The 144,179-nt window shown below is 43.8% G+C and overlaps 2 protein-coding genes across 5 annotated transcripts; both read right to left on the reverse strand.

The window, feature by feature from the left end:
- Window positions 1–11,654: 11,654 nt before the first annotated feature.
- SLCO4A1 (solute carrier organic anion transporter family member 4A1) lies at window positions 11,655–57,228 on the reverse strand. 3 transcript variants are annotated; one of them, XM_073309121.2, is made up of 14 exons: window positions 57,132–57,228; window positions 55,894–56,011; window positions 53,239–53,353; window positions 32,555–33,486; window positions 30,583–30,673; window positions 27,327–27,448; window positions 26,109–26,220; window positions 18,646–18,800; window positions 17,610–17,805; window positions 16,826–16,988; window positions 15,292–15,464; window positions 14,762–14,826; window positions 13,815–13,963; window positions 11,655–11,945 (listed from the first exon to the last, which is right to left on the reverse strand). In XM_073309121.2, the coding sequence occupies exons 4-14, from the start codon at window positions 33,351–33,353 to the stop codon at window positions 11,799–11,801; spliced, it is 2,172 nt and encodes a 723-aa protein (XP_073165222.1). In that variant the 5' UTR covers window positions 33,354–33,486; window positions 53,239–53,353; window positions 55,894–56,011; window positions 57,132–57,228; the 3' UTR covers window positions 11,655–11,798. The 3 variants fall into 3 exon arrangements, with proteins under 3 accessions (XP_073165222.1, XP_073165221.1, XP_073165223.1); XM_073309120.2 differs by lacking the exon at window positions 53,239–53,353; XM_073309122.2 differs by lacking the exons at window positions 53,239–53,353; window positions 57,132–57,228 and adding an exon at window positions 57,042–57,098.
- A 5,234-nt stretch (window positions 57,229–62,462) lies between these two features.
- Window positions 62,463–77,704, reverse strand: LOC140896974 (uncharacterized). Of its 2 annotated transcripts, XR_012154653.2 has the most exons (3): window positions 72,941–73,168; window positions 66,003–66,150; window positions 62,463–63,674 (listed from the first exon to the last, which is right to left on the reverse strand). XR_012154653.2 is itself a non-coding variant. In XM_073309205.2 (2 exons), exons 1-2 carry the CDS (start codon window positions 77,668–77,670, stop codon window positions 63,662–63,664), a joined length of 693 nt encoding a protein of 230 aa, XP_073165306.1. In that variant the 5' UTR covers window positions 77,671–77,704; the 3' UTR covers window positions 62,463–63,661. The 2 variants fall into 2 exon arrangements, 1 of the variants encoding a protein (XP_073165306.1); XM_073309205.2 differs by lacking the exons at window positions 66,003–66,150; window positions 72,941–73,168 and adding an exon at window positions 76,991–77,704.
- Window positions 77,705–144,179: the final 66,475 nt, after the last annotated feature.

A 144,179-nucleotide genomic window follows, 5' to 3' on the forward strand; every position in this document is an offset into this window, starting at 1 on the left:
AGATAAGTACCCATTTAACAGAGGGCAAACTGAGGCATAGAGCGGCAGCATAACTAGCCAAAGGTCACCCAGCAGCAGAGCCAGGGATAGACCCCACATCTCCTGAGTAGCTGGCCAATGTGCTGTCCGTTAAGCCATGCTGCCTTCCGTAGCCAAAGCCTCACAGCCAACCCACTTAAAGCAGGAAAAACACAGTGTTTGTTTTGCTTTGGGGAGGTCGAAATAGCAATTGCCAAATGTTCTGTGGCCAGAAAGCACATTCATCTTCTTGTTTGTGGCTGAAGCCCCGGTGCACAGCCTGGAAAGGAGGATTTCAGCCGCACCCAGTAGCTCGTGCTAACAATATGCGTAATTTGTAACCAGAGCTGGGTTTAAAAAAAAAATGAAAACCAGTTTGAAGAAAATTGTGTCCCAGTTGTTTTCTTATTATTTTCTTTCATTGAAATTCAAGATCAGCATGAATTTTTTTCACTGAAATTTCAACCTTTCAACCAATTCTCCTCACCACCCAAACGATGCTGTCAGAGATGATAACTTCAGGAGGGGAGATGGGGACCAATAGCTACAAGTAAAGGGAAGCGAGTGCCTGAAATCCTGAGGGTGCAGGCACAGGGATGGAAGCAGGGTTTATTCACATGCGACAACAATGCCAGCCAGGCCTCCAGGAGCAAGCGGCTGATTCAGAGGAACATTGCATCTTTTTTCGATTCTTGATTTAGTGTCGTTGTGTGTATGCAAAACCATGAGGGTGCCTCGGCTTTGTGGAAGGAAAACGAGCGTTCCAGCCATAGCATTTCATCTGAACTTAATATTACATCCCTGTTCAGCATTCTTTTTACGTCTGTATTAATACAACCCACTCCAAACGAGGGAGGCTTGAGCAGTTGCTAGTTGTCAGGTTGCTTGGGTGTAAAACAACAGGGAAACAAGCACTGTAGAACAGCTTGCTTGTTAGGTGCATCTGAGAACACACACGTACCCAACACACTTAATACATTTAACTGTTGCCCCCAAAATGGTTCAGGCACTCCAGCGTACTGCAGTAATTAAAAGGTTTGCCGAGTGCTCCCAGTCATCGCTGTAATCCAAGTTTTCATTCCATTTCAGCCAAATCTCCCATTATGTTGATGAGTTGTTAATACAATTCCCGTGTAATGTTCATACTTTAGTCTAGAGGGAGCAGATTCCAGCCTGGGCCATGTAATTGGATTTATGGGGTGGGAAGGGAGAAGTGACACATATATGTTATGTGTCTGAGGCTTCATTCTGAAACCCACCTTTCACAGGTTGATGGCTGGTCAGACTCTGTATATAAATATTGAGCTTTAACGGTCGACTGTTCAGTAAAGGGTACTTCGGAAAACCAAAGCCCGTGTATCCCCAGCTGGAGTATGGTGTTGGTTATATCACAGTCCTGTTATAAGGGATAAGTCTGCTAAGCTGTAGGGAATGTTGATGGTAATACAGATGCAGTCTCTTCTTGCGGGAGAGCAGATTAGAGTTTGAAATAATGTCCCTCCATTTCCCATCTACTATCAGGTTATACAGGGCAGGGAGGGGTTAATAATTTCAGCTGCAGTGTAGTGTCTAAGCAAATGGAGATAATCTTTCAGGGGCAAATGCAAAAAAGGTGGATCAGGATTATGGTTTGTCTGCAGCTGATCCTGATGCTGGAGTAAAACCAAGACTTCGATTTGATGCCCTCCATGGTTGCAAAGCAGCCAGAGTAGGTGCAAGAGGTACATTTATTGTTCTGCATTCCCTCTCATGTGCCTGTTACGCATATTCTGATTGTGCCAAGAAGAATTGTTCAATCATTAGACCACAAAGAGAAGGGCAGTATGAATCTCTGGAAGGAAAATCATCCATTTGATTTTCAACCTCGTCTAACACAAAAAGGGCCAAAGGGATTTGGCTAAAAAATGTAAAAAAATAAAAGGAGTGACCTTTGGAGAGAGACCAAACAGGGAAAGTATAATCAGAAAAGCAATTTTTTTCTGAACCATTCTGAGTGCAAAAAAACAGGGGTAAACGGGCTTATAATTTAAACTATGCTACCAAGAGCCCATTACATGTGAATTTTGGTTTGATAGAGCCCTAACTGTTACATGTCCTGGCAAAACAAGCCCAGTAAATCAGCTTGACGGTCAGTTAGTCACTCGGAAGCTGCCCCCAGAGAACTGCATCACCCGACTCTGCCATGTCAAATAGCACATCAGAAATCTATGCACACAGCATCAGATCTCTGATGGGCTATTGATAAGGAAAAGCTCATCCAAGTCATAATGTGGCTGGTTTTAATTAAATGACTATACAGATGGGCATAGCAGGGGGATTTTTTTTTTAACAAAGCTTTTGCACTGGATTTCTTTTTTTCCTAGATTGTGTCTTGTCAAGGTTCCTCCCCCACTCTGAACTCTAGGGTACAGATGTGGGGACCTGCATGAAAAACCTCCTAAGCTTATCTTTACCAGCTTAGGTCAAAACTTCCCCAAGGTACAAAATATTCCACCCTTTGTCCTTGGATTGGCTGCTACCACCACCAAACTAATACTGGTTACTGGGGAAGAGCTGTTTGGATGCATCTTTCCCCCCAAAATACTTCCCAAAACCTTGCACCCCACTTCCTGGACAAGGTTTGATAAAAAGCCTCACCAATTTGCCTAGGTGACTACAGACCCAGACCCTTGGATCTTAAGAACAATGAACAATCCTCCCAACACTTGCACCCCCCCTTTCCTGGGAAATGTTGGATAAAAAGCCTCACCAATTTGCATAGGTGACCACAGACCCAAACCCTTGGATCTGAGAACAATGAAAAAGCATTCAGTTTTCTTACAAGAAGACTTTTAATAAAAATAGAAGTAAATAGAAATAAAGAAATCCCCCCTGTAAAATCAGGATGGTAGATATCTTACAGGGTAATTAGATTCAAAAACATAGAGAACCCCTCTAGGCAAAACCTTAAGTTACAAAAAAGATACACAGACAGAAATAGTTATTCTATTCAGCAGAAGTCTTTTCTCAGCCATTTAAAGAAATCATAATCTAACACATACCTAGCTAGATTACTTACTAAAAGTTCTAAGACTCCATTCCTGGTCTATCCCCCGCAGAAACCAGTATAAGACAGACACACAGACCCTTTGTTTCTTTCCCTCCTCCCAGCTTTTGAAAGTATCTTGTCTCCTCATTGGTCATTTTGGTCAGGTGCCAGCGAGGTTACCTTTAGCTTCTTAACCCTTTACAGGTAAGAGGAGCTTTCCCCTGGCCAGGAGGGATTTCAAAGGGGTTTACCTTTCCCTTTATATTTATGACATGTCTGAAGGAGCAGAAGAGGAGTTCAGGTCTGCGTATTACTCTGGCATAGGATTTCCCCTCTCCACTACATTGCTGGACGTTGGCTGCCTGGCATCACTGTGTAGATTTGTGTTCCCAGATTTGTGCATGCTAGAATGCAGATGGTAACACATGTGACACATACTGCATAAGGATTTATAAATTGTGAACCATGATGCTAATTTTCAGCGTATGGATGGGCTGAACAACAGTATGAAAGGAGTCTGCGAATTGCCCAGTCAAACTCCCCCGCAATGCAAGGCAAATCTTGCTTCCTACAAACAGTCTGAGTTCATGGGCTGTGTACAAAGAATCTGTGAAGAGTGTAACCATTGCTTGCTCTTTTACCTTTCTCCAGAGGTTTTGGCTAGCAGATCTGAGGTCATAAGATCTGCTGGCCACACAGCTCCTTGGGCCTGCTGCATAGCTCATGGCAGAGCTGTGCTTTGCAAACACACAGGGGTGTGAGGTCTCACTGCGCAGCCTGCCCCTTCTCATACAGGGATCCTCTGTGAATGCCACTGTGGTCTCCTGCAGTCCCTCTGCACCCATGCTGATGTGATGCTTAGTCACTCGCTTCATGCTTGAAGGCTAAAATAATGGTTCTACTTTGTAACTGAGAACAAAATGGGCCAAGGTATTCAAAGTGCCTGGTGCTTTTGGGCTCCTCTGCTTTTGCATGCCCAAATCAAGACCCCTTAGGGAGGCCTGATTTTTGGCAAGTGCTGAGCACACACTCTGTGAAAATCAGATCCCCTGAAGGCAGCTCAAGTTGGTCCCCTCAAAATGGAGACTGCTAAAATGGCTTGTCAATTTTGAAAACCTCAGGGTGTGTTTTTGCAATGGCAATCCCAACTTCCCAAATGTATCTAGCTATTCTGTGACCACTGTGGGGGTATCTGAGCCCCTTCCCCAGACATGTAAAGCCTGCAGTTTAAACACTATTATCTTTCATCCTGTCTCTCCCAACTATGTGCATGGACCTTCTCTTAGTTTGTTTTAATATTCTCTTTTCTTCCTCTTTCCTCTCCCAGGGGTTGTTATTGTGGGAAAGCTGTAGTAAAGACTGAGCTCTTATTACACTTTGTTCTGATGGCATTAAGCTTCATTATAAAGCCATTTTGCAGTTACAGGCCTACTTACATAGTCCCAAGCTGCAGAGACGAACAGCTGTATATTGTCTGGCGAAATAGGCTAGGGTGATCCTGCCCTTTAAAAATCATTTTGATTCAGTACCGGGGGTTAGTTTTAGTTCTACAGTACTGGGGTGGGTTTGCTTCTAGGCTTGTTCTTTTCTCTCTATCCGCCCTTCTTTTTTTTAGAATACAATTTTATCGAAAGTGGCTATAAAAAAATAAAGTGACTTTCTCTGAGTTCCCTTTTCTGATCATATGCTCAGTCATTTCATGGACAGAAATCTCTTTTTCCCCATGGGAATGTCTTTGGTTTCCACTTTGATTTGCTAAAGGTTTAGCATGAACCTTGATTGACTTATTTATGTTGAAACTGAGTTCACCAGTGTAAATCTGGTATAAAGCCTATTAATTTATGTTTGTATGGTGCCTCACACAATGGGGCCCCGTTCTCCATTGGCCCCTAGGTCCTACCATAATACAAATAGTAAATAATAGTAATCAAATAACAAGGGCACTTCTTTCCTGGTCCTTGACCCTATAGAATTTTACAAAGCCATTGTCTGTACTGCCATCTAGTGGTGATATGGCAGCACTACACAAATGTTGTGACAAAAAATAAAACTCAAAACATTTTCTGGTGCATGCCTGTATCATCCATTCCAGAGAGAGCCAACAAAATACTATCAGGTAGGTGATGGCTAGAACAGTGTGTGTGGATAGCAAGGGCCAGAGAGCACAAGAACCGTCCCAGGATCCTACAGGAGCAGTTCCAATCCAGGGTCTTGTATGCATTGAAGACAATGGGGAAAACGCAAATAGGTGCACCCTGGCCATGTCCTCTTAACCTCTATAGCACCTGCCAGCAAACTGCAGACAGTCTGCACACCACACCTGCACAAGGAAAGGTAGTAAGTGCTATGATCTTCACAGGGCGCCTTACTCCAATGCTACCAGAGTCATTCTACCTGCCTGTTTACTCCACAGGCAGGATGCCCCCACTGGAACTGCACACCCCTGAATCCACTCCCACTGTGGCTGATGCTCACAGAGCCACAACAAAGCCATAAATATATGTTCAAGCGGCAGGTTATGGATGGGCGAGCTCAGTGGAGATTGACAGATATTACCGCAGACTTTCTGGGTTTCAAATAATAAGCTAAATGATATGTGAAAACTTTGTCCATAAAAAGAAAAGGAGGACTTGTGGCACCTTAGAGACTAACAAATTTATTTATTTTGTTAGTCTCTAAGGTGCCACAAGTCCTCCTTTCCTTTTTGCAGATACAGACTAACACGGCTGCTACTCTGAAATTTGTCCATACATTTACTCTTTTTATAAAAGTCATAATTATTTTTATGGTGAGCTAATTAAAAACACATGCTTTCCCCCCTACCTCCCAGGACATGTGTGCTATGGAAACACTAAAGAGAACCACAAGAGAATTTTACATTTTCCTTTCCAGTAATAGTGGACATGATAATACAGTTGGATCAGATTCAGGCCTGAAAAATCCAGCCAGCTGGCTCCACTCATTTGTGACACCTTAAAACAATGCAATGTCCTGCGAAGTCAGAGAAGTCTAGTAGAACATGGAGCTGTCCCAATGAGGATTTAAGTAAGTCCTGCAATCTGGTCTCATATACAGATTCAACATTTATACTAGGCTTGTATCTCTGTAATGCATCAAACCAAGATCTCAGATCTAAACATCCCTAACTTTAGGTTTGGGGAAGTTGAGGGTCGGGAAGAATTGAAATTTGGATCCAAATTTTACAGCTTAGGCCTGTCTCTAACTAAAACACTTTAAGGAATCATCTGCACCATTGGAAAAAACTGATCTTAATTTTCCCATGAAACCTGAGTGGAGAGAGCTTGGAGAAGGAAACCTGATCGATCTCGTAAAATACTTTATTGATGCAAGAATAAAAGGGAATTGACATGTAGTTAGTCTCATTTCAAACCATGACAAATGTAATAATGGAATGCCATAGTTTGGGAGACTGCTGAGCCAAGTATAATGTGCTGTAATTTAACTGTAGCCAAAATATGGCAACATCCGAATGCCTACCAGAAAATCAGCACAAGATCTTAACAAATACATTGTAAACAATTATATTTTATTTCAATGCATCAATACAAAAACAATGCAGGCTTTTATACTGCACATATACACAATGGATTTAAAGACATTTGCAATCTGATTGCCTTTGTATCTATTAATGTAGCTGTACTGTACGCTGTGGTTCACCAATGCCATGCTTTAAACATCCAAGAACCTGGAGAGGGCTGTAAAGCTCAACAAAGCTGTTACTTGTCCTTGTAATCAAGAAGAACAAAAGAGTCAAAATTTGGTCTAGCGGGTGGTAATTGTTAATGAAGGCCCTGATCCTGCAGTTGAATCAATGCATGCTGACCTTTACACTCACATAGAGCACTACTGAAGTCAGCACAGCTCCTCGTAGACCCAAGGCTCTGTGTGTACAGCTCCAATTTCAAGATCAGGTCCTAAAACAATTCCTTGGAGTGGGGGGGAATTCCTTTAAAAAAAAACCCCAAAAAGTTTTTTTAAAAATCTTGTTAAATAAAAGCTCTGAATTTTTTAATCTCCTGGAAGTTTCTAAAAAAAGAAAGTAGATCTCAAAGCACTTTACAAGGCGATCGGGATCATTAGACCTATTTGACAGATGGGAAAACTGGGGCACAGAGCAGTGAAGTGGCTTGCTTAAGGTAACCCAGCAGGCCACACTGGTACTAGAGCTCAGGATTTCTACATCATAGGCCATAAGACCCTACTGCTTTGTTACATTTGGCCCTTCACAACTAGTTCTTCCTGCTACGAATCCTCAGTTTATTTGCTTTCATACCTAGTGGATTTTTTCCCCAGTACAAACTATTGTTTATCTATATTATTTCATGCAGAGAATCAATCCTATGTTTACATAGTACAGGATTCTGACCTCATTCACGCCGGTCAAAACCCAGAGTAACTCCATAGGCTTCAACTCATTGGTTTACACAGGCGTTAAGTGAGGTCCTAATCTTGCTCATTTTGTTCTTCTTTGATAACCAAAGACCTCTTGTTTTGCCCTTGCAAGGCAGCTGGTCCTGCCCGTGCAGAACCAGGGCCAGGTCCCCAGCGAATGAAAAGTGCCATAGCTCCATTGACTCTGCTGAAGCTACCTCACTTTACGCCAGCTGAGGATGTGTCCCTCAATATTTGACAATAATGCACTTGGCACAAGAGGAAAACTGCTTCGTTTTCTACAAATAAACCTATCACTGCATTCAGGTTGGCACAACAAGGAAAAGAAAATGAAATGAGTCCCAACTGGGCTGAGCGCAGAAGAGAACTCTCTCCTCGGATTAAAAGCACATTGACATTCTGTTTCATTTGGTTGTGCTCATACTCTGTCCCCTCCTCCTTTTCCCACAAAGATCCAAGAGTAGGCTCTTGTTTACTACACTTGTCCTTGACCTAAGGTTGTCCCAGGGTTCTTAGATCTCTCTGTACACTTTGATTTTGGGAATAGCTGTTGTCCTTTCATGTGCTGTCTCAACTAGTGATGAACAAGAAACCTAGTTGTGTTCTGAGCTCAGTACCATAAGATGACCCCTAAGAAGTTCAGGAGGTCCAATTCCCATGCCACCAAGGCTTCTCTCCAAAAAAGCCCACTGACCTGAGCTGGCATCATAGTGTTCTTTTTTCCCAAAGGTACTAGACAGATGGAAGGAGTCTAGTGGCAGAATGGACTTTCTCTGAAACAGAATCAGATAGCTCCTCTTAGGTGTCTGCTTACTCTGAGCCTGGCCCGATGCCCAATGAAGTCAACAGGAGGCTTTCCATTGTCTTCAATCTGTGTTGGATCACATTTCCTAACCCCACCCATTCCCTGACTCCCACTTGTGTAACCTTCCTCCATAAAAAACAACAAGGAGTCCTTGTGGCACCTTAAAGACTAACAAATTTATTTGGGCATAAGCTTTCGTGGGCTAAAACCCACTTCATTAGATGCATGGAGTGGAAAATACAGTATCCATGCATCCATGCATCTGATGAAGTGGGTTTTAGTCCACGAAAGTTTATGCCCAAATAAATTTGTCAGTCTCTAAGGTGCCACAAGAACTCCTCGTTGTTTTTGCTGATACAGACTGACACGGCTACCGCTCTGAAAACTTCCTCCATGAGTGCAGGAAGAAAGGGGTGGTAGTTAAAAAGAGAAACAAAGCTGTGGTGTATCAAAATTTCAATCATGATCCAAAGAGCTAACCGGCACTAAAAAGTATTGTGTCCAGAGGGTTGCTTAGCACCACAGTTCTCACTGGTTTCATTGAGAGCTGAAGGTGTCTACGCCCCAACTTTTCCAGTTGTGACTACATTATAGCTCTGGATAAGCTAATTCATTCTGTTTGCCTCAAAAGCACCATTCAGAATGAAATGAAGCTGATCAAGACACACACAAAGGACCTGTCAAATAGTGCTTATATTTCTGTGACGTCATAGGAATACAATACTTCACATGAGATGGGGAAATGTCCTTTCAAATACCATGGGCACACACATAGTTTTTTATATACAAATGTTGCCCTAATAGGAACAGGGTATTTTTTTTTTTTTTTTGCTATTTAATTAAAATCAAGGATTTTCAAGACCACATCAACATAATAAAACACCACTATTCTTTTGCTCTTGAAATGATAAATTCAAACAAATTTCATTTGATAAACACTAGTAAAGCATGGCATATATATAAACACTTCTAACCTCGTAAGTACAATATGCACAAAATATTTCCCCAGAATAATGTCATGCAACTCACCAGGCTACTGCTTGTACCCAAAGTGTTGGAATGTGTTTATTGTTTATAGTGTACTGGAGTGGCAGACTCCTGTAGATAGTGGTTGTCTTGCTTATAGGTGCCTGAGAAAACTGTTGACGGTCATGAAGAACCATTTACTACGGGTCAGGGTTAATCTCTTTGGGCCTAGTCACGCCCCTTAAATCACCACGGGTGTGTAAAATGGGGAGTGGGTGTCAAGCAGCAGAGAGGGGGAGGCCACACCCAGAATACTGCAAGGGCTCTGTATGCACCAGTGCATAGGGGTTTATTCTGGGAAGGCAGTACCAATGGGTCCATGACTACCCAGAGCTACTGACCATGGATGCCTTCCAGAATGTCAGTGTTCAGCAGTAGTTACCACGCTATGATACCAGAGACGTTGCAGTGTTTCCCAGGATAGCTGCACATGGCATTTTGGAGTGAGCCTTTCAGCCCAGGTCAATGGCTCTAAAAGTTCTGATATAGACAGTGCTTTGAACTTGCAGCTCGGGCTGAAGCTGCTGAAGTTGCAGCTGGGGCTGGGGGATTCAGCGCCCAAGCTCCAGCCCCTGCCACAACTGCAATGTGTTGTTTACGATGCAGCTATTTTTAGAGCAATAGTGCAACTAGCCTGAGTCTGAGAGACATCCCTAGATGCTGTGGTGTGACAACGGTTGGGAAATATGGGCCTTTTAATGGCTGCTGCTGCACAGTAAATCCATGGCCTTGGTGGAAGAGGATTCACGGATGGCAGAGGAACTCCTATTCAAAGCCCATTCACAGTGAGTGTCAAGGAAAGAACGGGTATTTTACTTCAGCCCCATATCTCCACCACAGTATCACCCTCAGCAGAATGGGAAACACCAGGCCTGGGATATGGCTGTGTTTAATGGTGTCGGCTGGGCGCCGGAATGTTTGGTCCTTTGCCAAAAAACTATAAACAGCTTTTCAACCTTCTTCCCTCTTTTACAAAAACATAAGGATAAAAAAATATACAAAGTAGCTACAAATCTTTCTAAATATTTTGTAGTGAACATTACATGTCGATTAAACAGCTTGTTAGTGGTTGTCCTATAATTCTTCACTACAGTTTTATGCAGGGTAAGGATTTCAGGGACCTGCATCGTCCGAGGGGCCTCAATCCAAGTGCTGAATTTCTACCTGCAGTTTTTGCTTGTGCAACCATTGAAGAGCCAAATAATAAGATTTTGATACCTGCCTAATTTTGTGGGTGTGGGTGAGACAGCCACTCATAAATCTGGCCATCAGATGCTGGCCATCCATTGCTTGTCCTTGCCAACAACATACGGTTAATACTGCAGTGCATATTTAAAGGGCATTTTTGAAAATGTGGCCCAGTTTATTTGCAAACAATGGATCAGATCATCATCTGGTGCAAATCAGCGTAGCTCCATTGAAATCAACAGAGCTATGTCTATTTCCACCAGCTGAGAATCTGGTTGATTTCTTCATTGGCTTCATACAATAAAGTCTGTTGCTATGTTAGGCTTCTCTTCCAAGGAGAAAAACTAAATTAGTTCGGATTTTTCTGTATACTTAAAAACAATGTCTTTACAGAGCAGAACAAACAAAACATTTCACAAATCCATATCTTATATGTTTCTGCGTTAAACAGCACAATAGCTCAAGGACAAGAACTAGTCCAACTGCCTTTACAGGTCGTTACAAAATGTGTCCATCTTAAAACAACGGAAGAAAAGCAGATTGTAACTATACTGCAAATCCTGGGACTGGAATTAGGAAACCAGAGGTGGCGACAGAAAAAGGCTTGGGTAGTGAGTTAAAAATAGCCAGTGATGTTCAAGTTTCAACAGTGTGTTGTATGTGATCTACTGATGAACTTCCCAGGGAATCCATGATCTCAAACCATTGCAAAGTAATAGGAACGATGACAATTAAATGTTCTATAATTGAACTGAACAGAGAGAGAATAGAGCATACATTATGAGCAATGCTTATGTGCTACAGCAACAAAAAAGACACTCTTTTTGCTCCTTGCTTTGCATATGGTAGCAGATTGTCAACATGAGGATAGGCAGTTGATCAGACCTAAAAAGTATGAACACAAGTGCTGTGCTACTGATGGCTCTATAATGTATGTGTTACAGGCCAGATTCTCAGCAGAAGTGAATGGAGCCAGTTTACACCAGATGAGAAATTTGGTCCCACAGTGGTACTCTGGTTTCTTTAGTGTGGTTCAGGTTTGTTACAGAAGTGCTATAAAGCTACCAGTGAGTAACGTAAGTGTCTGGCATCAGTGCACGGATCCTCATATGGCATCAATGTAAGTATCCTCTCATGTGCTTCTGCCCTTCAGAAAAAGTTACTCCAAACCAGAACTTACTTCAAATATCCTTCTTTAAACAGAAAAACAAAAGGGTAAAGCAATAATAATAATAATAGTAATCATAAAACAGGAACAAAACAAAATTTTGACACGGTATTTCTGAGACTGGGAGAAAGTCCCTTGCAGTATTTATAGTGCTATTCAGCAGCTTGCGTCTGGAGAGATTTGTTCTCCTGGAGGACACAGTTCCCATTTTCTGATGCATCTGAGCTCCCTGGTAGGGATTCTGGCGGAGGCGGTTTGTAAAGTAAACAGGCCAGCAGGAAGAAGACTGTTCCAACCACCTGTAATCATCAAGACATCCCCTGTTACTGTTAGAGCCACTTTTAATACCAAACATGACCCTAACTTATTTAAAAACCCAGGGCCAGATCCTCAACTGATGTAAATCAGCAGAGCAACCGTGAAGACAGTGGTGTTGCTGGTGCCAGTGGAAGTATGCCAATTAACAACGGCAGAGTAGCTCCCTCCAGGCTTCCCAGATCCAGATTAAAAGGGAGGGAGTCGTAAGGACAATTTGACATGCAGGTGATCTGTGCAGGAGGATTTGGCTGGATTATAATGACAAGGAAGAGATTAGCCAGGAAAATAGATTCGTTTGTGGCTCTGGGAATATGCTCCAGTTGATTAGGAGCAGGGGTGCATGCCTACTTTTTAGGAACGTGCACGAAACCTCAGTGAGCAGCCAGCTAATTGGCAGAGTTCCCTTGAATGTAGAGGCAGCAAAGCAAGACTGCACAAGGGTGAGACCCTAAAAACTTATTTTAGAAGCTCTTGCTACGATGTGAGTAGTGCTTAGCATGATGCAAATTACAAATAAAAGTTCATAAAAGTACACACACAATTTATGGTCATAGTTTTCAGACCGACACTGTACTATGCTGTGCAGGGTGGGGACAATCATACCCATTAGCATTATGGAGGGGGATTCATCCAGACCAAACAATCCTTGACGATGATGAAGATCCCATATAAACTTCACACATGGCCCCCCACTGTCATCTTTCTAACAGACTGACCCCAAACCCTCCATTTAAACCATTGCAGCTTCAGGAAAGGTTCTGAAGCTGAACTTTTCAGTCATGGCCTATCATCACATAGCATCAAACCCTGCATGTAAAAAGGACCGTGGCTAGAACCGTGCCATTATTTTGGAAACAAACTGGGTTTTCTTGCAGCTGGGATTTGTTTTTAAATGAAGAACTGTTTGGATTTGGGGGGGGAGGCAGGTCAGCTCTTTACCTTGTTCTTGACAATTATGTATGATTCCCTTCTGAAGTTCCCAACTTGCGAGATTTTGACTACATCAAGGGGCAATACCTTGGCTTCGAAGGCCTCACTGTCACCAGTAGGTAAGTTTGCTGAGTAGCTGGGGGAAGACTGGATTGTGGAGTGTACAACGCTGCATGCCCAGGAACTCCATGTGGCAGGGGCTAGATTCTCTGATCACCTGACTCCATGACGGTACTGCACTGGGATCTTAGTGGGATGCTCCAGCCATTTAAAAGACCTGGAACCACACTGCACTGAACTACATGGATTTAGAGCAGCTGAGGATCTGACCTATGGTATTTTGCTGTGTATACTAGCATTGCTACACACATGCCTTCTCATCACAGCTGCTGATCCCTATTGTGACCTGCAAGCTAAGTGAGCTAAAACAATGCTTTCTGACCACAAATATTGAAACATTCGCCCTCTCGACATTTTCAAGCAGTGATCAGAGAATAGCTATTTACTCTTCTTTACAGCACGAGCGGCGTGACCTGAGTCACACTAGCTAACGGACCGTATTTATATACTCAACTCCACTTCTGGAGTGAGTGATTTTAATAAAATGTGGGTTTTGTGGAGTTTTTCCCCTAAAATTTTAGACGAAAAACATTTAGCTTGGAAAATAATATGGAGTCAGGAGAATGACGGTACCCACAAGTTGTTAAATTGTGAATCATAATGGAATATTTGCATTTAGTGACAAACACTTTGCTGTGTTTTCACAGCAAAGTTGCGTGAAGATAGGATTCGTGTTGTGATCGGAACAGCATAACAGAGGTTTCCAAAATTCTGCCACAGCCGGCGCTGCTCATCTAACCAGTCATAAGCAAAAAGCACAGGCTAGGAGATGTGAAAGCGAAACAGTAACTGGGCATCACCTTGTAGACAATTCCAGCAACCAGAGTGTATCTGCTCATGGAGGAGTTCTGGTAAACGTAGCAAGAACCTTGTTCTCCACACTGGTCCTGCCACACCAGACATGATAGATCAATCAAAGAGCCAAAGGCAATAGGACCGGGAATGCCTCCTGCATGAAGACAGAATGGAACATCAATTGATATAATTTCTATCTATTATCCTCAAGGTAGCCCAAAGCACTTTTGAAACAATGTGTCAGGTTTTGCAGGTACAGTGACTGAGTAAGCTAACACTGCAACCTGCATGGCTGGAATTTCCAAAAGAGATCCTAAAGGAGTTAGGCACCCAAACCCTACTGGATTTCAGTAGGAGTTGGGTGACTAATGCCCATCAGCTCCTTTGAAAACCACAGCCTATGAACTCAGCAATGACTTATGTACTTAGGACCCATTTTCTTTTTGGAATGAGCAGTTGCCCACTGCTATTGTTTACTCCTTTGGAAACATGTTATGGGAGTTTTAGTTTTCCCTCCAACAGCCAGATTACATGGTTAACAAGGGATCTCACTTCAGCATACGATACTTGTAAGAGTTCAAATCTGCATCCCCACCAGGACCTCAAGGAACTTTTGGTGTCTTGGCACCTTAATTTACTAAACTCAAGCTAATGATACTGTATGAAGCTTTGCTGTTCTGTATTAAGTTATCTCTAGAGCTGGGTGAGCTATTCACAGTGAACAATCTAGCTGCAAAATTTAACTTTTTTTTTCCTGTTTGCAAATTACATGCAAACAGGATTGGATGTTTATGAATAGTGCAGGTATGTGAGAGAAAACATCCTCCACTCAAACATCACATGTCCCCATTCCCCTTCCCTTAAACTATCTGTATTTGGCCCACAGACACTCCTGTGATAAGTGTTTTACAAATACAATAGGGAAAACATACACATTCACACCATACTATACCTAGAGTTCTTACTACAATCCACTGGATTCCTAGTGCAAATGATTTCTGTCTGTCGGAGACACACCTGGAGCACACAAAGTTAGAATTTTAAAATGCTGACGTGAAGTAGGAGCAGCTCCCCAGCACCAAAGAGAAGAGCCTCTCCACACCCCGTAATACCGTCAAACAGTATACTCTGATGATAAAGGGATGATGATATTTTCAGCCGGAATGAGGCTCATTCTCCCTTTTTGTGGACATAATGTGCACCAGCAAAATTTGTGCCCACACTTTTTGGAATTGTGAGGGCAAATCCGGGAATTTGCACATCTAACTACCTCACTGCGGGCACAAATGAGCAACATACAGACGCAAGCACTCAGATTGTGCTCACAATTGGACTGAATGGAGAATCACGCTCGATATCTTCAACACGCTGAAAACTGGGCCCTTTTCATCAGGCCCCGTCCCACAATTGCTAGGATAAAATGAAAACATTTGCATTCAATTACTTTCTGCTGTACAGTAAAGAGAAGGTTCCGCTGCTTACCGTAGAGTTGCAGTCAGTGCAGGAATACTGCATAGGAATGTAAAGAAAATCACAAAAAACATGAAAACCAGAAGGACAGTCCTTCTCTCACAGGAGGAAGTGCATCTCCCTGCTATCGCTTGGGCAGAACCAGTGGGATCATTCTCCAGGATACAGCTACACTCATGGTAAACCTGGGAAACAAACACCTCGTCAATTTCCCAAAGAGACAGTGTTTCTACAGTCATAATTTGGGCAATTACTAGAATTGAACATGGTGAATCCCCTACAGATCAGTTGTTTTTGCAGCTGGGTTTTGCTCCTGGAGCAGAATAAGGCAACCACAGCAGGGCCAAGAATTTGGCCTTTTGTCAGTTTCCAGTGCAGATATTATCGGGTCGGGTAGTAATGAACTTCACAAGACTGCTCTGAACTCTGGAAACATTAGTTATTGCGTGATGTGAACACCCTCACACACACTGTCCCCTCTGTGCACAAAATACTAACAGGGGATTAAAAGCACACAATGGGACAAACTCTGCTCTGAGAATGGGAATTATGTGCACACAATGGGACAAATTCAGTTCCTAGTTATACCCGTGTAAATTCAGAGTTGAGATCAGTTATTAACAAATATAGGCTTGAAATTAGATGAAGTTTTTTGACCATCAGAGGAATGAAGTTCTGGCACAGCCTTCCAAGAGGACCAGTGGGGGCAAAAAACTTAACTAGTTTCAAGACTGAGCTTGATGCATTTATGGAGGGGACGGTATGATGAGACTGCCTACAATGGCATGTGGCCCATCTGCAACTGTTAGTAGCAAATCTCCAATGGCCAGAGATGGGACACCACATGGACTACAGTGAATTCTTTCCCACGTGTCTCACTGGTGGGTTTCACCAACATGTTCAGGGGCTAACTGATCACCATATTTGGAGTGAGGAAGGAATTTTCCGCAGGTCAGATTGGCAGACATCGTTCCTCTGCAGCGTGGGAGCACAGGGCACAGGCTGGTTTGAAACAGAGTAAATGGTGGATTCTCTGTTCTTTAAATCATGATGTGAAGGCTTCAGTAACTCAGCCAGAGGTTGGGGGGGTCTATTACAGGCATGGGGGGGGGAAGGTTCCGTGGCCTGCGATGTGCAGGAAGTCAGACTAGATGATCATGATGGATCCTTCTGGCCATAAAATCTATGAATTTATGAGTTATGCAGGATTTACATCAGTGCAGCCGAGAGCAGAATTCGACCTATTGCATGGAGTCTAGGCCCTTAAGTAATAACATTCGGAACTTCAAATTCCAAAATGGAGCAGCAGGTCTAGGTCAGTGCTGAGCAGCAGAAGCATACGTCGAGTACTTGAATCTCAGTTGGTGCCCACCACTCACAAATCCTACATATTCACAGGGCGTCCTTCTACAGTTTATATCTGATTTGAAGCAAAGCTCAAAACCCAAAAAAACTTAATGTAACTTCATCAAGGCTGGCCAGAATTTAGGAAGGCGTATGTGCTAACTAATGTTCTTTGCGAACCCCTGGGTTCTTCAAACTATACCTTCTTGCCACTATCGAGGAATGATTTTTTTTTGCACCCTGCATGGCAGGCAGAGTAATACATGATGTCATCGCTTCCGCAGACTGGACTGTAGAGCTCCCTTAGACAATCACATTCGGCATTGCACGCTGCTGTCAGGTTTAAGCTGCTTTCCAGTAAGATGCTAAAGGAAACAGTGGATTAGTCAACAGATATTCCTTTAACAGTATCTTCCAGGGCTGGGTGGAGTGGAATAAGGGCTTGTCTACCTTATCCGCTGGATCGACGGGCAGCGATCGATCCAGCGGGGATCGATTTATTGCGTCTAGTCTAGACGCGATAAATTGACCGCCGAGTGCTCTCCCGTCGACTCCTGTACTCCACCGGAGCGAGAGGTGCAGATGGAGTTGACAGGGGAGCATCAGCTGTTGACTCACCGCAGTGAAGACACTGCGGTGAGTAGATCTAAGTATGTCGATTTCAGCTACGTTATTCAAGTAGCTGAAGTTGTGCAACTTAGATCAATCCACCCCCCCCCCCCGCCCAGTGTAGACCAGACCTAAGAGGAGAAGGAGGGCACAGGGGTGTGTGAGAAGGGATGCTAAGGTAGTGGGATGCTGGAAGGTGCTGGGCTGAGTGTAGTCATACACTTGGAACATGCCTATAAGGTTAGCCTTGCAACCATGCAGCGACATTATTCTGTAGTGCATTAATATTAACCTCAGTGTTGATGACTCAAGTTTATCCTCGTGTTTCTGTACCATCACAACACATGCCTGACGGGAACTGTGATCATTATTATTACCTTCGATTGTACATCTGTGTTACTCCTGCCATAGGCATGTTAGGGCAGTGAATGAAAAATATGAAAGCAGCCAGTAGACTTGTCACTGTGCAAAGTAAACACAACTTGATGATTCCTGAACAGCGAAGCTTAAGCTTATTCACGAAGAATCCTCCTAGGAATGTGCCTCCTCCCCCCGCTGGCACGACAAGATAACCTAGGGGGAAAAACCAAGCCCATAAATGTCAGGAAGGGAGTTTCTATTTGTCTGAATAAATACACTACAGAGTTGGCACAATTTTAACTCCTTCCGTGCCACAGGCCTAGGGTTGTTTCTTGATGGGAATTTATAGGACTTGAAAAGAAAAGAAAAGAAACATTCTGCCCTGTGTAGCAGCTCTGAAAGCCTACTCCAAAATCTGAGAAAATAAGGAAATATTTTTTGCATATAGTGCAGTTCTGCCCTGAAAAATGACTCCCCAAGAATAGCATTATTGTATCCCACTGAATTCAGATAAAATTTGCTCAGTTTACCAATTTAAATGTATAAACATATGTGTGTATGTGTATATATATATATTTTCTAATTGGCTGGCCTGCAAACTCAGTCTGGGATCTGAGAGTGAAGCTGGGTTCTTTCCAGCTGCATGTCACTAGTAATACAGCTTCTGCAGCTCAGATGCTCTCCTCATTTGCACTTGAGTAATACTTAGACACCACTGTTGACAGTTCTCTTGATGGTGCACAAATAGGAACAAGCCCCAGCTCACTCTGTGTTGGTTTGGCAGGACCAACCGGTGTAAAAGTTGGAAAAACGTTTCCCACTAAAGTTAGTAGATATAACACTGACTACACACAGGGTGCAGGTCTGCTGGGTCCAAAGGTGCCATTTATATCTAAGACTGCAGCCACTTTTTACACACAGTATAATTATTGCATAGTGTCAGGATTGCATTTGCCTCTGTGACAAAAGAGATCATCTCCTTGGTCATGAGATTTTACTATTTTTAGACAATATAAAATTTACATGGACATTATTGAAAATCTGTTTTCTTACCAAACAAGGTAGCAGCTTCGGAGGCACTTAAACCATACTGTGACTCAAGGAACTTGGGTCCAAAAGTAGACATTCCCGCAATGAGCGTGGCTTCAGTTGCTCCAGCTAAACAGAGGAAGATGAAGGTAGGGTTCTTCAGAAGCAGCAATAATGATCTGTCGAGTCCAAGAGGCATACAGAAAAGACAAATATGATGCAATTGCGTAGCGTGGTGCACTTTTACTTCATTACTGTCTCTTTGAATCTAAAGCCTAGAGGGGGGTCTTTAGGCTCATCCTTGCATAAGGGCGGTACCCAGCTGCCCCATCTTTCATTGGAAGAAAAAAAAAGGAAAGAGTTGATGCAGCTCTTTAAAAATGCAGCATGCTTCTCTCCTCAATGCTGATTCAGCCATGGTGCCAAGGAGCAGCACCCCTCTCTAACCACTCCCTCTCCACCTACTCAGGGTGGGGAGTATCAGGTGAACATTGTTGGGTAGCATCCCCTGTCAGCAGTCTCCTCCCTTGGAAGTGGAAAATCTCAAGTTTGTCCACTGAGTTTGATCAATGTTGTCAGTATTTTTTTCCACATGCCTGTTCATGTAGAATGAGGGTTTTCCAAATTGAATACCTGGATTGTACCTGCAGACTTTGTGAATGCATCTGTTGTGCCCACCTAGCTGATATTGACATAAGCAAACAGGGACCAGCATATGCAAAATGGGTGTTGCATATGCAATCATTGACATCATAGGTACAAAATAATGTGGGTCTTGCGGACACAAATGGTGGAATCACAAATTCTGTGGGTGCAATTTAGATGGTGAGTTTTGAAAATTCGGGGCTTGTCTCTGCAAAGTGTTGAGTGCCCTCAATTCCCATTCAGGGCAATAAAATCTGAGGGTGCTCAGTACCTTTCCGAATTGGGTCAGAATTGAAGGACAGCATATCAATAAATACCCTTTTAGATCCTGATTCTGCTAGCTGTTGAATACACTCAATTCTCATCACAGTTTATGGGAATTATACCAGTAAGCAGTGATCTTAATCTTTTTAACTGTAGCGAGGCGATCTGGTTCCCCGCTGTCCCGGAGAGGGACAAGCCTCTCTGGACGCCAAAGTGGCGGAGCCAGCGAACCCTGCGCCCACCCCTCAGAGGTCAAGGTGCAGGACCGGAAGTATAAAAGCTCGACCCCAGAGCTCAGTTGAAACACAGCCACCGGAGACTCCAGATGCATGTGGTGGACTCCCAGCCAGGAGACCACGGCGATCGGAGGCCAACCCGAGGACTGGCCAGACCAGCCAATGTCTGATGCTAGCCTGAGCCCAGAGACGCTGCCAAGCTTGCCGTTCGCCAGTTACCCCGAGGAGTCGCCAAGCCAACCGAGCGCCAGTTACCCTGAGGAGCCCATGGTGTGTGATCCCTTGGAAGATGCCGGCTGGACCCAGGTACCTCTAGAGGGGGAGGTAGGAAGTAGCCCAGGGGCAGCCGACCCTAGTCAGGCTGCAACACTGCCAGAGCCAATGTCAGTGTGTTGCGGCCAGGAACCCCACTGACACAGCAGCGGGTCTTCTTCAGCTGCTAGGGCTCTGGGCTGGGACGCAGTAGAGTGGGTGGGCCTGCGTCCCCCCTGCCACCCACCTCGCGGGTGGCCATCTCCCCCTCTCCCAGGCCGCTCGGAGCCAGGAGCCTGGGCCTTGCTATCGAACTCTTTGCTCAGCCCCTGCCTGAGGGCCCTAAGCTACTGACTGTTGCCCTGCCCTGACCCAGCGCCTGGGTTTTGCTATTGAACTCTGCTCAGCCCCTGCCTGAGGGCCCTGAGCTGCTGACTGTTGCCCTGCCCTGACCCAGGGCCTGGGCTTGCTATTGAATTCTTTGCTCAGGCAGGCTAGTTCCCCGACACACATGACAGAAGTAGCGAGGCGGTCTGGTTCCCCGCCGCCCCGGAGAGTGACGGCCCCGGCTGGATGCGCCTACAGTAACCCTGACCCAGACCAGGTGATTGGGGTCAGGAAATAAAGCTGTGTCGCATACCAGCACTCCTGTGTGTCACACATTTACTATTTTACAACTCAAACCTAATAAGTTTCTTTCCTGCTCTAAGTACTTTCTTAAAGACCTTATCGTCCTACTGTAAAACAGCAATCAACAAAGGCCAGACAAAGTGGGGCACAGTTTAACTAGTATGTTTAGCAAATACATTTTCCTTTTGACTAACTGGAATTTATTAGGGGAAAGCAGACATTCCAGACAATTTGCCATGTTCCATATTTATGCAGAAAGATGATCCAGCAGCGATCCTGCTGTTGGATACAGAAAAAGCCCCAGGCTTGCTTGATAGTCTCAGTTCTCCTCCTCTATCTGGGATATTGAATTAGGAAATCTACACTGCTTTGCTGGGATTTCTTTTGTAACTGGCTTGAAATTCTGTCATGTAACTCTATTAGCCTGCCCCAATTGCTCCCCTCTGAGGCTGTTATATGTAATGAAAAGTCCTGCCCAAAGCAATTTGGAACAAACTGGTTATCTCTGGAATGACAGTGAGTGATGTACTCATCAGAGCTCTCTATACAGACAGATGATGTGTGTGTGTGTGTTTTGTGTCAAAATCACTTGACAATTGCTTATTGCTTTGGAGAGAATGTGGAATGGGGGCAAATCTACAGCCATGCAACTAGATGTCACATGAGTAGAGCTGGTCAAAACACTTCTGGTGGAACTCTTTTCTTTGGAAAATACTGATTAGATTAAATCAAAATGTGGGAGTGTATTGATCCTGTCAAAACTTTCGACGGAAACCAGGCAGGGAGGCAGGTGGGCCAGCTTCTATACGTTTCCCTGAGCAGCAGCCTTTCCATGCTACCTACTCCTCGGAAAGCTGGCTACCCATGGAGTTGGGCACCAAGGAGTTCGTTAGCCAGGAGCAAGCTTACAAATTCCATTTTGATTCTCCAGAAATGGAATTTTTCATCCCATGAAACATTTCAAATTATTCACTTTTCACCCTGAATTGAGATTTTTTTCCCTCTAACAAATTGAAACATTTTCAGTGGGAGGGAAGTTCTATTTTCTGGCCAGTTCTAATGTGGTGTCTCTGCATCACACATTCTGGGCAGTTAGATATTTATGAGTTACTACCACTGTGCTGTATATGACTTCTTTACACCCAAACAACCAAGAAATAAAAGAAAGAAAGAAAGAAAGAAAAATGGTAAATTCCTATAATGTAATGTCATAGGACCCTATTGCGACAGTTCTTTCTAACTGTTAGAATCAGCTTAATTACTTTAATATCCTTCCAGGGATGACCTTTTCTTTTTTTTCCCTATTATTTCCCTTAACTGTAACATGAAAGAAATTAATCTGCATGACTGTATTTTATTTGGAAGCATAATGCCTAATCTATTGACTAGAAAACATATGGCTGATTGCATCTATTGTGCGATGGCTCCTACCTGCTACACTCAAGAGAAAATAGAGCACTAGGACAGTCGTTATTCTACCACAGGAGAGGCATTTTTTCCTGCAGGTGCATGGGTCAGATCCTCAACTCGTGTAAATCAAGGTAGCTCCAGTGACACCATCAGAGGATCTGCCCCATCTTCTATTGCTAACACATGTAGGGACTGATCCTGAGAGGTAGTGACCAATACAAAGGCCACTGAAATCAATGGGAATCTTTCCATTGATATCAATGGGCTTTGGATCCAGAACAGCTGCTGCACAACTCCTGAGAAGTCCTGTATGTCCTCGACTCTTGAATTCACTGGGAGCTGAGGAAACTCACCATCTCGCAGGGATAAGGCCTGCTATATATTAAGGTCTGATCCTGCAACGCTTACCCATATGGGTAGCCCTTACTTATGCAAATAGTCCTGTTGACTTCACTGAGACCACGAGCAGGATCAACTCACCTGCGCAGAATAGGGACAATGGGTTGTCATAGCATTCACAGTCTAGTTACATTTTAATAGGTCAATAACATGCTACTTAAAAACTCTACACTTATGTTTGCATCATCTTGGTGTATGTGGCATGGGGACTTTTTCATCTTTTGAAAGGATTATTGTTAAAAAGCACCAAATGAAAAGCAATGAACTTCCTCCCTTTCCAAAGCTAAAACAGTGTTAAAGTTGTGATGCAAACCAACACTTCTTCCCCGCAGGTAATCCAAAGACAGGAATATAATATTGACCTCAGCTCTTTTTTTGGAGAACAGTGCATTGTGCATGCCTGATATATCAATGAGCAATCCTCATAAAACAGATGTTTATCAACTTTATCAACAAAACTCCCCTTCTCTGATCAGTCCCAGCAAGCTATTTATCAAGCGTGTCTATTGTATATTCTGTTTGAATCTCTATTGGATTGAAACCAGTGGACATTTTCATGTGCACTACCAAAGTGGAATATGCAATAGAAATCTGCAGAGGGAAGTAGAAAAAAAATGCTACTTTTATCAAGCCTTTCTGAACCAGGAATCAAGCCGCAATTCACTGATCAACTGTTTCATCGTATTGGCTTCATTCCTGGTTGTTGCTGGCTGCGAAAATAGCATAATTTTTTAAGTGGTACATGCTTTCTCAGGAGCAAAATCAGGCTACTTGGACACACTGAGTGGTTTCTTATTCTACATATTCTAGGTCATTCCATGTATCTCAATGGAACCGTCTTACTCTATAGAACACGAGAAAATGTGCCAGAGTCCCACCCCTAATTAACATAAAACTGGAATGGTGCTCCTATAAAACTAAAAGAAAAGGAGTACTTGTGGCACCTTAGAGACTAACAAATTTATCTGAGCATAAGCTTTCGTGAGCTACAGTTTACTTCATCAGATGCTCACGAAAGCTTATGCTCAAATAAATTTGTTAGTCTCTAAGGTGCCACAAGTACTCCTTTTCTTTTTGCGAATACAGACTAACACAGCTGCTACTCTGAAATCTATAAAACTAAGCTGCCTTTTGCCCTTGTAACTGACACATCAGCCCATTCATCCAAAGCTGCCTTGTTTACAGATGTGATCCATTCCTCTCAAACAACTTCCCTTTAGGGCATTCTTCTTCTCTCAAACCAAACCAGCAAACACAGACGCATGTAAAGTTGGGGTTGTTTTTTTTAATAAAAGGGACAATTGACTCATTTTTTAAGATGCATAAAAATACATTCAGCTCTAGGCTGGCTCTTACTTTATATGATCTGGTTTGCCCACCTCTAATTATTTGCCATCTGTTCTCCGGAGACTAGGTACATTAAGGAATGTTCAAGGCAAATGAACTGATCCTGCAGTCCTCACTCAGGCAAAGCTCCCCTGAGGTTGGTCAGAGTTTTGTTTCAGTGAGGCCTGCAGAGTGTGAAGCACTGAAGTTTAGATACAGCTCCCTTAACATTATTTAAATGCAGTTTTTGAATTTAATTTCCATGTGGTGAGTCATGACCTCCAAAAATGGCACTCAGTCAAGAATTTCATTTAATAACAAGGTGGAAATTGGTTCAATGCAATATTCTTCACCAAACATACTTAACCCCTGGCGAACTGCTTTGGTGTTGCCCTGTGTGAACAGTTGCTTAGAGTCAATCAAAGTTGGCTATTGTATGAGGTAAATTCTCCTGTGCATCTCTGTTTTAATTCTCCTTTTCATGTGCAGAGGCAGTTAATGATTCTAAAATTCACAAATCACCCTTAGCAACAGGATTATGGTTCCACAGCAGCTATTATTTTTGTCTGTGTGGGTACAATCTGTCGACTGTAGTTGTATCTAAGAATGATACTTGGAGAGGTTGAGGAAGTAAACATACAGTTCCTGGTGTTATACTCAGCTTCTACAAAAAAAGTGCATCACAACTAACACAGAGCATTTCGCCAAGATCCAACTCCTGTACATTCAGTTAAAACAGAATCATAGAATATCAGGGTTGGAAGGGAACTCAGGAGGTCATCTCGTCCAACCCCCTGCTCAAAGCAGGGCCAATCCCCAGTTTTTGCCCCAGATCCCTAAATGGCCCCCTCAAGGATTGAACTCACAACCCTGGGGTTAGCAGGCCAATGCTGAAACCACTGAGCTATCCCTGAACTTCAAACATTATGTGCAAAACATCATCCAGTAACTCCCAAACATTGCCAGTTGGTATCACGTAGCTTCACGACACGATCCTTTCGGTCTCCCACACTCCTCCAGTTAAATGCTAATTGAAAACAGCACAGAGAAATTCTGACTCTCGGAAGTCAGGTGTTATCTTATTTTGGTCAATTGTTCATTGATATTTCCTGCTTTACGTTTCCAGAAAATAACTCCCAATTACATTGAATTTTGGCCTGTGTGTGTGGCTAAGTTTACACTATGAGCTAGGGGTGTGAGTCTCTCATCAAGCTATTGTGAATATAAATAGCAGTGTAGCTGTGGTAACATGGATAGTGGCAGATGAGGTGGCCACGGCTATTTTGCATAAAGAGAGAACAGAAGAAAAAACACAAAGAAGCTGGCTGACATAGGAGAAAGGAAAATGGAATAAAATAGAAAGCCAACAGAGATAAAACTAAGACAACAGGAAATAGATTCAAAACAGAGATACTGTATTCGACTTGCTATGAGACAGGAACGGAAACAAAGATGAAAATTAAAGGGACATATGAGGAAGCCAACACGGGACTAAAATAAGAGGAAAATAAGAAAAGCTCAGAGAGACAAAGACGAGGCAACACTGGACAATACACAAGTGAGCAGTGATACAGAGTGAGCAGTCTATAAGCAATAATACCAATTTAAGGGGAAGAATAAAAAAATAGTGCGTATGCATGTAGTTTAGATCAGTGTTTCTCAAAAGTTCTGGTACCAGGGACCAGCTTGCTGCCTTCCTAAACTGTGTCAGGGAGATCTCCGGGACGAGTGCTGGTCCACGTACCGGTCCTTGAGAAACACTGGTTTAGTCGACAGTGGTGAATGGTATTAAGCCACGTCCTGTAAAACCCACCACGTCACATGTCCCGGATGGTACGTGGTTCTCTGTGGGCACAAAATTGTGCTTATGGAAACAGTCTTACTGGTAACAGTTGCTGTAACACACTGTGAAGCTGTGTGCACTGGACCATCGTTGAAATGGGTTTTATTTCAAAGGCCGAAACACAAACTGTTCCATGAAGGAAACTGTCCCCATGTCATCTATGGAGCTGCATTTGGTGACTAAAGTTCCTAAATTTATTCCTGGCTCTACCATTGAATCTGTAAAATGGGGTTGATGATACCTATCTGTACAGGAGCATTATAGTATTAATGTTTGTAAAGTGCTTTGGGAACAATTGGCTTGATCTTGAAAGATGCATAGTGTCATCAACTCAAGCTCATTTCAGTAGCACCCTACAGGATCAAGCCCCAGGTATTGCAAAGTATTTCAGTTATTATTGTAGAAAGCCAGATGAAATTGCGGCCATTCCCCTAATTTTGGTAAGAGCTTTCTGAATGTCATGCACATGCAAAGGTTCTCACCGTGGAAGATCTTTAACTGTTTTCCCAAAGTCGGGATCTGATGCCGTTTCATGGCTCCCATCTTTCAGCTGATGAGCCTCGGAGATTCTCATAATGATGTAGCGCTGGGATCCTGAAAACATTGATGAAGGAAAGAGAAACTATATGAGAGGACGGCTTATGTGCCACACAAGTAGCAAATTCATGAGGGGAAAAAAGCATCATAGTATACACCTGATGTTTCCACGTAAAAGAGGATTTTTTTTCCTACAAATTTTTTTCCATTTTTTGTGTAAATGTTTTACCACTTCCCAACCAACAAAGAGCAGTTAGGTGCCCAACTCTCTTTGAAAGTTAATGGGAGTTGGGTGCTTGACTCCAATTTATGCCTTTAAAGCCCTCCGTCTCTCCAACCCCTTTGTCTCACATTTATCCCCAGTTCCCCGCTACTTGTTCATAAGAAGCATAAAGGGGCGGAACAGATAAAGGCAACAAAACACTGGAAAGACAGGTGGCTGTGAAATGGAAGGTGTGAAATCAATGTATAAATTACACTTCAAAATAAAAGAACTTTTTCCCCAGCCTATTGTTTCCCCATGCATTGGCATTCATCCAGAAGGGCAACATTTAGTCTGGCAGATATCAAAATAGGAGGAGACAGCCGCAGGAGTTAATGACAATCAAAGTATTATGCACATCTGCAGGACAGACAGAAAATGTCACATTATTTCAAGCATTGAGCAAATGAGAACAAAAGACAAAAGACAGAGATGGAGGGGAGGACAACAAGAGAGAAGCAAACAAAAGACCTTAATGGGGAACAAAATACATGGGTAAAATTGTATCCTTTTCCTTCCGCATGTACAGGCAGATATGTATAGCATGCAAACTGAGGCTAACTGCCTGAATGCAAGTGTTAGTGGCATAAAGGGCAGCATAAATAGCAGGCTGATAGTAACAAAACAAAGAAACAGGGTTCTGCCCCATTGGAGTAATTAACATCTAATGACGAAGTTCTTTCCACTCCAACCTAAAGCAGCCAATTTGCACGGCCTCCTCCATAGACTTATCAAATCTGTGACACTGAAATGAGAAACAAGGTTTGTATCCCAGCAGCAGTATGGCTCAGGCAATAGCTTCGCTGAAACACGGGCTAATGAGAAACAGCAGCCGTCCTCCATTAAGAAGATTCCCCAAGCGTTCCGCCTGAAGTTATTCAGGATTTCATTCTTCGTATACCTGGCAGCTGGCGAGGGTAACCCAGAATGGGAATGGCAGTAAGAAGGGCAGCAGCTCCAGCACCCAGGAATCCTATCCACCAGGCCCCTACCCAGAGAGTATTATCTGGAGTTAGATCAATTCTGTAAAAGAACAAAGGGGGGAAAGGCAGTTACCTAACTGGGACTGAACATAAGAGGCTTCACCCTAACACTGGCATGGATCAGGAGTAGCAGGTGAAGTCAGCAAAGTAAAACTGGGGCGCAAGGCAGAGGGCAATCTGCCCCCAAGTATATTTTGTGCACATGACAAACTGAAAACTTGGAGCCAAATTCTGCTCTTCCTGACACGAGTATAAATCTGAAGTAATTCCCCTGGTGGCAATGGAGATAGCAGATTTATACTGGTGCATCTGAGAGCAAATTTTAATCCTTGGATTTTACTTCTTACTGAAAAATAAAATTGCTGTCCAAGGGGGTTCTGTGCTGTAAGGAACTAAAGGAGACTTATCTTTACTATTAAAACATCACTATGGGCTAAATTTTAACTTTACAGCCTGCCTTAGGTAAGGGGCTGTGTGGAACTGTGCTATTCAAGGGGCAGACCCAGAGAATGAATTGAGACTCAGAGAGTGACAGCTCCACCCTGCTTTCCTTCCCCTGGGGAACTTGGGGTACAATATTTCTCTCCTTTGCCTTCCTTTTCACAGAAACAGCTTTCTCTCCTCCACGTGCCCAGACAGCTACCCTACCTGGCAAGTGGGGGGAACAGAACTAGGGCTCCTCCCACTCCCAGCACCTCCACCAAAGGGCTCGTCTACACTACTGTGCGGGGTCGATCTAAGATACGCAACTTCAGCTACATGAATAGCATAGCTGAAGTTGACGTACTTAGATCTACTTACCACGGTGTTCTCACTGCAGTAAGTCGACAGCTGACGCTCTCCCGTCTACTCAGCTTGTGCTTCTCATTGAGGTGGAGTACCGGAGTCGACAGGAGAGTGCTCAGCGGTCGATTTATCGCGTCTAGACTAGACGCGACAAATCGACCCCTGCTGGATCGATCTCTGGATCAACCGATTTGCAAGTAGTGTAGACAAGCCCTCATTCACTGCCAGCAGTGGAGTATCAGCTGAGTAGCCCCTGCTGTCTGTCACGTGGCTGCAGTAACAATCTGGCCAAGGCTAAGCAGGGGAATTACAGGGCTTTATCCCCCATATTCCCCTGTACGGCTGAGTAAGGACTGTGGCAAGAAGAACGACATGTGGCTGGGTGTTCTCAGCTGGAGTCAGTGCTCAATAGCAGTGTGAAAAGCACTGTCAGCCCCTGACATTCTCTTGTAAGTCAATCATAACAAAACCCAGTACAAAAGGCTGAACAAGATTGTGTATTCAGAACCCTCATCAAACTGTGCAATGGAAGCTCTGCCAAAGGGCTCTTTATTCGCAAATAAACTGCACAAATAATCCTTCTGAACTAAAGACAAATTCAAAGGCTGGCACAGGTGACTTCCATCGGTGACACAACCCCTGGGGCTGCCGCTTCAAAGCTGCTCCAAGCTCAGATGTTCCAAACACCTACGCGGTTTGCTAACAGTGTGTCTTATCACGAGAGAGGGGCAGAGTAAATTTAGGGCTTGGGTTTCATGACTGGAATCAAAGGGGAAGTAAAGTACTCCAGCGTTTCCCTTTCTGTATGTAACCAAAGAGCTGAAATCTGATCAATGTGTGTGGAAACAGCACAAAGCTTAGCTGAGAATATAACATCAGACGAACTCAAAAGGGCTCAGCATTTGAGGCCGGATTTGCAAGAGAGCCCAGCTCTTGTCTCGGCAGCTGAGCTGAATTCCAAACGTGCCCAGCACTCTATAGGTTCCATTGAGACCTATGGAGCGCCCACCACTTTGGTGACAAGAGCTGCTGGGAGCACTTCTGAAAATCTGCCTTTTTCATTTAGGTGCCAAAATGGGAGCTGAGCTCTGTTGAAAATCTGGCTGCTTCTTTAGGTGCAAAACTGGGAGATGTAGGTTGTTGAAACCATTGCAACCAGGTCGCTAATGTGGAGTTCCAAAATTTGTGCATACAAGCAGGCTTCTGAATGAATAAACAAGATATTTTTACACCTGGCTACCTATGCTCATGCTCAAATGTGAGCTTGCTACCATAAGCCACCCTATTATCTTGGCCAACACAATTTGTCCTTGGTACTTATATGGTCCCTGCTACTATAGTATCTCAACTAGGGTGACTGGATAGAAAGTGTGAAAAATCAGGATACTTTGGGGGGCGGGGAGGGAATAGTTTCCTATGTAAGACAAAGCCCCTAATATTGGGATGGTCCCGATAATATCTGGGCATCTGGTCACCCTAATCTCAGCACTTTATAATCTTTAATGTCTTTATCCTGACCACACCCCTGACAGATAGGGGAATACTATCATCTTAATTCCACAGGTGGGTAACTGAGGCACAAAGAGACTAAGTGACTTGCCCAAGGTCACACAGGAAAGCCATGGCAGAGCAGGCAATTGAATCCAGGTTTCCCAAGTTTTAGGCCAGCACCCTAACCTCTGGACCATCCTTCTGTTCAGACCCACAGCCCTATTGGCGACTATAACAGATCATTCATGACAATGAGCCTGAAAACACAAGTTGTTTAACACTGTATTTATCTCTGAGCACTCATCAGTTCTGGGTTCCATTTTCATTTCTATTTTTGTCACCGGGGCCTGTGTTCAATAGCAGATCAATCTTTTGCTACAAGGCTTGTTGTTGAAAGAAACAACAACAAAATGATCCAGTCTACTAATCTACCAAATGTCACAGCAAAATAACAGGCCAGGCTTGCTCTTAAAACGCTTTTGCAAGGATCATTCATCTGCTGCAAGTGAAAAAGAAAAAAACCTCGAAGTAAATCAAAGAGTGACTGCAGGATCATTGTGAGGCATAGTGGAAAAGGTGACATGCTGCATACACAGGGGAACTCATTCAAGAAATCCTCTTGCTCACCACAGCACAGCTACAGCACATGACAAACTACAAAGATGACGGATGTAGAAAAATAAGGCATGTGAGTAATTCTTTTCCATTAATGAAAACCCATCATTCTGGCTTTAACCATACCCACACATAGCCCACTTACAAATTCACTGCTGGACAAAACCCCTTTGAAGACAATGGGTATTTTTCCACTTAAGTTGCTAAAGGTTTCATTTAATTTTTTTTAAAGGAACTGCACAGCATAAAGGAAAAGCAACAAGCTTATTTTTACCAACTTACTGTTTGCCTATTTCAGTATAAATATTTAGAAACATTCCTCCTACCAGATAACCTGCTGCGGGCCCAAGGATTGCAGCAGTGTAGAAAATAGCTGAAAGAGAAAACAATCAGTGTTACAGATTCCTTGGCATTTTACTGAAAGCCCTGACTCTGCTCTTTCTTTAAGCTAGCCCTCAAATGAAACAGTGCAAAAAAACCCTAGGGTGACAGTAGGCACAGCCCTGGGCAAGGGAGTGGTATGAAAGTGCCAGGATCTTAAGTGCAGCCCTGGAAGGAAGTGTGCCTCACACAGGGCCATAACCAGGGTGAGGTGAGCAGGACAGCTGCCTCGGGCGCAAAACCGCAGGGGCAGAAAAATGGACCAGACAAATGCTGAAAAAAAAAATGGCAGCAAATATGCTTGCTTGCCCTGGGCGCTAAAATGGGGAGTTACAGCTCTGAACTCACACACACACACAGCTCTGGTGTTTCAGCTTCTTTCCGCTGTGGGGTAACTGTCAGTGGCTGGGAAGGCTATGGACTGCAGCCAGCAAAGACCATCCTTCATTTTGCAAGGCGGGATTCTGGACTGTAGGGGGCAGAAGAGCCTGGCTGGCTGTAGTTTACAGCAGGTTCACACAGCTGTGCCATGTAACATTTAGATGAAAATATATTCATTGTTGGGTGGTAAAAAGAATAACAAGACCCCCCCGCTTCTCATTCAGGGAAGACAGTAATTTCCTGCACGTCTTTACTAGGGGCAAATCATGACACTCCCCACACTGTCTCCACAAGTAGAGGAATTGAGCTATGGCTCTGCCTCCTTCCTGACCCTCCCTCCCCACATGCTCCAGCAAGGCAGTAAACAGGCCCGCAGACCTGGATTCGGATGGACTTGCATGGGCGTAAAGTCCAAGTTACATCTTTTCCATTTATTCCTCCCATGGTTGTGACATAGGCAAATGGACAATCATGTATTTGGGACTAGTCCAAGTACCCTTGGAGGCAATGCACGTTCATGTGTTTGTAAGATGGGAGCCTAAATTTGTTTCAGCAGAAAAACTACTATGTAATTTGGAGTCAACTTTTTTTATTATTTACCAGTCAAGGGCTCGATCCTGTTAGCACGGGCTCCCGGGCATAATGCTCACTACTGTGAATACTCCTGTCGTCTCACTACTGACTGTGGTAAGCAACGGGCATGGTAGTGACTGCAGGATTGGGGCCTACGTTTCGCTCTACCCCTCACTGCCATCAGAATATGACATGGACCACTGACCTGAACAGACCCTTGTGGACTCTTGTTATTTCTTCCTCTATCTCCATAGCCCTCTGGTATTACAGCTCGGGCCCGTAGGTTTGATCCAAAGCCAACTGAAATTAACTGGAGTCTTTCAATTGACTCCAGATTAGGCCCTTAGTGAACATGTTCCCTATCACACCAATTTACATTAGAGGCCTTTTGCAGTTGCCATATGATTAGCCATGCGTAGAAGAGGATCGTTATTATTATCAATGCCCTTCTCATGTTGTAGCACTAAAGGGAGAAATGTGATCTTGAGGATAGCATGCTTTGGGGAAGGACGAAGAACCAGTGGATTGTGTTCTAAGTGTAGAAGCTGAGGTTGGCCCTTTAAATTCATATACTTGGTCAGATGTCTGAGCTCTGCAATGTCCAGACATATATGGCGGGGAGGGGGGGAATGAACCTGGAGATTTAAAGTAATGCATCTAGTTGCTGTAATATTCAGGCAACTCAAAACATTCTTCTTGCCTGTAAATAACTGGAGAGAAAGCTCAGAATCTTCCAGCCTGTTGCTTCCCCTCTCCTATTTTCATCTCTTCTGATATTTGGAACAAATTACTTGGATTACCCCTGGTGAGCTCTTCTAGCACTTTACATTCGGGGCCAACACAAATGCATTTGATTTCTCTTCAGCCAATATGACTGAAGAGAACAGAAGGCTCTTCCTCAGTAGGCTACTTGACTTACCGATATACACAGGGGAGTAGTTAGACTTGACATTTTCATCTAAATAGGTCACTCCAAGAGTGTAGAGTGGTGTCGCTCCAATACCATGCAGGAACTGCCCAAGCATGAAGACAAATCTGTAGTTTGAGAGGATCGACGTGCTTTCCGCACACTGCACGCTGTGGTTGGAAGAGCACATGCCGGTCTCTTCCGAGAAGTGTACTTCATACTGGCTAGTGGTGAAATGGGGCAATGCAAAGACAATGGATCCTACTCCCATAATGAGCACTCCCCATCCCAGCCACCGTGGTTTATGCCCATTGCCCCCAAAGTAACTGACAAACGTCAAGCAGACACATGCTGCTATGTCGTAAGAGCTTGCAATCAGTCCGCTCTGGTAGCTGTGCAGGTCAAAGCGCCGTTCTATTGAGGTGATGACTGTATTAATGAAGCCATTCACTATCATCCCTTGCAAAAAAGAAGCCACACAGAGGAATAACAAGACACCCTTAGGTGTGTTGAAGAACTGTAAACAAGCAGGCGTGAAAGCCCCCCACCCACACTCAAGTTTGTCTCCTTCGGAGGAGACATATTTAACTCCTTTGTGGCACTGGCTTTTCTTTTCGGATGCTGCATCACAGAGAGGTTTCACATAAGAATCTGAAGGGCTGTTTGTGTTGGAATATAAAGTATCATTGCTCAGTGGTGTGTTACAAGGCTCCTTTAAGCTGTTCTCAACTGGACTGGATGCGCTGGTTACAATTAAATTCTGGGGGGGACTGAATTCATTTTCTCCTGTCAAATTATAAGACATTTCCATCAAAGCTTGTTTGGCTGTTTCTGGCTGAGGATCTTTTACACGGTGCAGTGACGATTTGGCTCCCAGTGTGTTGCAATTTATGGCCAGTTGTAAGCAGGCAGAGGGTGAATGTCAGGTTCCGGACCACTTCATTCTGTGGCAAGAACATCAGAAGAAGTTAGCAAACGTGACGTGCCAAGCAGTTCACCATTCTCACTGATTTCTGTACCAAACCTTTATTTCTGAACCAATTCTCCCACCAAGTTTAGCAAAACACTCAAGCTGCAGTGAGGACTTTGGATTTACCCAAAGCCTAATCCTGCCAATGGACTGAAATATGCAGAGTCACCTTGAAAAAGGAATAAGAAAACCCACTGTACATTAAATGATAGTCACGGGCAACATAACATTCTTACAGAAGCAAGGGGATTCTACGTTAATTCAGCAGCAATGTCTCCCTGTTCCCTTAATACTACAACCATTTATGCGGAAAGTGTATCTCAGTGTGTCTCATGCCAGGGGATACGGGGACAAATTCTCTTCTCAGATACATATGTGCAACTTCCATGGAATCTGAGGGCAGAATGCAGCTGCTAGTCGTTCTGACAATGTTCCGCGCAGATGCAAGAAGGTATAGAACCAAACTCAGACCATGCCCAGCCAATTTGTCTGTTTTGTCTACCTTGGGCTCTTGGCTGTCCTGCGGCCTCTGGTCCTGGCCAGACAGGACCGGACTGAGTGGCCTCCCTCTGAGCGGGTGAACAAAGGACCGTTACAGGGCGCGCAGCACACTAAAGTTTTGCCTATGGGCACCAGATTGTCTTGAGCAGCCTATGGTTGCAATTTAAGGTAAAACAATAGTGGTTCCTATTTGGGACCTTCGGAAGGGTGGCAGTCCAATAATGGACGGTTAGGGTTAGGTTTCCTCAGGCCTAGTGTCATCTCTATTGAAGACAAATATGGTTTCCAGGCCAGTGGTGTGTCTCATTGGGGCACTTCTGCAGTGGCTCGGAATCACAGGACAGGATTCTAGTCAGTGTAAATCTGAATTAATTCCATTGGCTGGAGTGGAATTACTTTAAGGACTTGTCCACTTCGGGACACTCAGGAAAATGAATCTGAATTAACTAAAGGTGTGACTTTAAAGTGGATTAGTTAAACTGCATGAAACCTCTGTGTGGGTTCATTCAGAATTACAGTGGCCTTACTTTAGTTTAGTTTGAACAGAGGTTTCATGCAATTTTACCAATCCGCTTTAAAGCCATATATTTAGTTAATTCAGATTAATTTTCCTCAGTGTCCCTTGTGTAGACAAGCCCTAAGTTTACAACTGGTGTAAGTGAAATCAGCATCTGGCCCAAGTTGCTTACCCTTGATAGACAACGTACAGGAAAAGAACAGGGATGCAGCAAAGGCAGACGGATTGCAAGGTGACAGGCAGCATGCATCTGATCATTTCCACCATTTGTACTTGTTTTAATGTGTAAAGACAGAATCATTCTTTAACCTTCTCTGGGGAGAGGAGCAGAGGTATGGCAGTGGAGGAAAGTCCTTTTGAACAAGTGAGTCTGACGTGGAAGAGGGCATGTCATTTGAATAGCTGTAAACCGCTGATTGCTGCAGTGGCCCTAAAGCAACAAAAGAACGGCTTGTCCTGGTAATCAATGCAGATGTGACCCCAGTATAACCCTGTTCTGTATTAAGAAACTTTTAACAATTGCTATGTAGAAACCATAAATTTCACATTGTAAAAGGTCCCATGCGCTCATTTTTGGATATTGTTTAATAACAGCTTGTAACTATCACAAGAACTTTCCACACTTGATCAATTTTATTTCAGGCCCTGAGATCTATTTGCAATTATTCTGTGAAGTCCTCTCTATAGCTAGACTGTACATGCCATTTTAAAGCCAGCCGGAGGGCACAGACAGCTGACTATAAACTGATTACTGATGTGGATTGCCTACTCTCAAAGAGGTTCTTACACTGAGTACTCTTGGTGGCTCCAGTTTCCCCGTAACTGGTTGTGAAATACACTAGTTGAACTATAATATATGGAGACAGTGAGGAGCCCCATTGAATATTGGTCTTAAATAAATTAGAAAATAAGATATTTGAATTTTTTAGGGCAGGATATTTTCAAAGCATCCATATTTCATATTCAATCCCTGAATGTCAGGCTGTTGATGAACCTGTGACGTGCTGCCAACACTTGCACAAGAAGCTCCTATAAAAACGTTCCCGTTTAGACTGCAATAAACCTCATGTACCATCAGTGCCATGGGCTTGCAGAGAGCAGGGGTGAAGGAGAAGAGGAAACTGTTTGTTTGTTTTCCCTTTAAAACAAAAACACTTTCTGATCATCTGAACCCAGGGGGAAAGCAGCTGCACTCGGCAAACCAATTAGTATTAAGCTGCATTTTGCTGGAAACACTTACAGATTATTTCTTTATATTATATATATATATAAAAATACACACACACACACACTGATTGCACCAGCTTGGTATAGATTCACAGCTCTGTGTGTCTGGGTGTGTGAGAATCTGACACCCAGAAAGCCACTGGGACCAACTTTCAGAGTAACAGCCGTGTTAGTCTGTATTCGCAAAAAGAAAAGGAGTACTTGTGGCACCTTAGAGACTAACCAATTTATCTGAGCATAAGCTTTCGTGAGCTACAGCTCACTTCATCGGATGCATACTGTGGAAAATGGAGAAGACATTATATACACAGAGACCATGAAACAATACCTCCTCCCACCCCACTCTCCTGCTGGTAATAGCTTATCCAAAGTGACCACTCTCCTTACAATGTGTATGAAAATCCGGGTGGGCCATTTCCAGCACAAATCCAGGTTTTCTCACCCCCCACCCCCCATACACACACAAACTCACTCTCCTGCTGGTAATAGCTCATCCAAACTGACCACTCTCCTTACAATGTGTATGATAATCAAGGTGGGCCATTTCCAGCATAAATCCAAGTTTAACCAGAACGTCTGGGGGGGGGGGGGAAACAAGGGGAAATAGGCTACCTTGCATAATGACTTAGCCACTCCCAGTCTCTATTTAAGCCTAAATTAATAGTATCCAATTTGCAAATGAATTTCAATTCAGCAGTTTCTCGCTGGAGTCTGGATTTGAAGTTTTTTTGTTTTAAGATAGCGACCTTCATGTCTGTAATTGTGTGACCAGAGAGATTGAAGTGTTCTCCGACTGGTTTATGAATGTTATAATTCTTGACATCTGATTTGTGTCCATTTATTCTTTTACGTAGAGACTGTCCAGTTTGACCAATGTACATGGCATAGGGACATTGCTGGCACATGATGGCATATATCACATTGGTGGATGTGCAGGTGAACGAGCCTCTGATAGTGTGGCTGATGTTACTAGGCCCTGTGATGGTGTCCCCTGAATAGATATGTGGGCACAGTTGGCAACGGGCTTTGTTGCAAGGATAGGTTCCTGGGTTAGTGGTTCTGTTGTGTGGTATGTGGTTGTTGGTGAGTATTTGCTTCAGGTTGAGGGGCTGTCTGTAGGCAAGGACTGGCCTGTCTCCCAAGATTTGTGAGAGTGTTGGGTCATCCTTCAGGATAGGTTGTAGATCCTTAATAATGCATTGGAGGGGTTTTAGTTGGGGGCTGAAGGTGACGGCTAGTGGCGTTCTGTTATTTTCTTTGTTAGGCCTGTCCTGTAGTAGGTGACTTCTGGGAACTCTTCTGGCTCTATCAATCTGTTTCTTCACTTCTGCAGGTGGGTATTGTAGTTGTAAGCAAATAGAATAAATAAAAGAATAAATGGACACAAATCAGATGTCAAGAATTATAACATTCATAAACCAGTCGGAGAACACTTCAATCTCTCTGGTCACGCAATCACAGACATGAAGGTCGCTATCTTAAAACAAAAAAACTTCAAATCCAGACTCTAGCGAGAAACTGCTGAATTGGAATTCATTTGCAAATTGGATACTATTAATCTAGGCTTAAATAGAGACTGGGAGTGGCTAAGTCATTATGCAAGGTAGCCTATTTCCCCTTATTTTTTCCTACACCCCCCCCCCCAAGACGTTCTGGTTAAACTTGGATTTATGCTGGAAATGGCCCACCTTGATTATCATACACATTGTAAGGAGAGTGATCAGTTTGGATGAGCTATTACCAGCAGGAGAGTGAGTGTGTATGGGGGTGGGGGGTGAGAAAACCTGGATTTGTGCTGGAAATGGCCCACCTGGATTTTCATACACATTGTAAGGAGAGTGGTCACTTTGGATAAGCTATTACCAGCAGGAGAGTGAGTTTGTGTGTGTGGTTTTTGGAGAAAAAAAAAAGGGGGGGGGTGAGAAAACCTGGATTTGTGCTGGAAATGGCCCAACTTGATTATCATACACATTGTAAGGAGAGTGATCACTTTAGATAAGCTATTACCAGCAGGAGAGTGGGGTGGGAAGAGGTATTGTTTCATGGTCTCTGTGTATATAATGTCTTCTGCAGTTTCCACAGTATGCATCCGATGAAGTGAGCTGTAGCTCACGAAAGCTTATGCTCAAATAAATTGGTTAGTCTCTAAGGTGCCACAAGTACTCCTTTTCTTTTTGGGACCAACTTGTGTGCAAAGTAGGTGTTTGTGGCTGTAGAGTACAGGTGCAAATAGTGAGTGTGCAATTTCACACTGCCAAAACAAATGCTGACCTTGGAAAATTCAGGCCTATGGTGCTATGAGAGGTATGGACCTTATGCCAATGTTATTAACTATTTCACTGCTGATCATTTGGGGTTTGATCCTGCAAGTTGCTAAGCACTCTGGGCCCCGATCCTGTCTTCAGTAGTTCAAGAACTCACATGCTTAAATTTAAGTGTTTCTGGATCACAGCAGAAAGTGCCTAGCAACTTTCTGTACTGAGCTCTTTACCAGGAATGTCCAGCTACTGTGGGACTGCGTGTGGAGTGTAGATTTGTGACCAGAATAGAGAACAACCATTCTTTTTGTTTTCCCAGTTGAATTCCTTTCAACAGGCTGATAATCTAAGAACGTGTTCACATTTCATGAGTCATTTTCACCAAGATAAAATTTGTACTCCTCTTGAATGTCAGTTCTAAATCCTCCAGGCTACTGCCAGCACGTGCTAACACTGAAACTAACCACACACTTTGAAATTTAAATGCAGTGCCAATTTTTTAAAAAAAGTATCATCATAAAACGGTAATGTCATAAATATAAAGCTATCTGTGATTTTTTTTAGCCCTGTGGCCTTATTTCTGCTATCATCCTTCATTTATTTTCACTTCTTTTAATACAGAACAGGAAGCAATAAATAAAAATGCATCAACGTTCTAGCTACATTAAAGTAAAAACATGGCTACTGGCTTGAGAGAATCTAGGCTATACACTAGAAAAAAATATTCCGATGACCTTCTATACTATGCACCAGTTTCTTTACTGAAGTTTACTTTAGCATGAAGCCATAAAAAAATCAGTCTCCCAGAGTGTATGTATAAATGTATCATTTTTGCAAGCTCATCTTTCTGGTATTCTCATTACACTTGCTCCTAATAATCTAAATATAATAAACTCTTAAACTATGGATGTGTGTTGTGGTTTACAAACCCCCACACCCTGGGCAAGCAGGGGTTAAAGAACTGCTCTGGGCTCAGCCAGCCCCGCCTGCTACACCTGTAGGAAATGCTCCAAATGGGGAAGGATTTAAAGGTGGAGGAGCAGCTCAACTGGGGGCAGACCAGAGAAGAGAGCAGACTGGCGCCCTGTAGCTCCAGCAGCAGAGAGCTAAGGGCAAGACAATCTCTCCACACGACAACTGCCCAAAGGTCCCTCCTTGAGGGAATGGAGGCCCTGCTGCTGAGTCAGCTTGAGAGGGAAGCATTTCCCTCTCCCTCTCATAGGGACTCCGAGTTTTGTTCATTGCCCTCTGTTTTGTTTCAATGACCCCAGCAGGTGAAAGCCCTAGGACACAGCTGGCCCAGGAGGGTGGGTGGGCCATACCACTGAAGGAGGAATTTGCTGCCCAAGAGAGGAAGAGAGCTATACACACCCATCCAAAGCTGTCTTGTGGTGAGCAGACACCCTTCACTCCGCCTAAATGCAGATGGTGACCATGGGACCATTGCGGGGGGCAGGCAGGACGTGGCCCAGGGAGGGCAGCCATAAGCAGCCCAAGATGTCAGATCACTCATAGTCCTCAAAGAGCCCTGGGTTGGAGCCCAGTGGTGTGGGAGGGCCCGGACTCCCTTACCAACAACCCCTCTGCAAGTCATGGGCCTACGCTCTGACCACTAGGCAATGCTACCCTACTGACCAACCCCCTGAGAGAGGACCGTCACAGGATGTCTTATCTGATTATTTTCCCACACAGAGAAACTTCATTCTTCAAACTGTCAGCACCATCTGCCTTTGTAGTCATATCCTGACTGACTCAGTTTGCAACTACATGCCGCAAGAAGGAAAACCATACTGCTTGAATATAATGTCCAGCAAACCAATTTTTACCTAGGAAAGTAATTTAAGAATAGGGTCATATTAAGTAGGAGCAATTCACTTCCATAGGTGAGTGTACCTCCTTCAGAGGACAGAATACAGCCTTTAGAAAAGAGCGCTTGATTTAACTACATACAATTCCTAATTGTCACTCTTTATAGGGACCACACAAGTATGGCTTTTCACTGATCTTGATTTTTAATCACTCAGTTGATAATTTCCAGATTTTAAATACGTCTAGATTACTTTGCATACTGATTACTGTAAACTATACATTTACCCATCTTTCAGAAAGATTACAGCTAAACTATGCTCTCTAACTCTCCTGTAAACTTTCTTTCTTGTGAACTTTCTTTTCTTGGCTTGCATTTGATTATGAGATTAGTAAAGGTCCTCCCCCTTCTCCTCCCACCAAAAAAAAATATTTGGCTTTATATCAACAGTGAAAATAACAAAGGTTTTCATTGGATTATCATTGAATATAGCACAGTAAGTCACAGGACCAAAATTAAAAATACTCTGGAACTCGGCTGCGGACCTCAATTAGACGAATGTTATGAGTTAGCTGATAATTGGCATCTGACGTAATCCTATTTGCTGAAGCATGCCCAACAATAGTTAATCTTCCTTTTTACTCTGTGGCAGTTGGACTTTTATAGGGTCTTACTGCAGCAAATGACATCCTTTCACAATTTAAGCTTTCCCATCGGTGAAAGCGGCTTATGCTATATGGGTCAACACTGAAGTATTGTGTAAGATCATAGTGTCATAAGGAATATTTGCTGAGTAATTGAATAAAAACCAAGCCCCTTCTTCATGAGTGAGGAAGGCTTATTGATTCTAACCATCCATCCATGACTCCCTGGTCCCATGGCTTCCTACCAGCATCTGTGACTCCAAATCATTTTGTTTCAGGCTAGACTGGGGAAAACAGAGCCAGGTGGCTGAGATGCTTGGTGGGTCACACCAGGCCCCATAGCAACTGCAAAGCCTTTCCCTGTGGGAATAATGGCCTGTGGATCAACCAAGTTGCAAAACCATTTACTGCCCCCTGCAGGCCTGCCCTTGCCTTGCTGTCAATTCACCTTCATGACAGCATGCCAAGAGCTGATCTCTATAGCAACCCCTCCTGTATGGGTTCTGCACATCCTTAACCTCTCCCCCTCACCTGTTCTCCTGCATGCGGTGCAAGACAGAAATCGTCATTGCTGCATGCTCCAAATACATTAGTCTGAGCAGGAAATACAAGGCATAGCATGTAGAGCAAACAGTCAATGAGTTATGTGTAGCCCCAAAATATGGTTCATTAGAGTATTAGGCACTGTACTGGTTTCAGTACTTCTCATACCGTGTAGGAGTGATAGTCATTGTGTCCCGTTCTCTTATGCAGGGTGTCCTGAACCAGTTAAAACAACTGACGACAACATATGGTGCCCAACCTAAATCCTAAACCCGAACACCTCAGACTTTAGGGAAGTTCAGATCGTGATCCAAATTTTGCATCTCAGGCCCATCCATCACTCAAGAACAGGTCAAGGTCTTCTGGCCCCATCTGGTTAATTTATCTTAGTAACATGTACTGAATTTTTCATGGATTACTTGGGTTATGAGGATTATCCATATTATTTCTGTCACAGATAATAAACTCCATATGGATAAAGTGTAATCCACTCATTGGTTTATGAATGGCAAAGCCTCCCAAGGAGTGTCACAAATCCACATGATTCTTCTGTGAACTGGCTTTTGCACTAAGAGTGCTGATATAGGTAAAAGATGGAAAAAAAGAACTTGTACAATATACTGACTATGTTGGGATTGTTCCCTGGTACGTGTGACACTGTAAATAATTTCACTATCCTAAAATGGCTAAAGGCCTGAGATCTTTTACTTTGTAATCAGTCTGGGAAACAGTGAGCAAGAGTTGGCCTCAAGAAAATATAGTGCATTTAATAATTGCAAGCTAATAGTATATTTCAGATAAACACCCCCCCACAGTTTGACAAAGGCTCACTGTGTTTCGTTGGGGCTGTGCAAGTGTGATAAAGGGCAAAATTTGGCTCTCCGTATGAAAGTAATTTACTCCATTCCAAGGCCAGACGAGACAATTGTGATCATCCTAAGAGCTATCTTCTTCATACTGGGAGGTCCCTTCCTCCCTCATTAGTCCCACTGGAGTCTATAGCACCACTTGAGGAGCAGGGACTACTCAATGCGTGTCAGACTAGTAGCATCTGATCTTAAATGACCACTTTAGGAAGGCTCTATAATAAAATAAAATGTTATTAATAAATAAAGCTTAGCACTTACAGAGCACTTTGCACTTCTTCAATGCATTTTGCAATCATTAACACATTTATTTAATAATATTATTTTCTCACATAATGTGTTTTGATGGGTTTCAATTAGTTGCTTGAAAACACGTTGAAGATGAATCAACCCACCTTTTCAGAGCGTATTTATTTATTTCAGTTTATCCATGCAACGATAAAAGTGCCTGTGCGTGGATCTAGGGGTCTTAGACAGACTCTAACAACACACAGTTTCAATTCAAGGAAGAGATTTAACAGCATAACTTTCATTCTGGCAGAGAGAACATTACTCAAACATAAAAAGTTTGGCCTTCAGTAATATAATACCCAAACCTCTTCCATTAATACCATTCCTCTTTTAATGCCTTTCTCCCCAAAAGTTTGAGCAAACATATGTAAAAGTGTGTGTTCAGTTGTTGTGCTCATCATCCTGTAAAGTAATGATGCTCAAATGTGGCCAGTTGGATGTTAAGTGAGTGCACATTTACTGTGATGCAAGATAATTTGCCCATGCAAAATTAGTCCAGTGCACATGGACTTTTGTTCACATGTATTTCTGAAAAAGAGCTAAGTATTATTGTTTTCAAGCAGTTAGGTTCTTTAATCATATCTAGATAAATTCACTGGTCAGAATAAAATTGCAGCATAAAACCTTTAAAAATCAGCTTTTCCAAACTGTTGTCACAGTGTAACTGTGAATGTCTCCTTTTTTAAGGAGAGGGGAAAATATATTAATCACAATGTGGATACTACTGTGGCTTGACGTTTTAATGCCAACTACTCTATCTCTCACTTCTGTACCCTCTCTCTATATTCATTAACCAAAGTAGAAACCTGTCTCCAAAATCTATATGCCAACAACTTTTTCAAAAACCACTGATTAGCAAAAAATAGATAAATCTCTTTCTCTCTCAACTTGCTCTGAAAGTACGTATCTATTCAGTAGACACATCACTGTTTTACTATCAAACCTCAAAAGAGCAGTAAAAAGAAGTCTAGCATCCTTTTCCACACTTTATATTTTTGAAAATATTCATCATTAGTGAAATGAAATATCATTACCAGGCATAGTCTTTGCAGATCATCTACAAACATCAGTTTAATCCAGGTAGCTATCTTAGCATCAACTTATAAAGAACTTTAGTCTTCTTCAAATTCTTTGTGAATAGGACTTTTTTTTTTTTTTTTTTTTTACACAAGTAACAATTTATTAGCCCTCTCCTGTAGGCCCCAATCCTGGAGTAAGATCAAGCCCCCGAATGCTGTGGTTTGACAAGCCTGGCTCATTAAATTGCATTAGTGACTTAGGCAAAAGTGATTACCATTTTGTGCATACAGTGGGCATATTAGCTACATGCATAGAGACTCACCTGATGGAAGCAGAATTTTGGGATAAAGTCTATTTTTTTTTATTTTTGCTGGATACTTAATGTTATGTGTCTTTAACAAGATTCAGATAAAAGCAAACATACAAATAGGCATTGCCAGTAGATTACATATTTTTAACCTCCATTGCTTTCCCCCAGGGCAGCAAAGGTTCACACTGATAAGAAATGATTAAATTCCAGTGTCTATCTTGGAATCCACTTTCCCTTTTAAAAAAGAAAGATAACAATACTGGAGAGAAAAGGTCAGAAATACATTCACCATGAAAGCAGTCAGCAAATTCGTTCGCTCTATCCATTGTTCAAAAATACATGGCCTGACTTTTCTATTACTTCCACTGGTTTTATACTATCTTGCTACTGTTGCATTGACTTCAGTGGAGTGACTCCTCATTTATGCCGTTATCACTGAATCTAGCCCAGTGGGTTCTATCAATTACAATTATTGCTAACTCAGAAGAAAGCTAATTGCGAATGGTCCAAGATTTTTTTTTAATATAAATCTCTTTTAAATGTGGGACCCAGTCAAAAGTTAAATTTCCAGCTGGGGTCGGTGACTTTAAATCCACTGATATAAAATTAATTCAGCCATGCATCAAAAGAGAAGGCTGGAGATGGCAGGGATCCAGGTCCTTCTTGAATCCAAGATTATCCAGGAACAGCTCCTTAGTGAGCTTTAGAAATGCTGGTATTTTCAGCATGTGTAAACTGGACACAAATTAGGACTATAAGTAGAACTGGACATTGTGTCAAAGTCTGCCAATATTTTTCTATAGCTGACAGCAGAATCATGCTCTGTGTCTTCTTCCTTTACACTAATTTCCCCCTTCTATTGTTATTATTTGATACTGTGGTCCTCAGTACATGCAGCAAGGCCAGGATTTATCTACTTTGGGACCTGCACAGTTTCCTCAAAGTTTCAGCCCCTGGCTGCCTGGGCAACTTGGTCAGCATTCAACCCTTCATCACATTCTTGCACTCCCACTTCTTGAGCTGTCACCAGCTGCACAAGCTCCTTCCCAGCGTTGTCTAGAATGTGCACCTTTTGGAAGATGGAGGAGAAAATCTTAGCAAGCAGGGCTACAAAGGAGGCCCTAGTTTTGAAACTCTTACGTGGGCAAAACGCCCATTGTCTTTGATCGATGATAATACATAGCACATTAATAGTGGTTTTTCATCTGTAGATTTCAACATGCTTTACAACAGGGATGGACAACCTTTGGCACACAGCCCATCAGGGAAATCTGCTGGCATGCTGGGCCGCTTTGTTTACCTGCAGCGTCCGCAGGTTTGGCCAATCGCAGCTCCCACTGGCCATGGTTCGCTGTTTCATGCCAATGGGTGCTGCAGGAAGCGGTGGCCAGCACATCCCTCAGGCCCGGTCCGCTTCCCGCAGCTCCCATTGGCCTGGAACAGCGAACTGCGGCCAGTGGGAGCCGTGATCGGCCAAACCTGCGGATGCTGCAGGTAAACAAACCATCCCGGCCCACCAGCAGCATTTCCTGACGAGCCTCATGCCAAAGGTTGCTAATCCCTGCTTTACAAAGGTGGGGAAGCATTATTATCCCATTTTGCAGAGAAGGAAACCAAGGCATGGAGAGGGTAAGTGTCCTGCTCAAAGTCACACAGCAAGACAGTGGCTGAGTCAGGGATGGAACCCAGTCACCATTCCTGTAACAGACTGTGTGGATGGACTTCTGTGTCTATGTGAAACATCAGTGGAGGTCTGCTCACATCCAGTCCATCGCAAGATCAGGGACCAAGTCTCTTGGCTCTCAAGCTGGAGTCCACTGCCTCTACATGATCAGCCTCCAGTAGCAACAATTATGTATAATTATACACATGGCTCTATTAATAGCTATGGAACTGTTGCCCACAGTGCGTGAAATTTGCCCCCGTGCATAAAAATCCTATGCTAAGTCATACTTAATTGTTCTAAGTAAGGTGAATTTCACCCAGTATCAACAGAAAGCCAGAGCAGATGATTACCAAAAAGCATTTTAGGTACTAGATTACGTAGAGCCAAGATTTCAAGACGGCTGGAAGTTAAAGTCAACAAAGTTCAACCAGGAAATACGATTAAGACATTTTGAGCAGAAAGGACAATTAACCTTTGGAACAGACTACCAAGGGCTGTCATGAATGCTCCATTGCTTAAAGTTTTTAAATCAAGACCAGATGATTTTCTAAAAGAGATACTCTAGTTCAACCACAAGTTGTTGGGCTAGACTCCGGAATCACTTCATGAAAGCCTATGGCCTGAGTTATGTAGATCAGGTGATCAGATTGCAGGGTTCTTCAGGTCTATCTCACTTTCAAACAGAGCCGGAAGGGTGTGATCTTTACATGCCATGAAGGCTCCAGTGAAGCAAGGTACACAAGGAGTGGCTGTCCAGCTGAAATAGTCATGCTTTGCTTAAATCAGTTCCTTAAAATTGTTTTACCGTTGTTTTTACTGTAAGTACACTGCTTTCCAAACAATGTGCAGAAAGGAAACTGTTTCTTCTGGCATCACTCTCTTCTTGACTCTCCCCAAAGGCAAAATAAGCTTATGATTCTTCCTCTTACAAGAAATACTATGTCAGCTTTTGGCTAATTTGAACACTGCGGTCACGGTGCACAAAACCACATTATTAGCCAGAATTCTGCATCCTGAAAACCCCACTACATATTGCATCTTTGTCTCATTACATAGGCTTTTGAGAGGACCCGAATTCTGGGTGCATTGCAGCCTCCGACTCCAAATGCAAATATCAAATCCCCAGGTTGCATTCACAGCTGCAGCAATTGCACAAGGACACTAGGAACTCCATCCTGCAGAGCTAGGGATGAGAGGTGTGACAGAGTAACACTGAGTCAGCAATAGGGGCTGCTGAGCTTGACATTTGGGTGGTCACAGTACCATAGGGTGAAGTAGAGTAAAGAGAGGAGTGGGATGACAATAACAATGTGGCCAATAGATATCATGAGACACTGAGCAGCGGGTCTGGAACAATATGGTTTTCATAGAAGCCCCGGGCGCTTTTTAGTCAGTGGCTGGCCTCAGGACTGCCTCAGCTGTAGGCTTCTACAGTGGCACTGGACTGGAAGCAGGGGACACTGAAAATCCCAAGTGTGGTCTCTATGCATTCACTGGGTTGCACACAGACACTCTGACTTGGCCACACCCTGTCTTCATCTCCCTGCATGCCCGTTTCTCCCTCTGCTAGCTGCCGTTTCTTAATGGACAGCCGTCTGAGTCTAAATTATTAAAAATCACACCATCGATTTTGTAGCAGATTTCCCCTTTGATTTCAAAGAAGAGAGCAGACAGCACATTATGACCTTGAATTGTTAAACCTTTCCAAGAAATTAAAATTCACATAAACCAGTGACCATATGCAAACACAGATCCATGATTTAAACAAACAAACAACAAACTTTATTCCAAGGGCCAGAACACAGGCTTAAAAGACACAAACCCAGACAACTTGTAAACCTCCCTGCTTCCGAGAGGGCATTTTCAAGTCACAGAGCCATTGATCAGATCTGTGATTCATTCCCATGGCCAGCCAGCAAATTGCTGCCAAATGGTATTTCTTCCTGAGACCGAGGAAGAAACAAGTGTATAATGTTCTCATTGTCAAAGCAAAACATCTGCTGGAATTCGGAGTGGTTTGTTGTCCGTGTGTGGCAGTGAGAAAGCCTGTAGATCATAGTCTCCACTGTCTCTCACACATGGGAAATTATAGTATTACACAGCAGCTGTTGGAGGATACGTTTACTCGGAAATCTGAAATCTGTCTTTAAAGGATTCTTGCCTTCCGTGAAATAATAGTCTGATTTTCATTTATGGTACGAGAACATTTTATTGTTGTCCACTAAAGGCTAACGGGGCAAGATACAGACCGGCCCTTTGAGTGTTAAAGGAGATGAATACAATGGAAGAAATCCTGCCTGCAGTTATAAACATAGATGGATGTAACGGAGGGCAAAACTTGGTCTACTCTCCTTCTCCATAACAAACTATGGGTCTGATTCTGCCAACCTTGTTCACCTTATGTCGGATTTATTCACACAAGAAGTCCAGTCAAGGTCTATGCAACTTCTCACAGTAAGTAAATAATACTCAAGAAAGAAAGAATCTGACCCCCTATGTGATCGAATGTGAGAAAAACTTACACTTAAAAAACTGCACTGTTTAAAAAAAATGTAAGGCTGAGATATTCAAAGCTGCCTAGTGAACATGGGTGCCTAATTCACATTCATTGTAATTCAGTTTTTTTAGGTAGCTTTGAAAATCTCCCCCTAAAATACTTCTTTCAATGTTTTCCCTCAGATTTTAGGAAAAAAGTCCAAACAAATGGGTCACACTCTGATCTTGGTTACCCTGATGTCAAAGGAGTTACCCTGGATCGACACTGGTGTAACAGGAATCAGAATCTGGCTTCAAGGAGCCAGCTCCTCAGTCCAGAGTAAGTCTACTCCAGCAGTGCAAAGAGGACTTAAAGCTGCCTTCAGGAGGCTGCTAGGGATTCCCTTGTTATAGGGGAATCCCCTGGCAGCATAAAGGGCCATGCCATCCACTCCACCCTCATTCATCTAGGGGATGTAATGCAGAGCTGGGCATGGGAAGAATGCACTACCCGTTAGCAATTCTGGACCAGCAGAATGACCCCTCTGGCGCCATTCCAGCTGAAATGAGTTGAAGCAACCCCTGCACCTGCTCTAACTTGCACCAGGAATCAGGGTTGAGTCCATGGTCTCTATGTGGCCCCCAAAATGGAAGAAATTTTAAAACAACAATTTTTAGAATATCTTAATGTTTTAAAGTTTGGCTTGAGGTGGTTTTCTGGGAAGGGTATATTTAGGAACAGAAAAGGTAAGCACTTTTGGGAACACTTATTTCTTTATCAGGTGCTATTCTCGTTTATCAGACTTCTATAGTTTGTCTTTATTTTACTATATCTTTGACAGCTAGCAAAATGAAAGTCCTGTCTCATTGCCACAGTGTGTTTCGAGAGATGTATTTCACAAATGTGAAATTGTATCTCTGGAAATACAGAAAAATACTTTTGCTAGGAATTTCTTCAGACAGACCATAACAAATCCTTATGTATCTCCTTTGAAAAAAAACAAAATATGATCTTGTTTTCTCAACATGTACAACTACCTCCTTTAAAATCAATTAAAAAAACCCTTAAGTGTTACAAGTTCCCTTTTCTTCTTACACCTGTTATCATTCAAAAAAAACTGTCTTCAGTTCCCTCAGTTTGACATTCTGCAAGTTTGCATGGTAAAAGATTGTTCACGCCACATATAAAATATACATTATATTTTAAAATTAGGGGCTAAGTCACCCCTGGGACAGATCTCTGTAAATCAGTGGGATTACACAAGGGATAGAAATGGTCTAATGTGTTTAATTACAATGGGAATTTCAAAGACTAATCTAGATGCTTGCCATGCTACTGAAAAGTAAAACACAATACAATTAGAATAAAAAGGATGTTTTGCACTTATATTGCGCTCCAACTATGGATCACAATAGTTTTTAAACTGCATTAAACCCCTAAGAGACAGCTAAATACAATGACATTACTTTTTGACACCAGCAATATGGAAATCTTGTGTAAAAGGTTAGCTAGCTTCTGTCCAAACAGAGGTTTAACATCAGAAAAACTTTTCTATGTAAATATTAAATGTTTTGCTTAAACAGTCCACCTACTTACCTCTCTGTCTTAGGTATTTCCAATGCAATGGCCACTGTAGTAACTAAGGACATCGTGCAAACCCCAATGAAGTCGATTACAGACTGTCCATTGACTTCAGTACTCTTTGAATCAGTTCTTATGTCAAATCAGTACATTTCCTATCATGATCGCCAAAGTAGGATGGGACATGTTTGGTTGGGAGTTGTAATGGGATGGAGTCTTTGACTCCTAGTAGGTCATTGTTTCATATAGTGATGAATATGGTAAAGACTGAATATCATGGCCAGCCAGTAGCTCTTCAGTGGCCTGCATGAAAGAGTTGGGGGTGGGGAGGTTGCTCCATCTAATTTCTAATGGACAGATGTCCACATAATAGAAACCATCATAACAATGGGTCTGATCCAATATCCTGCCGTGGATGCTAATAGACATTGGATTAGGCCCAATATGGTAGCTGAGGTACATTGGCAGAGCAGTGTATGGAACTTTGAATTGTCATTGCTTTGCACATCTCACTCTGAAGATAAATTACTTAAGACCAAGATCCTCACAGGCATGTGTGTGCCTAATTCCCTTTGAAATCAGTGGAAGTTAGGAGCCTAAATATCTTTGAGGATCTGGGACTAAGATTCTGGTGCTGTCACTCTGGCATCTTTCATGGGCTCTAAATTCACTAAGGCCAGAATGGAGCTATGACAATTTATGTCACCTGAACATTTGGCTCTAAATTGCCTTAATAACAACAACAAACAGGAAAGAGAAAGTGGTTCAAAGGTATTAAAGGAGCACACGACAGGCCTGGTCCTACTACCATTGAAATAAAAATTAAAACTCCAATTGGCTTCAAAGGCTGTCACCTTGAAATGCCTGCCAGGGGGACTTTGTAACTAGTATGGAGCAGACCCACCTTAAAGTAACAGCACTGGAAGGACGTGATCTTATATACCATAAAGGCTGCAGGGGCATCAGGTTATGAAGGGAGTAGGGTGACCAGATGTCCCAATTTTATAAGGACAGTCCCGATTTTTGGGTCTTTTTCTTATATAGGCTCCTATTACCCCCCACCCCAGTCCCGATTTTTCACACTTGCTGTCTGGTCACCCTAGAAGGGAGAGACAGCATTAAAAGGGGAATCTTTCCTTTGATATCATACTCTATTTGGCTAACCACCAAGCCTGCAACAAACTAAATAAAAGCATTCGATGACGTGAGCTGTAGCTCACGAAAGCTTATGCTCAAATAAATAAAAGCATTGTGATTCTTCCGATTAGAACAAATACAGTGTCAGCTCTTTGCTAAATATTTGCATAGGAGGATCTCACTAAGCATTACTATATTATTATATTAACCAGAATTCTACATAACGGAAAAACCCTCTCATTGCATAATCACCTTGCTCCACACTTCACTGACAGCAAGACGGCATAGTGATTAAGGAACAAACTGGAAAAGTCAATGTTCTATTAATGCTACTCCAGTGTGTTCTGTTCATGCTACTGAAACAGAATTCAAATACAATGCCCAAATACTCAGTTTGTATTCCTACAGTAACTGTGCCTGCATAGTAGGGACTCAGTCCTGCAGGGGTCTGGAGGAGGTCTTGTGAGAGAGCGAGAGGTTGCTGAGCACGGGGCTTTGTTACTCAAAATCAGGGTGGATAAAAATCAATGATTTTTAAAAAAATAAAATAAAAAAAATTGGATTTTTTTAATAAAATGCTTTTTGAGGAAAAACGCTATCTAAAGATAGTTTTAATTAAGATACATTATAGCTCCACAATATCTCATCATGGAATAGGGATTATAAATTCTAATTCTATAGTATAAGACAATATTCATGTAATGTTTAAGGAAAGTTTTGTAAATGAGTTCCAATAGTTCATGGATTAGGGACCCAATCTTATGGGGTTCCAGGGGCTTCTGTATAGATTATTTAGGCTAATCTTTCTATCTACCCAATGGGACTCAGTGCTCAGTCTAAAAGATACCATCAAAGATGCTTAGTTTTGCAGTTCTCAAACTGTGGATTTGTGTCTCCAGAGATAACACGCTTGTTAACAGCAAAAATGTTTTTAAATAAATAAAAAAATGATATATAGAGGTGAGAAATAACAGACCACAATCCTATTGTCCCTCTGCAAATTTGTTTACACAGAGTCAATCCCTTACCTCTCTCTAAAAGTGCAAAGTTTCAAAAAGTTCAATGAATAGAAGAGTGTTGGGGACAAAATAGATTTGGACAAGGAGAAGAAGTCTGGAGATAAATGTGAGATGGGAGGGACAGGCAGTAGAAACAAAAGTGAAACTGTTTGAGCAGCATATTCCAGAAGTCTTGAGGTCTTTCTGACTGTAGCCTTCATTGATTTGAGATCTACCATACCATTCTCTCACTAGAAGGGAAAACCTATAATGGCAGCAGGCCATAAAAGAGACCCAGTTTGGGTCTCATCTGAGTTGTGAAGAATATGTATTAAGGTTATAACAACGCACAAGAATACACTTTTATGTAGAAATCCATGATTAAATCGAGTCTGCCTGACTAGTGATTTAAATCAAATCCACCCTGCTCATAATAAAAGTGAAATAAACCAAGGAGAGTGATCACTGCCATGTGTTGGCTTGACAAGAAGAGTACGATCAGCTGAGATCATTCTAAAGCGCTATGCCATCCACTCCACCCTCATTCATCTAGGGGATATGTTAGGGTGGATTAGACATGGGAGGAGTGCACTATGTTCTAGCAATCATTTTAATTTATTTATGGTGCCATGGTAGTGCCTAGCGGCCCCAACCACAACCCAGGGCTCCATCATGCGAGGTGATGTACACACACATAATAAAAATACAGAGCTTGCCTTGGTGTGTTTGCAATCGATGCTCACACGGCACTGAGTAGTTGGATGCTAATTTCTTTGCACCCTGGGGTGCTTTTCCATCAGTGACTGGCCCTCACACTCTGTCTGCTAAATGCAGATCTAAAGTAGTAGCAATTACTCCTTGTTGGCAGTAGGAGAGATTGAAAATCCTAGCTGCTATGCATGTGAACTGAACTCACGGGATTGCACTCACTCTCTTTGCCATGGTCACCCTGTGGGCCAGATTCTCTTCTGGTGTAAACCACTGTAGCTCTAGTGACATCAATGAAGTTTCCTTATGTCACACCAGCTGAAGATCTGGCCTTCCGTCTAAACCTTCCCTCCCCAGCATGCCAACTCCTCCCCAGTCAAAAGCTCTCATTTCAGAGCACACACCGGTGTCAACTCAGGTTGCTGAGCTCATTGTCCTGCACTACATGGAAGCCTCTCTGCACTTCTGAGGGCTGAATCCTAGAGCTTTGGCTTTGCACTTCTTTCAGAAGTACTGAGCCCTAGGTAGGGTGACCAGAGAGCAACTGTGAAAAAGTGGGACGGGGGTGGAAGGTAATAGGTACCTATATAAGAAAAGGTCCCCAAAAACGGGACTGTCCCTATAAAAATGGGACATCCGGTCACCCTAGCCCTAGGTATATGCATACATTCATTGCAATCATCCCAGCACCAAAACCCTGGACACATTCTTTTCTGCGCATCCATTCCCATTATTGCTGATTACCAAGATCTATGCCGTATATATACAGGGCTCACTTATATCTCTTTCTACTCAAGTGATTCTGCACAATGAAGGGTTGGTGGGTTTTCTTTAACATAAATTCATGCCCATAACAGCAGTGTATACACCAGGAAACAAGATATGAAAAAAGCTGAGGGTCGTGTTAGGATATCCCCATGCCTGGGTGAAAATGACCAATCTGCACAAAGATGCTAATAGCCATGCTAACCTACCTCACTGGAAGCAGCGTGGAGCTCACTTTGCTAATGCTAAAGGCCATTGAGATCTCAGGAATGCAAACTATGATATGAACATAATTATGATTAATAATATTCCAACAAATAGACTAGCTTTGCAAAGTATAGCTAGAAAAATCATTTGGCAGTTGCTGCACTGCGATTACTGCTTATCACACTGAAATAGCATTTCCCCCACCTGTTATGTCTCATCTTATACTTAGATTGGAAGTTCTTTGGAGCAGGGACCATCTTTTGTTCTGGTGTTTGTACAGCCCCTAGCACAATGGCATACTGATTCCTGATTGGGACCCCTAAGCAAAAAGACAACAACATACATCGTAATTGATGTGGGTCAAAAATATCAAATGACAAGATTTTAGTGAAAATAGAACCTTATTCTGAAAATCCAGTGACGTTTTTTTCGTGGAAAATTATCAACATTTTTCCTTTTTCTTGTGAAAAACATCATGCTTTTTTAGATTTTTTTTCATTTTTAAAATAAAAAATGTGATTGAAATGCATTTAATTTTGTTTTCAGTAAATTACAAAAACTGAGAAACAGTTCAAGAATGTTTTCAATAAAACCAGAGTAGGGGATTTCGATTTGCGAAAAATTTTGAAACCATTGGAAAACAGATGAAACAAAAACAACTTAAAAAATTTGATTTTTGTTCATGAGAAAAGGTTTTTCTTGCATGACAAGCCCTAATAACAGATTTTGTCCCTTTCCATTGGGAAAATTACAAAGGCTGAGGCCGGGAACTCCATGGGATTCAGCTCAGGGAGTTTGCAGTCAATTATATACTTGAAGAGAAGGGTATTGGGTGAAGTGAAATGGGCAGGAGTCGTAGCCTCCACTTCCAATGGATTCTGATGTTCCAAGACAGAGGAAGGCAGAGCAGAGTGTAATGGTGTGTCTGCATGGAAGGCTGGCCCCAATTTTCCCTTGGCAGTGCAGTTTTTTTGTGGCAATCGCAACTGTAGAGGGGCCAAGAAGGAATTAAAGCCACTGAAACAGCATTAATTTTCAATCAGGTATCTACTCAGATTTCTGTGGGATCAGCCAGGGATGCCACTGCATAGAACAGCTGGTCCACTATTCCACTACCTCCTTCCTCCAGCAGCTCTAGAATCCCATCAAGCCACATCCCTGCATGCCCCTTCAGGAGTCTATATGCTCGCAAGAAGGGATGGTGCAGTGAAGTTTTATATTTATGCCCACAAGGACAGCCACTGGATTGGCATCCCCTCTGCCCATGGAAGAAAAGCAAATGATCCAATTCATGCTCATTATAAAAATGGTGCTGTGCTCTGATTGACAAAGTACAACAAGGAAGAGAAAAGATAATAATGAAATAACAATAGTCTTGCATTTTATTCTTTATTTAACTATAGTTATTGTTGATTTAAAATTTGGAACATTTGAATGGTACCTTGTGATACCATTGCATTGATAAAAATATTGCTTAAAAAAAATCACAGAAAACATCATGGAAATTGAAAAATTTCAAGATTTTTGACAAATTTTTTGCCAGAGATTTTTTTTTTCGGAGGGGGGGGGGAGGAGCCATTTTCCAAGTTAAAAAATGTTATGCAAAAAAGTCAACCAGCTCTTTGAAAAGTATTAATTATTATTATTACAATAAGATAAAATACCTTCATTATTGCACTAGAGTATTTCTACTTTCTAGGAGATCATATAATTTCATTAATACCAAGCTCAAAGCATGATGACATCTCAGTATGACATGCATTCTGCCTGATTTGCCTGCTACTGAATCAGCCCATGTATGAGGTAGTAAAATGTTCTGTGCTGCTCATAATGGTGTGAGTTGAAAGGGGACCTCTAGTGAGCCATTAGCTCCCACATATTACCTGGCAATCCGCAATAATGCTAAAGGAAATAGAGAAAAGGGTGCGTAACATTTGAATGTGGTTTGGGTGATGTATCGTAGATCTAAAAGTTTCCAAGTGGGGCAGTGATCTTTCATGATTCATGTTCTGGATTTTTTGCTTATGCCACAGGATTAAATTTAGGGCCAGATGCTGCTCTCACTTACACCAGAGTTAATCTGGAACTAAACTAAGGTCTGGTCTACATCTAAAGATTAGATCGACCTAGCTACCTCGCTCAGGGCTGTGAAAAATTTCACTCCCTGTGCAACATGGTTAAGTTCACCTAGCCCCCCACTGTAGATGCACCTATGTTGATAGAAGAATTCTTCTATCAGCCTAGCTACCACCTCTCGGGGAGGTAGATTAATTACATCTATGGAAAAACCCCTTCCGTCGATGCAGGACACATCTACACTGCAGCACTCCAGCGGCTTAGCCGCAGTGCTGTGGGTGTGCCACTTTGGTGTAGACATACCCTGATTTACTCCGGTGTAAGTGAAATCAGGATCTGCCCCTTTATGGGAAAGTTTTTAATGTGTCTGGGTTAACTCCATTGGGCTCCACACAATTACTCCTAATGTACACTGGTCTAAGCAAGAGCAGGATCTGGCCCTTTATGGGAAGCTTTTAAGCTTAATTTGATCATTAACTCAAGGGGGAGAGGGGGATGGCAGGAACTGCAGAGTAGGTAGAAAAAGAGATTCATTTCCTGACAGAGGCTGAGGCAGGCGATTGCCTTGTGGCAACAGCAGGTGCATGACCGAGAATAACCCGACAGACACTCCTTGCTGAGTGCCGGAGCACAGGCAAGGCTCCCTCCCTTGCCTCAGTTAAATAAACCATTAGGCCCCTCCATCTCCATCCCCTTCTCTGTCATCCTCTTGTCTCCTGGAAAAACAGCTCAGAACCCCCAGCCCCCGCCAGGGCCCAGCGCCTGGGCTGAGTGTACACTTACCACACGGACGTGCTGCGGGAGGAACAATGCTGCACACTACAGAAGCAGGCGGCTTTCAGAGCATGTGGACGCAGTGCTGCGTCTCCCATGCACCCTCACCCGGCTTCAGCGAAGGTTTCTGAGGAGAGGTGAATGTCAAACCATAAGGTCACCCAGCTTAACATTAATTCAGCTCAGATATCACTGTCCCGCATCTTTACCCCCCAAGTAGAACACAAAACTGCCCCATCAGCATGCAGACCAGTGGCAAAATGAAAAAAAACAGAGCTTAAAAGACCGATATATGCCTATTGGCAGCCCCTTCCCTCCTGTTCTATTCCCACAAAATAACCCACAGCCAATTATCAGAAATTATAACAAAACATTGTTGCTGGGGGGGGGGGGGTTTCCCCACTGTCTCTTTCATAACATGTCCTCCTCCTCCCCTGAGGTCTCAGCCCATCCCAAGTGCTTTGTGCTCCCTCCCAGACACACCCAAAATTGAGCTATTTAGTGACCAAAACAAAAATCAATAAACACCAAACAAGCCAGGATTTTGCCCAAATTGTGTGGCCTGATCATGCTGCTATAAAAACAGGGAGGGAGGTAACGTAACATCAAGTGCTCATTCATTTGGTTTTTTACTACAACTTTGTCCGTCACCCCAGTTCCTGAGCCACGTTAATACATTATTTAAATCTACATCATTTAAACGGGGTGCCTAGGCTGTACCGATGGCTGTCTGTTTTTCTGTATCCCCAGAGCTAAGTACATTCCCAGACAGACCAGGCTATGGCCATACTATCCTGTGGAGTAACTGCTGCGCATAACCTGACAATGAGAACACACAGCTCCCATTCATTCTGCACTGCTGCACTTGATCAGCCATTGAAAGCAGAATAAATATAAACTCATCCATGCTTATTCCATACCTCTCCCCAGCCTGTATTTCCTGCCAGCCCTTAGCTGCCACCCTCCCTCCCTAAGGCTGCACACCTTGACCATTGACCCCCTCAGGGAACTGAAAATCATATTCAGCAGAATAGATGATCAGACCTCTGAGTTTTGCAATAAACCTCATCACAAAAAGGACCTAAATGAAAACAGGGAAGAATAATCTGGATCCCTATAATCATTATTAAATAGTCACTATATAGATCATTTATTACCTTACAATCTATTACACTGTCTCTGCATTATTCTATACACACTGTACTGAATACCCCATTCTCCCCACCCAGCCAGCCATCCACATGTACCTCCTCCTGGCCTCTGGCAGCTGCTCTCTCCCTCTGTGCGCCAGTTTCTATTTCTCCCTCCCTCCTTCTCCATTCAGCCCTTCTGGAGTCCCAGATTCTAGAAATGATTGATGAAGAGCCAAACCAATCCAGGAGGATTTAAGGTGGTGGCCTTATCCCAGCTGGACCAATAGAAACGCATCCCCAGCGCAGGGTGACTTTAAAACCGAAAGTGGCAGCGAAAGAAAGAGAAACGACGAACCAAGACGCCCGGGGAGGCGCGGGGGGGACTTGTGACTGGGGGTCACCCTAGGGAGAGGAGGATGGGGATAGGGGAGAAGGAAGAGAGGATGGGGAAAGGGAAGAGAAAGTTGGTGAAGGGAGGGAAAGGGGACGGGGAAAAGGAAGAGAGGCTGATGGGGGAGAGGAGAGAAGGATGGGGGGCAAGGGAAGGGGGTGGACGAATTCAAGGGTGCTGGTCAGTTTTATTTCCTGACCCCAGACACTGAAAAAGATTCTCTCTGCGTGTGTGTCTGTCCATCCTTTTGGGCATCCCCCTTTGTGTGTGCATGTCCCTCTTTGGGTTTGTATGTATCCCCCTGCATGTCCCCCTTTGTGTACAAGCATCCCTGTGTGTGCATGTCCCCTTTGTGTGTGTGTCTGTGTGTTCACATCCTCCAGTGTGTGTGTGTGTGTGTGTGTACACGCACGCATAGTCTCCTGTATCCCTTTGTGTGTGTGTTTGTGCCCCCCTGCATCTTTGGGTGCCTCCCTGTTTGCATGAATGTGTCTGTATCTTTCCATTTGCCTATGTGTGTCTGTGTACGTGTCTATATTTGTGGGTGTGTCTGGGTGCGTGCATGCCTGTTTGAGTTGGTATGCGTCTGTTTTGTATGAAGTGGGTGAGGTAAAATGCATAATTTCCTGTCCTGGCCAAGGAAAAAAAGTGCCATGGGGCATCTGTATTTATGAAGAGATTCTTGTTTTGGTTTTATTGAAGCCCAGGCTCTCCAGGAGGGGACAATGAGACAATGCTATTTGCCAGTAAAGGCCAAGGTAGGGGCTGGCTGCAGCTATTGTTCTCTGGCGTGTTTGGGTGACACACTCCAGCGTACCCATTATGCACAGCTGGAGAGTTCAGAGCCACACCTCGCAGTGCCTGTTCCTTCTGAAATATACAGTACTGGCAAACAAATGAAAGAAACAATTACTGGTGAAAGAGACAGTGGTGGCCTTGCTGAAAAGTAACAAGGCTGCAACCAGCAATGACAGATTTTTAGTCTTTACCACCTTATGTTACAACGGAACTCAAATAAAAAAAATAAATATTTTCAAAGTTTGTTATTATTTTCTTTTCATGATTATCACATTTATCTTTATGAATAAAATAGAGGGGGAAATACACAGAGCAATAATTCCCACAGAGCTAAGATTCCAGCTGAAATACCACTTTACAATTAAAATGTCTAAGGAATAGCTCTGTGTGGCTCGAAAGCTTGTCTCTCTCACCAACAGAAGATGGTCCAAGAAAATATATTGCCCTACTCTCTGATCTCTAAATAATTATAGGCAGAAACAAGAAGGTTAGCCAAAGGGAATGCATCAAATGCCCTGTAGGCAGAATGGGCCAAGTTTTCAAAATGTGGGCCCTCTCCTCCCCAGTTGTTGGTGTAAATAACTTGCATATGCAATTATTTTTCTGCATTGTCATTTGCATTCTCAAGTGATGGATTTTATACACATGGGGGTCCTGGTCTGAATTATTATATATGTGAGTTGCTTGACCCAGCAGAGATGTCTGTGCACACCACCTCATTCAGGTTATTCATGCTGTTGGCCGAAGTAATCTATGCAAGGGGGTTGTATGCATGTGAGGTTGCTACCAGCCAAATCACAAGCACGCATCAGTGTTTTGGCAGCCCGCATGGACTCCCATTTTAAGGGCCATTTTGTTAGGCTCTGATAGAGGCCTCCCTACGGGATTGGGGAGCAGACAGATACCAGACACAGTGTTAGTTCATAATACTCTAAATATTTTTATTGATTACAATATAAACTCCACTCACTTCCCATTCACACTCCTTTCATACTACACCAGAATCTGAAGATCCGAAGGAAACCCCGATGGCCAGTCAAAATTCAGTCCGATCACAAGGAGTGGGGAGCCCCGTGTTACACGCCTCTTCTTTTTCAGGACTCTGGGTTGATGTCTGATTCCAACTTCAGCTATAGCAAACAGCCTTTTTCATAGACCAGTCCGTCGCATCAGTAGCTCTTTGTCTGTTTACTAAGCCTTTCATCCATAACTCCAGAAGAGCAGTTCTGGGCAGGCTGCCATAATCCAAAACATTCCATTTCCTCTTAGGGACATGACCAAGTTTGTTTTACGCAGACAATTCTTGACCGCTCATAACCTTAAACCCTTGCTTCAGCTGCCAGCAAGCAACTCATGTCCTCATGTCAAGCATACAGCATTTATACTAGGCCCATACGGCCTATAGCATATTACAACATATACATCACAACAATTTCATATTGTTTAAGAATTTGGCCTTGTGTTTGACTTTTAAAAGCTAAATCTTTCCATAATCTTACACGTGCCTGTTTAAAGTATAAGCATAACTTAAAGTCAGCCATTCTGTCCATACACCTGCAGGAATGGCGGAGAACAGCAGGTATGCTGCAGCAATGTAGCCTTTCCCATTGCAGTTTGGCTGCAGTGACATTAAACAATGGCTTGTTGATGTCCAGACTGCATAGGACACTGCTGCCCTTCTGTTCTGGGGCTTTCACTCTGCCCAACAGCCATTTGGAGATGGATGAGCCTCTCTCAAGTTTTGCTCGCTCTTAAGAAACTAAATCAGAAGCTCCTGCTTAAGCTTCTTAAGTGGAAGTTAGATGTGAGAGGCCTGATGTCTGTGATGTGCTGAATGCAGTAGCAAAGGGAAGGATGCATTCAGGGAACCTTCAAGGCTTTGGGCTTCACTTTTCGCCAAATCTTGGTTTATATTATTGTTGTTTATAAATAGGTCGTGGAGGTCACAATAGAGATTGTGGCCCCATTGTGTCAGGTGCTGTACACACACATGATGTTTGTCTCTCATCATGTGAAAAAGACGAGGAAGTCTCTGAGCCAAAGAGCTTATATTCTAAATAAACAAGCACAAAGGAAGGGGAAACAGAGAGATTAAATGACTAGCCCAAGGTCACACAGCAGAACAGAAATGATGTTTCCTTGTCCATTGACTCATCTACCACTAGATCACATTGCTTCCTTTTTAACTGGTCACCCAGCCTGCGTTCAAGATTGCCTCCTCCCTGAGCCTCACCATGACAGATAACTGTGCCCAGACACCACTGGCCTTTTAAGGCTGTCATGGCTGCAGGGCTGCTGGGATGCAGAGCTTACGTCCCCGGGAAGTCTACTTCAGTGCAGACCTCCCTCTACTAAGCCTTTTAACAAAGGCTTCTTTTGAATATTATTTATTTTGCTAAATTTCCTTATAGCGTCCAAAATCGGGTGAGGTATTTGTCCGCTATAGACACAAAGAGGTGCCACACACAGCAGGGAGGGAGTGGGCTGAGGAAGGTCATGGGCAACCTAGAGGAGGTAAGGTTTTTATGCAGGGATTTGAATGAGGCGCAGTAGTGGCTTGGCAGACCCAGTGGCACAAACTCTATTGATAAAAGCACAGCTTTGTTGATCGAATAACTACATCTACACTAGGGACTTCCCCAGTACAGCGCTGTTGGGCAAGGAACGCCTCTCTTCCCACTCCTGACTGGCAAACCTGTGCTGGGAAGTAATCAGTGTAAATCACGTACACAAGGCTATGAACTGGGTAGCAGCTTCAGTAGAGGGGACACATTTGGTAGGTATGTTTAATGATCAAAAGATTAAAGAGCTAACAATTTTACAATTCCTGGGTGTCTCTCGCAGCCCTCACCCTGACAGGTTCTCTGTTATCATCTCAGGTTCTGTGTGATACACCCTGTGTCAGTAAAATGTCTCTCCTGCACAACCCTTTGGGTTTACATGCCTGTCTACTGACCCCAATACAGCTACATGCGTTTATGCCAGCTGAGGATCTGACCTAAATTCTTCAGACATTTAAGAGAGTGAGCTAGAAATAAACAAAGGAATTTTTCACCCCAAATGCCATATGCAGCTCAAAAGCCACAGCCCATTGAACCCCTATTATTTTGGAGAAGTCCTGCAGGATTCATCATTGCCTCAGGAGTTTTGATTTAAATTGCTTTGGTTTTAGTCACCGATTTTAAGAGATGTCTAGAGAAAATTTCTCTCTCTCTCTTTGTTTGCAGCGAGAGCTGCAGAATGTCTTACCCAATGGAAAATGTATTTTATGTCTCCTCTGAAGGAACCAAAATATCAAGCTAGATGCTTAACTACAAAGCTTGACCCTGAAAGTGGCTAAGCACCCTCATCATCAGGATCATCAAACATGCACAGGCTAATGAGGACAGTTGCACCTGCCAGAGTGATCATGGTTGGTGGCACTGCACCAGGCATAGTGTAGTGAAGTTCCCAGAAGTTCTCAATCCTGCAGATCCACAAAGCACCTTCAGAGCTCACAGAAATCAATGTCTTCCAGAGGCATTCAGCACCTGCCAGGATTGGGCCCATAAAAACGGTGGCTGATAACAACAGTTTGATGCTAGAGCGTAAGAACCTGAGAGTAAAAATGGTTGTTGTCAAGGTTCCTCCCCCACTCTGAACTCTAGGGTACAGATGTGGGGACCTGCATGAAAAACCTCCTAAGCTTATCTTTACCAGCTTAGGTCAAAACTTCCCCAAGGTACAAAATATTCCACCCGTTGTCCTTGGACTGGCCGCTACCACCACCAAACTAATACTGGTTACTGGGGAAGAGCTGTTTGGATGCGTCTTTCCCCCCAAAATACTTCCCAAAACCTTGCACCCCACTTTCTGGACAAGGTTTGGTAAAAAGCCTCACCAATTTGCCTAGGTGACTACAGACCCAGACCCTTGGATCTTAAGAACAATGAACAATCCTCCCAACACTTGCACCCCCCATTTCCTGGGAAATGTTGGATAAAAAGCCTCACCAATTTGCATAGGTGACCACAGACCCAAACCCTTGGATCTGAGAACAATGAAAAAGCATTCAGTTTTCTTACAAGAAGACTTTTAATAAAAATAGAAGTAAATAGAAATAAAGAAATCCCCCCTGTAAAATCAGGATGGTAGATATCTTACAGGGTAATTAGATTCAAAAACATAGAGAACCCCTCTAGGCAAAACCTTAAGTTACAAAAAAGATACACAGACAGAAATAGTTATTCTATTCAGCACAATTCTTTTCTCAGCCATTTAAAGAAATCATAATCTAACACATACCTAGCTAGATTACTTACTAAAAGTTCTAAGATTCCATTCCTGGTCTATCCCCGGTAAAGACCAGCATATAGACAGACACAGACCCTTTGTTTCTCTCCCTCCTCCCAGCTTTTGAAAGTATCTTGTCTCCTCATTGGTCATTTTGGTCAGGTGCCAGCGAGGTTACCTTTAGCTTCTTAACCCTTTACAGGTGACAGAGCATTTATTATGCTCTAATAAATTGGTTAGTCTCTAAGGTGCCACAAGTCCTCCTTTTCTCTTTACAGGTGAGAGGAGCTTTCCCCTGGCCAGGAGGGATTTCAAAGGGGTTTACCCTTCCCTTTATATTTATGACAGCTGTAAACAAAAGCGATAATGACTTTATTGACTTTCATGGCAGAAGATGAGAAAAATATGAACAAAATAAATAAACAGCGCATAAAGTAAAAAATAAATTGAATTTAATTACTCATTCAATTTTAACCATCTGTGGTGTTATAACAAAATAGTTCAAGAAAAGCGTTTCTTTATGCTATTTGATATTTTATAGAGTCAGTATCATTTTAATATAATTCTTTCCCGGATGGGTTCCTCCGACAGGGTTATATCCCAGAGTTTTTAAGAGATTTGTGAAGTTCTTGGGTCATCTTTGTCACATTTGCTGATTATATCTTTGTTTACAGAAGGAGGGACAGCATGGCAATGTTGATTCACAGAAAGGCCAGAAAGGACCACCTATTCTAACCTCCTGCCTAGCCCAGGCCAGAGAACCTCATCCAATAATTCTTGCATCAAGCCTATAACTTCTGGTTGAGCTGCAGCATATATCTTAAAAACATCTAGTCTTGATATAAAGACTTCAAGTAATGGAGAATCCACCATGGCCCTAGATAAGTTGTTCCAATAGTTAATTACTCTCACTGTTAAAAATGTGTATCCGATTTCTAGGCTGAATTTGTCTACCTTCTGCTTCCAGACACAAGATTTAATCATGCCTTTTTCTGCTACATTAGAGAGCTACCTACTGTCAGAAATCTCCTCCCCATGTAGGCACTTGTAGACTGTGATCTAGTCAACCCTTAACCTTTTCCTGGATCAATTACATTGATGACTTGTATAGTCTGTAGCTTATTCATTTTTGGTCTTCTTGTCGTTCGGTGCTCTGATTGTCTGAAAGTCTGATTTTCTCTCTTCAGCTTACAAACCTATGGAGGGGAAATGTTGAAATGTAAGTGAATGAAAAGGCAGAATATAGAAAATCAAAAGTGTGAACAACCTACCATAATTCTCAGACTAAATAATGCATTCACATACTGGTTCTTCACTCTCACAAGGACGGTAAGAAAACTAAACAATGGGCACAATAATCAGTCTTCTTCTTCTCTTCTTCTTTTTTTTTGGGGGGGGGGGGGAGGGCGGATCAAGAGCTAAATTCTGACCTAGATCCCTATATGTGGCCCAATGTGATCCCTGAATGTATGTGCATCCGATGGAAAAAAAATTGGCCAAAATGAGGAATGGTTCAACCATAAACTGTTCTCTTTATAATCTCAGGATTGTCACCAAGCAGTGATGATTCACATTTGTTTTCTCTGAAAGTATCTGGCCTAACTCTTTCTCACCTTTGCCAGTATTTATTCTGGAGACTATCAGTGAGATTCCCATGTCAGGCTTAGCCAAGTTGAATGATTCAGCATAACTTTTAGCCAACACCAGCAACAGCTGCTCTTTCTAAAATGGTTTAAAGGGTGCATGGTTTCTGGCTGGCTGAGGCCTGACCTTCTATTTAGGGGTTTTGGGGTACAAATGTTGTGCCTGCAAAGAACAGCAGCCCAATATGTGGACCCTCAAACCTGAAAATCATTCACATCCCCTTTTCAAAAAAAAAAAAAAAAGTATAATGAATAGCTAGTAATGATCATGTTTTGTAAAGCACTGTCGAGCATTGATTTACAGTGGGAGTTGTGTAGACAGCTTCCATATGTGTTTTTGAAAACAACACTCTAAAGCTATGTCTGTACTACAGCTTATGTTGGCAAACTTATGTCGCTCAGGAGTGTGAATAAACCATCCTCCCCCTGTGCGATGTAAGTTGCACCGACATAAGGAATCGTGTGCACAGCTCTATGTTGGCGGGAGAGCTTCTGCTGTTTGCAGAGGTGGTTGTTATTACGCTGATGGGAGAACTCTCTCCTGTCCACATAGAGCATCTTCACCCAGCATGTACATGTAGACATTCCCTAAATCTTCATTGGACCGCAGAGAACACTTCACATTGTGATACCTCAGTAAGACCACACTGGGTTTCGGAAATGCAACATTATAATATATTCTATTCAGACTCTTGAACTGTGTCCATCACTATGGTATCCGAGGCTCAGATTACCTGGGAGTTAGCTGCCTAAATACCTTTTAGGATCAGGGCCTCAGTGTCTTTCAGGAGATCATAAAGGCATGTGACTAGTAATTATCATCTGTATTATTATGGTATATCACTGATGATTTTGACAGGCTCAAGATTGTCTAAAGTCACTAATGATTCTGGGTGCCTCCATTGTAGGGTGCCCAACTCGAGACACCTGATTTGCAGATGCTGGATGTTTAGAACTTTCTGCAGTTTTTGGCCAAGGTCTGTAGATGCAAAATAATGACACTGAATAGATTGGCACTCTTTTTGCATTACATTACACATTATGTTCTCTTTTACGAGAAGCTGTTGTACACGTTCGCTTATCTTATTCTCTTTAATCAATAAGGTAACTAGTATGATCCAGCATGACTTTAGTTGTAAATACCTAGGTTATGGAATCTCCATTGTTGGAGATTTTAAGAGCAGGTTAGACAAACACCTGTGTCAGGGATGGTCTAGATAATACTTAGGGCATGGCTACACTTGCAGATGTAGAGCAATTTGAGTTAAACCAGCCTTCGAAGAGCGCAGTAGGGAAAGCGCTGCAGTCTGTCCACACTGACAGCTTCAAGCGCACTGGCGTGGCCACATTTGCAGCACTTGCAGCGGCATTGGGAGCGGTGCATTATGGGCAGCTATCCCAGCATGCAAGTGACTGCAATGTGCTTTTCAAATGGGGAGGGGGTGGGGTGGAGTGTGACAGGGAGTGTGTTGTGTGTATGTGGGGGGAGAGAGTGGGTTTTTGGGGGGGCTGACAGCATGTCAGCGTGCTGTCTTGTAAGTTCAGACAGCAGCAGACACCCCCCCACCTCTCTCTCTCACGCACAGCATTCCACACTAATGGTTGCTTTGTCTCGAAGCAAATAAGCAGTTGGATGTCAGAAAAGGAGCTTTCAAAGGGCATATCCGCATTCCTGCAGCGATTCAAAAACAATGACAAGAATGGCCACTTGACTTAAGGGGATTATGGGACGTTTCCAAAGGCTGATCAGAGCGCAGTAATGCAACACCTCATCCGCACTGGCGCTGTGGCTGTCCAGTGGGGGCGCAGCAAACGTTATTCCACTCGCCAAGGTGGAGTACCAGCAGCGCTGTAGCCATGGAGTCAGAGCACTCTACATACCTTGCCAGTGTGGACGGGTAGTCAGCTAGTGCGCCCAGGGCTCCTTTATTCCGCTGTAATTTGCAAGTGTAGCCAAGCCCTTAGTCCTGCCATGAATGCAGAAGACTGGAGTAGATGACTTCTCAAGGTCTCTTCCAGTGCTATGATTCTATATTGTTTGAAAAGGTAAAAAAGATGAGCTGGGATAAAGTTTTCTCTGAATGACAGATTTTTCATGCATAGCTGTTATGGGAATCCTTGTTACCCTGACTCCATATATATAAACTATTGTACAAATAATAACTACGACACACCCTAACCTTAGTGAAAAGAGCGCAATGAGGAAGTTTTATCTTTTCTTTTAGCTATTTTTCTGAAAGATTCCTGCGGGGCTTGTCATCTTTTACACAAGTCTTCTATGAAAGGATGCCTCAGGCGCCCACAACCCAATAAAATAAGGAGAGATTTAGAATGTATCAAAGCAGGACTTCAGTTGTGTTAAAGAGCATTATTGGAATTAAAAGTGGCATAACATTGAAAAATGCCATGGAAGAGCCAAAGGAATGCATCACTCAAACAACCCAAAGACAAAAGAGTTTAACTCCAGTGCATCAACAATAGATAAAATCCTGAACTGTTTGATGAAGTGTGCACAAGGTACGGCAGTTTGGAGTGAATTTAGGGGCATTTTGGGCTCTCCTCTGCTTCTTATTGCAGATCTGTGGTCTCTGTTTAAGTGCTTAGTTTTCCCTGCAGTGTTAGAAAACAAACTGTTGATAATTCTTGCTTTAGCCTGAAGGCAGCCCTGACTGCCAGAACAGCACAGAAGGAATATATCTTGCAGACATGAGAAAAGCACGGCTTTAATGGAAGGGCACTGGTTTTCCTCATCTGAATGTTCTGGTGGCCAAGAATGTTCCTGTTTAGACAATTAAAACATTGGCACAAGGGACAAGCCACCTCTAAGAATCAGATTCACAGCCTTGTGCAACCTGTTCAGCCAATCGACTCCGGGGTTCTTCCATGCTGCAAAACTTTAACCTCTTTTATATCTCTCCTTGAAACCCACCTCTGCCACGAGGCCAGGAAAACACTGGATCCTGGCACTGTCAAGCAAACCATGAGCTGTGAGTTCTGTTTGTCTGGTGATCTTTCTTTATTTTGTTACGGTATCCTCCCACCCTTCCCCACCCTATTGGTCTCGTCTATCCTCCCGTCAAGTCCTATCTGTCACGTGGACTGTGAGCCCTTGGAGGCAAGGTCAGCCTTTTTGTTATATGTTTACACAGTGCCTAGCACAGTCAGGCCGTGGGCCTTGATTTGGATTTCTAGGCAATACACTCATGCAAACAGGATATAATAACAATAATAATTAAAGACATCAGCGGGATCCTGGCATGTGGTAAACCCTGCACAGCTCCAAAAACTGGGAACTGTTGGCACTTTTTTCTTGGACACAACAGTAACCATCCTCTGCTACCAAATGTTGGCACCAGGAGGCTACTACCCCTAAAAGAGATCTTTAATGGCTCCCAGCAGAGCAGATTACTGTCATACCAGTGGAAAAGGTCCACAGTAATTATCTTACATACACAACAGTTTATTTGAGAAGGAATTACACAACGGGTAAAGGGTTACATTAAGCACATAACTCCTATGTTAGACATTTAAGAACTATACATTAAGAGCTATACATTCCTCTTCGTGAGCCTCTCTTTCACAAACATACACAAACAGGTCCTGTGCTAGCCTCACACAGGTCCTGCTTGGCAAACAGAGAAGGTGGTTATCAATTCTATGGATGATTTCTTCCTCCAGGTCTGGTCTCCTCAGCCCTCTGATCTGTCTCGGATTCCCTCAAGGCCAGGCCTTGGCTGCCTGGAAACCCCTCAGGCTCACAGTCCTACTCCAGCCCACAGAGCAGAGTTTTGGCTACTCTGTCTAGCAGCATTGCTTCTTTAAGCGTTAATTAAGGAATTCCCCCAACAGTAATTTAATTTGCTTGATTTTTATACTCTTTTTCCTCAAAGGAGTCACATGTCTTAAAAGCACGTCCAGTGGGTGTGTGGCTACTAATTTTTGCCTAATTAATACTTTAGGAGGAGATTGCAGAGTGGTGCCAACTGAACATTACCCCACATTCACTCCCTTATCAATCATCCACTTCAGCCCCCTGTGTGGGTCCTTCAACAGGGTCGAGATGCCCCGGTCAGCCCATGGCCCACTCAGGATGCTCTACACGTGTTGTCTGCTTTGAAGTGGACATATTTGCTGACTCCAAGGTCAGTATTGATCATACATGCAGCTTGGAGCCATTCAGTTTCACCTCTGGCATCTGCCTGATGCTCAGAGAAGGATTTTGCTCCCAGAATCCTCTTTCACAGTTCAGTCATGTCAAGCCATGTTCTCACACCATTCATTCAGTATGGCCACACCAATTCGGCACCATCCCAACAGTCCCTGATTCGATATTCAGTTACCAAAGATAATTGTAATATCGCATCAATCATACCCACAATTTGTTCACTAACTATTAGATCATATGTCTCCTTTTCTGGTTTCTATAAAACTTAAAACATTATCTACAATTTTTAGTAGCATAATCCAACAACTCAATTTTATAAGTTTTTCGCTAAGCTTGTTTTTTTTTATATTGCTTACACATTTGATATTCAAAACCAGAAACATACAAGGAATAATGCTGCAGTTTCAGAAATTTTAAATAACATGGCCCATTTAACTTTATTTTATGCTGTTACTTGACATACAACATTATAACAAGTACACATTTGAGATCTTAGTTTTTCTACAGCTTTTTTAACAATTTAAAATTTTCGAGCAAGCATACCATTTATGGATATTATTAGTCTACTTGACCGGTCTATTTGGTCTAGTGTGCGTTGATTCATTTGTATTTTCATAACCCAATCTGTATTATTCCACTCTATTTTCCTTAAATTTGGCAATGTTAATCCAGGCTGAGTCATAAAGTTGGTTATTTGAGGATGTTTGATATTGTTCGTATTGGAAATGAGTTACATCTTCACAAATAGATTACATTCCTTGGTCCATAGGCCAGGCTATTTATTACAACATTATCCTTTCCCATTTGATATCAACATATATCTGGGTTTAGTTTATGTAATTCCCACCAACCCTTTTTTTATTGTAAATTCATGGTGCGGTTACCCCCTTTTTAATTCAAATTTCAATTTCCTCCTATGATTAGGGTGCCCAGTTTTCACTGTGTGCCTAATATTTGTTTCCATTTCACTTTGGGTATTTACCATAATCCATTTCCTTCTGGTACTATTCCATAATACCCTGTTTTATTTTCCAGGTGCTGGCATATGTTACCTGGTACACTTTTTGTTGTAAACGAGTCTATGTGAGTTTTGACTGTTTTGCGTAAGTACTATATGTGGTGACTTAGTTTTCCTGCATGTTGCACCAATGCTTAGGTGGTAGGAACAAGGGCGTGTGACTTGCTAAGACCCTTGAGGGCATGTAAGTTTACTTCAGTTGCCTGTACATAAGCTATAGAAGATGCTATGTGCACCAATTACATTTTCATTGACACATTTTCATATTCTCAGTGAAGTTATACAATTTTACAGCTGATCCTATATTTATGACTGGAATTTTAGTTTAATTTTAGAACCAAGCCCCTTGAATTATATATTCTTGGGTTGCTTAAGATCTTCAGAAAGTCTTTGAACCCTTACTGAAGGTTTTTAGGCAAGGTGAGCTGTTATAGGATAAGAGAGAAAGTCCTTTATGGATCAGTCATACTCCGTATGAAGCCAGTTAGGACTCTGGGGGAGCATGCCTTCTCTCTCTGAGCACACTGTCTCCAGGGCAAGAACCTTACACAGCTTCAACCTTCCTGGGTCTGCCCTGGAAGCATTCAGCATCCCCTTCCACACCATGAGCTTCCTGCAGTGAGTCCGCCCGGGCGGGGCTCCTAGGGAAGCCAGAGGGTGGTCCTGTACCCCAACTCCACAGTCAGACATGACTCTCAGCCAGCCAGTAAAACAGAAGATTTATTAGTCGACAGGAACACAGCGTTGGATAGAACTTGTTAGCACAGAAATCAGTGACTTTCAGCCAAGTTCATCTTGGGAGTCCTGGGCCAGACGCCCTGGACTCCCCCTCTTCCAATCCTCCTATGCAGACTGCCAGCTTCCAGCCACCCAACCCTGAAACCCCCCCTGTTGCTCCTCCATCTCTTTGTCTTGCTTCCCGGGCAAAAGGTGTCATCTGGTCACATCCCCCCTCCTGGGTCTCAGGTTACATAGGTGCAGACAGCTGGGCAGCCTCACCTGCCCCAAGGGCCTCAGCAAAACTCACACACCCAATTCCCACCACTGAAGTATTGGTGCAGTACACAGGGAAACCAAGGTACACACAGTATTGGTGTAGGATAGTAAGACTTACATGCAGCATAACAAGAGGAATAAAACCCAACTTTGTCACATCTCTCCCCGCTCTGAGGCAGAACTGAGCGGGACCACTTTAGCTCGTGGCCTGGGGAAGTTCCGGCCCCCCTCTCCAGGAAAAGCATCGGCTATAACGCTGGAACTCCCCTTCACATGGACCACCTCCATGTCATAATCCTGAAGCTGGAGACTCCATCTCAGGAGCTTGGCATGGGCCCCTTTCATCTGATGTAGCCATGTCGGGGCGAATGGTCGGTGTACACGGCGAAGTGCTGCCCAAATAGATATGGCTGCAGCTTTTAAAGGGCCCAAACCATGGCCAGGCATTCCTTTTCTGTGGCTGCATAATTCTGCTCCCAGGGCAGCAGCTTCCTGCTCAGGTACACGATGGGGTGTCTCTCCTCCTTTCCGCCAACCTGCGTTAACACCGCACCCAGCCCAGTGTCTGAGGCACTGGTGAACACCATAAAGGGCTTGTCAAAGTCCGGGTTTACCAGCACCGGGCCCTTGATCAGAGCCTCCTTCAGAGCACAGAGAGCCCTCTGGCATTGCTCTGTCCAGACCACCTTATCTGGCTTACCCTTCTTACATAGCTCAGTGATGGGGGTGGCTATGGAGCTAAAGTGGGGCACGAACCTCCAGTAGTAGCCCACCATCCCACTATATCCACGGCCACCTTCTGGAAAGGCTCGTTTATGACAGGCAGAGGCCTCAAAGCTGCTTTCCCCTTCTCCCGGCTCTTCCCCACCCTCTGGCAGGGGTCGCAGGACCTGCAGTACTGCTGGATGGCATCAAAGACCCTGGGCCAGTAAAAGTTATGTAGCAGCCTTTGCCTGGTGTGCTGGATTCCCTGGTGTCCTGAGAGAGGGACATCATGGGCCAGGTACAGTAGCCTGTGGTGGTACTTCTGGGGGACCACTAGCTGTCTGCTGATCCCCCACAGTTCCACTTCCCCTTGGGGAGCCCATTCCCTTCGCCCACAGGAATCTTTCCCAGCAGCCTTCCCCCAGGGGTTTCACCCTGCTCTGGCCAGCAAGTTCCCTCAGGTTTTCTAAGGAGGGATCCTTCCACAGCTCGGTCTGGAATTCAGCGGCTGGGGAAGGGGTGGGGACCTGCCTCCTCTCAGTGGCTAGGTATGAGGCCGCAGCCCCGCCAAGACCTGTTCCCAGTGGCTCCTTTCCCACTGGGGTAGGGACCTGTGCCCCTGGTAGGGCACTGCCCCTGGTGTCAGGGCAGAGTGCCCTTCGCTGGCTCTGGCTAGGGGTGATGACTAGGGCACTCTGGGGGCTGCCCCGCCAATCCGCCTGGTCACCCCCCATCGTCACCTCGGGGGTGCACCCCCCACATCTTTGGGCCCCTCCTTGGCCTCCCATTTCAGATGTACTCTTGCCATGGGTACCTTAAACGGGGTCCTGCACACGCCCATCAGGGTCAGGTAAGTGTTGGGCACCACCCAGTCTGGGGCCCCTACCTCAGGCCAGGCCAGTGTCACCTCAGCGCCCGTGTCCCAGTACCCTGTGACCTGCTTCCCATCCACCTCCAGGGGAATGAGGCACTCGCTCCTCAGGGGCCATCCCGCGCCCACCTTGTAGATTGAAAACTTTGAATCCAGAGCATCAAGCCTCCCCAAGGAGATGGCCTGGCAGACTCCTTGCTCTTGAGCCATTGCTAAACTGCCAACCCCTTCTGCCTGAGGAGCCAGCCCCTCCTCCAGCTGGGCTCCCACCCAGTTAACCCTTTGAGGGCTCGGTTTGCTCATCCTGCCCCTGAGCTTTTGGCACTGGGTCCATCTGTGGCCCCTCTGCCCACAGGAATTACACCTCAGGTCCTGTTGGTCCCCTGGGGCTGGTCAGTCAGCTCGGGTATTGGCTGTGCCTCTTGGGAGGGAATTATCTGAGACTCCCTTCAGGGAAGCCCCTGGGTGGCCCCCCTTCTGCACTGATGTGGGCCTGTCCCCTTGGGATTCCATTCCATATCCTGACCTGCTGTCTACAAACTCGTCAGCCTTCAGCCCTGCATGACGCAGGTCTTTCGGCCTCTTGTACACCAGCCACATCCTCAGGTCAGGGGAACAGAGTTCATATAGTCGTCGTTCCAGCCCCATTAGTTCAATCACGTCCTCCTTGGTCTGGGCCCCATCCCCATTCACCCACTTGGGGTGTATTCCCCAATCAGCGTGACCAGTTTTAGATAGGTCATCTCCTGGGTCTTCTGCATACTCTGAAACCCTTTCCTGTACACCTCGGGGGTCAGCTCAAACTTGTGCAGCAGGGCTTGTTTGAACAGTTCTTAGTCCCCGGCTTCCACCTAATCCATCTGGCTGAACATCTCTATGGCTTTGGGACCCAGTAAGGGGGTAAGATGCCAAAGCCTGTCCACAGGGTCAACCTGGTGCACACTGCAAGCCTTCTCAAAGGCAGTGAGGAAGGCATCTATATCATCCCCTTCCTTAAACTGAGGCAGAGCTTTTATTTCAGAGTTCCCTGCGGGCTTAGCAACCCTGGGACCATCCTCACTCACCACAGTAGGGGTCTCTCTCCTCAGCTCCGCCATCACCAATTCATGCTGCCTCTGTCTCTCACGATCCTCTAACTCCTTCAGTTTCAATTCCATTTCCAACTCCAACCATCTCAGCTCCACCAATGGGGAACTTGGTCATGAAGATCCCCTGCTGGTTAGGTAGGTGCCTGGCTGCTTTCAGCCCCTCCCACGTCCCCAGTTGGGTGGTGGCTGGGGTGACCCCTGGGGTTGCCTGGCCGCTCCCAGCTTCTCTCGTATGAAGACAGTCAGGACTCTGGGGCAGCATGCGTCCTCTCTCTGAGCGGGGGTCCTGGGGAAGCCAGAGGGTGGTCCTGCACCCCAACTCCACAGTCAGACGTGACTCTCAGCCAGCCGGTAAAACAGATTTATTAGTCGACAGGAACACAGCATTGGACAGAACTTGTTAGCACAGAAATCAGTGACTTTCAGCCAGTCCATTGTGAGAGTCCTGTGCCAGACGCTCTGAACTCCCCCTCTTCCAGTCCCCCCATGCAGACTGCCAGCTTCCAGCCACCCGACCTCTGACACCCCTCTGTTGCTCTTCTGTCTCTTTGTCTTGTCTCTTTGTCTTGCTTCCCGGGCAAAAGGTGTCACCTGGTTGCATCCCCAGTGCTGGGTCTCGGGTTACATAGGTGCAGACAGCTGGGCAGCCTCACCTGCCCCAAGGGCCTCAGCAAAAATCACATACCCAATTCCCACCACTGAAGTATTGATGCAGTACACAGGGAAACTGAGGTACACACAGCAATAGTATAGGACAGTAAGACTCACATGCAACATAACAAGAGGAATAAAACCCCACTTTGTCACATCCAGATGATACAAAACTTTAAGGTAAAGTCCAAAACAGACTTTAAAGAGTTGCAAAGGGATCTTACAGAACTGGGTGACTAAGCAGATGAAATTCAATGCTGACAAATACAAGCTTCAGAGTAGTAGCCGTGTTAGTCTGTATCCGTAAAAAGAACAGGAGGACTTGTGGCACCTTAGAGACTAACAAATTTATTAGAGCATAAGCTTTGATGAGCTACAGCTCACTTCATCGGATAAATTGGTTAGTCTCTAAGGTGCCACAAGTCCTCCTTTTCTTTTGACAAATGCAAAGTCATGCACGTTGGAAAAACATAATTCCAACTATACGTACAAAAGAATGGGGTCTAAATTAGCTGCTACCACCCAAAAGAAAAAGGGTTCTGGAATCATTGGGTATAAATCCCTAAAAACCATTCACTTAATATGTAACAGCCATATCTGAAAAAAAGCACAGAAAAAAAAAAGCAACAAAAATAATCAGGGGTCTGGAACAACTTTCTATAAGAAAAAATTAACAAGACTGGGACTTTCCAACTTGGCGAAGAGATAACGAAATGGGGAATACAATAGAGGTCTGTGAATCCTGACTGTTGTTGAGAAAGTAAATAAGTGTCATTTACTTCTCTTTTTTTTATAACACAAGAACTAGGGGTTACCAATAAGATTGCTAAGCAGTTTAAAATAAACAAAAAGAAATAAACACAGGAATATTAGCCTGTGGAACGTCTTGTCAGAAAATGTTATAAAGGCCAAGACTATAACGAAGTGGTTTTATTTTTTGTAAAAGAAGGAGATAATTTCATCGAGGCTATTAACCAAGATGGTGTTAACGGGAACTCAGGAGTTCTTATAATGTAGCCTGTGATTAATTCAAAGAGGTTAATAACATAATAAAGAAACAATTTACAAATTCAGTACACAGAACCGTTTACCCCGGCCTTTACAGTTGGAATGTTGACCACAACAGGGGTAGATTTACAATGATATTTTTATAATATAATCATAGAATGTCAGGGTTGGAAGGGACCTCTGGAGGTCATCTAGCCTAACCCCCTGCTCAAAGCAGGACCAATCCCCAATTTTTGCCCCAGATCCCTAAATGGCCCTCTCAAGGATTGAACTCACAACCCTGGGTTTAGCAGGCCAATGCTCAAAGCACTGAGCTATCCCTCCCCCTGGAAAAATCATGGTCCTCAAGGAATCAATTCTGAAGCACTTAAAGGAGAGGAAAGTGATCAGGAACAGTCAGCATGGATTCACAAAGGGCAAGTCATGCCTGACTAATCTAATTGCCTTCTATGATGAGATAACTGGTTCTGTGGATGAAGGGAAAGCAGTGGATGTGTTGTTCCTTGACTTTAGCAAAGGTTTTGACACTGTCTTTCACAGTATTCTTGCCAGCAAGTTAAAAAAGTACGGGCTGGATGAATGGACTATAAGGTGGATAGAAAGCTGGCTAGATTGTCGGGCCCAAAGGGTAGCGATCAATGGCTTCATGTCTAGTTGGCAGCCGGTATCAAGTGGAGTGCCCCAAGGGTCGGTCCTGGCGCCGGTTTTGTTCAATATCTTCATAAATGATCTGGAGGCTGGTATGGATTGCACCCTCAGCAAGTTTGCAGATGACACTAAACTAGGAGGAGAGGTAGATACCCAGGAGGGTAGAGATAGGATACAGAGGGACCTAGACAAATTGGAGGATTGGGCCAAAAGAAATCTGATGAGGTTCAGCAAGGACAAGTGCAGAGTCCTGCACTTAGGATGAAAGAATCCAATGCACCGCTACAGACTAGGGACCAAATGGCTCAGCAGCAGTTCTGCAGAAAAGGACCTAGGGGTTACAGTGGACGAGAAGCTGGATATGAGTTAACAGTGTGCCCTTGTTGCCAAGAAGGCCAATGGCATTTTGGGATGTATAAGTAGGGGCATTGCCAGCAGATCGAGGGACGTGATCGTTCCCCTCTATTCGACACTCATCTGAAGTATTGAGGCCTCATCTGGAGTATTGTGTCCAGTTTTGGGCCCCATACTACAAGAAGGATGTGGAAAAATTGGAAAGAGTCCAGCGGAGGGCAACAAAAATGATTAGGGGTCTGGAACACATGACTTATGAGGAGAGGCTGAGGGAACTGGGGATGTTTAGTCTACGGAAGAGAAGAATGAGGGGGGATTTGATAGCTGCTTTCAACTACCTGAAAGGGGGTTCCAAAGAGGATGGCTCTAGTCTGTTCTCAGCAGTAGCAGGTGACAGAACAAGGAGTAATGGTCTCAAGTTGCAGTGGGGGAGATTTAGGTTGGATATTAGGAAAAACTTTTTCACCAGGAGGGTGGTGAAACACTGGAATGCATTACCTAGGGAGGTGGTGGAATCTCCTTCCTTAGAAGTTTTTAAGGTCAGGCTTGACAAAGCCCTGGCTGGGATGATTTAATTGGGGATCAGTCCTGCTTTGAGCAGGGGGTTGGACTAGACCTCCTGAGGTCCCTTCCAACCCTGATATTCTATGATTCTATGATTCTGCCCAACCATGGGATGTAATCTGCCATCCGGTTTCTATTCAAGCCAGATTGGGGAGTTGCAGAGGCTTTGACACTTTACTACTACCCCTTGTGCTTTTAGATACTACAACAGGGTTTTTTTAATGTGCGGGACAGTACTGCTGGATAGGAATATTGAGGAGCTGGCAGTACCCATTTTTTCCCCACTATCTTTACCACTGCCTTTTCTTTCTAGCCCAAACCATGAGAAATTCCCGTATCCACTTATTGTCTGGCAGTCCCACAGCTGCCGTAACTTTACAGGCTCACTTTCTTAATCCTTTTGAAATAACCTGGTTATTTACAGTCTCTTTCTTCACAACCAGTCTTTCTGCCAAATGAATCATTCACTTTTCCTGCTGTACCAGATCTACTTTTAATATAGCTTTTCCAGTTATGCTGTTACAAACCACTATACGTATTTAAAATTTAGTGTGATTTACTACCCACGGCAGGTGTTTTAATACTGGAAGTTGCCTTTGCTCCTGTATTAATTAATGCCAGCAACTATTATATGTTTCCTTCTGTCCCCTCTTCCACGGAAGATTTACTTATTTGGGCTACTAACATTTACCTTTGGGACAGGGGTTGTTAAGGCATTTTTACTGAAATGTGGAGCCACCCTGACGGAGCTGCCAGTTTCATCTGAGCCAATTCCAGGGATAACAAATCACAAGAACTCACCAGCAGATCTTCTGTACTGTTCCCACGGTCTCAACAGCCTTAACTCCTGGTTGCAGCATTGACTGTGTTCTAGTCCTTGCCATCCAATCACTTAAAGAAGCTCGCAAAGTCTCCAGAGGTTGCCCATCCAAACAGGCCATATCTGTCCCTCTTTCCTGAAGTTGAGCCCATATCTGTGCTTGCAATGATCCTCCACTAAACACTCCACGTCTCCTACCGTCCCGTCCTCGGCCTGGTCCTATTTCATTGCAAGCACCATGTCCCATATCAGCGTGGTTGGAGCCATTATATCCTGCTTGATTGCTGTAGAGAGCCTCACTAATCACTTTCCGAGAACTACCTGCTCCACTTACTACCCTTTCTGCCTCCCAAGCTGCTTTAATCAATTCAACCTGACCTAAATCCATCCAGGATCCTATGACCACCTTAATAGGTTTCCTTAAACCATCATAGATCAAATCTGTCAGCTGTTTCTCCTCGATTTCAGCCAGGGAGCATACCAACAACAACCTAATACAATAAGCCATAACAGATTCTTTTTCCTTCTGATGTATTAACAAAGCCATCCTTCTCAATTCAGAGGGAGTCAGAAAGTATCGGGCTACCTTCTGGATAACACCGTCTCTGTCACCTTTGTTTAATTCTCCGTCAGTTTCTGCCAACAAAGCTGTTCCTTCCATAAGGCCAGCACAAGTTATGATCAGTTCTCTTAAATCTTCAGGAGCTAAATGTTTTCTAACCACGTATTCCAACAGCTAAGGCAAACACGTTCTCTTACTGTCCATTTGTTTCACCGGTGCTTGTTTTTTAGTTTCAGTCAGAGGCCGATTGACTTCCTCTTATATTTGCTGTGAAGGCTGAGGCATTTTTGCTATCACTATTGGGTGGGCTGCCAGAGGCCCTGGAAGGGGCTCCTCTTCCTCTTCCACCTGTATATTTATTCTTTCCAGACATGTATGGGTTAACACTGTTATCCACTGAGACTTGGTTACAATTTTGTTCTCCAACAATTTCCAAGTCATGTTTCAGGCTTTCATTCTGCAATTTTAGTTTTTCCAATTCCTGTTCCAAACTTCTTTGCACAACATCTCTCTGACGTTCCAAAACATCTTACTCCTTTGCAAGCTTATCTACAGCACAATACATAACACAGATGACATGTGCTGCTGTTTGGGCTTTCTTGGGAGTGTAACACTTTCCGTACCTCAACAGCAAGTTGCCTACAACTTTCTCTCGCGGTGTGGGGACTGCATCAGCCAGACATGGATCAGACCCCCACCTTTTAAACATCTGTCTTAACAAACGCTCATCAACCACACCTGGAGGCTTCGGGGTGCCCGCCCTCTTCCTCTGGTTCGTCGACCCTTCCCTGTCTGCGTTTGCGAAACATCATCGACCCTAGGAATGACCAATACAACCCCACTCACCGGTATATTTTCCGCTCTGTGTACTGCAACTAAATCCAAGCTCAAATTAATATAAGTCAGAACTGATTCAGAACAATATTTAAATTAGTTGGTTAACACCAGTGACTCAGAATACCAAGCTCTTCACAGGCAACAAGTTCAGGAACAGTTTGATTCAGTTTAAAGACCTTTTTTCCTTGGACACAACAGTAACCATCCTCTTTGTTGGCAGCAGGGGGCTACTACCCCTGATATGGATCTTTAATGGCTCCCAGTGGAGCAGGTTACTGTCATACCAGTGAAAAAGGTCCATAGTAATGATCTTACATACACAGCAGTTTATTTGAGAAGGAATTACACAACGGGTAAAGGGTTACATTAAGCACATAACTCCTATGTTAGACATTTAAGAACTATACATTAAGAGCTATACATTCCTCTTCGTGAGCCTCTCTTTCACAAACATACACAAACTGGTCCTGTGCTAGCCTCACACAGGTCCTGCTTGGCAAACAGAGAAGGTGGTTATCAATTCTATGGATGATTTCTTCCTCCAGGTCTGGTCTCCTCAGCCCTCTGGTCTGTCTCGGATTCCCTCAAGGCCAGGCCTTGGCTGCCTGGAAACCCCTCAGGCTCACAGTACTTCTCCAGCCCACAGAGCAGAGTTTTGGCTACTCTGTCTAGCAGCATTGCTTCTTTAGGCGTTAATTAAGGAATTCCCCCAACAGTAATTTAATTTGCTTGATTTTTATACTCTTTTTCCTCAAAGGAGTCACATGTCTTAAAAGCACGTCCAGTGGGCGTGTGGCTACTAATTTTTACCTAATTAATACTTTAGGAGGAGATTGCAGAGTGGTGCCAACTGAACATTACCCCACATTCACTCCCTTATCAATCATTCACTTCAGCCCCCTGCGTGGGTCCTTCAACAGGGTCGAGATGCCCCGGTCAGCCCATGGCCCACTCAGGATGCTCTACGCGTGTTGTCTGCTGTCAAGTGGACATATTTACTGACTCCAAGATCAGTATTGATCATACACGCAGCATGGAGCCATTCAGTTTCACCTCTGGCATCTGCCTGATGCTCAGAGAAGGATTCTGCTCCCAGAATCCTCTTTCGCAGTTCAGTCATGTCAAGCCATGTTCTCACACCATTCATTCAGTATGGCCACACCAATTTGGCATCGTCACAACAGGAACCACCTGTGTGGATTTAACCTGTAGGTTATTGCTTAGAAGGGAGCACAAATCCCTATCAAAGTCTATTGAATCTTCTGAAGTTCAGCCAGTGCATAGACACACGTTCAACTTTATTGTTCAGAACTATTTCCTGAGCCCAGAGTCCCACCCAAACGGACATGGATCATAAACACTTGAGAGCTTCTGTTGTCTCTGGAGCTGCAGCAATCCCTTAGCTCACAATGTACTATTATTTAACCAGGAAGAGAGATGTAGTTCTCAAAGAGGTCAAAAAAGTGAACAGAATGTTGAGAATCATTAAAAAATAAGACAGAAAATACATTGCCTCTATATAAACCCATGGAAGGCCCACATCTTGAATACTGCATGCAGATGTGGTTGCCCCATCTCTAAAAAGATATATTGGAATTGGAAAAGGTTCAGAAAAGGGCAACAAAAATAACTATGAGTACGGAACAGCTTCCGTATGAGGAGAGATTAATAAGATTGGAACTTTTCAGCTTGGAAAAGAGATGACTAAGAGGGGATATGACAGAGAACTATAAAATCATGACTGGTGTGGAGAAAGTGAATAAGGAAGTGTTATTTACTTCTCATAACCCAAGAACTAGGGTTCATGAAATGAAATTAATAGGCAGCAGGTTTAAAACAAACAAAAGTAAGTATTTCTTCACACAACACACAGTCAATCTGTGGAACTCTTTGTCAGAGGATGTTGTGAATGCCAAGACTCTAAGAGGTTTCAAAAAAGAACTAGATAAATTCATGGAGGATACGTCCATCAATGGCTATTAGCCAGGATGTGCAGGAATGGTGTCCCTAGCCTCTGTTTGCCAGAAGCTGGGAATGTGCGACACGGGATGAATTGCTTGAGGATTGCCTGTTCTGTTCATTCCCTACGGGGCACCTGGCATTGGCCACTGTCAGAAGACAGGATACTGGGCTAGACAGACCTTTGGTCTGACCCCGTATGGCTGTTCTTATGTTCATCTGTTATCTCTTGTCTGATTCTTAGGTTGTAAGCCCCTTGAGGCAGGGACCTTCTTTCTGTTCTGAGTTTGTACAGCACCTTGCACAGTGGGGTCCTCGTCTGTAACTATGCCCCTATATGCTATGGTAAAATAAATAATAAATAATTATAAATAATTGACCATATACTGTGTGAGCTTTGGCATGTTAATTGAGCTCTCCGGACCTCAATGTACCCATCTCTTAGAAAGCTCTCTAATCGCCTCATATTCCAAATGCTATAAAACGTGTCGTCATGCTGTAAGAAGGCAAACTACTATCATTATTATCAACTTGTAGGCATTGGGAGTCAAGTGGGCTGTAATCACATTTCTGGCCCCTCAGCTTCAGGAAGGCTTGATTTCTCTTGCTTCTTTCCTTTTAGGCTTGGTCAGAAGATTCTATGATTCTGTTCGGATGGTTTAGTTGGGAATTGGTCCTGCTTTGAGCAGGGGGTTGGACTAGATGACCTCCTGAGGTCCCTTGCAACCCTGATACTCTATGATTCTATCAAGATGAGATGCTGGACATTTTTCAATAGTCAGTGAGGTCAATGGGCCCAGCTGTCTGCTTCCTTGCAGTTTGTGCAGTCATTTATACCAGTGCAAAGCAGGTTACAATGCTACCATTCACAGCATTTCCCACTCAGCTTTGTCCTAGAGTAAATGACAAAGTGCAGGGAGGAGCAGGGTGTTAAACTGGTTGCACAGTCAACATGGACTTGTTTGCATAGCAAGATGAATGGCAGTAGGCAGCACAATGCACCCTTCTTCTTTACCTTTGCTTTTGAAGGGAGGTTAAGCATGCTGTGTGCATGTCCCTTTGCTGTTTAATACTGCTCCTTCTTTTTCGGATTGGACGTATAACTTCTTTGCTGGGGGTTAGAGGAGGTAGGCTAGAAATCTGACAAAAATCCATTGTAAGTGATGCATGAACTTTAAATGACTGCGGCTCATATTCTTTAAAAAAAAAATGAAGATGACTGATCTAGTCCAAGCTTTCAATTTTTCCCATACCAATCTTAAGTGTCAGCACTTGAGTCTGTAGTTAATCTTGCTGGCTGCATCATTCATTATCCTAGGCCTGTCACAAGTGATTTTGATGAACTTTACCCTTGTAACGTAATGAAATAAAAACACTCATCTATCATTAGGCTTGGCAGGATTTGATTTTTTTTAAATAATGTTGACGAATAATATCAACATTTATCTTTAAGCTTTTTTCTCTATTTTTATCCATTTAAACTTTCCCAGTTGGACAAAATTATAAGTTTTAAGTATTTCCCCCCTGATTTTTATCTATTTAAATTTTCACCATTTCAGGAAATTATGGGGGAGATAACAGAGTGGGTCAAACAATAATTATTTAATGACAGTCGTTATCGATTTCAAAAAATTAAAGATGTATAACCATTAAAAAACAAATGATCAAGATCACATGTCAAAATATACAAAGTAAATATCCTTAATCAAACTCTAATGAGTTCTCAAGCAGCAGTTTTCTTACTTTGCCTATCTCTAAAGTTCGATTATTAGCAGTGGAAATATTTTTTCATCAGTTTGTGTGTGTGTGTGTATGCAGTGAAAACTGATGTTTATTGACATTTATTGACATTGACATTACCATTAAAAATCTAATCCTTCCAAGCCTATCTACAATGATATTGTCTATCATATGTGACGATCACGAGTTTCAGATGTACAACTGGAAATATTCCAGCATGGTATGCTGCAAATTTAGTCAACTGTATTGAAAAGAGCTGCAAATTGTTATTGATGTTCCAGTCCTTACAATTAGATTATAAGGACTGAAAATATCCCCCAGGAAATCATTAAAAAAACTGTGCTGTGTAAAAAAATTACAACGTTTACCAAAGTTTTACAGCAAAAGGACTTTGACCATTTAGAAATTGTTGCAGGTGTAAATTCCAAAGGTGCAATCACATAGCTAATTATTGGACTATGCCAACTAGGATCTTATCTTGCAACTGGTTTGATGCAGGTTCAGGGGTCCATCTTCATGAGTACCTTTGCAGGATCAGGGCCTAAATGAGTTCTTGCATATTACAAATGCAATATTACTCTGCAGTCAAAAGATGCCCTGGTCCAAGCTGTCCACTACATGAGAATTATCCAGGTAGGGACCAAGAACTCTGCAAGTTTCAATTCAGAGAGTTCCCTTTAGATTTTAGATCATTTCCAGCTGCTGCAAGTAAGCCTCCCTGACAAGAGTCATGGTTACAAGGCTGTTTGCACATCTGTCCCCTTTCTGATCACTCTGTGTGCACCCTGTCGGCGTTAGAACTCGTGACCTTACCTGCCTGGGGGGGAATTTTGCAATCCTTCCACTCATAGACCAGAATAGGATATAATACCCTGTCTATGTATCTGCTTATTGCCACACAAGTCTGATTGCCACGCAAGTCCTGAGAATAATTGCTATCCAAATCACTGGATGTTGAGCTTCTTCCAGGAAGTGCTCAGCATCTTGTAGTGTCCAGCTTGTAATTTATTACAGTTAGTCTGAATTTAGGGCAATCCTCGTGCAATTAATCATTTACTCTCCTGGGGCCAGTCAGTCTTCTGGGGAATGTTCCAGACCAACTAGAATCAACAGCAATCTTCCCATTGATTTGAGTGGGCTCTGACTGTGGTAGGAGGTGAATCCATGTAAATGCATCCCTGAATTGTGAGACTTCACTGGCTTTGGATAACCAACTGTGAGTGGGGTGCACAAGAGGGAAAGGCAAGTGGTATGTTAAAGGGGCATTTATCCAGAAGACTTTGACACCACAAGGTGGGAAGCTGAGACAGAGGACTCCTGCCAAAGATACTGGGGGACGGATGTTTACTTACATTGGCATACATTTGAATCGTAGTTACGGTGTTTTTCCAAGTTAATGCTGAGTTCCCCTTCCCATTAAATACGTTTTCTTTTGTTATACAGAGACTCAGTGCTTGCAAGTGGAGAAGTGTTGCCTCTTAGAGGAGCCCACGTACGATGTTTAGTTTTCCAAGATTTTTGGATGGGGATGTGATGCTGGCAAACCAAGGGCCAGCTCATGCCAAGGCCCCTGGGCCTCACTGACAAATGCATAGCTGGAAACCAGTCTGGCACTCCTTTTTGTCAGTAGTATTAAAATAGCTATTAGAGTTGTAAGAATGTGGTTAGTGTTTTTGGACTTTATTAAATGCTTGTAGTATGCTGCATCTATTAACCTTACTTATAATATTTGTATCCCGTGTTAGGAGATAATATTTAAGTGTTTGCTCTGGAATTATAAAAATGTTTGCTAATGAACGGCATGTCTACACTTAGTGAGCTGCAGGGGTGCAGCTGTACCGGTTGAGAGCTGAGACCTCTCCCATTGGCATAAGAAAACCACCCTCGTGAGCAGCAAAAGCTACGTCGACGGGAGAAGCTCTTCCACCGACATAGCACTGTGCACACTGGCGCTTATGCCGGAGTAATTTTGTCGCTCAGGAGGTGGAATATTCACACCCGTGAATGACATCAATTTTGCTGACATAAGTTGTAGTGTAGACATAGTCTAAGACTGTAAACTGGACAGGGGATGGATCACTTGATCATTACCTATTCTGTTCTTTCCCTCTGGGGCACCTGGCACTGGCCACTGTCGGTTGACAGGATACTGGGCTAGATGGACCTTCGGTCTCACCCAGTAGGGCCATTCTTATATTCTTATGGACAGCCAGGAAAGAAGCATTTCTAAGTGTGACATCCTAGTTTACCACAAGAGGTGTCATCTCCTCCCCCAAAAAAGAAGGCCTATAGACACCAGACAAACCATTGTGGAACATCAGTGGACAAAAGACTTTGTTGACTGAATCCCCCACACCCACGAAGAGGGTATGTGTCCAAGCCATTGTCCCATCACAGCTTGAACACTGAGGGAAGGGATTAAAAGAAATTATCATTGGTGTGCTGCTTGGAATTTGGAGAGGGCAATATTTCTACGCATAACGAAGGGATCCCCAAGCTGCTTAGTTTGGGTTAGTCCTAAAGGACATACAGAACTTGCATTTATAGCAGGTTCTATCACCTTCTGGAACCTAAGACCGTAACTTGTTTGTGAGTGTGTTCGTTCACCTGCTTTAACCTTGTAAATAACTTCTATTTCTTTTCTTAGTTAATCAACCTTTAGTTAGTTTATTACAGGATTGACTACAAAGTGTTGTCTTTGGTGAGCGATCTGAGGTATAACAGACCTGAGGTAAGTGACGGGTCCTTTGGGAATGGGAGTCACCTGAACATTGTTGTGATTTTTGGTGTAAGGGACCTTCTGTCACAAAGGCATGCTTGCCTGGGTGGCAAGACAGCCTGGAGTGCCCAAGGGGACAGTCTGCGACTCCATGGTAAGGCTGATATGGTGCTTGTGGAGTTCACACTTGTTACAGGGTTGGTGAAATCTAATTAGAGAACATATAGCCACTTTGGAGTTTGTGCCCTGCTTCTTGACAGTCTGCCCTGAGGTTGGCACCCATGTTCATGAGCCTCTCCAGATGGCTTGACGGGGGCTCTAGCCAGTTCTCTTTGGTAATGGTAAGAGGAACCCCTAGATATTGAATTCAGCCTTTGTTGCTATCAATGCCACCTGGCAGAATAGTTCCATCTCCATCTGCAGAAACTCCAAAGAAATCATTGCTTGACTCAGCACAGCAGTGGGATACCCCTACCAGAGGGAGGAGGGCTAGGGGGATAATAGGAAGTGACTCAGGTAATACTCAGCTCTGCTCTGGATGCAAACCCAGAGTGACTGTCAGAGGAAGAGGCCTCTATACGTTCTGCTGCAGCTGAGCTGAAATCCCCAACCCCATGGAGTATATACCATACTCGTCATATCTGTGCCTGCCCTGGGCTTCCCTGCCGTCATCCCCAAAAACCAGGTGATGGTGTCATGGACGCCACCCCTCGCCCCAGTCAGGGATGGGTTTTGGGAGTGGGAGAGTCCCTCTGTCTCTTTTCAGAGCTCCATTTGCACTCTCTGATCCCAGAGCTCCAGCAGGCTCCCTGCTGCAGAGCCCACCTGAAAACCAGGCAAAATGCAGGCCTCATTCTGCTTTATATTTTAACAGCTTCTATTCTATGGCACTTTCCTGGCATAACTCTCTGTTTGTCCTTTGCAAAATAAATAACCTAACTGGCCATTTGTAACAGCAGAGCGATCCAACCAACCACTGTATCATGATGTAGCCCTTTGGACACAGAGAGCCAGATTCCAGCCCCTCACCTGGTGCTGGCATAAACAGTCAGCTGGAATTCCCCTTGCATGGGGGAATCCCAGGGTTGCATAGAACAGGTGTCACCGGTTCCTGTGGAGGGGGATGTTGGGAGCATGGCCAGACTATTGCTGCAATCCCGGCTGTCCCAACAGCTCCTTAGGGCTGTTACCAGGGGTCCCAAGTTAGAACAGCCTTGAAGCAGATATAACTTGTAACAGTGGCTGAACTGGATGCCCACCTTGCCCCAAGAAAGGGGACAGGAGAGGGCCAAAAAAGTGCAGCGCCATCTTTGCCTCCCCACAGATGTTGCAGTGGGTGCAGCTCAGCTGGACCAGAGGCTTGAGCCCACGGCATGTAGCATACCATGCATGACATGGCTAGCTTTGGCCAGGCTTGCTCTGTAGTGGGCAGGCTGCCCTTGTACAGTTGAAAGTGAAGGAGAGAATGCCTGTTGCTGACATGCTGTTCTCTTTCGACCTCTGCTTGACACTTTCCTGTAAGCACATTTGGAAATCTAAGGAGCCTGAACTCTAGATCTTTTTGGCTGAAGGCTGAGAAGTTGTTTGATGTTGAGAGCACTGAGTGGGTGTGGGCAGATATGCTGCATTGGACTCTGAATTGTTTTGTCATTACAACTGGCTGAACTTTACAATGTTCTGATTTCTAAGAATCTCAAGCAATAATAAACTTGTTGATCTCATCTCCACCTTCTTGCTTTGTCCCTGCTTTCTTGCTTACATTCTCTGTCTCTCGATGAAACCATCTATCTGTCTCTTAGCTTCATTTTATATACTGTAAGGTGACCAGATGTCCCAATTTTATAGAGACAGTCCCGATTTTTGGGTCTTTTTCTTATATAGAGACCTATAACCCCCCACCCCCGTCCCGATTTTTCCCAGTTGCTGTCTGGTCACCCTAATTTTATATCACCTCTGGTTTTGTTCCACAAATATGAGTATATCTTCTCCCTCATCCCACTCTGTTCCCAGGGCAGCAAAAATTCAAACATCATATATATATATTATATAAAGATTACATAGCATAGAGAAAAGTATCCTGGACTTGGCATGATTCTTGCCTGTTCTTAGCATTAAGTGATCCTTCCATGTCTTGGAGTTCCTGGTGGGGTTTTATATTTAAACAGAAACTCAACCACCCCTACAGCTTTTAATAAACTAAGTCTGAAATCATATTTCAAATACCGATAGCACTTAGATTCACTAGCTCTACCCAAGGAGTGAAGTCATCCCAAGCTGTCTCCTATACATTTGGCAGAGGTTAGATGTCTTTGTCTCTGAAGTAACTTTTTGTCACTTCTCACTTCATCTCACTGATACTACTTCTGTGTTTTTGCAGTTTCTCTTCCTTTTTTTAGTGCAAGTTTTTTCCCCCAAAGATGATAAGAGTATATATAACATAGAGGGTATCCAGGGGGAAAATACATGAGATGAGAATAAGAGCAGCAAAATGTCTTTGCAAAGAAAGATCATATTTATGTCATCAGTATGGGATATTCTAAGCTTACCTACTGTGATGCATGGCTAGCAAGGGTTAAACATCCTGCATAATTCAAAGATCAAAAGAACATCCTATCATGTAAATGAATTGTAAATATGGAATACCTCAGTGTTCATCTCTCTTTGAAATGTACTGTGAATGGTGGAGGAACAAGCAAATTCATATAGCTAAGCACCGGTGATGGACCTCCTTCAAAGTCATCCGAAAGGAACTCTTTGCATCTATGAAGCTCACCACAATGAATTGAACTCATGTCCGTATGTATATTGATATTTTAACCATACTCCCTCTTTTTTGTTTTTTAATGAATTTTAGCTTAGTTAATAAGAATTGGCTGTAGCGTGTGTTTGGGTAAGATCTGAAACATTCATTAACCTGGGAGGTGATGTGTCTGATCCTTTGGGATTGGTAGAACCTTTCCTTTTATATGATGAAATAAGATTCACAGAAATTTTCATCATATTTGATGTGGGTACCTGAATGGAGGCCTGAGGCTGGATCACTTTAAGCAGGGGTCTCAAACACACGGGCCACGAGTTATTTCCTGTGGCCCGCCATAGGCGCCAACTCCGCCAGCAGCCAAGCTCCTTTCTTCCCTCCCTACCCCCCTTCTCCTCCTCCCCCTCCAGTGCGCTGTATCCCCGCTCCTCCACCTACCTCCCAGCTGTTTGGCAGCGCTTAGGACTTTCCAGAAAGGAGTGGGGAGGAGCGGGGATGCCACACGCTCAGAGGAGGAGGCAGAGAAGAGGTGGGGCAGGGGCAGGAATTTGGGGAAGGGGTTGGAATAGGGGCAGGTAGGGGGCAGAGTTGGGGTGGGGACTTTGGGGAAGGGGTTGGAATGGGGGCGGGAAGGGGTGGGAAGAGTCAGGGTAGGGGCGGGGCCACATGTTTGAGACCCCTATGAAAGACTGTTATTTAGGGGTACTGGGCACCATCCCCCGTCACCCAGGGATCTCTCTGTTAGGGGTGCTGGGCACCCAGAGGTTCCCCTCCTCCATTGCCCAGGAGTCTCTCCACTGAGACACTGGACAGTGTCTGTGATAAACTAGAAATTTTCTGTAACATTTTTATAATACTTAGGTGAGCCTCAGTTTCCCTCTTGACTTTGCGCTGTGACCAGGGGGGGTGGAAAGGGTTACGCAGTGCAGGAGAGAGTCGGCGCCTATGGCAGGCCGCAGGCAAAGGCCCACGGGCCGCGTGTTTGAGACCCCTGGTGTAGATCGTCATCAGTGTTACTGACCACATAAGGAATAGTTACAGGTGTGTTTATATTTTATTAAAACCCCTCTTCACATTACAGTTTTTAAAAAGTTAATACATTGACTTTTAATAGCATACTATATTACTCTTCATGTTTTTCATTTTTGACTATACTTTTGTATCATTGTATGAAAAGGTTTCAGTGATGCGGCCCTCGGGCCAATGTACTAGTCCTCGTGTGGCCCTCATGATGATTTGAGTTTGAGATCCCTGACTTTAAGGGAACTGTGTTGTTTGGACTTCTGAGTAACCAGTAAGGTAATAAAGAAGTTGTTTTATGCTGTCTTGGTAAATCTAAGTATTGGAATATCCACCAGCTTTATGGGAATTGTCTTCTTTGCAGTTCACCCTAATTGAGTGACCACAGCTGGCTCCCTACTAGGTCCTCAGTCACAGTGGCATAGCCGGCAGGATACACATTACCACAGGTTAATTGGGTTTTGGATCAAAACCACACGCTTGCCAAAAAAATTAATTTTGATATTGGAGAGTTTAAGGGTTAAAAATCCGTTACAATGAGTGTGCAACAATTATATGGAGAACTTGATGGAAAAAACCTGGAAGATTTGTGCTGACAGAGAGGGTTGTCTTAAGAAAAAAGCCCCAGATCAAGAACTGAAAAATCTGCTAATGGCAAATGATCATAGAATCATAGAATATCAGGGTTGGAAGGGACCTCAGGATGTCATCTAATTCAACCCTTTGCTCAAAGCCCTAATCCTCAACTAAATTATTCCAGGCAGGGCTTTGTCAAGCCTGGCCTTAAAAACCTCAAAGGAAGGAGATTCCACCACCTCCCTAGGTAACCCATTCCAGTGCTTCACTACCCTTCTAGTGAAAAAGTTTTTCCGAATATCCAACCTAACCCACCCCCACTGCAACTTGAGACCATTACTCCTTGTTCTGCCATCTGGTACCACTGAGAACAGTCTAGATCCATCCTCTTTGGAACCCCCTTTCAGGTAGTTGAAAGCAGCTATCAAATCCCCCCTCATTCTTCTCTTTTGCAGACTAAATAATCCCAGTTCCCTTTGCCTCTCCTCATAAATCATGTGCTCCAGCCCCCTAATCATTTTTGTTGCCCTCCGCTGGACTCTTTCCAATTTTTCCACATCCCTCTTGTAGTGTGAGACCCAAAACTGGACACAGTACTCCAAATGAGGCCTCACCAACACTGAATAGAAGGGAATGATCTCGTCCCTCAATCTGCTGGCAATGCTCCTATTTATACAGCCCAAAATGCCGTCAGCTTTCTTGGCAACAAGGGCACACTGTTAACTCATATCCAGCTTCTTGTCCACTGTAACCCCTAGGTCCTTTTCTGCGGAACTGCTGCCTAGCCACTCGGTCCCTAGTCTGTAGCGGTACATGGGATTCTTCCATCCTAAGTGCAGGACTCTGCACTTGTCCTTGTTGAACCTCATCGGATTTCTTTTGGCCCAATCCTCCAATTTGTCTAGGTCCCTCTGTATCCTATCCCTACCCTCCAGCGTATCTACCTCTCCTCCTAGTTTAGTGTCATCTGCAAACTTGCTGAGGGTGCAATCCGCACCATCCTCCAGATCATTTATGAAGATATTGAACAAAACCGGCGCCAGGACCGACCCGTGGGGCACTCCACTTGATACCGGCTGCCAACTAGACATGGAGCTATTGATCGCTACCCATTGGGCCCGACAATCTAGCCAGCTTTCTATCCACCTTATAGTCCATTCATCCAGCCCATACTTCTTTAACTTGCTGGCAAAAATACTGTGGGAGACAGTGTCAAAAGCTTTGCTAAAGTCAAGGAACAATGCATCCACTGCTTTCCCTTCATCCACAGAACCAGTTATCTCGTCATAGAAAGCAACTAGATTAGTCAGGCATGACTTGCCCTTGGTGAATCCATGACTGTTCCTGATCAGGAAGCAGACCCAGTGAGAATGCTTGCAATAAGAAACAAACAACAACTTGAATTTGAACAGAACCTTACGGATCTTTGTTTACTGGAGAAGCGAAAGATAGTTCATATGGAAAAGGAGGCTAAAGAAAGGATTGATAAAATGGAAAAAGAGGCCCATTTAAGGCATATAGAATGGCTAGCTGCTGAGGAGAAGGCTCACCAGATGCAATAGGAATCTGCCAAATTTCAGCTCCAAGTGTTGGAAGAGTGGAAAAAGCTGCCACAATTCAATGGAAATCCATCCACTCTGGACAACAAAAATTGGGAAAGAATTGCCCCATTTACAAAGGTACTGAGGACATAGAGGAATTTCTGTCTATCATTGAACGTCTTTGTGAAATTCACCATATCCCAGAGGATCTGCGTTTGCCTGGGAAAGCAAGGGAAGTGTTCAATTAAATGAGTGTGGATGAAACCTTGAATTATGTAAAATATAAAGATACTGTGTTAAAATGTTTTCAGGTTACCTCTGAAACTTACAGGTTGAAATTTAGAAATTTTAAAATGTCTAATGGTATTTCTGATGTGGAATGTGCTCATAAACTATTAGGTTTTGTCAGAAGTGGACTATTGGTGAGAAAGCTTCGGGTAATTTTGAACAGTTAATGCAATTAATTACACTTGAACAAATGTTAAATTTGGTGCCAGATGAGGTCTGGGCTGCGAAATGCAATGGAAAGCCCAATTCTATTTTGCAGGCTGCTGAAATTGCAGATGAATTTGTGCAGAATCGAAGTCATGAAAGAAGTAGGCCCCTAGGAAAGAATACTCACTATTCACCCCAGTTTAAAAGAAAGGAGTAAACCTAACCCCAGAGTGGATAAAAAAAGCTCATGGGAGCCCAGAGTTCAAAACCTCTTACTCTAAAGGGAGGCCAGTTACCTGTTACCAGTGTGGAATGCCTGGGCACATAAAGCCAAATTGTCCAAGATTCCAAACCACCCCACGACCTGATACCCCTGTGAGTGCCAATGCCATAACTATGAGTGCAGATGCTAACCCTGTACATGTTAACGTTGTCTCTCTAGCCCCAAAGGAGGATGTAGGGGAAGGACAGGGTCTCATGAATTATGTCAGGACTGAATCTTGGAGGGGTAGTGATGAATTTATTAAAAATGCAAAGGTGAATGGTGTGGATGGTTGGTGCGACACAGCGTCAAACATTACTTTGGTTAAGGAGTGTTGTGTCCGAGAGGAGGACAAACTGGTAGGCAAGAACATAACTGTTCTGGCTTTAGCCGAGTTTCCTGTAACTGTTCCTTTAGCTAAGATCCACCTGGAGTGGGGCGATTTTTGTAGTGAACTGATGGTCAGCATTCGAGATAAACTTCCAGTGGATGTTCTGATAGGGAATGACATTATGACTAAGTTTAATACAGTTAATGTCATAACAAGGTCTCAAGGGAAGTATGGTGCTGATGCCTCTGGCTTGCCTGATGTCAGTGGAAAGAGAAGTGAAGGGGAGGAGATGGCCTCCAGCTGGCTCCCCACTAGGACCCTGGTTACACCTACTAGACTCTTTTCTGTATGGCTTGATCATTTAAGCTCATATCCAAATGTATTCTATTAACTTTTGAAATGTAGATGTATTGTACTCAATCAAGCTGTATCTTGGTAATGGGTTTTTTAAAAATGGAAACCCCCCAGGAGTTGGGGGAATGGGCTTAAAGACTCCTGTGTTCTACCTTGAGCTCTGCCTTAGCCTCACGGTGTGATTTTGGGCAACGCACTCAAGCTCTCTGTACCTCGCCAAATACAACGTGAGGATAATAATGTGGCCTCTTCTTTCAGCACCAACCCTGTCCCAGTTCTGACACCAGTGCTGCCACTCTGCCAAACTATAGCAGAATTCTGGGTCCTTGCAGGCCAGCTTGCTAGTGGAGGAGAAATCAATGACATGGAGTCTGGGTATACTCTGGCTGTAACATGCTTTATTTACACCATGGGCAGTCACAAAGAGCACGTAGGCTTTCTTCTTTTCCAGAAATCTCAGCCACACACCAATGCCTGGTTCCCAGGAAGCCTTTCTCTCCCAAGAATGGCCTCCAAATAGACAAAATGAAGCATTTTGGTTCTGACAGATTGGCATATTCATCACGATTCAAAGCAGCATTGGCAGAGAAAGGATGATCCTGTAGGGAAGTCACAGGAACAGGACTCAATTCCCAGCAAAATTCCCAGCTCTGCCACTGACTTTGTGTGTGACCTTTGGCAACTCACTTAATTTCTGTAATATGGAGAAAATAACCCTTCCTCTCTCCCACCCTTTCTCTGTCTTGTCTCTTTAGAAGCAGGGATTTTCTTATTCTGTGTTTGTGCAGTGCCTGGCACAGGCGGGCCCTTTTCTCAGAAGGGTGCTTGACACTAGCGGAATACAAACAATAATAGTGACCTTTCCCACACTGAAGAGCCTCCACTGTCTATGTGGAGTAGTCTGACTCTACTGTGATGCCATCTTAGTGATTCCACTGGAAAGCACACAGGATTATCCTAGCCAGAGAGGGATAGTGGACTCCTTTAAAGGTGTGCGTTTGTCAGGATTTGCTTGCTGCTCACTCTTTCCATGCACGAGCAACAGCCTCAGTGTAACAAATGAGATGCCCTCCTTCAGAGTCAGCAGATCATATGGCATTAATCACATGCAATGATTAATGCAACCAGGATGCAAAATGATCCAAAATCCCCTTCCGAAGACCCGAGTAGTCATCCTTTTCAGCTGATAATTACAAGACAGACTAATGTAGCATGAGAGAAAACAAGGAAAATGCATTCCATACATTGGCAAGTGCACTTTTAATTATTACTATTTACTCCATCAATAATTTCCTGCCCCACATGCCAAGTCAGGAGTTGGCCACCTGCACAAATAGACCCTGCAACCACCTGGGATAGTCTTGTGAGCATCACTGTAACCATGTCAGCCTGTCCGGACGCAGAGGCATCACCTCACAGCAACTGGAGGCAAAGAGAGTTTCAAGGCACCTTAGCACCTCTCCGGATCCTGGGAGTAGTTGGGCATGAACTGTCCCTGGTGCAGTTTAAAGTATCCACAGGGCTACGCTAATGTACACTGGCTAAAATGTTAGACCCGCAATAGAGGTCTCCCTACGGAATGGGGAGCAAGCAGATACCGGACACAGCGTTGGTATACAATACTCTGAATGCTCTTTATTGTTTACAGAACAAGCCTTAATCACTCCACATTCACACCCCAAACTATACCAGAGTCCAAAGGTCAGAATGGTCTCAATGGCCAGTCGAGGTTCCTTCCATCAGAATAAGATCATAAGATGCGGCGAGCCGGCAAAACCACATCTATATCCACACGGGACTCTGGATCAATAAACAACTCTGACTTGCAGAAATCATAGGCATCTATTTATAGTCCACTCCATCGCCTCATCCTTTCTTTGCCTTTGCTTACTAGGTCTTCTACCCACACAATTCCAAACGGACAATCCTGGGCGGACTGCCATGATCCAAGGTGTGCCATTTCCTCCAATTCTTATACAATTTTATACAGTCCAGAGGGGGTTGTTTCCTTTTTTTTTGATGATTTTCGGTATTTTTCTCAGAACATAAGATTGTTTTTGCACAAAAGAGCTCTAATAGTTCTTGATCTTAAGTCCTTGCTTTGGTTGCTAACTTGCAATGCACACATTCATGTCAAGCATGCGTCATTCATACCAGGCCTCAATGACCTGTAACATATTACATGACTATATGAATCACAGTGTATATTGATATATATATTGTGACAAAGCTCTATCCTTGCCTCCGTGGGTCCCGCGTTTCCTGGCGGATTTCACTAGCCTCAGAGGCTCACTGTGACCCTCCACATAACCCTTCTTTCTCTAGAGACAAGGGTCACAGTCTACTGAGCCATTTTCATCATAAGCCAGCAAGGGAGGTGAGGAGAAGTTACCCTTCCTTGCACAGTCTCTGTTGTCTCCCAGTCTCAGTGATTAATCAGGGGGCAAAGGTGGGGTTTATATATACACCAAAAAAAGCAGTTCCCTAGAGATCAGTTCGCTGGTCAGGGATCAATGCATTGTGTTGCACCCACAGCCCCATCACACCCCCAGGCAGCCTCAACATGCCTCCTCATCCTTTCCACCACTCCAAGGTGCAGCTCTGCCAGCTTTACGCCTCCGGAGCACTGCCTAGCTTCATGCCAAAAGCATGGGAAAATATGACCATGCAAGATGGCACCAAGTTTGCAGATAAGGCTTGCGAATGTTAGAAACCCTTTCAGTGAACTTGAGCTCCAAGTCTCAGGTTTGCAACAGCACACAAAATTAGATGAGCATCACATAGCGTTGGAATTTCATTGTGATCACAGAGGTGCTCTGAAAGGTGTACTTTTGGTGTAGCACAAGGAACCAGATATAAGGATTTGGGTTGTTCCAGCACGAGGCTAACCAAAGAGCTTATGTGCTCCTCAGCTAGTGACTCAGAATGTTACCTCAGGTGTGCATGTATCTACGTGGGAACTCATTCACCACAACGCTGTGCATCAAAGGGTTTTCCTTATTCAGTGCAAAAAGACCACTGTGCTCTAAGCAGCTCCGAGAACAGCTCTGGCAGCCCTGTCCTTGAGACCAAGAGGTGAACGCAGAAGCTGTTGATAAGAGGTACTAGAGAAGAAAGCATTATTAAGGCTCCTGGACTTTCTGATAAATAGAAGTTATTCATATATACATGAATAGGCAGGAGTGCACATTTCAAACATGAATTTCCCTGTTTGAACCCAACAGACCCAAACCAAGAATATTCTTTAATTAGGGCTTCTGATTTTTGGTTTTATCTAATAAATACTGATAAAACACCCCCCCAATACCAAAGAAAGAAAGAAAGAAAGAAAGAAAGAAAGAAAGAAAGAAAGAAAGAAAGAAAGAAAGAAAGAAAGAAAGAAAGAAAGAAAGAAAGAAATCAGTGTTTATCCAATAAATGCCAGAAAAGTACTGAAAATGTTAACTTGTATCTCAGGGCTTGTCTACAGGGAACAGACTATGGGGGTGTGATTTCTAAAGCACACTAATGTGTTGAATATTAATTGGTCCATGTAGATCCTGCTGGTGCACCCTAAAGCAAACTACAATTGCTTTAAAGCATACTAGGGAACTTTATAAAGAGATCACTCATTACAGTATATAACATGCATTACTCATTGCCATATATACAAAGAGAAAACCCTTCGTCTTCCCAATTTTTTGACATCTACATAAAACTCAAAAATTGCTAGAACAATAAACCCTGAAAAATGAAATGAACAAACCCTGAATAACAGAAGCCTTATGCATAACCACGTGTTTTCTGAGTGCAAATGAAACTTGCTTAAAATATCAGTTGCACAAATGTGTAGCTGTCCTAGGCAGAAATTTTTCTTTCAGAATTATGCACTTCTGCAGATACACACTCCATGTCCGAGGTCGGTGGCCTGCAAAATATGCCTAGCAGTAGGGCAGGAAATTCAGGGAATAACTGGATAGTCAGCCTAGAGGTTGAGCGGAGCTCTGTGTGCTCTGCTGACACCTGTGCAAATTACTGACTCATTCCACCCAATAAGGCTCTCTTGAGTACTTTTCTAAATGCTCATCTCAGCTAAGATTTTTAAAGAAAAAGAGGGAAAGAAGGAAACAGCAAGTCTCACTGCTCTACCTAGTGGAGGAGAAAGGGAAGTTGGTTCATTTGAAAACAAGTCCAACTTTTGTGGCTTTGGGGAGAAAAACAATCTAGAACGCTCTATTTAGTAACAATTAATTATTATTATTAGTAGTAGTAGTAATAGTTTCCTGCTTCTGTAGGCTGAGTTCATCGTGCATCTCAGGGGCTCCTTGCATTCCTCTATTCTCCCACTCAAGCACCCTGTGGGATCTCTGAACCCCCCCCCCAACTGTTTCCTCCCTTCCCTCATGCCAGGGGCTCTATTTCCCCCACACACACACACATTTGTTCCTTCCCTCATGCCAGGGGTTGTTGTTAATTATGATTATTATTGTTGTTGAGCCTAGAGGCCCTAATCAAGACTGGGACCACCATTATGCTTGGCGCTGTACAACCTAAAGAAGGTGAAGAGCTTTCAGGAAGCAGTGGAAATGAGTTCTCTAACTCCTGAGAAAGGAACAAAGTTCAAGGCTGACAAGGACCTAATCCCTTATGGCAAATTGCAGGCTCCAGACTTCTTAATGAGTTTCCTGTTAGCTGTGTCATATAATCTACTACCTCTTCACAAATATATGGGCATCCCCTGTTCCAGCAGTGCTCTGTAAATGACAGATGTCTGTAAATAGTTTGTAGGTATAGTGCCAGTAGATGGTGCTCAAGAATATGTTCCTGGGTTTTTGTAGGTCTAATTGACATCTCGCATTCAGCTCTTTCCACCTTGGAACCTGCCTGGCTATTCAACAGTGCTCCATTATTTACCTCAAAATAATACCCTCTACTTTTCTAGTTTGGTTTATTTGGTGATCTGATGGTGCTTTGCAAGCATTTGTTGACTACTCCTCACTACACAGCAGCCTGCTTATTCAGACAGCGGCTTAGTGCACCAATTAGAAACCTCCATTATGACATCCTCCAAGCTTAGCCCTAACCAGAGCGCTGTACAGTGGACTACCCTGGACTAGCTCAAGCAGATGTGAGGGGTAAGGTCCACTGTCAACTTTCTCACCCACGTGGCTATGCTGATCATGATCACTCAGGAAATCCCACCTTTTGAAATAGCACATCCTGAAATAAGCTTCCTATTGATTCTGCATAGGGTGATTCAGAAGATACGACGAGTAAACCACAGGCATCTTACTCAGGAAATGAAAAGTCAAATGTGGAACGCTGGCCTTCTCGTGACATGTCTATGTCAATTTCATTTAGTAATCAGCCATCCTGGACACATCCTCACACACACACAGTTGGAACTCCAAACATTGCACACAATGTACTCTTCTCTGTGAGTCATTTGGTAAATTCTAACGTTACTCAGTTACACTGAAAGAACATGAACGCAATCCAGGCATTGACAGAGCAATCCAGGCCAGTGAGGGAGGCATGCAGTCAGCTGCCTATGCTTTGTAAGTCTCCATTTAATTTTAATGCCGCTGGTGGAGCCCCTGAAACCGATTGATCATTTTCAGGTTACAACGTTTGCCGAAGCAGAGCGGTTAAGCCACAAAGGAAGCACACTGTTCTAGGCCACATCACAGAGCAGCAGCCTCCTTCCTCTTTCCTGTTGCTAATATTAAAAATTATTTATGTAGCACTCTAAATCTGCAGAGTGCTTTACCAAAATGAAAGGGGACTGTTGCCCCCTTACTAACGTTTAGTGGGGGTGCTTTGGTTGGCTAGCTCCCAGTACTAAAAGGGGAAGGGTCTATGGGAAACCAGGACCCTGAGACTGATAGACCCCAGGAACAATGGGGAGAGGCCAACGCTCCAGGTCAGCCTGAATGACAGGGCGGGCAGGCTAATCAGGGAGTCAGGAGGCCGGGGAGGTCCCGTCCTCCGTGTGAGCTGGATTTGCCTGGGTCAGACAGTGGGGGTTGAGCTAAGGAGAAAGCAGGGGCCTGAGCTGAGCTGGGGAGCAGAGCTGTGCCAGATCCAGAGGGGCCAGAAAAGCAGCCCAGAGAGAGCAGACCCTGTCCTGGGAGCAGAGCTGCAGCCCCAAAGCCAGAGGCACAGCCCAGAGAGAGCAGACTTGCCCTGGGAGCAGAGCTGCAGCAACCAGAGCCAGAGGGGCCAGAAAAGCAGCAGGTCAGTGCTGGGAGCAGAGTCACAGAAGCAGCCTGCAGAGCAGACCTGTCCTGGGAGCAGAGCTGCAGCAACCAGAGGCAGAGGGGCCAAGAAGCAGCCCAGGGAGCTGGAGGCAGAGCAGCGGCAGCAGCGCTGAGACCGAGTGGTGGAGCTGGGGCTGGAGCAGTCCGGAGCTGGGTGCGGTGAGCAGCTGGGGAGAGCGAGGGGGACCCTGGGCAGCGGGCCCAGCACAGGGAGACGCCTCAGCCAAGAGGCTCTGCAGGCCAGGCTTGGATCGTAACCCCGACAGGGCGGGGGTGACACCGGGAAGAAGGGTCCTACCACTTAGAGCCTGAGAGCGTGAGGCCACCACCAGAGCAAGTGTCCAACCCACAGCATCCCTACAGCACAGCCAGGGCCTGAGAAGGGGCCTGGGACTTACAAGGAACAGACTGTGAACTGCCCCAACGTTCCAGAGACCCTGTTTGTGATGTTCCCTGCCACAGAGCGGGGTGATGTGTTTCCTTTAACCTTTCCCATTTTTCCTTATTCTTTTTAAAATTAATTGTTGATTAAATAACTTGCATTTGCTTTAAATTGTATGTAATGGTCAGTGGGTCAGAGAAGTGCCCAGTGCAGACAGAGTACCCCGGAGTGGGGACACCCTAGCCCCTGTCCTAGGTGACCACAGCAGGGTTGGGGGTCGAGCCCCCCAGGAATCCTGGGCCCAGCCTTGTTGGGGTTACGAGGACTCTGCCAGACAGGAGAGTGGAAGGGGAGTCCTCAAGGGCAGGGAGGCCACTGGGTAAAGGAAGTGGGAGCGAGGACTCAGATCCTTCGCTAGCCCACTTCACCTGGGTAGTACAGAAGCCAGGAAAGTTCCCCACAATAGCGGGACTATTCCCCCGCTTACAAATAGTCAGTCACGTGACGTGCCCTGGAAGAGTCTGCAATCTATGGACCTCATCCTGAAAATTCTTGTCTACATGCCATTCATTTTTACTCATCCAAGTACTAAAGAGAACAAAAGCTGTGATGGTGCTGGGAACATTAGAAATGGCTAAACCTGGTTAGCTAGAATGAGAATACGAACCAGACCAAACCAAACCAAAGAAGTTGTCTTCCGCCAGGCTGGTTGGATTCCTAGTGACACTCAAAATAAAATTGTAAAAATACATTAATGGACACAGGAAACCACAGTCTTGATTCCAAACCTTTAGTCAGCAGGATCTAGGGAACAGGGCACTGGGCTACGAGTCAGGAGGCCTAATCCTGGCTCAGCCACTGATGCAACACATGACATCTGGCAAGTCACCCGCTCTGGGCCTGAGTCTGCCCATCTATAAAATGGAGACAATGAGGCTTATGCAGCTTTTCAAAGCACTTTGAGCTCTACAGACAAGAAGTGTTAAATATCCTTATCACTGTACTGTACTGAGTCCAGACCCTGCTCCATTGCGTTTTTGCTTGTTTGTTTTCCAGATACAGATAAAAACCATTTGTATTACAATCGTTATATCCTGAGCGCTATGTCGGGCCAATTTCACCAAAGACCCTTTTCCTTACACAAATAAAGATGTGTTTTATAGGAATACACACAGGGCATTACACATGCTCTTTTATTATGTTTCTACTTTCTGTTAACAGAACAAACCGTCACTGGTAAAGGCAGGACCACCCATCAGTATTTTGCTATAATCCAAACCCCTCCAGCCACCGTCATTAACAATTTCGTGAGCCCTCTGCCTGCCGCTCAGACTGTGAGCTTTACTTATGTGGCAAGTTCTTCGGGGCAGGGATCATCTTTTTGTTAGGGGTTTGCAGAGAATGTAGCACAATGGGGTGTTGATTGATGGCTGGGGTCTCTCACAAGACAGCTGGCCCCCCTCTGAAGGGGTCAGGCATCCACTAGGGAGAATGAGCCAACCTGTGACAGGCTCCACTGGGGAGAACGAGCCAACCCAGATCCCCCTCTGGCTAGTTAATTGCCTGGGTGGGAATTAATTAGTTAAAGAACACTGGGCCTAGTAAAGGCTTCTGAGGGCTCAGTCAAGAGGAGAGGGACTTGCCAGAAGAGCTGGTTAAGGAGTTCGCTGTCACACTGTCTCGAGTGGCTCACGACTGTGGGCGCCAGCCTCAGGCAGACTGTCAAAAGGCAGGGCAGAAACGCCAAACCGGTTGTGTGTTCTATAGTTAGGTTTCAGCAACCCAGTAAAAAGCATGAACTCCTAAAGCACTAGAACAGTCTTACCATGGAGACACAGACAGTCCCCTTGGGCATTCCAGTCTATCTTGCCACAGGCAAGCTGGACTGTGTGATAGATAATCACTTTACACCAAAAATCACAACAATTTTGGGAGAATCTCTCACCATAGTAAGTGTAGTATGTCGATTGCAATGGATTTTTTACCTTCAGTCCATTTGGTATGATATTCATCTGTTTGCACTTGGAGATACAGACTAACATGGCTACCCCCTGATACTTAACAATTTTGGGATTATTCCCAGTCCCAAAGGACTGGTCCCTTACCCCAGGTAACATTTGTATAGTTATGGAGCAAACATTTCAACATTACCTGAGAACATGGGATACAGATGGTATAAGCAGGATTAATACATGTGGCATTTGACAAGCATTTCATAAAGTCTAAAAATTAAACTCTAATATTTATTTTGATAACGCCAACTCACAGGTAAGCCAGACTGATCCATAGATTCATAGATATTAAGGTCAGAAGGGACCATTATGATCATCTAGTCTGACCTCCTGCACAATGCAGGCCACAGAATCCCACCCACCCACTCCTGCGATAAACCTCTCACCTGTGTCTGAGCTATGAAGTCCTCAAATCATGGTTTAAAGACTTCAAGGAGCAGAGAATCCTCCAGCAAGTGACCCGTGCCCCATGCTACAGAGGAAGGCGAAAAACCTCCAGGGCCTCTTCCAATCTGCCCTGGAGGAAAATTCCTTCCCGACCCCAAATATGGTGATCAGCTAAACCCTGAGCATATGGGCAAGATTCACCCGCCAGATACCCAGGAAAGAATTCTCTGTAGTAACTCAGATCCCACCCCATCCAACATCCCATCACAGGCCATTGGGCCTATTTACCATAAATATTTAAAGATCAATTAATTGCCAAAATGATGTTATCCCATCATACCATCTCCTCCATAAACTTACCGAGTTTAATCTTAAAGCCAGATAGGTCTTTTGCCCCCACTGCTTCCCTTGGAAGTCTATTGCAAAACCTCACTCCTCTGACGGTTAGAAACCTTTGAATAATTTCAAGTCTAAACTTCCCGATGGCCAGTTTATATCCATTTGTTCTTGTGTCCACACTGGTACTGAGCTTAAATAATTCCTCTCCCTCTCCGGTATTTATCCCTCTGATATATTTATAGAGAGCAATCATATCTCCCCTCAACCTTCTTTTGGTTAGGCTAAACAAGCCAAGCTCCTTGAGTCTCCTTTCATAAGACAGGTTTTCCATTCCTCAGATCATCCTAGCAGCCCTTCTCTGTACCTGTTCCAGTTTGAATTCATCCTTCTTAAACATGGGAGACCAGAACTGCACACAGTATTCCAGGTGAGGTCTCACCACTGCCTTGTATAATGGTACTAAAACCTCCTTATCTCTCCTGGAAATACCTCGCCTGATGCATCCCAAAACCGCATTAGCTTTTTTCATGGCCATATCACATTGGCGGCTCATAGTCATCCTGTGATCAACCAATACTCCAAGGTTCTTCTCCTCCTCCGTTACTTCTAATTGATGCTTATAACTAAAATTCTTATAACTTAATCCCCAATTTATAACTAAAATTCTTGTTATTAATCCCTAAATGCATGACCTTACACTTCTCACTATTAAATTTCATCCTATTACTATTATTCCAGTTTACAAGGTCATCCAGATCTTCCTGTATGATATCCTGTCTCTCTCTAAATTGGCAATAACTCCCAGCTTTGTATCATCTGCAGACTTTATTAGCACACTCCCACTTTTTGTGCCGAGGTCAGTAATAAAAAGATTAAATAAGATTGGTCCCAAAACCGATCCCTGAGGAACTCCACTGGTAACCTCCCTCCAGCCTGACAGTTCACCTTTCAGTATGACCCACTGTAGTCTCCCTGTTAACCAATTTCTTATCCACCTTTCAATTTTCATATTGGTTTCCAGCTGTGCATTCGTCAGTGTTCAGTTAGGCCTAAGGACCTTGGCCTTAGCTGGCACCGTCTCCCAGCATCATATTCAGAAAAGGGAACCTAGGAAGGATACTCCTAGAGGGCAGAGATTCTGAAGGGGGAGAGCTACAAGTGCCAAGCCCTACAGAGATCTGGTCCCAGCAAAAGGTCCTTACCAGCTAGCAGCATGTGGTCCAGATCATAGAGGAACTACACACTGCTCTGGAGAAGACCTGCGGTGATTTGACCTGGGAGGGCTCTGAGGCCTCTGAGCTCAGAGAGGGAACACATCCCAGGTGGTGGCAAGGGGCTTGACTCTAGAAGAGGGCCCAGAACAAGAGGGCTCTGCTAGTCATCCTGGTTGAACCCATATAGACATGGGCAGATACTGTAGCTAGCCATGGGAAGGGTAAGGTTCAGAGGGTAGGGAGATATGTCACTAGGTACCTGGCCCTCTGAGGGGTCAGGCACTCAGCCTACCTGTGAGAGTCTTTGTTAAGGGGAATGAGCCAGTCCAGATCTGCCTGTGAGTTAGGGTGACCAGACGTCCCGATTTTATAGGGAGAGTCCCGATTTTGGAATCTTTCTCTTATATAGGCTCCTGTTATCCCCGGTCCCGACTTTTCACACTTGCTGTCTGGTCATCTACTGTGAGTAGCTAATTTCTGGGATGTAGGCTTGTTTGTGCATCATGTTTTGGCCTTCAGTTAAGTAAATTAGACCCCCGAAGGTAGTGGTGAGCTGGAGCTGGTTTGCACCGGTTCGCTGGAACCAATTGTTAAATTTAGAAGCCCTTTTAGAACTGGTTGTCCCTCGCAGGCTTCTAAATTTAACAACCAGCCAAAAGTGGCGCCTTAGGAGCCGACTCCATGGGTGTTCCGGGGCTGGAGCACCCACGGGGAAAATTTGGTGGGTGCAGAGCACCCACCGGCAGCTCCCCGCCCCCAGCTCACCTCCGCTCTGCCTCCGCCCCTGGGTTACACTCCACCCCGCTCTACTTCTCCGCCCCTCCCACCCCCCAGTTTCCCACAAATCAGCTGTTCGTGCGGGAAGCCTGGGAGGGCTGAGAAGCAAGCAGCAGCTTCACACTCAGGCCCCAGGAGGCGGAGGTGGAGCGGAGGGGAGCTGGGGCGGGGGGAGAGGCACGAGGAGGGCTGCCCACGCTGCAGCAGTTAACCCTGGGGGCGCGCTGGGGAACCGCTCCCTGCCCCAGCTCGCCTCTGCCTCCCTGGGCCTGAGCACAAAGCCATCAAGGCACGCGGGGGGTTGGATGGGGCAGGAGTCCCGGGGGTGGGGGGCGGGGGCGTGAGGGGTGAGGAGGGAACTGGTTGTTAAGATTTTGGCAGCTTATCACAGCCTGAAAGAACACTGTTCACTACATTAAAACCTCATTAAAACCTATTAGGGGAAACTGAGACAGGGATGAGTGGGCTGCCAAGGGGTGCTCCACGTATCAGTGTCTGCCATAGCAGGGCCCAGGGGCTAATGCAGTACAAATAAATAAAATAATAATAGTAATAATAATTAATAATGATAGCATGCGTTACTATTAATTCCGTAGTTTGGTGAACAGTCTTACAGATAAGCTCTCCTACGCCATTAAAGGTTTCAGAGTAACAGCCGCGTTAGTCTGTATTCGCAAAAAGAAAAGGAGGACGTGTGGCACCTTAGAGACTAACGAAATAAATTTGTTAGTCTCTAAGGTGCCACAAATACTCCTTATCTTTTTACTCCATTAAAGAATACTTTAAATATTCCATTGTGCCAGAAGAGGGCACCCTTGACTACAGATGGGCACATCCACTGCTAGAGAAAAGTATACTTCATGGGCACCCCAAGGAAAACCCTGCCTAAGAAGCACAAGATGTGTTACCTGGTCCTGTAAAAATAAAACCGTCATCACAGCTTTGAAGAACTTGCTGTAATATGTTTTCTCTCCATTTAAAAGACACCTATATGGAAACAGGGGCTCGGGCAGCAAAAGCACTGAAATAAGGCACCTCACTTTCAAAAAAGATGAAGTCGTTGACATGGATTAACTACTGTCTAACCCAGAGCCATGAGGAAGTTTGGTAGAAGGATGTGATTTATTAGATTGTGTGGCAAAGATAAAAGACTACCTCTGGGATGTTTTTCAAAGCTCCAAATTGTGTAATTAAAAAGCAAGACTCTTCCAGCTGTGCTTAAGATATAGAGGGGTTTCTCTTTCCATTTTCTCATGGATTTCTGTTAGCCGTTGTATTAAGAGATCATCGTAGTGTAGTGACCCAAACCTTTTCCAAGCTCCTTGCAAACAGGCTGCATATCTCTCTTCTTTCCCACTTTATTTGTCTCTTCTCTAGTGTTCTAAACAGTCACACTGTCTTCTCAGGGAGACAATGTGGGTGAGGTAATATCCTTTACTCGACCAGCTTCCACAGAGTTGGTCAAATAAAAGATATTACCTCACCCGCCTTGTCTCTCTAATATCCTGGGAGTGGGATAGCTTCAGCTACACCACACACGACAATCTCTTCTTGTAAGGAAATCTCCCCACGCCTCTCATGATTTTGTCACCTCTCCCTACACCCCTGCTATTCCTGTTCTATCGTTTTTTGAGATAGGGTGACCAGAATATATATATTGTAATCTCTTATTTCTCCCATCATAGTGGAAGGAAAAAATAAGTGCCTGTATAGAAGAAAGCAGACGATCACTGTATACAGGGATGCAGACAATAGGCATTCTGTTATATGCTTTTCAAGACTTCATGATTTCTCTCTCCCCTTCTGTTTCTAGCCCTTCTCTGAAGAAATTCACAGGACAAGACAATGTGAATAACTATAGCTAGAAGTTTAGAACCTTTAGTCAAACAGTACAGGCATTGAGAAATCAAATCGCTTCTCCTGTCGTGTTCACAGTCTGAATCAAGTGTTTGTAAGGCACGCAGATATACTGCTGGGCAGAAAACTGTTGTCCTGTCCTTTGAAAAAGGTTCAGGATTTCCTTTTTTTCCTATTCTGCATTGGGATGAAACCAAGGCCTGTTGAAATTTTCCATGAAAAAAGTGAGACCCCCTCTCTCACAATAGCCAAGTGATTAGAGCACTCAGCTAGGATGCAGAAAGTCCAAGTATCAGGCCCTGCTCTAGCCTGATTCATTACCCTCCCGCTGTGGCCTAATGAATAAGTCATTGTTAATACAGAGTGGAACAGCTCCCACAAAAGAGATGGATTCTATTGCTAGGTGATTAGGACACTGAATCAGGCAGAGCAGGGATATGAGCCCTAGGTCCCCCACTTCCCAGCTGACTGTCCTGCCCACTGGGATATTCTGGGGTGGGTCTCATTGATTCCCTCTCTCCTGGGCTTAAGCAGAAATTCCATCCTGGACCCGAGAAACCTTCCCAACAACATGCTTTGTCCCCAAAAAATTCCCAACTGGCTCTTCTCCGATGCCACAGAGACAGGCCTGGTATAAAACGCTACGCAGACAACTAAGCTGCTCCTAATAGGCTGCACGTGACTGGAAGTGCATGTGAATCCTTATCAAACATTTCAGTAATAAAGAATGATAGTTTAGACTAAGCTTTTAAAAACCAGAATCCTTTTGGAATTGTGGGTGTGATCAGGCACGTAGACCTCCAAGATGACCCTACTTTGTACCAAGAAAGGGAGTACTTGTGGCACCTTAGAGACTAACCAATTTATTTGAGCATAAGCTTTCGTGAACTACAGCTCGCTTCATCGGATGCATGTAGGTGTAGCTCACGAAAGCTCATGCTCAAATAAATTGGTTAGTCTCTAAGGTGCCACAAGTCCTCCTTTTCTTTTTGCGAATACAGACTAACACGGCTGCTACTCTGAAACCTACTTTATACTGACTTTGTACTTGTAGAAACAAAAAGGAGGGGCTACTTAAGGCCGGATTGAAAATTGCATTTACACAGGGCCTATCATTCGGAAGATCCCCGAGGGTGTCATAAATTACACATAATTCTCTGGTTTCAGAGTAGCAGCCGTGTCAGTCTGTATCCGCAAAAAGAAAAGGAGGACTTGTGGCACCTTAGAGACTAACCAATTTATTTGAGCATGAGCTTTCTTGAGCTACAGCTCACTCTGGCATGTGAACATCTTCCTCTAGTGGCCAGCCCAAGCAACTACAACAGCGTGCTACAGACTTCCAGCTGACGTGGGTTGCTTTTTTTTAAGCTGATGCATTAGAACTTGGCGATTTTGGTGTGATTCCCCACGGTGACAAATATCTGTCTTTCCAAAATGGCACCCCATATGGGATTTAAACTCCCATGGACCTTAGGTTCGTTGGATGAGCATTTCCTAAGAGAGGACATCTGTGATGAGCTGGCTTAGTACTTACGATCATGTCTCTCTAGTTGGTGGATAAGACCATGCTGCTTAATAACATTTAATGGAGCTGTTCCTTTAATTCCAGTGGCAGGAGCTTGGGCTTTTAGTGCAAACGGTCCTGGGTTCCGAGTCTGTGTACACAGCTGTAGCATGTTATATACAACTGCACTGAAATGCAGCCACCTCTCATAGAATCACAGAATATCAGGGTCGGAAGGGACCCCAGGAGGTCATCTAGTCCAACCCCCTGCTCAAAAGCAGGACCAATCCCCAATTAAATCATCCCAGCCAGGGCTTTGTCAAGCCTGACCTTAAAAGCTTCTAAGGAAGGAGATTCCACCACCTCCCTAGGTAACGCATTCCAGTGTTTCACCACCCTCCTAGTGAAAAAGTTTTTCCTAATATCCAACCTAAACCTCCCCCACTGCAACTTGAGATCATTACTCCTTGTCCTGTCCTCTTCCACCACTGAGAATAGTCTAGAACCATCCTCTCTGGAACCACCTCTCAGGTAGTTGAAAGCAGCTATCAAATCCCCCCTCATTCTTCTCTTCTGCAGACTAAACAATCCCAGTTCCCTCAGCCTCTCCTCATAAGTCATGTGTTCCAGACCCCTAATCATTTTTGTTGCCCTTCGCTGGACTCTTTCCAATTTATCCACATCCTTCTTGTAGTGTGGGGCCCAAAACTGGACACAGTACTCCAGATGAGGCCTCACCAATGTCGAATAGAGGGGGACGATCACGTCCCTCGATCTGCTCGCTATGCCCCTATTTATACATCCCAAAATGCCATTGGCCTTCTTGGCAACAAGGGCACACTGTTGACTCATATCCAGCTTCTCGTCCACTGTCACCCCTAGGTCCTTTTCCGCAGAACTGCTGCCTAGCCATTCGGTCCCTAGTCTGTAGCTGTGCATTGGGTTCTTCCATCCTAAGTGCAGGACCCTGCACCTATCCTTATTGAACCTCATCAGATTTCTTTTGGCCCAATCCTCCAATTTGTCTAGGTCCCTCTGTATCCTATCCCTGCCCTCCAGCGTATCTACCACTCCTCCCAGTTTAGTATCATCCGCAAATTTGCTGAGAGTGCAATCCACACCATCCTCCAGATCATTTATGAAGATATTGAACAAAACCGGCCCCAGGACCGACCCCTGGGGCACTCCACTTGACACCGGCTGCCAACTAGACGCTCTGGCTGGGAGCGTGGCCACTATGTACCACACAGCATATGAGAAGAAATTTTTCCAGGGCAAATGGCTACTGATGAAAAGTTCCAGAAAATCTCCCGTCTCAGTCTACACAGAGCAGACAGGAGCCTTTTGCAAGGTTTGCTGTGGACACCCCTCCCCAGTCTGCCACTCTTGCTCCCACCCGCTTCCTCCAGTGGTCTCAATGGTACATTCAGTTTCCCTGCCTCCAGGGCCCAAAGGGTCAACCTTACTGGGATTTTAGTCTGTTTGGTTCCAGGGAGCATAGGGAATTCCAGGCCTGGGCTACAATAAGCAATTGCTGTATCCACCACAGCCAGTGGGAATAGCCACCATTTTACCATTTCATGCTGTTTTATATATGTGTCCCTTCTGCACCATTTACCTGGCCAGGAAGAAAGGGAATGAAGCCACGAGGGGTCTATGGCCATTAACCCCTCTGCCTTGGATTGGCCACATTAGCTATTCGTCTATGCCGGTGAAATGGCATCTGAAATATCCTTCATCTCCATCGGCTTGAAGTTTTCAGGGACTAAATCTGGGATCTCCCCATTTCCACTTTCATGTCTGTCATTATTGCCCGTTGGACAGGAGGGCAGAGCTAACACAGAGATGGAATGAGGGGCACATAATAAGGGAAGCAGCAAACCCACACTGAGCCCTACACTGGCAAGGACCCTTAGGAGCTGATGGGGGTCCCTAGGTGTGGAACACTTTAGGCTTTAATGGCTTGACTATTAAGTGGTTTGAGCATTGGCCTGCTAAACCCAGGGTTGTGAGTTCAATCCTTGAGGGGGCCATTTAGGGATCTGGGGCAAAAATTGGGGATTGGTCCTGCTTTGAGCAGGGGGTTGGACTAGATGATCTCCTGAGGTCCCTTCCAACCCTGATATTCTATGATTCTATGATTCTATGACTAGCATCATGGAAGGAGTAGAAATGCAGAGTCATAGTGAAGTCTATGCTGCCAGAAAGGGCTGACAGCCTAGGCAGCTGTGTCCAGGGACTGGAGCTCTGCAGAACTGGTTGGGGTTCTGTAGGGCTTAGGGCCAGAATTTCCCAGAACTCCTGATGCCCAGCAGCTCCACTGCTGTCCTTCCTACCTCTCTGCAGGGAGGAGGCACGGATCAGAGCGCCTTAAAGCTATTGGGAACTTACAAAGCTGAGTTATGAGACCTTCAATTCCCACCTGCCCTGCAGGGGTGTTCCAATGAAAAGCACTGAATTCCTGCAGAAAAGATACACCCTCACCATAGGTTAGTGGGATTTTAAGACCCCTAGAGTCAGATTCATCCACCACTGGTAGCTACCAGGGAGCAAGTCATATCTGTGGGGCTGGAGAATACGACTTGAGGATCCCTCCTGCCGCTGCAAAAAAGGCAGGGGTAGAACATGGGAAGGAAGCCTTAGCCATCAGCCCTTCTCTTCTCTTTCTGTTTCAGAAACACAACACTCTCAGAGCTTGCTCTTCTCTGTCTGATGGAAGCTTGCCATGTAAGTGGTTCGCTATGGGCTAATCTGGCTTCATGCTGTTTTTCTGGGGCCATAACATGTTTTTCCTTCTCCATCACAGCTTTTCCACTGGCTTTCACAGAACATACACGTGCGACACCAAACTCAGACGTGCTTGCGTTAGGTATACATATGGAGGGTGGATCAGCTGGCGTGGCCCAGATGAGATGATTCTGGTCTTGGACCTCCGGCTGATGGAGCTATACAATCTGATTGATTCAGCTAGCAGATCATCCCTCCATTTGCCGGGAAGGTGTGGACGTAGCTAGATCAGTAACAAATGGGATTCAGACTACATGCTGGCAATCAAGAATCACGAGTAATGCTATAGCTGTGTTACGTTGTTTGGGCTGCAAAGAAAATGAGGTTCTGTTTTGCCTGCCATTAAAGAAGACACCGGTGAAGAATTATCTTCTCCCTCTCTAACCAGCATCATATAGTTTCTTTTTCAGGTTGCTGCTGACTTGCTCCCAGTATCCAGCTTTTTGGTGGGGATAATGTGATCACCTGGGAGCTGTGAGGTCCCGGAACAGAAGCGCCAAATCCACAGATCAGGATTAGCAATAAATGCATGGAAAAAAGGCCTTTCCTGAAAAACCATGTGAATGCTCTTAATGTGTGAATAGCTAACGAAGATCCTCTTCGCAGTCTCTGCACATTCTTCAGCTGCAGGGTATGTTCATTGATTCTGTGTCTCCAGCTACTTTATTCTTCTTTGCTTATTGCATCCCGGTTAAATTAAACCGACAAAAGGCCACTGCTGAAATGCTAAGAACCAATGGGGATTGCATTAATGGTTACCAATTCCAACTGGAAAATTGGTGCTTAGATTTTTTATAGCCCACCATGTGGACCTATTTCATCCAGCAGCAATAGGTAGGTCACCTCTAATTACCAGGGGTGAAATCCAACTCAGTGCGCCTTGCTCTGTCTCATTAATAAGGAATGAATATGAAAATTCATGACTGGGAGTTTTCTCTTAGGAAAACACTTAGGCACACATTTCTATGGTTTATTACAACTCCCTGCTAAATTTAAGACTTTGGAGTAATAAAGCATGTCGATCCAAACTCTTCCCAGGTGAATCTGGTGCTGGAGTACCCCAGCAATGAGTTAGTAACTAGAGCAGGTAGAGAAAGGTCGTACTGGTTCATGGCGGATTTTTGATAGGTCAGAGTCTGGTTTGGTTCTGACTTGGAATGAAAATCAACAGTTTTTAAATTATTGGTGAAAGGGAATAGAGCTTTGGCACCAGAGCCGTTCACCTGGAAGGCTGCCCCAGAGACGCGAACCCTTGAAGCTCTGGGATGTCTGGGCTGCTGAGGAGCCGCAAGCCTGGGAGCTTGGGCATCATGGCTTCCAGTCATGGCACACCAAGCAGGCTGCCAAGGAGCCAGGTGGCTGATCTAGTAAGAGGCCAGGCAAGTTTCATTAGTGGCCTGGCGGGCAGTGCTCAATCAGATCTTCATTGAAATGGAATGGTCTCCATGGAACATTTCGATGACGACAAATCAGCAAATTCAGATGAAAAAAGGTTTCACTAGCATTTTTCCACCCAGCTCTAATTATTGTTATTTGTATTACAGTAGCACCTAGAAGCCCCAACTGAGGGTCTTATTGTGCATGGTGCTGTACATACACAGAATGTGCTAAATAGGCAAAGGGTGGGAGTGGGAAACAGAGAGGGGAAGTGACTTGCTTTAGGTCACACAGCAGATCAGTGGCAGAGCCAGGCCTCTTTATTCCCACTCCAGTGCTTTGTGCACTAGACCACGCTGCCTTTCCTGCAGAGTATGGTTCTGTTTATAGATGCCTACATGGATAGATTAGATAGGTTAGACAAAAACATTAGATAGACAGATTAAATAGATAGGCCACTCTTCAGGGAAGAAACTGGCTCTTTGTATGTGTTTGCACAGCTCCTGGCACAATGGAGTCCCAATCCTAATTAAAACTCTGAGTGCTAAGATAATATAAATATTAAATAATAAGACAGATCTCCTGGAATTACACTAGGGATGAATTTGACTCCTCCTGTGGTAAATCGAGAGGCTCATCATCTCTGCTATATAGGCTGAATGGCTGCTGATAAAGGGGCTCTTTGACTGGTGCCATTCAGGTGTATGCGTGGCTATTCTTAGCTTCACTTAATGCAGTAATAGAGAGATGTGACTCACCTTTCAAACTGTGTTGTCTCTGGTCTATAATTAGTTCACCGATAAGTGTCATGTGCTCTATTACAGTTAGATCGTAAACTCTTCAGAGCAGGACTCATTGAAACATTGGGCACTGTCTGGCTAATCATATTTGGACCTTTTTCTCTGAATCACAGTGATGGCATCTCATATTGAAGAAAACAAGAATCCAGTTCACTCAAGGTGTCAGATCTTTCAGTCTGACGCCATTATTCATTACCTATTAAGAACATGTGAGCAGATCATGGAAGGCTAAGGGTGGCCAGGGCAGTCTAAGATGCCAGTGAATTCTCTGACCAGCGCTGGATAGTTACTTTCTTTTTTGGCCAAATTCCTTCCTCTGCCTTCTGCAGAAGTCTCACCGTAAGTGGCTGCTGCTTGGTTTTTATGGCTTTGCCTCCCATTTTTGCAGAGGCAAATCTTTTAATCACCAGTAGGATCAATGTCTGGGTGGGTGGGGTTAGCTCCGGAACTCTTAACACTCTTTAATTTCTCCTGCCATGATCATCTTCAGTGTGAGTCTCCACTCCTTTTCTCTGACACTGCAGAGCTGCTGTGAGTGCCATGCTAGCTCTGTATGGCAGCCTCTCCTCTGCTATAACCCTCTACTTTCAGGGGTTTCTAACTCAAATGTTAAATAATGAAGGCTAGCTCACAATTTTCCTACTTGCAGGAGTCTATCTCAAAGCCTTATTTTTCACCCTATTTTTAATACATGTAGCACTTGGCACTCAAAGTATGGCTCCGAATGCTGGGCATGAAGGCAGATCTTGAATACAGTGGAAATGAAAATGTTAAGATGGATGTTACGAGGATGGACTGAGTTCAGAATGAATGAATTAGGGCAAGGGGAAAGTGGTACCTATTATAGACATGAGGGGATTCTGACTTTGATGGTTCGGGCATGGGCAAAGAAGGTCAGAAGAATATATAGGAAACAGGGTGTTAAACTTAGAAGTGGAGGGTAAGAGAAGGGATCGAAGACTCAAAACTAGATGGACAGATGTCATACAAAAGGATTTGATTAGCTGTGGAGTTTCCGAGGAACTGCTTCAAGACAGACTGGAATGGAGAAGGAGGACTTGAAGAGCCGGCCCCATAGAGATGGGGCTAAGGCTAGAAAAAGTGGAAGAAGACTTAGCACTCAAAGTGTTCTACAGATAATAGCTAATTAAACCTCACTGCTACCCTGCTAGGTAAGAAGGTCAGTGTAAGTATGTTCCTCGCATATCCTAGAACTTTGGATGGACACACTGTGGATAAACTGAAATAAATAAAATACCCTGATGGAAAAGTCTTATGGATTTTAATAGGTGTGCAAGCAATAGAGTTAAACTGAAACATGAGGCCCAATTCTGCCAACTTTGTGCATGTGGGCTGGATCCAAAACCCACTGAAGTCATTGGAAAGACGCCAGTGGGCTTTGGATCAGTCTAAACATTGGAACATTTCTATGGGCCAGGTCCAAAGCTCATTGAAGTCAACAGGAGTATGTCCATTGACTTTCTAGACTTTCAATGAGGCCCTCATACAGAACATGATGGTAAAGCTATGACTTTCTATGAAACTATAGGATGGTCAAAAACAATGTACAGAAAACTTATTCTTTTCTAATTCTATGGGATTTTCTCTCCAGGAAGATAAATATACAGATAAGGGATATTAAAGGGATCAGAAAGGTTGAAGGACACGTTCTTTATATTTAAGGTACCATGGACTTGACCCCTCAGTGTGGTTTGATGCCAGAGCAGCTAGGCTGCCTCTAAAGATATCCTGCAGCATTCACCTTAATGGCTCAATCCTACAAGTGAGCCCCTTTGGGCTCAGTGCAGGCCAAGCAGGCACCCTCATGACTCACAATGCAGGATCAGGGCCTGATGTTACTACTCTGATCTCAGCCCTTTGGCATTCTCTTAGCCTTCAGTGGAGACATTTCAAAATACCAGCTAGTGGGCATACCTTACTGCACTCTATTTCTTATGAGGAGGTGAGGAGAACACGTTCTCTTGATAAACTGGAAAATATGGGCAGGGTTAAAAAAAAGTCCTGGCAAACAATATTTGAAAAGATTTAGAAGAGACAATCCATCTTTAGTGACCAAGCAGTTACTTAAACTGTACACTGCTTGGGCCAGGGATCATATGTGTATGTACAGCACCTAGCACAATGGGGTGCTGATTCGCAGAGGGTGGCTTGTGGCTGCTGCTGCCATACATAGAATAGATAATTATTATTAAAAGTTCTCTTGAACTTATCACCTATAAAGAAGGAGTTTCCATTTCTCCTGCCTCTCCTTTTCTCAGCTCCTCAGCCTAAGGAGACTGCTCCGTTACTAGAGAGAGGTTTTCAGTTGCCAAGGAAGCTCTGGTGAAAGAGGTGGATGGGTGCATGCAGTGGATGCATGCATCCGATGAAGTGAGCTGTAGCCCACGAAAGCTTATGCTTTAATAAATTTGTTAGTCTCTAAGGTGCCACAAGTACTCCTGTTCTTTTTGCGGATATAGACTAACACAGCTGCTACTCTGAAACCTTCTGTAATCAGTTATCAACCAGCAATAATTCACCTGCAAGTCCAGCACCTACCCTTGAGAACTGACTTTCGTCTCTGAAAAGATTTCCTTTTTCATCGGTCTTCTCTCAGGACATTTATTTTTCCCTTTCCAACATCAGGCCATGTAGGATACTCAGGCTGTATTGAAGGGGCACTTGCTTGAAAGACTAATTGTCAGCTTTATGCTCCAGAGTTCATCTAGCCAGGCTCTCCTTTGCTTGTCCCCTGATCCTGCACATCTCTGAATTGGATTCAGATTTCAGCTCTGGCCAGCCCCTCCAGATCTAAACTAGCCACATCCCATTCAGGCGCACCGTGTCTCCCCAGACCCACGGCTTTCTGCTCTCCTATCCCTGCTTTGGAATATCTCGGTTTTGAGCACATTCACTCATCTTTTATGTTATTTCTCTTTCACCTGTTCTGATAGCTCTGACCATCATGGGCTCTGTATTCCAGCAAATGCCTGGCTCAGTCCCCTCAAGCCAAGAGGGGTGCTTGTTTTAACAATATAGCTTCCTCTGCAACCCCAGCAATTCAAGCAGAGTCCATTGCCCTCCCGCTTTCTTCCTAGGGTTGCATTTCTTCATCCAGTGGTTTTCCTTTCCATTTTTTCCCTACAAGACTCATTGTTACCTCAGGCATCAATAAATGCTACAAGAGGGCAAGGAAAAAGCCTCCTACAGGCATGGAAGCCAAATTTGCTGTACACTAGTTATTCATATTTCTCTGAATTGTTCTGGTCCCCCCCAGGAAGCTGTGAAAGGTAGAGGCTGTTAGCTGTACCATGGTGGGCTGTGCAATTCTACAGGGCCCCTGGCTGAAAGCAGTTGAAATCCTTAGCAGAAAAATGTCCTGTGCATGCCTGAAAGTGTACTTTAAATTGATTATAAACTCATTGGACCAGCACCTCAGCTGATGTAAATCGGTGTACTATTATTTATGGGTTCCTTTTTTATTACCACAGCATCTAGGAGCCCCAGTCATGAACCAGGACCTGACCATGCTAGGTGCTGAACAAACACAGGACAAAAAGATAGCCGCCATCCCAAAGATCTTACAATCTAAGACAAGAGACAGACATGGGAATCCAAGGAAACAATGAGGAAAATATTGGTCCACAGGATGAACAGTGGTGTCAGCACACCAGCCGCCTAACCATTGTCAAGTTTTTTGTAGGCCTCATGGCAAAGGTGTAATTCCATTAGCTTCAATGAAGCCAGGCCAGTTTATACCAATGGTGGTTCTGGCCTGCTGTTTATAATTGTGTTCCCAGCTGTATGGTATTACTCCTCACTAAGGATGAGCCACACATATAGGAACGCTGGTTCGTTTTGCTGGGTCGTGTCAAGCGGTCAGGGTGCGCCAGTGAATCTGGCACATCATGCTTAACCTTCCAAAAGAACAAAAAGCACCATGGAGCTGACACAAAGTGAGGAGAATTTCAACCCAAAGGGAGAGTTTCTGGGGAAATTTGTTGAATATATTTATTAATGAACGGGAAAAATGGAGGGGAGCAGTAAGGTAGCAAATGAAAAGAGTGAGCTAATAGGGTTAATTAGCTACAGGATCAATTAACTAGAAAGCCTGCAGCTGCAAATGCTCTAATATACAGAATGGTGTGCTGCCAGCTGTAAATATATCAACCTGATGTGTAAGGACTCACTCTGTCCTGGGGCTGATCACTTGCAACTCCCACTGTGACTAAGGACCTTGGCAGTTCTCAGGATCAGGACCCAATTTCAGCTTGACACAAATACCTCTGCCATTTCTAGTTCATCACGAGTCGTTGTTTCCAAAGTAGCAGCAACTGTAAAAGAAATACCCTTCCCTCCCCGTTCCCTGCACTTAGCATCAGCCAGCTGGGATTTATGCATTTGGCATTTCATTGTTAATTCAAAGATGCAACCACGGGAAGCGTTAGAACTTGGAACGCAAACACTCCCTGGGCTTTGACTCTGCGGATGGTTAAACCCCTTACACATATAACAGGTTACACCTCTGAGATTTCTCAAATCGACTGCTACTTAACAACAGTGTAAAGAGAGGGTGAATACTAAACCAGGCCCTCCGAAGGGAAACAGGTGACAGTTTTCAGGAGGCAAAATCTGAAGTAACATATATTTTTAATTGCATGTGTGCATAAGTTTGCACGTGTGTGTGGTGTGCGTGTGCACACGTGTGTTTATGTGGGGAAACCTCCTCTTGTCTTCAGTGGGGGCAGGATCAGAGCTAAGGTGTGTGTAGCAGGACATTTTCATGGATAGCTGGGCAGATGTTCAAGGTCCAGGTGCTTACAAGAAAGCAGCTGCCAATAAAATGAATGCAGCCTGTTGAGCAGAGCAATCATTCTGATTTCACACAGTGGTGATCCACTGGTTGGGTGTTAAAACAATCGACCCCTGACTCTCTCTGAGGCTTGAGTCTAATGGCGTTGTTCCGTTTTTAAATACAGTAAATAAATTAAGGAAAAGATATGCCAGCCTTCGTATGATTCCAGCAGGGGAAAGTCTGTCAGTCCTTAGGAGGTAAAACTCTAGGTATCCCAGGGAGCATAACCTCAGTAATAATAATCATCCCGAGCATTTTAGTGAAATAAGACAACAGAGAGAAAGGACCCTTTCCTTTCCCTTCTCCAGGTAGAGCTTAGGTTCTTCAGCGCAGGAATGTCTGTGCTACAGCAGCACAGCTGCACTGCAGTCACACAAGGGGGTTTTCTAGTGCTGTAGAAAATCCACTCCCTTGAGAGGTTGGGGGTTACACTGGGGGTTGGGTGGTAACATCAGGGCGTGATATTTTTCACAGTCCTGAGCGATGCAGCTAGGTTGACAAAGGTTTAGATATGGACCAGGCCTAAGTGGTTGTACGGTGCCCAGCATAACGGGGCCTAATCACATTTAGGGCCTCTACGAGCCACTAAATACTACAAACAGTTCTGTTCTATACAGAGCTTTCGGTGATGACAAACTACAAAAGTCCTTGGGCAAGTCACTTAACCACTCTACCTCAGTTTCCACATCTGTAAATGGGAACAATAATACTTCCTATGAGGCTGAATTAATTCATATTTATGAAGCACACTGAGCTTAGATGGAAGATGCTATATAACAGACACGCAGGCAAAGATTATATATTAATGATGCATTTACTGTGGTCACCAACAGTCCGTGGTACAATTATTCCTTGTACTGTATCTCATTGCAGCCTCTCTATTCCACTCTGCTTATGCTCTCTGATGTGGTCCTTATTTGCTGTAGCTACTCATAAATCCTTTGCTATCCACTCTTCATTTATTCCCACCCCTCTCAGTAAACTGATTGTAGTTTAATCATTTGCTCACCAGTTTTAAGTCACTAAGGAAAATGTTATTATTACTCCACCTCTATTTTATGTTCTTGTAATTATTTCCACCTCTGTGATTACTCTCATTAGCTAACTGGTTTCTGATGGCTGTACAGTAGCTGGGATTATATTTTCATTAATCACAGTGTTAAACCTGTCTAGTTAGAGTCTGTGATTTTGTGCATTAGGATTTGAAATAAGTCAATACCAAAGTAATCTGAAAAGGAAAAAAAATCCATACAAAATAGACATTATATTAGTCAGCAGGTTAGCTGACAGCTAATATATTTAGAAATGTTATGATTTACAAGAGCAAACAAGCCATTTATTTAGCTCCTATAATAAAGATAAAACAGAAGTCTCCATTCATACCTATTTAAGGTGACTTCTTTGATCCAAGTCAGATGATTGACATATTAAACTGGGATCAAAAATAAAGAAACTGACAATACATTTCCTTTATTCCCATAGAAGCAACAAAGAACAGTGTTTCATATACAGTTTCTCTTTGTCATATGAGAAACACAGAACAGTGCAGAAATGAAAGTGTATTCTTCATCATTTGGATACTATTTCTTCTCAGGCACTCCAAACCATGGATCAGGTTTCAGAGGAACAGCCGTGTTAGTCTGTATTCGCAAAAAGAAAAGGAGTACTTGTGGCACCTTAGAGACTAACCAATTTATTTGAGCATGAGCTTTCGTGAGCTACAGCTCACTTCATCAGATGTTTACCGTGGAAACTGCAGCAGACTTTATATACACACAGAAATCATGAAACAATACCTCCTCCCACCCCACTGTCCTGCTGGTAATAGCTTATCTAAAGTGATCAACAGGTGGGCCATTTCCAGCACAAATCCAGGTTTTCTCACCCTCCACCCCCCCACACAAATTCACTCTCCTGCTGGTGCTAGCCCATGGAGTTTGTGAAACCAACATCCACAAAGTAAACTGATATTTCATGATAGCTTACAATAATCAAAACAAATCAACGTTGCTTGGCCTTCATTGTTTAACCATAAATATGAAGGAATATTCCTCTCAGTTGTGAAAAGCGATAGAATGAGACTTAGTAGGTATACAGCACTCAAAGTCCTGGTTTGGGTTAGGCCTTGAAACACCCCTGTGAAGTAGGTAGATAATTATTATTAGCTGGAGAAATTGAGGCAGAGCTAAGGTGAGTTGCCCACAAGATCACAGAGCAAGAAGCAGAACTCACACTTGTAGACCCAGCGGCTTCTCATGGTTTGTTAACAGAGCACCGCACTGACGCAAACACCAAACATTTAATTTCACACTTTTGTTCTATGGGTGGAAGCCTGGCTTCATTAAAGTCAATACGAGTTTTGCCATTGTCTTCAAAAGGGCCAGGATTTCTCCCAATATCTCTGCCACAGACTTGTTCTGTCACCTTGTGCAAGTCACTTAACCTCACCACGTGTCAGGTCCCCAGGCTTACCTCTCTTCAATATCTTTGAAATCCTCAGATGAAAGGTGCTATGGAAGTGTGAAACTTTGTTATTATGGTTACCAACATGGGGATCACAAAGTGCAAACACTCTGAGCTCTTCATAAGGCAATGGAGACACAAAGGAGAAAAGACGAGAACTGTGGAATTTTATAAATCAGAGCTATTTTCGTTTCGAAAGGCTGAAAATTGATTATGCTCTGTTCTAGCAGAGAAACTACAGATCTGTTTAGACTTTAGATTCTCTCGCTTTCTTTTTTCTAGGCTAGTCCTGCATGTCATCAGTTTCACTGAAAAGCAATCTCCTTACGTTTAGCATCATTGCAGTCTATCTGAGGAATGATACTCACTGTAGCGAGCGTCTGCCATTGCTGCTTGGCGGCAATAGGATTGGGCAGTGCAGCGGCTTGGGCTGAACACAAGCATCTAGGCTGGGTCCAAGCCGGGCAAGTGAAATGGAAAGGGACCATTTTCTGCCTACTTTCTGCACTAGCCAGAAGCATCTCCTGCAAAACAACCTACCCCTGTTTAAGTGGGCATACAGGGTAATGTGCTCCTGTCTCTTGTCTGCCACACAGCATCAGGACTTACTAGAAATGTCTGCCTCCAATGTCTCTGCCCAAGGCAAAGCTTCCTATTTGTTGTTAGGGAAGGGCCAGAACTAAATCCCTGAATTCAAATTCCCCTGAACTTCAGGATAACGTGGCCCCCGGATCCAAACGTCTGCTTGGGATCCAGCACAATAGCGGTTTGCTGTCCTGCATAGATCTTCAAAGGATCTTCTTTAGAAATGGGTGCACTGGGCATGTGTGGGGAAATACAAAAGGGAACTTGGGTATTTTCTACAGTTGCAGGAACAGCTGCAGAAAAATTATAGCAAATGAATACCGTTCACCGCAGAAATCAGCACCGCCACAAACTGCAGGTACAGGGACGCTGCAGAGAGGAGTACACCCCAAGGTTTTCTGAACCCCTTGCAAATGCTGAGGTTGTGCAGCCTTCGTAAACTGCATGGAGCTCAGGAAAGTTTGCTACCAATTTCCATATGTAGTGTCCTGAATTTTCCAACAATCAGTATCCAGGGGTTTTTCTCATCCCTTCGACAAGTGTTTCTAGCCATGACAGACAACCGGATGCCATGATATGTATTCCCATACTCAGTCCGGTAGCGTAGTAAAAGATAGCCGATCTTAGCTCAGAGAGGAGTACATTACTTTCAGTGTGTCACTATACAAAATTTCTGGGAGCAGTTGTATTTCTTTGCGGCTCTTTTCAAAAATTGCTTTGGCTCTTTTTCATGGTGGCATGGACAAAGAGTTTAACGTATTTTGTAAAATGGGAATGGATATGAAAATCTTGAAAGAGCTACTAACCTTTTATAAGTAATCCACACAAAATGGCGCTTCTCTTCATCTTACCAGCTTATGTTTCTCTATGCCAACTCTTTCCTGAATTATAGTTCTGTTATCTGACTTTACGGTGATCGGTGTATCCTAGAGGAAATATATCCTTCCAGGTAGTCTGCAGGTAAGGTGAAGACTTTTCAGTAGTAATAATAGATGCTACTGTTTAAAAAAAGTGACTTTGTATAGAAGTTTAGGTAAGACTCTCAGTATAAATCAGGGTAGCTCCACGGACTTCAGTTCAACAAAGCTTATAGGGATTTAGATCAATTGAGACTCTCTCTTTATATTTAAGTCACTAGTCTAATAAGAACATTTTCAAGCTGCACAGGAGAAAAAAACCATCATCAAATAATTTTCCATTGCCCAGCAGTTGGAATAACTGAAAGCAATCCAATACAAATTAATCAAAGCCTGCAACACCAAGTAACTGTAAAAAGCTGTTGTCCATTTAAAGCTATCATATGGTGTTACAGATATTACAGTTAGGGCTGGTCAAGATTTTTCCATCAAAACTTGGTGTCAGATTGAGATTTTGTGCAAAATGTCTGCTTTCTGCAGAAAATTTTGACTTTTGTCAAAAAACCTGAACAACTGAAAACTGAAAACTTTCTGGTTTTCATCCAAAAACTGAAAAATTTCAGCTGAAAACTAACTAATTTCCATTGGAAATTTCACTCCAGTGCCTCATGGGAATTGGAGCTTGAGTGCCTCATTTCCCCATTCTACTCTATGAACCAGACTACAGTCTGCATCTTCCACAATGCATCACATCATCTCAGGTAGAAAGGATACCATGGTGCATCATGGGAAATGTAGTCCCACCAGGGAACATAGCCAATAGAGGAGAAAAAAATTCCAACCAGCTCTAATTACAGTAAGCTAGAAGGCTAGTAGATAAGCTAGATCCTGATCCTCCAAAGACTGACATGAAGCTGGATTTTAAATATTCATCAGTGATCAAGAATTAACTTCCCACTGTTTGCTGAGAAAGTTTGGATCTGGATGCACACTTGATGTATTGGCCAGTTCTAATATCCTCAATTAGAAGAGAAAACAAAAACAATCAACCAAAGTGCCTTTGACTGAAGAGAGACCATCTGTCTGGAACCCAAATGCTTTACATGCTAAGGCCGCATAGCTTCTGACTCATTAGTCCTTTCATCAAACGGCTGTCCTTTTTCGCTAACTACTCAGGATAGGCCGTTTATTAAAATGTGCATACAGACTCATGTGCAGACTGGAGAATGGACTGCCATACCACTTTTAAAAATCACCTATAGACAACATAGGGGAATGCTTTCCAAAGCCAACAATATGGAGTTGTGAAACAATCTAGACATGTCTAGTTTAATAAATTGGCGTGAGTTGTTTCCTGCATAATCTTGTCAGATTGTTTCAGGCTTCAGTGATCTTCATTTGCCAATAGTTAGGACTCTATTGCATCTGAAATATTTCAGTCTTTCTACTTACCTAGACGCCAGTTCAGCAAAGCACTTAAGCATGTGCTTAACTTTGAAGTCAAAGGGATATAAGCACATACTTCAATGATTTGTTGAACCGGGTCTTAGACAATAATTGCAGTATCTCCACTACCACAGTCGGATAACTATTGGCAAATGTTGACTTTTTAATGGTGCCTCTATATCTAGTTATCTCAGTATCCCTTAGTCTCATACCACCGAGAATCAATCTACAGTATGGGCTGACAACTGAAGAAGGGCATCTAATCTGTGTATAAGGCACAGTCTTGTTCTAGGTTTCTCAGAGTTTGGATAGAGTGAGAGGACTTTGAAAGAAGCTACAGTAGAGTCACTACTTAAGGAATTAATTGATTTAAGGTAATATTTCTGTACAGTGTAACTTTATGAACCAAGAAAGTAATGTTCATAACTTTTCATCTTGTACTGCCTGCCTTTATCTCTGGCAGAGATGGGAGAAACGGGCAGTTATTTCATGTGAGAGATTGAGAGGATGAGGGAACTGACATCACAAGCGATCCTTCAAACAGAGACAACATTTGAAATGAAGTATTTCTTCAGGGAAACATCTCAGCTTGCTTTAGCCCCAGATTCTGATATTGTACCCCACATAAAGATTTCACAAAAATGCATTTGCAAGTGTGCAGTTGGATGATACACACATGCCACTAATTGCATTTGCAGGGGGGAAAAATTAGAGGACATGCCTAAAAATACCTCCAAGCCTTTTGAAGGCACATTTTCAGGGGGAAACAGGTTGAACCTCCAAGAAGAGTGAGCTTCTTGGGCTAAATCTGTAACTCTTTTCAAGCATGCTTCCAAGTTTCATTCCCCTACTTTTGTGTGTGCGTGATGGTCACCATCTTGGCCGACACACTGGGGACTGAATGGAGGAACCTCCAGAACTAAAAGTATGAGCAGCCTAAACTTTAGCTCATACTGTAACAGAGCTGAATCTTCTGCAAACTGGGCTTGCAGGGTGGAGGAGGTAATGTAGCTCATGCCAGTGGGTTACAAATACAGTGGATGGCACCTGCATGTTTGGGCAGACGTCCGTTTCTCACATACTTGAGTCTGGCCGTTTATTACCTACCTCCCTTGTGTGGACATGCGAATGCATGTATTCAGAGCCACATCTTGAAAGGTGGGACTTGCAGCTGTTCAGCATTTCTCAGGATAAGGCCCTTAAACCTGAATACAGCAAGGCACCTAAGCACCTGCTTAAGTCGGTCCCAGTTCAGCCGAGCACTTCGTTCTGGTTGAACTAGACTCTAAATGGGTGTGCAGTCACTTTTGCAGGCACAGTCCATTGTATGTGTGCAAATGTAAAGGTAAACTGAAGGCCATTTCAAAAAGTCGTCCTTCGAGTCTCTCTGCAGCTAGCTGCCCAGAAGGGAGAGAAAACCCCTTAAAAAAAGGGTTGAATCTAAACTAGTCATCAGCAATGACACCAAATAAATGTAGGAAATAGCTCCATAGACAGTTGAGATCTGGAGCTCTGAGAAAAAGAAGATCCACGTTACCATTATGACTCATTTTGCTCTGTCTGGCTGCTTTTTCTTCCATCTCTTCTATGACACAGTGTTTCTTTGCTTCATGCTGTAGCACCAATGCTGATAAAACAACACAGTCCAACACCCATTATTCATCTTCATCTCATTTTGCAGGTGTTGAAATACAATTGTAATTAATTCAGGTGCAAGGCGGATTGAGTGCCTCAGCTATCCCATGGAATTTTTGGTCCAGCTTCCAGATCAGCACCAGCTTCTACTTTATATAACTTATTTTCTCCAATGTTTCCATGATGGCTATCAATTAATTGTAGTTAACTCAAGTGATTATGCAAAACGAATTAACTAGATTAAAAAAATAGTTGCCATTAATCGCAGTTTTAATTGCCCTGTTAAAGAATAATAGAATACCAATTTAAATTTATTATAAATATTTTGGATGTTTTCTACATTTTAAAATATCTTGATTTCAAAGTAGACAGTGCTCACTTTATGTTATTTTTTATTACAAATATTTGCACTGTAAAAAGAGAAACAAAAGAAATAGTATTTTTCAGTTTAGCTCATACAAGTACTGTAGTGCAATCTCTTTATTGTGAAAGTGCAACTTTCAAATGTAGAATTTTTTTTACATACCTGCACTCAAAAACAAAACAATGTAAAACTTTAGATCCTACAAGTGCACTCAGTCCTACTTCTTGTTCAGCCAATTGCTAAGACAAAAAAGTTTGTTTACATTTAAGGGAGATACTGCTGCCTCCTTCTTATTTACAATATCACTTGAAAGTGAGAACAGGTGTTCACATTGTACTGTTGTAGCAGGTGTTACAAGGTATTTACCTGTCAAATATGCTAAACATTCATAAGCCCCTTTATGCTTCAACATATAGATTGCATTATCCTTTTACAATCTTTTTTACAGTGAAAATATTTGTAATACAAAATAATAAAGTGAGCACTGTACACTTTGTATTCTATGTTGTAATTGAAATCAATATATTTGAAAATGTAGAAAAATCCTAAATATTTATAATTCATTTAAATTGGTATTCTATGGTTGTTTAACAGTGCGATTTAAACTGAGATTAACGGTGACTATTTTTTAAATCTCACGATCAACTGCATTTATTTTTATATCATTTGTCAGCCCTAGTTTAATCAATGAGAACTCATCTACTTTGATACAACCACTTCTAAGAAACAGTCTCAACTTAGTGATACACAAAGAGCCTGAGGTCTGATACAGCTGACACCAGTGTAAATCAGGATTAATTTTAGCTAAGTCACTTTGTCCCAGTGTTGAGTATTAACATGCAAATCAGATAACAACATACACAGATATGGCCTATGTGCAGATAATTACCTCTTTTGCACATGCAGTTATGGTAATTAAATAAGCTCAATTGCATGTGTATTCGCACCTCTAGTTTTTGTTGGTTGTAAATCTGGCTCTAAAAGCACTTAGAAATGTGATGATCTCTCCAGTCAGCTTTTATATGGCATTCATGGTGCTGCACTTGCAATATTACTTTCAGGAAACAACCTGCACTGCAATCCGTTGCCCCGCACGCCCCCTTTTTGCCCCCTACCCCCATAACACACACAGAGGAAAACCTACTTTGTCAGAAACTAAAGCGTTTTGTGAGATTAAAATGTAAATGTTATACTCCACTTTTCAAAATACGTTTTATATTTTACTTTTGACTGCATGAGGAAATAGAATTTTTATAACCCTGTGAAATGATTGCCACACAGACACTTTGGCAAATAGCTAAAAACCTTAATAAATACATCCTCTGTCAGCTAGCGCTGAAAACTAAGTTGCTTGTGGTTTGGGGGAATATTGTAAATTTCAAAGCAGTCTTGTGCAATTGGACTGGTAATCACTGGAGCACGTGTTGGGCTGACTTTGGTTTTCCTGGTTGGGAGAGGGAAGGGTGAGTGTACAATGGCTCATTCAGCAGGACTGGAAATAATCAGTGTAAATTAATTTTTGAAAAAAAAAAGCAGCAAAAATTAATTTATAGCAAGTATTTCTGGAACCAGGCCAGCAGCAAATCTTGTCCGCAGAAACTGGTGGGGAGCAGGAAAATAATTTAACCCTAATATGTAGTTGGCACTAAAATAAATAGGTACTAATATAAACAGGTTTGCAGTCTATCTGCACCAGTATATTTGCAAAAGTAGATGGCTGATGCTGCAAAGTAAGTCCCTGGCAAGGTAATCACTTTGACATGAAATTACTAGCCCTTCCCTTCACTGAAAATATCATGCAGTAGCAGGATAAATTAGGTAATTACCTTGGTAAATGGACCATATGATTACAGGATAAATGTATATGAAAAAAATACATTAGTCCACCACCATCTTCAAATAAATTCAGCTATTCTCAATTCCTTTCAAGATCTAGTTTGCAATGGCCCTGATGGTATCTATAGGGTTTCCATGGACTCCTTCCACCCCTGTCTTTCTCAGCTATCCTCTCCACTCCCTCTATTCATCTAATACTTACCTCCAAATCTGGCCCTTCTGATAATCTTCTCATTGCTGGTGCAAGAGTCTTCTCCTCTGCTGCTCCTATCATCTGCAGCTTCTGCCTCACTGACTCTCCATCATTATTTGCTAGCTGGAGTAATGAATAGTTGGCATAACAGTTTGTAAACAACCCATATATACATATATATACATATATATAGTCTTCATCCAAATGCCAGCAAATACTTATGAATGAAAGCATCTGAAGAAAATCAGGACCAGTTTTCCAGGATCTTGCTATGCAAAAACAGGGCTAAATTCATAGCCCAACGCATTTCAGAAATAGTCATGATTTTGGCTACCTACATTTTTGGGTGCCCTTTGGCACACTTTTCAGAAGCCTAAAAATTAAGTCACTTGAAGCATGTCTGAAGCAGGGTACCCAAACTAACCTACACACCCCAAATCACTAGTGACTTTTGAAAATCTTGCCCATAATAAATATTCATAGATCTGCACAGTGTTTAAGGGCAGAATGGACCATTAGATTATCCAGTCTGTCCTCCTGTATAACACGGCCCATGGAATGAGTATTAGGACTGAAGAGTTTGAATAGCTGTGCTCCCAACAGATTGCTCATGTGGGATGGGCAAATCAGGAATCATTTGGTGAACAAATTCAAACAACAAATACATTCAACATAATAAACAGAGAATTCACCATTAGACAATGAGGCTGACCTGCGACCTTAATTTTTGACTGTGAAGTATTCACTCTGTTCTATCCACTAAATAGGCTATGAATAGGGACGTGTTTACAGTGGACTTAAACAACCATGGTGATGTATTTTACATCAACAAACTTTCCACCACTTGGGTGGAATCCTACAGGACGTACAGTACCAAAACACTGCAATGATAAAGACTCTGTGGCTAATGAGTCTTGGTGAGCTGCCAGCCAGCTGAATATATTGTAAATGAAAGAACACCAGTTAAAATATGGGCTTACCATCAACTTAGGATAGTGCTTTATTGGCCTCAGTCCTAGCCCAAGATCACTGACTGAGACCAGTCTGGGCTTTTCAACACCTCTTGGCATCTTTAAACATTCCCTCCATTCACCAGCTTAGAACTTGGTCAGTTTAATTTTGATGCCACTTGCTACTTCTCTTCTCTTTTCTCCAGTGAGGTTTGTTTGTTTTTACTTAATGGTGTAAATCTCCTCAGCTCCTAGACCTTTTCGCTGGCCTGCTCTCCCAGCAGTGCTTTCTACGGGATCACAAATGACATATTGCATCTGCATTAAAACAAAATGAGTTCATCCCCATTTTTAGATAATGGTGACATTTGTAAATGCTTTATTCATAATTAATGAAATTATTACTGGATACAGCCACATTCCTCATCCGTGTATAAGAAGATACTTTGTAAAGTGCATTAGTAAAAAGCTTACAGATGAGGCTCTGACAACCCTACTGTGAAACATATTCTATGGTGTACTGCAGTTTTTGTTAAAACAATCTATGTGCAAGCTTGTAAATGATCAGTCTGGCCAGGTGGTGATAGATGGTGCAAATGTTAATTAATAATAGGCTAATATTGATAATTAATAGTAAATCATGATGATGGGATTTTGTTAGTCAGTGTTATAATATTCATTTCACAGAATCACAAAATTACAGAAGTTAGAGATGGGAAAGCCCCATTCAGTCATCTCAGTCTGTCTTTCTGCCAATGCAGTACCATTCCTTACAGAGCATTTACTGCTGGTTAGAAAGTCTTGTGATCCCAGATTCATCCAACCAGGAAATATGGAGAGGCCTATTGATCTCAATGCAATTTTTATATAGTATTTGTGAAAACACTGATGATTTGTTTGACTGTAGAACATGAAGAATGAGTCATACCTGTCTTCTCACAAAGAACTATCAAAAGTGATAAGAGACCTATAAATTGATGTAGCCTGCATGTGAGGAAATAACAATGTAAAAGGTGTCTTCACACATATGATATGTGGCTTCCTCCAGCAAGTTCAGGACAACATCATACCTTTTACCTTTGGTATGGAAAAACTTCTTGTATTTGCTGTAACAATCTGCAATACCAAGTAACACAGAGAGAGACACTTTAGAAGATTGCATGTCCTTTAGAAACAACAGAACAGTGTTTCCAAGTTTTTCAGCTGACACTACATTTTCCTGTCTTATTTTTACAGGACTGCATCACGCCCCGCATTACATCATGCTGTGTGAAGTAAATGAACATTTGCCCTTGGGCATAGGCTGCCCTGAGAGAAAAGGCAGTTCCGTGTCACTGCAAATTAGCTCAGTGGTTTGAGCATTGGCCTGGTAAACCCAGGGTTGTGAGTTCAATCCTTGAGGGGGCCATTTAGGGATCTGGGGCAAAAATTGGGGATTGCTTTAAGCAGGGGGTTGGACTAGATGACCTCCCCTTCCAACCTTGTGATTCTATGTGTTGAGAGGTACGGTATGTTTTGCTGATCTTTTTTGCACAGCTCCGCTCCCTACCATCTTTATTAAAGTCCTAAATCCTTAAACCGCGTTAATACCTATGCAGCTTTCCCTCCTCTCACAATCCATGCATACTGCTCTTGCTCTAGTCAATAAGCTATGCTCACCAAGAGCTAAAAGAGGCAAGTGTTAATTTTGGAGTTCTCTTGATAAGGAAATTAATATCAAGGCTTTCTTTGGACAGTAGAGTCCTTTGAACTGATACCCAAATGACCTCTGCCCTCCTAACCCTTTCTTAACTTTGTCTTTGTTTGGTTTTTAACATTTTCATTTCAGACAAATCTGAACCAGGATTCATTACATTGTGGCCTCACAGACAGACCGTCTCTTATCTCACTTACGTTAGTAGCAATTATTTTACAGCAGAAATGTTTAAGCATGAAAGTGGGATTACAGACAATGTTGTACCTTTGCTACAGCAACGTGTATCTTGCACTGTTTTCAACTTCCTCAACCGCTGGGCTATTTGCATTTCTCCATCCGGAGCCATCGTCTTGCACTTTGTTCCACCTTTTAGGCCTTCAAGGTAAGAGCCTTCATCGGGCACTCGTGACCTATGTTCTTTGCAGATGTTAAGAAGTAGGAGCAAGTTGTACACTACATGAGGCGAGGGTAGCATTCAGCCATATTAATACTTGGTAATAACATAGCTATTGCAACATCATTTACCAGTGTTTTCTATTAAGCCTTCCTTCTTCCCTCCTTCTTCAATTGTAAGTACTCTTGAAATTGTGGAACTTATACCACTGACAGAAGCCAGGCACAGATCAGGCAGGCACTATGCAAGTTTGCCACACATGAAGCTCCCAGGATCAGGGGGTTGGGAGACATAAAGGTGGCATATGCCCGTCTTTGCTTACGCTGCTTGGATTTTCTGCTATAGCTTTGAAGAACCTCTGGATTGGGCCTAGGGCATCACCGTAATTCCAGCCCTGTAGCCCTGTCTATATTCCAAAAACTCTATACACTTAGCACGTCAAGCATCTTTGTTTACAGTAGCTTTTGTCCTTAGACAGGAAACCCGTGTTTGCTTGTAATATTTGATAATCTCTTATATTACTAAGTACATAAGGGATTTTTAGATGAACAGTCATTAAAAATGAATAATTAAAATCAGAGTTAAATGAAGATATTGTACAGCTCAGTGCAGTGTAAACACACTGACTACCTGGGCTCCATTCAGCTATATTCATTACAATGCCCCTTTGGATCCAGACGGGTAAAAGCTTTCACTTTCATTACTAACTACACCTGATTAAATGGGATTATGCTTTTGACAAATTTTCTTGTGTCAGGCACTAAATTAAGGGGGGGAGGGAAGGTATTTTTTCAGTTATGATTAATATTGTTCTGATAAAGCCCTTCTCAATTCAGAAAAGTTGTTCTACTCTGCTTAGGTTAATCTGCTTAATAAATGGCATAGGGGGTTCTCAGCTCAGGAATTATAGCACAAAGCAGATGGAGCAACCTTCGAATCTTAGCTGCAAAGATCTAGTCACATATATTGCTTGACCCCAATGTGGGGATACAGTCGACAGCCACAGGGCAGAGACCAGAGGAAGTGGAGCATGCCGAGGAGTCAGCCTTCTGAGTCGGTGTATGACAATTTAGTTCCGGAAGAAGGCTGATGGAACACTTCCACTCTCTATGAATTTTTCTTATCTTTGAGACCGCAGTCCTAGATCCCCTGACTACAAAAGATCTGCCAAGAATCTATAAGGATCGGACAACTTGGTTTCTTCTGGCACTTTTTACTTGTGAAAAAGTTGGGGCGGGGTGGGGATGAGAGAGAGGAAGAAGAAGAGGAAGATTGTTTTAGTTTTGACCTCCTGCGAGTCATGTGAGCTGTAGCTCACAAAAGCTCATGCTCAAATAAATTGGTTAGTCTCTAAGGTGCCACAAGTCCTCCTTTTCTTTTTTCATTAACCCTGATTCTGCTTGACCCTTTTACAGCGCAACTGTTTATTTTCTTCATGAAACTAAAACCAGATCGATCAACTCTTCCTCAAAGCCCTGTATGAAACCTTGGCTTCCAGTCACAGGTCTGCTGCTAACAACAGACCTGATGCAAATTGAATCTCTGGGAAACAGGATTGTTCAGTGCAGACACCCATCAAACCTCCCCATTCCTTTTTCCCCTCAAAGCCTCACAGGTCAGTCCACTGAAAGGTGTGTGTGTGTCTCTCTCTCTCTCTGTGTGTTTCAATAATCATGTCTTGCTGGGGATTAATATTAGTCTTCCAAAGCCAGGTCTGTAGCACCAGATTTATTTGTATGAAATAAACCTTCCCCTTCTTGCTTAAGGAAAGATATTAATTGTAGATGCAAACCCATAAATCTTTGGGCTTTAGTTGAGGCATTTGCTGGATTATAAATATGAATTGGATATAAAGGTCCTGATCTTCATATTATTACTATTATTACTGTTTTCTTTTTATACAATCAGGATCTTCAGATGAGTCAAACATTTCTGGGGAATGGTGAGCAAAGCTTTCAAAGGGTGCACATGTTGAATTCATTAAACGTCGTCCTTTCCAACCTGGCTCTCCACTGCACTTCACAGTCCAGTGAGCCATTAAGCATCTTGTTCAGATTCCTCCCCCTCCCCGTCCAGCTCCAGTACTTGATTTCATTATATTGCTTCTGCCAGATCATATCAAGCCTCCTAATGTTTATTAATAATGTCCGGTGTATCCTATTGACAATGTGCCATTGTTTCTCTAAAGTCCTGCTTCCAATACAAGCCTTTGAATATAGCAAAACCAGTAGCTCGAAAGGTCCGCAATATATCCCAGCTCTTTGTTGAATGTGACAATTTTCTTTTCTCTGGTTTATTAGAGTAGACCCATGGTGACCAGCAATAAGCCAAAGGGCCTCTTCCAGTAAGGTGCTGAGCATCTTCGACTCCCATGGAAGGAGTTTGCTCCACAGCACTTGGCAGGATCGTACCAAGTGCTTAGATGTGGCAAGTGTCAATAACTGTGACTTATAGATATGTAACCCTTCAGCCAGGGGAGTCGGCAGCAACAAGGGCGGGTTGAATATCTAGGGGTTCCTCTTAACAATACAAAGCAGACCCGGTTCACGCCCCCACCCAGGAATCTGGGAAAACTAAACACCACTCCAAGGTGCCTTGAAGAGGCAATACTTCCCCTCTCGCAAGCACCGAGGCTGTATATAATAAAGGGAACTCAGCATTAAGTGGGGGAAAAGCACCACAACCACTTTCAAAAGCATGTGACTGTCCACAAACACCCACCCCTCAGTACGTCGAGCAGTGTCCTGCAGTGTGAAAGTCTGAACAAATGTCCTTTTAACACCCCACTCCCCTTTCCCTCTGCTGCACCCCACTCACAATTGGTCCTCCTTGGTCAGCGAAGACCCTGAGGTCAGAGGTGCATACGCATGGGTCCACCTTCCACCCCGAGGGGGGGCGGGCGGGGGGGGATGTCCAGCAATACCTCCGCTGGACCTGCCACCTCTGCAACTAACTCACAGCCCCTGCTACCGGTGGCACTGCTCGCCACTGTCATCCCCACCACCTCCGCCGCGGTTCTGAGCTTCCCCCGCTTACTTCTTAGTTACCTCATGGGGGAGCAGGGAGCCTCTGTGCTACTGCCTCTTTGCTGTCTTTCACGGCAGCGCTGTTCTTATCCTAGGTCTAAGGCTTAGCCCCTCGACCCGCTCATCAGGGTCCTCAGCTCTAGTCATCGCTGAGGAGATACAAAGACGCCCAGTTGAGTCCAAACAGCTCTGTCTTTAAACTCTAGAGACGGGAGGGTCAAAGGGCATCTAGGACTCTTTAGGCAGCGGCCATACCGTCAAGTAGGAACCCCTGTCCTCACCCCCACCCCCATCTTCAATTGGATTTGGCCTTCCCACCCTCTGCCTAGCTCGTGAGGTTCAGGTTAGGGTGACATCTCAATCCAGGCATGCGAAGTACAGTTCTGCTGCCCTTGACTCCTACAGGAAGGATAACAACATTTCATTACCCCTGCGCTCAATACTAAGGTGAATTGTAACCCCAGCCCAGCCAAAATTGATCACTTTGGCACAGCAGGTCTATCTGCTCGCCACCAGGTACAATACGGGAGTGTGCATGCAAGTGCAAGTGCAAATACAGTCTGCTCCTGACCTCTTTTCCCCCACTAGCTATCAGGGCGAACTCAGTCAGACCCTGCTTACATCTGGGAGGGATCCGACAGGATGTACCGTGTGCAAGAGGAGCTGAGAGTGCTCAGCACACTCTCAAGGCTAAGGCCCATTGATCGTAGCCATGTGCTGGAAGCTTATAAGAGCTCTTTTTAAATCGATCATTCAAAAAATGCAGTTAGTTGCAATGAATCTTCCAGCCATTAGTGCATACAAACAGTCAGTATTTGTAAAACATCATTAGTGCATATAAGAGCTAAGTAGCATTATTAGTACATTGAGTCTAAATGTCTGGCTTCCAAGCTCACTGCATTTTTCACTGAACTCTGAATCTCTGGTAGACTCTGATGCTGCGGCTCAAATCAGTTTCTTTATGTCACATCTAGGATGACCAGGGTAGCAAAACCATATGTCAGAGACAATGAGCCAGATGCTCTACTGGTGTAAATCCCTGAGAGGCACAGAGCTATGCTGATTTACACCAGCTGCGGCTCTCCAGGTGACAGCTCACTGCAGCGACAGCCTGATGCGACAAGGCAGCAAATTGTTAAACAAAATGAAAGCACAGAAAGAGCTTTAGAACTAAACGCATCTAACACCTTACACTGATCCGAATAGGACATTTTACACTGGCATTGTAAGCACAGCGCACTGTACAAAGTCTGTTCTTTTGAATTAGACTCTCTTGCTTCAATACATTGAGACTTCAGTATATTAAATGATTTAATGCATTCTGAGCTTTTGCCAGGGATTTTTAATGAAAATGCCGTCCAATATAAAATGCTGGCGAAATTAAACTGTGAAGGGTTTTAATAAACAGCCTGTTGTTATGGTGAACTGTATTGAAGTAATATTTATCTTCATGGTAATATGTTGCCCTGGATTTAAACATTTTTATTTGGTTTGAGTTTTCAGATAAAATGGAAGTATAGCATTTAATTTGTCCAGATCTGCAGGGTATGTTCAATGATTGGGCCCAACCCTATTGCTAGGCAAGTCAATGGAAGCCTTGGCAGGATTAGACGCGGTATTTGTTAAGCATTAGCAATGAGTTCAGCACTGTCCAGAACACAAAGGGAAATATAGTCCCAGCCTAAAGGGGTGTGCCGAATGAGCTCCCAGTGCTGTAACTGTGTCAGCATAGACCAGTGGTCTCCAACTTTTTGAATTTAAGGGCAACCCAGGATCTACCCCACCCCTTCCCCAAAGCCCTGCCCCACTCACTCAATCCCGCCCTCTCTCCATCGTCACTTGCTCTCCCTCACCCTCACTCCCTTTCACTGGGCTGGAGTAGGGGGTTGGGGTTTGGCACAGGGTGTGGGCTCTCGGCTGGGGCCAAGGGGTTTGCAGTGTGGGAGCGGGCTCTGGGCTGAGCCTGGGGCAGGGAGTTGGGGTGCGGGGGGGGTGAGGAGTGCAAGCTCTGGGAGGGAATTTGGGTGCAGGAGGGGGCTCCAGTCTGGGGCAGAGTATGGGGGTGCAGGAGGGGTACAGGGTGCTGGCTCTGGGATGGGGCTTAGGGCTGAGAGTTGGGGTGAGGCCTCCCACCAGGTAGCACTTACCTCCGGTGGCTCCCAGTCAGCAGCGCAGCGACACTAAGGCAGGCTCCATGTCCTACCGTAGCCCCACGCCACTCCTGGAAGGGGCCAACACACCCCTGTGGCCCCTGGAGGGAGGGGGGCAGGCAGGACATGGTGCCGCACTCTGCCCCCTCTGCAAGCTCCACCCCCGCAGCTGTCAGAGATCATGATCGACTGGGAGATCCTTTAGGATCGACCAGTGGATCGTGATCAACCGGTTGGTGACCACCGGCATAGACGGCTCCTCTTGTGGATATGTTTCATAGATTCATAGATTCCAAGGCCAAAAGGGACCACTGTGATCATTTAGACTGACCTCCCGTATAACACAGGTCAGAGAACTTCCCCAAGCTAATTCCTAGATCATATCTTTTAGAAAAACATCCCATCTTGATTTAAAAATTGTCCATGATGGAGAATCCACCAGAGCCCTTGGTAAATTGTTCCAATGGTTAATTACTCTCACTATTAAAAATTTACATCATATCTCCAGTATGAATATGTCTAGCTTCAACTTCCAGCTGTGTTATACCATTCTCTGATAGATCGAAGAGCCTATTATTAAATCTTTGTTCCTTGTGAATGTACCTATAGGCTATAATCAAGTCACCCCTTAACCTGCTCTTTGTTAAACTAAATAGATTGAGCTCCTTAAGTCTATCACTATACGGCATATTTCCAAATCCTTTAATCAGTCTCATGGCTACTCTCTGAACCTTCTCCAATATATCAACACCCTTCTTGAATTGTGGATCAGAACTGGACACGATATTACAGCAGCAGTCGCACCAGCGCCATAAAATAACCTCTCTACTCCTACTTGAGATTCCCATGTTTATGCATCCTAAGATTACATTAGCCCTTTTGGCCACACAGCCACACAGAGCTCATATTCAGTTGATTATCCACCACAACCCCTGTCAAAGTTCCTCCCCAACTCTGAACTCTAGGGTACAGATGTGGGGACCTGCATGAAAAACCTCCTAAGCTTATCTTTACCAGCTTAGGTCAAAACTTCCCCAAGGTACAAAATATTCCACCCTTTGTCCTTGGATTGGATCTATTCGACATTGGTGAGGCCTCATCTGGAGTACTGTGTCCAGTTTTGGGCCCCACACTTCAAGAAGGATGTGGATAAATTGAAAGAGTCCAGCGAAGGGCAACAAAAATGATTAGGGGTCTGGAACACATGACTTATGAGGAGAGGCTGAGGGAACTGGGATTGTTTAGTCTGCAGAAGAAAAGAATGAGGGGGGATTTGATAGCTGCTTTCAACTACCTGAAAGGGGGTTCCAAAGAGGATGGCTCTAGACTGTTCTCAATGGTAGCAGATGACAGAACGAGGAGTAATGATCTCAAGTTGCAGTGGGGGAGGTTTAGATTGGATATTAGGAAAAACTTTTTCACTAAGAGGGTGGTGAAACACTGGAATGTGTTACCTACGGAGGTGGTAGAATCTCCTTCCTTAGAGGTTTTTAAGGTCAGGCTTGACAAAGCCCTGGCTGGGATGATTTAACTGGGAATTGGTCCTGCTTTGAGCAGGGGGTTGGACTAGATGACCTTCTGGGGTCCCTTCCAACCCTGATATTCTATGATTCTATGATTGGCCGCTACCACCACCAAACAAATACTGGTTAACTGGGGAAGAGCTGTTTGGAAACATCTTTCCCCCCAAAATACTTCCCAAAACCTTGCACCCCACTTCCTGGGCAAGGTTTGGTAAAAAGCCTCACCAATTTGCCTAGGTGACTACAGACCCAGACTCTTGGATCTTAAGAACAATGAACAATCCTCCCAACACTTGCACCCCCCCTTTCCTGGGAAATGTTGGATAAAAAGCCTCACCAATTTGCATAGGTGACTACAGACCCAAACCCTTGGATCTGAGAACAATGAAAAAGCATTCAGTTTTCTTACAAGAAGACTTTTAATAGAAATAGAAGTAAATAGAAGTAAAGAAATCACCTCTGTAAAATCAGGATGGTAGATACCTTACAGGGTAATTAGATTCAAAACACAGAGAACCCCTCTAGGCAAAACCTTAAGTTACAAAAAAGATACACAGACAGAAATAGTTATTCTATTCAGCACAATTCTTTTCTCAGCCATTTAAAGAAATCATAATCTAACGCATACCTAGCTAGATTACTTACTAAAAGTTCTAAGACTCCATTCCTGGTCTATCCCCGGCAAAGACAGCGTAAAGACAGACACACAGACCCTTTGTTTCTCTCCCTCCTCCCAGCTTTTAAAAGTATCTTGTCTCCTCATTGGTCATTTTGGTCAGGTGCCAGCGAGGTTACCTTTAGCTTCTTAACCCTTTACAGCTGAGAGGAGTTTTCTCCTGGCCAGGAGGGATTTCAAAGGGGTTTACCCTTCCCTTTATTTTTATGACAACCCCCAAATTTTATCCCAGGAAAGAGTCCCCCATCATGTAAGCATGGCCATTCTTTATTCCAAGATGTATACATTTACATTTAGTCATATTAAAATGCATATTGTTTGCATGTACTCTGCTCACCTAGCAATCCAGATTGCTCTGTATCAGATGACCTGCTCTCTTCATTATTTACCACTCCCCAATTTTTGTGTGATCGGAAAACTTTATCAGGGATGATTTTTGGTTTTCTTCTCTTTTAACATTCCTGTTGTGTGAATCATCTCACCGGGTTTCCGAAATGCTAGACCAAATGTATGCTCATCAATAAGCAATTCCAATTCCTTTAGTGTGTTACCCAAGCTCCTAGCATTGGTGAAGAGGCAATTAAAGAATTTCTTCTTTTCGTGTTCTTTGGTTAATTTTGGTCTCAACATCTCAATTCCGGTTGTCATGGAGCCACAGTGAAGTCAACTGGGCATTTGAGGGGCATGAGAGTCTATTTGCACTGTTCCAGTCGCAAGAGCAGGCCCAAATATTTTTTACATCTTCCTTTTCTAAGGGCCAGACCCAGAAGTAATGACTGAGCAAGAGATTCATGGTTTGGCCCTATGCATATAAGCCAATAATAGTGCCACTCAAACAACTTTAATTGGTCCTGATTTCTAAGGTTCAAATCTTATTTAGCCAAATCTATCTGCCATAATAACGGTTCTTTTAAAGAGCAATTCTGTCATTGACTTACCTGTATATTTCTGGAATAACTACCTGGCGCTCAAAGAAACATAGGGTGGATGGCTGGTTGGTACCCATAGCAACTGGACACAAACTATTCCACCTGGCATGAATGATAGAGGGGATGAGTTGGGGAAGGGCTGAAGGCGGATTGGAACCAGACTGTGAACCCCCTTGGTCACATGAGAAGTTAATGTGACTATTCCTATAACTGCTTGTCAATGTGAGTAAGGTGCACCCCGCCTGGCCCTCAATTTCTTATGTTGTTAGTGCTGCTCTGTGCAATTACCTGATTTCGCATTTACGGAAAGAAAGAGAAATTTGCCCAGGTAGTTGATAAGTTGGGTATCTTCCAAACTGCATAGCTGAAATGTTGCAGACGTGTCGCAAAAAAGCATTTGACAAAGCTTGACTGTGTGAGATTCTGATGTTCACTCTAGTTCCATAATTTCCAAGCTGCCTTATCGAGATATTTTTTCCACTTACTGTTTTAGGGATTTTCAAGTGATACAGATGACTCTCTTCCTTTCAAAGTCCATAAAAGTTAGGCTTAGATTGCCTGAGGGATTGAATGGAGCCTTTAACTCACAGACCGGGCTTGGATTCAGCAAGCATGCAGCAGTGTGGTATGCTGGCACCTCTCTCAAGCTGCTATCTTCTCCAGAATTTCAGCTTCTCTCTCTCTCTCTGTCTTTAAGGCCATGTCTACACTAGCACTTATGTTGGCAAAACTTTTGTCGCTCCGGGGTATGAAAAAGCACGCTACTGAGTGACATACTTTTTGCCAGCATAAGCACTCGTGTGCACAGCGCTATGTTGGTAGGAGACGCTCTCCCGCCGACATAACTAGTGATGCTCGTTGAGCTGGTTTTATGATGTCGACTGGGGACTACCTGGGCACTCTTACAGTTCCTAGTACACAGCTCTGTTGGTGCAGCTGTGCCGCTGTAAGCCTGTAAGTGTCGACATGGCCTAAGTTTCGAGCTGTTATGGTTCTAAAGGAAACCGTATAAATGTGAACTGAGTGTAACCAATGCAGAGGTATCCAGGTGAATCTGCAGAGAGCCTGGAGCAAGAGGTGTGAACTGCCATAATTCATCTCAGTGAGGTGTTAACTGGGATGCCTAGTGATGCTCACTGACATTGTTAACTCTTTCAGAAGGAAAGGAGAGGGAGGGTCACCAGCGCCTCCCACTCCCCTCCAGTGCCTCCCTCCTGCCATGGTCAGCTGTTCTGCGGTGTGCAGGAGGTGCTGGGGGGGATGGAGGAGGACCAAGAGCACTCGGGGGAGGGGGGCAGAGTGGGAAGAGGCAGGGTGGGGCGGGAAGAGGCTGGGCAGTGGTGGGGCTTTGGGGGAAGGGGTAAAATCGGGGTGGGGCCTGGGGTGGAGTTGGGGGTGAGCACCACCCCGGCGCATTAGAATGTCAGCACCTATACACTGTCCTGTGTGATTTACTGTAACCGACTTCTCGTTTTGCGGACAGAAATGTGTGGTACCCTTGGGACATACCATGACTTGTTTTTGTCCCCATCACAAAGGAGCACATGGGCACATTCCCGCCAAGGAGGGGAAGCCAAGCCGAAGGAGGCCAGTGGGGCCCAATCCTATTTTGAATATCTGCACATACTACTGTGAGCAATATCTCATTTTGATGCCTCACCTGGGCAGAGCTGATTCTTGTGGGTGGAGCCTGACAAATGACCTGTTTTTTCCCCTCAATCCCACCCCTGCTCACAGGTCACCATCAGTTTGAATCCTAGTAGACTCAACTGCTTTACCAAGCAATGGCTGACTGGCGGCCTCAGGGAAATGAGTCCGGTGATCCCAGTCCAGTTCCTAGTACACATCTACTCACAGAATCATCACAGAAACCACCAACATCCTATGTACCAGCTGGCATCTGTACTGACCGTCTAAGCAGGGAACCCAAACACAGAATGGATGTGGCGTCTAATCTGCCACCGAGAGAACATGGCTCCTTGGTGTCACAACTGAGGCACATCGGCAGAGAGGAGTGGGGAAGCTGCATGGCCCCCCAGGGATCTGTGGATAAAAAGAACATCCACATCTGCAGTTCAGCAAATCTGGCCCTTTTCAAGACCGCAAACCGCAGTGCAGAGGGGGCCATGCAGTTACAGTCTGATGTTGCATGGAGCAACCTTGTATTTTTCTCCAAGAAGGTCTTTGAAGCAAGTAGGCAACTGGTGTGGATGGTGCCTTTACCATCTCCTTTGGCTCTCACACTCATTATCTCGAGTAGATTGGAATGTATCCTCTAAGTGGGTATATTGAACCAATGAAGTATTTGGAGGTACTACTCATTAACATAATCATTTTGTTTGGGGGCTGATCTGTGATGATCCTGTAAAACGTTTGAGCTGATTTTAACAGATCCTTGTTAAAAAAATTGCAGCAATTCTGTCTTTTTGCTCTGTATTTGTATAGCGCCTGGCACAATGGAGTCCTGGTCTCTGACTGGGGTTCCCAGGTAGAATGGCAATACAAATCATAATCATCATCATAATTCTGTTGCTGAAGGTCACAAACAGTTTGTGGGCAGGGCATGGAACAAGAGGCTTTATAGTTTTTAGCTGATTTATTAACGGCTGGAATGGATGTAATATTAAGCTAAGATGATTCTCCCATACTCATATAGCAGCAGCAAAATAATACAACTATCCAGATCCAACCCTCTGAGCTGGGCAAGTGGGCATTCCTCACTCGTCCCTCTCTCCTCAAATAAACCTCTTCTTTTTTATTCCAAAATAGTATTTTTGGGAAAATGGGAAGAAGAGAAATACAAGAGAACAGGATCTACAATATGTAAAATTAGTTACAAAATGGCCTTGGGCTGCTCTAAATTATGCATCCTCATTGCTGGGAAATGTTCAAGATTGTCTGTATCCTTGAACGGCTCCTTTGTGGCCTTCTTCCCTTTCTGAGATCCCTCTGAGGTGAGTTTATGGGTTTCCTCTCCTTGCCTTATGTCATTCTCTAAACAATTTCAAGGCTTTTTTAAATCAGGACACTATGAGTGAAATCCCTGATGTACGGAGGAAGGATTTGGGGCTTCCATTACTGTGTTACCTGTGCACTTCACAATTTGTAATGTAATTATCCTCACAATACCCCTGTGAGCTAGAGCAGTGCTGTTAAGCCCATTTTACAGCTTGGGAATTGAGGCACAGAGAGATTAAGTGCCTTGCCTAAAGAAGTCTGTGGTGGAGCAAGAAATTGAAAGGTCTCCCAGGCCAGCACCCTACCCACTAGACCGTTCTTCTCTTCTACTGGCTTTTTTCCCCAGGGAGAAAACTAAGCTATTATGTGAGTTTCTTACACCACTCATGTAGAAGTGGCCTTAATGGTTTTGACGAACGAAGCTTGGGAGGCAGTATAAATCAGACCTACACCTATCACAAGTAAACTCTTGGTGAGGTCAGTGATTCTCTTCATATCTCAACTCGAATGTGCTCAGCCATAAGAAATGGTAAATGAATTCATCAGGATGGCTATGGCCAATTCCAGTGGAGGGCTGGGAATATGGAGCCTGTATTCAATGGGAACCCAGTGCAGAGACTGGAGCGCTGAGGTGATAGGTTTATGGCAACTTATGCGACTCAGCAGACAGACTGCTGTATTTTGGCCCAGTTCACAATGTATCTACCAGGCCACGGTTTGTTCGACCTTATTATTCATATTTACCCCCCTTTTGTCTAAATGGGCCATTAAGAAATATTCTGAATTCAGACTGGGTTGCTTAGTGTCTTTCACCAGATAAGTCACATTCTGTTCCAGCACGAATACTGACGATCACATGCCTACCATTAAACCTGGCCTCCCGAAAGCTCAGGAAAAGCTCACCTGGAGGGGCCCCATAATGTAGGGCGCTTCGAGAACTGGGTGAAGTCACACCACTTCAGAACATTCTGAATGCGGAGCTCACAAGACTTGTCTGCTGGAAGTAGCTGCAACTAAGGGTTTCAGAGACTAAACCTAAGAATAATAAAGCATCCCTTATAATCCAAGGAACTCACTGGTTCCTACCATAATTATATTGTTGTTCCTTTAGTTTTCTTGCTGTTGTTATTCTGAGCCCATTAAATCCATTGTCGTTAAATTAAAAGACTTTATTGCCTGATTGGGCATTGAGAGATAAGATACGGGAGTGAAATGGCCAAAGTGAATTCCTTTAAAAATGCCACGAAGGGTCTATCTTCACTGCAGAGTCCCCTTGTGTTATCTACACTCCTGTCCCAAGTGGCCATGCTGCAAAATACTACTTGAGCTGCTGTATGCAGACTGGCACTATGCTCACTTATGGGTGGCAGTTATACTTCTGGGGGCATATCCCATGATTCTTTTGTGCGGCAGTAAGCTGAGCTGTTCTGGGAATCCTTTCCCAGTGAATTGTGGGAGAACGTATCTGTCCTTTCTGGGTGCACAGAGCATTATGGGAAGCCATTGGAGGATAGGGGGACTCAAGTGGAGCTAGCCTGTGTCCACATTTCAGTCATGTTAGTAGCTGAAGAACTGTGCTAAATCAAGCTTTAGCCTATACCCTCTGACAGGCCAGCCAACTCCAGTTAAAAGCACCACCACACTTGAGTAAAGGGGTTGTGTGTTGCGTACAGGACTTAAGTTAGGGGCAACACTTGAGCTATAACTCGAGTTAACTCTGCAGTGAAAACAAGCCCAAAGATGCACGAAAAAAATAGTTTACATCATTCTCTCAGCTCCAGTTTCCATGTCCAAGCCCTGACCTAGACAGACGTCATAGGGGTTCAGTTTCTGTTACAGCTTTCAGGTTCTGGGGCACCTGGTATGGGCCACTGTCGGAAGACAGGGTACTGGGCTAGATGGACCTTTGGTCTGACCCAGCATGGCTGTTCTTATGTTCTTTTTAGAAGACGTGTTTGCACACTAAATGCAGATCTGTTTGCATCCCATGTGGAACAGAGGGGAAGAGTATTTGCAATTCAAACAACAACGCTTGGCAAAATCCATCTCTCATTCCTAGAGAAGATGGGGAAGGCAGTACCAAAGATGTATAAACCTTGTATCCATGTTCAGGGTAAATCAGATGGATCAGCACTGACCTTGCTTGATATAGTAGCAAATGTGATAATGATATTAGCCTTTTCTTAATTAAAACACGTAAGAATTCTCTAACATTTTCCATCTTAATGACACTTTCCAGCCATTAACTAATTAATCCTTACAACACCTCTGAGAGGCAGGTATTATCCTCCATTCATCAGAGGGGGGAAACTGAGGCCCAGAAATATGTAAAGTGACTTATTCAAGGCCACAGCGGGGATCATCTTCAGAGCTGGTATTAGAATTTAGAGGCTGCTGGCTCCCAGGCCTATACTCAGCTCCTACAATTCACCTCTTCTCTCTTTTTAAATGGTTCTTACTCTTTTTGAAAATGCAACTTTGCTTCTGTGAGCAGCAAACTACAGCCAAGGCTGGACTCACACCCTTCTAGGTGCTGCAGTAGATCTATTTGACATCAGCAACAACTAGCTTTTTTTAAATAGTGAAAACGGCAAATCTGTCTCGTGGGCTAAGGGAATAAACAGGTGATCAGAGTCTATTTGGGTAAGAATAATGGAGCTTTGAAATTAAATCCATAACACTAGTTGTTATAACCTCTCTAGACACTATTATTTCTAAGAAGAGTACCTCACTTTGGGTGTGTGGACAGTAGCAGCTGCTTTAGGAACTAAATGCCCCAGTGGCCTGAATTTATAGGCTGGGGGGAGGGGGCGGACATAACTAGCAACTGCACTCTGCATTGGTCAGCCCATGTATCAATCTCTCTTGTTCCATGCACCATAGAGTTGAGCAAGGTAGTTACAGAGGATTGCTGGAGGACTGGGAATTCTCCACTTTCAGTAAGGACAGGGGTGGGAATCCATTCTGAGTTTTTCCAATTGTGCATGTTTATATAATGCTTCTAGCAGCCCTTGGCATTGCTGTAAGTATACCTGGTTCTTATATGAGGAATCTTTGTCAGATAAAAACAATTCAGTGTGACTGGGTTGTAATTAAAATAGAAACCATTACATGGTCTAAATGGTTCCTTCCTTGAGCATGGCTATAAAGCCCCAAACCCAGGTTAACCCCACTCATCTGGTTTTAGTGGAGTGGAGTGTCTTGTCTTGTCTTTTTGTTAGATGTAAATTAGAGGTGGCTAAAGTATATTCTGCAGCGCAATTGCTGCTGGTCTGTAGAGAGCCGGCTGGTTGCATGGCTCCTAAAGTTTACAGGTGCTGAGTTTCAGGTAGGGGTATGGATTCTCAGCACATCTGAAAATCAGACTCCTGGAGCTATCTATTCTCCGTGTTTGTAGCTGAAAACCTGCATTAAAAAGCTCTGATGTATCTTAAAACTTTTCTGGTGCTTTTTGTCGGTGTAGGCAGTCATTGTAGTCAAGGGTGATCTGTAATTATAACAGGGAAAGGAGATCGTCCAAGTGACTGTGAGCGGGCAGGGAAATAGCAATAGGACAATCTTGCTATGAAGATGTGCACAAAATCTGAGATCCCTGGCTCTCCTGCTTTTTGCCTAATTGATATGATCTGGTGTTTGCTGTCACTTTGTCCATGAGGGCCTCATTTTTCATTTAAAACTTTTTTTTTTTTACTAAAGCCTTTAAATTTCATTAGTTTGCACTTTTTTAAAAAAATGGCATAATTAGGGAGCTTTTATAGCCTGGCTGCAATAGCATGACCTGACTGGCAGAAAATCAGCACTTTCATAGACTTTGATGATTAGGATCTTGGGTTTCAATGTTTTTAAAAAAAAATACATGATTTGA

The sequence above is a fragment of the Lepidochelys kempii genome, chromosome 13 (assembly GCF_965140285.1).
Source record: "Lepidochelys kempii isolate rLepKem1 chromosome 13, rLepKem1.hap1, whole genome shotgun sequence".
NCBI lineage: Eukaryota > Metazoa > Chordata > Testudines > Cheloniidae > Lepidochelys > Lepidochelys kempii.

Excerpts from the sequence above, each read along its gene's own strand:
- SLCO4A1 (XM_073309120.2), bottom strand. The coding sequence starts at position 33,353 with ATGGAAATGTCTTATAATTTGACAGGAGAAAATGAATTCAGTCCCCCC. Across the intron at positions 26,221-27,326 it reads TTACCCTCGCCAGCTGCCAG|GATCCCAGCGCTACATCATT; the intron begins GTATACGAAGAA and ends CAATGTTTTCAG. Across the intron at positions 18,801-26,108 it reads ACAGTTAAAGATCTTCCACG|ATCATTATTGCTGCTTCTGA; the intron begins GTGAGAACCTTT and ends TGGACTCGACAG.
- LOC140896974 (XM_073309205.2), bottom strand. The coding sequence starts at position 77,670 with ATGGAAGGAACAGCTTTGTTGGCAGAAACTGACGGAGAATTAAACAAA.